The sequence below is a fragment of the Lontra canadensis genome, unplaced genomic scaffold (genome assembly GCF_010015895.1).
Source record: "Lontra canadensis isolate GAN:19392208 unplaced genomic scaffold, GSC_riverotter_1.0 scaffold1, whole genome shotgun sequence".
Taxonomy (NCBI): domain Eukaryota; kingdom Metazoa; phylum Chordata; class Mammalia; order Carnivora; family Mustelidae; genus Lontra; species Lontra canadensis.
The window spans coordinates 36,402,930-36,547,108 of NW_022630995.1; the positions used below are offsets into that span (position 1 = coordinate 36,402,930).

The window sequence follows — 144,179 nt, forward strand, 5'->3', positions numbered from 1 at the left end:
CTTTGTTTCCCACAGCAATGTAATTGATTTTTTACTTTTGAAAACAGCATGCTGCAATGTATGTATTGAAATTCCTCTTCAAAAGTCTACCTTGCCCATACAAGCTTGGGATTTTGCCTTTCATCACACCTTCAGAGCCCGGTTTACATTTTCTTCCAAGGCCACATACCTTCATCCCCCCCAATCACCCCCCCGGCCTTTTAAAAAAAATTTTGTATTTGACAGACAGAGATCACAAGTAGGCAGAGAGGCAGGCAGAGAGAGAGGAGGAAGCAGGCTCCTTGCCAAGCAGAGAGTCCGATGTGGGGCTGGATCCCAGGACCCTGAGATCATGACCCGAGCCAAAGGCAGAGGCTTTTACCCACTGAGCCACCCAGGCACCCCACCTTTTTTCTGAGGACTGCTCACTGTCATTGAGGGTCACAAGCTGTAAATACAGTCGTTAAGCAAGTGCGGGAACGCCCTTGAGGCCAAACACAAAGCATGATGATGCACAGTGAGGTTTATTTTCTGAAACAAACTGGTTCTGATAATAATTCTTCTAAATGCTGTTCAAAGATGCTTTGGGTAACGCTGGCATCATTTGAAAAGCATTTCGAGCAAAGCTTTTTCGATGGTCCATTGCTCTCTTGGAAGCGTTGAGTTTGGATCCTGACCCTGAAATCACTCTTCAAGAAACCTTTCTCTAAGTCAGTTTTCCCATCTGTAAAGATAACTTTTTCCTCCACCCCTCTAGGTTCTCATGAAGACCTTGGATCTGGCGGTTACATTTCTTTATTCTTTTTTATGCTGAAAAGAATCCTGTGTTTTATTTATTTATTTATTCATTCATTCATTCATTCATTCATTAGCATTGCCCTTTGGAAGAGACAGGGCCAGTTGTCTTCTAGAATGTTCTACTCTCTGAATTTTCCTCATGGCGTCGTTCACCTTGTTTTTTCTTTCAGGTTATTTCCTGACAGCTGACAAGTAGGTCCAGAAGTTTGACGAGATTCAGCTTACACATTTCTGGCAAGAAATACCACCCAGGTGACCCTGAGTACGTCTCGCTGTATTTTATCAGGCGTCACACAATGTCAGGGTGTCCTACCGTGACTGACAGTTGATGTGTTACGGTGCCAACTGCTAGAACTTCCCACTGAAATGCTGTTTTCCCCCTGTTGCCATTAGAAAGCAGAGGGGAGATCACTTAGTCTCCTGCACGTACCTTGTCCGCGGCCATCTTGACGGACTGGCTCAGTCCTTAAACACAACAGCCTTGTCCACCCAGCATGCTTGGGAGCAACTCCTGATGGCTTCCGAGCACTATTTTTAAGGACCTTCAATGAGCGCTTTTGTATTTCTTATGAATCCTAGGTTACCAGGGTTCATTTGGCTGTTCTTCAAAAACAGCATCTTGCTCAATACTGATAGAGAAGTTCTGCAAATATGTGTAAACATTTCCTGTCGGGGACAGCTGCAAACATTTACCCTGAAACATCCCCACTGGGTCGTGGAGGAATCAGCTTTGCTATGAAAACCTTCTTTTCTTTCCACCAGCACCCAGTGTTTTCAGAGTGACTCACAAGATAGGCTTCCCGCCGTCAAGGACCCCATTGAGTTCTCCCAAGACAGGGGGATTCAATCCTGTTATACCTCTAAGTCATTGTGGGAGATTTAAACTATCTTGGTCCTACTCCAGACCCATTGGATCTGTGTCTACGAGGGTGAGATCAAGTATAAATATACCCTAAAGGCTTTCCAGGTGATTCTATCAGGCAACCCATGTGGGAACCATGAAAAAGGAGTTTCTTCTAAAGTGATTGAATTGTCACCATTTAACATCGAGATGCTATATACCTCTCTCCAGAATCCTGGTTGCCAAACTTGGGCTGCACGTTAGAATCCCCTGCGGGAGATTTTAAAACTCCCGATGGCCAAGTTGCACACTGCATCAGTGAAATGGGAACGTCTGGGCACGGGAGCTGGGCATCAGCATATTTGAAAGGTCACAGGGAAGTCCGAAGCACAGCTGAGTTTGGGAATGACTGCACCGTTAAGTGGCAGCTGTGGTTGCTTGAAAGAATGCCAGCTCAGAAAACTAACGGGCCCGCTGCTTGATACCTGTGTTGATTTCTTAACCTACATTGTTTTTGAGGAGAAGAGGCAGAAAAATGCTATCTGCGGTTTTGTTGTCCGGTGTTGTTTTCTGGATCCGAAGAGAAGAGCTGTGCTAGCTCATAAAACTTAGTACCCATTCTGCCCCTTGGATTAATTTCCTATCGCTGCTCTACTGAATTACCACAAACGTCGTGGCTTAAAGCAACATAACTTTACTATTTTACTGTTCTGTTGGCCAGAAATCCAACCTGGCTCTCAGCGGGATACAGCTGAGGTGTTGGCAGGCCGAATTCCTTTCTGGAGGCTCTAGGGAAGGATCTGTTTGCTTTTGGTTTCCAGTTCTAGAAGCCACTTGCATTCTGCATGCATGTCTCCCTTCCATCTGCAGAGCCAGGGATGGCCAGTAATCTTTCTCACATGACATCACTCAGACTCCTCTACATCTCTCTCCCACATTTAAGGACCATCTAAGGATGCCTGGGTGGCTCAGTCAGTTGAGCATCTGTCTTCTGCTCAAGTCATGATGCCAGGGTCCTGGGATAGAGCCCAGCATCTGGCTCCCTGCTCAGTGGGGGTCTGTGTCTCCCTCTGCCCGCCACCCTGCTTATGCTCACTCACAGGCTCTTTCTCTCACAAATAAATAAATAAAAATCTTAAAAAAAAAAAAAAGGACCAGCCAGATGATCCAACGTAATCTCATTGTTGTAAAATAGCTGATTAATAACCTTAATTTCCCTTTGTCATGTCATGTGACATATTCACAGGAGCTGGGCATTTTGGGGAGCTCATTATTTCATCTACCACACCCTTAATACCTTTCCCTTTGATCAGGATACAAAGCATAATTGTAGGTTCCTGTCGACTGATGTCCTATAAATACACAGGAGTCTTGCTCATGTTAGATGAACGTGACCAACTAAATGAGACTTATTGCAGGTCCTGCTTCATTATTTGTCCTACTAACAGACCCCTTCCCTGTGGCTCTGTCTGGGGGCCAGGCTTAGGCACTGGTGTTTGTATCACAAGATCCTGCAGTATAACCAGATGTGGCCCCTGATGGGTAGGGGGTGTTGCACAGTGGGGGGAGGGCAATGAAAGAGCTTGCCGGCACCTCATTAGAATTTTCCTTAAGAACTTGAGGGGAGAGACACAGATAACCGTCATTAGTGGTTGCTGCACTCTGGAGTCAAACAGGGGTTGTGGAGATGGGACTGAAGTTGTCAGGATACTAATGCAATATTAGTCAGGGTCTGAAAGGAGCAAGAGCCCGCCGAGCTCACCCAGAGGGGAGGATGGTCTGCAGAGATGACAGCACAGAGCACGTTTACTGAGAGGCGCTGGGAGGCCAGACTTTCCTCACAGCTTTAGCTCTATTTTGGAAAACAGTGTTTTGAACAAGTATGAAGAACTAGAACTTGTGACAGGGGTGAGAATTAAAGAGGCTGATTATGAGTTCTGAAGATTGTTTATAAAGTCGTAGCAGCTTTCTCTTACTCGTGTAACAGGGAAAATAGAGAAAAGAAAGTAAAAAACAATCGTAAAATCTCACCATCCTACATGTTCCTGATCTTCCATCTTTTATCAATAACAACATAGAAAGTGCTATGGGGGAGGCAAAGTATTATTTGGAAGTGTTTTAGGTTAAAATGAGCAGCAAAACTGGTTAACAGCAGCTGAACTCCAAGGGCATTGAATTTTATTTAACGAGAAGTCTAGAGGTGATTCTGGGGTTTGTTCTGAAGCTCCATGATGTCATCAAGGATTACCCCTCCCTCCCCCAACTCTCTCCAAAGAAGGACATTATTCCCAGCTATTGGCTTTTCATTCTTGGTCTGGTGACCTCATGGTCACAAGATGGCTGCCTCAGCTTTAGGTAGTGTGGCTTCACATCAGCTTTCCAAGGTGGAATGAAGGTGGGAGTAGCGCATAGAGACTATATTCTTCTGAGGTCCTGTCATTTTGTGTGAGACAGGGACCACACCACCCAAGCCAACATCTCCCTACATCTCTTTGGTCAGAACAGCCCCATCTGCCTACCTCTAACCCAACACTACCAAAGGGGAATGGGACAACATGATGATTTAGACCACACATGATGAATCGCCTGTGACCAGAATAGATGCCTCCCTCCCTCCTTGTGATGAGTGGATTTCCACCGGTTGAAGTTTTGTTAGCAGAGAAGAAGTAGGGCTAAGGCTATTGGGTAGCCGAGAAACAGTTGGCAACAAGCAGGCAATGAAATGACTGGAGGAAGAAGAGGAGAAACAGGAATTAGGAAACCACAGACTTCTTGGTTTTGCAAGATAAGAGCTGTAGCTATGCCTATTACACCAGCTCTGGCGAAGGCTGCTGAAACCACATCAGAATGCATTTTTCCTCTATGCTGGAGGAAACTTCCACATTCTAGGTCAAAGACCTTGCCTGGGAATTGCTTTCCGCTATTGACCGTCAGATGCTATTTGAGATACTGCTGTCATTGACAATGGGAAGGGCCACAGAACACAAGTTCTAAGAATCAGTCAGATTTTGGGACTTCTCATTCTCTCTCCCACCTTGTCCCAAGTAGTTAAAAATCAACACAAAGTCCAACCCATAACTACCAACCCATAACTGCCATGACTAGTACCCATTTTAGTGTATCAAGAGGTGCCTGGGTGGCTCAGTTGGTGGAGTGGTCAACTCTTGATTTTAACTCAGGTCATGATCTCAGGGTGGCGAGATCGAACTCTGTATTGGGCTCCACGCTTAGCAAGGGGGTCTGCCTGAGATTCTCTCTCTCTCGCTGGCCTCTCCCCTCCAACCCATGCATATTCTCTCTCTCTCTCAAATAAGTAAATAAACCTTTAAAAAATAATAATAATATCAACATTTCCAAAATCATTTTCTGGGTTGCCACTTTTCAGATGCCCATAAATATGCCTTTATTCTATGTTTCGGGTAAGGCACCACTGCTCATGGGAATTCTCTAGTCTCGTATGTCATCACCGGAACCCCAGATAATATATAAAAAATTGTTTATCACCTCAGTACTTTGAGAGTTCATTGAGACCATCAAAGGGTAACATCCTGAGGGCGTAGTTCCAAGCAAATTCAGTAACTAAGTCAACATATGTAAAGTACAGAAGCTACTGCTTGACATAGAGTGAACTTTACATAAAATGTTGTTCGAGATCTTGAAACTCTTTCGGGATGAAAAGAGACCACATGATGTATACATGGACGGTACGTTAATGAGAGAGCAGTGGAGAGAGGGCAAGGGTAAGAGAACGATCCCTCTCTGATCATCCTCCCTATTCCAGGTGCAGGAAAGACAATGTACATCCCTGTGTTATGACATGTTAATCACGACAAGCAACCCCACCAGGTAAGGATTATTATAGTTACTTGACCAGAGAGGAAATTGAAGATCAGAAACTTGGAATGACTTGGGCAAGATAAATCGGTAAGCAGCAAAGCTGTCTCAGGTCTGTCCCAACTGACCCATGCTTTTCTTAAGACTACATGCTACTTTTTTTTTTTTTTTTAAGTTGGACAGATTCACAGGACAAAATATTTGGTATATGAATAAAAGCTTTAGCTGTTCATAAAAAAGGGCACCAAATCCATGCAAGCTGGCTGGCTGTTTGATGTCCCTGGAGGCAAATACAATGTAGCCTTTGCATAACCGTTGTTCAGTATTTACCCAACAAAGGTGAAAAATGGGATTCCTGTCCTCAGCAAACTTACAGGCCAGTGGAGAAACAGAAATGCCAACAAATTCAACATGGTAACTGCTACCGTGGTCATACATTCAGAGCAGAGGTGGATTATGGAAAAAGAAATCCCTACCTGGAAGGGTGTTGGAGAAAGATCACAGAGGATATAATTGTGACACAGGATGTTGGCTTGAGGACAAACAGGAATTTGTCAGGTGGGGAGGACAGTCTGTGAAAGGGAGGGAGGTTGAGGAGAGCTCTGGAAATTCCAAGTAGTTCAGTTTTGATGGCTTGTGAAATTTAAAGATAAGAGTGGCAGAAAACAAGTCTCTGGGGGAAAGCAAGAGCCAGACCGACCTTCCTTCCTTCCTTCCTTCCTTCCTTCATCTTTCTTTCTTTCTTTCTTCTTTAAAAAAAAAAAATGATTTTATTTATCTATTTGAAACAGAGAGAGAGAGAGAAAGAACAGAGGGAGAATGAGAGGGAGAAGGAGACTCCCCACTGAGCAGAGAGCCCAACATGGGGCTCGATCCCAGGACCCTGAGATCATGACCTGAGCCGAAGGCAGCAGATGTTTAATGGACTGAGCCACCCCGGCACCCCCAGATCTTTCTAAAAGTGTTTAAATTGCATAGTTTTTAGAAGAAAAACAATTATGCCTCAGTGTGATGTCACCAAATAACAGATGATATGAAAGCATTGAGGTCCAAAGTAATTAATATTTTAAGTGTTCGTGCCTGCCCAAGGTCAGAGGGGACCCAAATGCCCGCCGATAGAGGACTTGTTAAATACATCTTGTATACACATAAATGAAAAACCATGCAACTACTAAAAAAGAATGAGACAAATCGAGAGTGTCCTAGATCAGATTCTCTAGAAAGCCAAGATAACAATGTAGGGCGGTGCAAGCCTGGGGTGGTGAGGGGGAGGCTGGTAGGAAGTAAGCCCAGAGAAGGTTCATGGCCATGCGTTGTGTTAGCATGCCCACCACATCAACGACTGGAAGAGACACGGTGTTTCATTCCGCAGGGCGGTTACAAGCAGGAGCCGTCTCAGAGTGGTCTGTGAAGGAGAGGTAGAGGAGAAGTCCACTGCTTGGCTCCTCCTGTCTCTCGTTTCCAACTGGGGGAGTTTCTCACTTGCCAGTTAGGTCCTGACCCTTGCTGGCACCCGGGTCGCTGGGACGAATGCCTTGTTCTGTGGTGTTTCATCCGGGTCCCAAAGTGGAGGGACTACCGGGCACAGGAGGAGCACTGACCAAGAGAGAAAGAGGGACCTGTTGAGGGAATTTTAAAAGGCACGCAAAGATTTTTATCCCAATCTGTATACTGCTGGTCTATAACATAGTCTGGAAACATAGACATAATTTTATCATACATGTTGATAAGTTATCTTTTTACAAAAGAAATTCCTTAAGTTTTCTTATGTAGGCACCTTGTGCTTTGGTATAAAACAAGCTTCAGGATGTCCTAGAATTGAGTAGACAAGGTATACGGCACAGTATACACTGTATGTCAACACTGGGTTGAATAGAGAATGTAGGTGTCGTGGGGGGCACAGGCAGAATAGCAGAAGGAGATGAAAAGGTAGAGACTTTCAGGTATAAAATAAGTCATGGGGATATAAGGTACAGCCTAGGGAATATAGTCAGTCATATTGTGATAGTGTTGGATGAGGACAGATGGTGGCTACATCATCTTGGCGAGCATTTCACAATGTACACAAATGTTGAAAAACCAGATTGTACACCTGAAACTCATAGGATACTGTATGCCAACAAGGCTGCAGTTAAAAATAGAAAAGTGTATGTATGTTTATTCCTGCATAGAATTCTTCTGGAAGGAGACCCAAGAAGCCACCAGCACTATTTGTCTTTGGGACGAGGCCTTAGGTGGGAGGGGGATTGACTGAGAGGAAATTCACTTTTCACCATATCCCTTTTTATGCCTTTCTAAGTTTGTACCCTGTCAGACTACATTTATTAATGTGGAAACTTACATTATGCTGAGAGACCCATTTTTAACGTTAGCGTCAGGGTGGCCCCATGACACAGGCAGCAAAGAATCGCGCCAAGAGTAGAGACACACCAGGAGAGAGGTTATTTACTCTCTGAGGCTGCAGAGGGACCAGATATTGAGACGGACATCACCCCTGACTTTCTGTTAAGCTGGGCCTTTTAAGGGGTTTTCAGGGTGTAAGAGGGGTTGCAACTGTACCCATGGGGGAAGGTTCATCAAGAGGTGGGGTGGCTCTTAGCCAGGTAGAGAACCAGGTGTCAGTTTCTTGGGGGGGCTCTGTCTTGGGCTTGTCCAGGATGTGGGTTGTAGTCCCACTAGAGAAGAATACGTTTTGTAGATGTGGTCTATTTTCTGAGAATGAGGGGCCCCATGACATGGAAAAGCAGAGTTAGAGTCACGTAGAGACACCTGTGGGTTTAGTCTGTAAGCCTGGCTGGGGAGGGGGCTTTTTCCCCCCTTTCAGTTAGGAATATCCCATTGGCAGTCATAAAGGGGATTTTTGAAGGAGATCATTTAACTCGACAAATATATAGGAGCATCAGGATAGCAGGGTGGAAACGGAAGGAAACATGGCAGACCTGCCCCTGCCTGACAGGGTTTGTACCGAGAGAGGATAGGCAGACAAGTGTAAGGCAGTGCTGTGGGCTCTGGAACCCTAACCAAGGGAAGACAACGGATCCTCGGGCTGAGTACCCAGTCCCAGGGCTGAAGAAGTGATCTCGAGGTAAAACCCCCTCACGGCAGCGCTCAGTCTCTCATGTTTCCCCCCTGTATTCCCGGTGCTGTACTTTCCGCCCCCGTGACTTACTGATGTCGTAACCAGAAGTTCGTACCTCTTACCCCCTTCACCTGTTTGGCCCATCCCCCAACTCCTCCCCTCTGGCAACCACCAGATCGTTCTCTGTATCGGTGAGTCTGTTTCTGCTTTTGCTGCTGTTGTGTATGTCCCTTTGTCTCATTTTGTTTTAGGTTCCACACAGAAGTGGAATCGTGGTATTTGTCTTACTCTGGCCGACTTAATTCATTCGGCATCATGCTCTCCAGATCCACTCATGTCGTTGCAAATGGCAAGATCCCATTCTTTTTATGGCCATTTGCGTGAGTGTGTGCGAAAGAGAGTTATATAATCATAGTTACATATAATAAATATATATACACACACACACACGTAAAATAATGTATATATTAGATATACACATTAGTTTCTCATTTTTAAAGTGTTGATGGTGCACTAGAACAGAGGTACATAAACTTTTTCCATAAGGGGAGATAATAAATATTTTAGGCTGGACTGACTCTGTCCCAACTCCTGAGCTCTGTTGAGGGAGGCCACAGCAGCCTTACCAGTACCTACACGAGGCAGGCTGTGGTCCAATTAAACTACTGGAAGCCTTGCCAGTCTACTAGAGGTTCCAAGAAGACTCTGAATGTCATATGATTTTTATGTGTCATGAAACATTATTCTTCCTTGGATTTTCCCTGAAGCCTTTAGAAAGGCAAAACCTCTTGTCAGCTTGTAGGTTGTACCAAAATGGGCAGAGGTTGTCCTGTTTTGCCTGCAGGCTATGGTAACCTCACCCCTAAGTTAGAATATTGCTCCCACGTTCAAATTCCAACTCTGGTCACGTAAAACATCGATAGGCCTCTAAACAGCAGGGCAGGTGCTGCTGTACCACAAAATCATTGTGGTTCTGGGCCTGCTGGCTGGATTTGCCTCTCATTTTGGTTCAACTTTGGGTTTGCTCTCCCTCCCTCGGCACTCTGATCCTTGTGGCATCATGTGCTGATTTGAAATGGAGTCCTGCGCTGCCACGAAGGTCACAAAAGAAGATTTAATGCCCCTGTGACTGCCAGTTAATTCATTTCCGGACATCAGAGGCGCTTTTAGGAGCCCCACACCATATGCCATATGGAATCTCATTATGAGCTCCCTAGAGCTTCTGTTCATGCCATCTGTCTGTGACTTCCTGTGTGGGTTCTCCGGCGGACGGGGACTCGCCTCTCAGAAATGCTTCTATCAAGTAAGTTTTCAGAGCTCAATTCTGAACATCTGCCCCTGGAGTTAGACGTATACATTCAAGGCTTAGACATCGGAGGCACATTTATAATGATCGCTATTGTGAAGGCCCAGCTGAAAAGCAGAAGAATGTATTGTAGTCCGTCGCTGGGGTAACACCCGCACACCAGCACTGCCAACCCTGCAAAATCCTGCAGAAGCTCGGCTTGAAATTCTCCCATTTTGAGGACTCTGACTTGTTCGTCAGAACCTTGGTGTTCTGCCTGAACTAGGCCTCTGCTCTCAAACATATCCAGAATTTTCCACCCTAATGGTAAAAATTATATTTGTCATTGCATTGTTTTGTGTTTGTGTCCCCAGGATCTAATACAACACCTGACCCTTAGTAGGAGTTCAGTGAATTTTCGTTAACCTGAACTGAGAGGTTGACTCATACCCCGTGAGCTTCTAGATCATCTCCTTCTGCAGTATCAATGACGGGACTTGCCCTCAGCGTGACACTGGTGATCAGTGGCAAAGAAAAGGAACTGTTTGTCTTCTGATACCTCCTTTGCTCTGCCTTGGGTGAGTTCTTTCACTGCCCACACTGCTGGCCTCCCCCTGAACTGGTTGCCCCACATGTGGTGCCATGCCAGGCCAGGACTCTCCCCAGATTCTCCAGAAATTTCCCAGAACTTGCCCTTGGTGGACCGACCATAGTAGTACTCCTTGGGGGAACGGATGACCTCCTGCTGAGGTTACTCCTCAGTGAGGATCCGAAGTCCTGGGGTGGACTTGCCCCAAAGGTTGAGGATTACCCTTTGGAGGGATCCTGTCCTCCCTTTCCCTTCTCTTTTTAGCCCTTCGTGGTCTGACCCTAATACTTCCCAGACAACCGAAGATCTCGGGCCACCAAGCGGAAAGCAAATAGGCTTATTAGGCAACCCACCTGGAGACAGCCATAGGCCCTACCAAGCCAATGGTCCGCTTACAACCAGGCACAGGTACCAAGAAATGAAAATTCCATATGTTCCCATACCTCCTCACTCCCCCGATAACTATACCCCTCACACCCCTTGTGGCAGAGTCTCTTTCTTCTTTGTCTCTTGCCTGCAGCTCCCTTGCTGTATATTCAATATACTTCTCTCTCCTTAAGAGAAATGAATTGTTTGTTACGTTGTCTTGGTGGCTGATGATGCGTGTACATTAAGTTCGTACTTATTTTGTGAAAATGAATGAGATACTCAGAGTAAAGCATTTTCAGATCATCAGATGAATGCATAGAATAGACCACCCAGGATCACAAGGTGTGGATGGAGGAAAAGATCTTGACCTCCTAGTGAGAAGATCTTGGCTTAAATACCAGCTCTTTACGAGCTCTAAAATAAAAAAAAATAAAAAAAATAAAAATAGGGGCACCTGGTGGTTCAGTTGGTTAAGCCACTGCCTTCGGCTCAGGTTGTGATCCCGGAGTCCTGGGATCAAGTCCCACATTGGGCTTCTCACTCTGCAGCAAGTCTGCTTCTCCCTCTGACCTTCTCCCCTCTCATGTTCTCTCTCTCATTCTCTCTCTCTCTCAAATAAATAAAATCTTAAAAAAAAATAGAAGGATCATTTACCATTTTATATCTATTTTGGTCTCTGAAACAAAGAATAATCCTGCCTTCTCTTCCACCCTGTGACCTAGAAGTAACATAAGAATTGAACAAGATAAAAAAAAAAAAAAAAGAATTGAACAAGATAGTGTAAATGACTAAAATTTACAAATGAAATTTTGCAAATGCAAATACAGGATTTCTTTATTCATATGCACATTTATAGTCCACTAAGGACAAAGCATTGGGGAATACATATGTGAAAACAAATTTTTAAAGGCAGACAAATGAGTGGCACCCAGGGAGATAGCAGGAATGGTCCTCAACTTGAACGGGCTTAAGAATCAGGTGGAAGGCATGTTAAACATGCAGATTCCTGTGCCCCACCAGATACATTCTGGTGTGAAAGATCTGGTCTTGGGTACAGGTTTCTGTGGATTTAACAAACTCCTCAGGAGATTCTGATGCAGGTGGTCCATGGACCCGGCTTTGAGAATACCAACGTAGGATTTAGCAGGGAAGATAGAAAAAAAAAATCAGTAACTAATTACTTATTAATTTTAGATCTCCAAAATGGGCCTGCAATATTTTGTTGAAATGGTGTTCATGGGCTGTGAAGAAGTGAGAAACCAGTGAGATTATGAGATGGAGGATACAACAATGGTACAATGAGAGTCTTCTCCCCTTACTTCCCACATTTTCTGTGACTGTAACCCGAGGTTTCTTTTAGAAGTTGCCCTATTTGTTAGGATTCAGTTGAGTTCTATGTGTTAAGAAAGAAAAAAAAAAAAAAAAAGCAATGGCTAACATGATGTAGGTGTTTATTTTTCTCGCTTGAAAGCAAGGTATAGAGAGATAAGTGATCCAGGGCTGGGGCTGGGATGGTGGCTTCATAAAATCACTACGGATCTGCTAGATGACTTTTTAGTTCCTCATTCTATCATCCATAGGCTATGGGACCCTCAACCTCATGGTCCAAGATGGCAACTATAGCACCAGCAGTTATAGCATTTTTCCAGGCAGGGAGATAGAGATCAGAAGGAACAAAAGGAGAACCAGCTGTCTTTTAAGGAGACTTCCTAAAACTTGTCATCCCTCTCTATTATATCTCATTGGCTAAAGCTGCAGAAATATATTGGTTATTCTCCAGGCAGCCACATGCCATGATACAAATCAGTGTGTCCATTAGTAAAGAAGAGGGAAGAATGAACACATAATGAGGCCAGCAACCAGAAATCTGGGGCCCAAATGGGATCTTGGGGTTTGAAGTCTGTTTCACTGGGCCTGGCCTCTGGCCACAGTGACTCCAGCTATTGCCTGATGTTGAAGCTCCCCCAGAGCTGGAGGAGCCGAGAAAATCCGGTGGTGCTGGTGGGCAACCGCTAGTAGACGATAGTTCACAGGATGCCAGACCCAGATCTTCTGAGTTGGTGGCACATAAGTGTCCTCTGGCCTCTGTCTTCTGAAGTTTATTTCCCTGACCGTACCTGCATTGATAAGATATAGGCTAATGTTTTAAACAGGATTGACATCCCAGATTTACGACAAAGAGCCCAATGCCTGCCTGGATGGCTCAGTCGGTTAAGTGTCTGCCTTCACATGGGTCATGATCTCAAGGTTCTGGGATCGAATCTCGCATCTGGCTCCCCCTCAGCCGGGGCAGCTGCTTCTCCCTCTATCCCTCCCCCCTACTCATGATCTCTATGTTTCAAATAAATATATAAAATAAATAATAAAATATAAAAATAGAAATAAAAATATGACTTTTGATAACTTGGCTGCTAAAGGTTTCTATTTTTATTTCTCTAAAATTAAGATACATTCTGATTTAGCTACCTTCCTTGTAGGGTTATTTTGCTCATTGAATGATATATGTGAAGTGTTTTTACACTCTAGGGTTAGATTCACAAATATATTATTTTGAAAAAAAAATCCATCAAAGGTGGGTTAAGGATTAACGAAAGTAGTTTGAATTATTTAAATTGGGTTCATACGCCTTAAATTTTAATTCAAAATTTCCTATTAGCAGGTGATATGAATAATTAAAACTTCTCATTTAATCCAAAAGAAATTCTTCTTACTGGGTTTTTAATAAAATATACAAACTATGAATATCTCAGCTATTGCCTCCAGTTCTTCCTGATTAATGTAACTCATTCGCAGAACAAATCCTCTCTCCCTCAGAACTGATCATTTTTTTCTTGAAAGCCTTATCATAATCTTCTTTGTATCCAACTCAGGTATCTTGTTTTTCTTCAATAAGACCCCTTTTTATGTGTACATTTTAGGTGTAGTCAGATAGGAATGGACAAAACTTACATAACCACATGATTGGTTTCATTTCACGTGGACGGCAATGGACTAATGTCAGCACTTGAATGCCACCCGGCCCTTCATTACTCTAGATGACCACTCACACCTTCTCTGCTCTCCTCAGACCTCCGATCGCCCTTCTCTCTGGGCTTGTTAGCTGGACCTTGCTTTCTAGAATTTATGCATCTCACATAAGTGAAACTTTACAAGACTGCTCAGAAGCTATTTGAGCTAATACCCTCTTGTTATTTATCTTAGTAGAGCTCTGGTGAACATGTACATAGTTCAAAACAGTGTCAGACAAATTGTAACTCAGGTTCAACGTGTTGCTGCTTTGTTCTTATAGACATCTCTGCTCCAGGGTTAGCAAGGTTCTGGGCTTGGACCACCACCTTTCTCCACCTTTCTCCACCTCCGTCACCCTTCCAGTCAGAAGGAGTCCCCATGGCCCCTGGAGTGGTTCAGAGCTTCGGCTTCCTGTTTGAACGAGCATGGGATTTCACTGTGCCCTCTTCATGTTCAGAGATGTGATCTGTGATAAGTTCTTTGCTCCTCTAAGCCTCCTTTTTATCCTCTGTGTACTAGTACCCATCTGATAGCATTGTGAGGGTGAGTGATTCCATGTGGAAAGTCGGTATATGGAATGAAGGTTTAGTAAACAGCAGTTCCTCCAGCTACCCATTCCTGAGTAATCACACACATCTTGTCACATAAAAAAACCACCTTTTAATCATGCTTATGGAATCTCTAGACCAGGAGTTCAAAAAGGGCACAACAGATGACATGTGCCATGATGATGTCTTCTCTCCGCTACCATGATATCTAGGGTCTTAGCTGGAGTGACTGGAAGAGCTGATGGAGCTGGGGTTGGAGGATTGACTTCCAAGATGGCTTCTTCACCCATGCATCTGGTGCCTGGGTTGGGATGGCTGAAGAATGGGCCCGGCTGGGACTGTTGACTGAAGGGCTCACCTATGGCATTCCCATGTGGCTTGGGCTTCCTTAGAGCATGGCAACCTTAGGATAGTCGAACTTCTTAGTGGCAACTCAGAGCTCTTCGTATCTAACTGTGGCAGCTTTAAATCATGGTCCCAAATTCTTGATAGTCCTTCCGTTAAGATCTCTGATGAAGTCTTTGAAGAAAAAAGATGCATGAATACTAGAAAATCTCCCAGAGTCTGCCATTTACTCCATGAGTAGTAGAAGTAATAGAATAAACTATCAGGATTTCTGAGGATGGGCAATGTGTGAATTTAGGACTTAAAGACGTTGGGACAGGGTCCCTAATTATCCTTGGCTCATAGTGATTCTTGAATAAGGCTGTTCCACCCCTCTCCTGCCTTCTCCTCCTGGGAGCTTCTTCCTCCCAGGGTAATTTCTGTTCCTCCTGTGGCCACCTTGGCCACTGGCAAGCCCCACTCTTGCTCTCGGACTTCCTGATCTGCAAGCCTTCTTAGCTACTGCTCTGACCCCTTCTCTGCCTTCAGTTCACACCGTCTGTTTTCTTCTGAGGCCACAATAATGGGAGGCCAGGAAATACAGGGAAGCCAGAGAGGTCTGTGTGCAAAAGCAGAGAATGATATGAATACAGGTGGCTCAACATTTACTATAAGGTTAACACCAAGTAAAATCACTCATTTGTTTCTTAAAACAAAAATATCTTAAAAAAAAAGATTTTATTTATTTGTGAGAGAGAGAGAGCATGAGCAGGGGAAGGGGCAGTGGGAGGGGGGAGGGAGAAGCGGCTTGATCCCAGGACCCCAAGATCATGATCTGAGCCAAAGGCAGACACTCAACTGAGGAAGCCACCCAGGCGCCCCCAAACAAAAATATCTTGAAGACACTGAAGACTTTAAAAGCAGGGTGCTATGATTTTGCATATACATACTCACATACATTTATACGTAATGGTTCTTTTGAGAAGAATGTCAGTTATGCTCCTATTTCTCTTCTTTTGGGCAGGCATCACTGGTTTACACTAATAGCTAGTCAACTCTTAAAGGGCATTCCTCTTGTGGTTTATTAGAAGATTCAATACCTTCAAAGAGTTAGGTCTTTCCCTCTCTGCCTACTGTACTCAGCGTGGGTAGAGAATAATGGGAAAGTGGATGAGGTCACAGGCAGGTGACACTGCTGCCTTCTGGTCACCTTGGCACTCCTGGCTCTGCCTGGCTCATTTGCAGGTGACTTATTGTTGTTTACCCAGAAGAATCAGAAGACTGAGTGGGTGAGTCTGGACGAGCCATCACCGCATCTGACGACGACCCCGGCCCTGTGTAAGCAGCACATTTCATCAGGAGATAACTTGGTGGTAGGGGACCTAGAATTCACTGGTAACTTTTCCCCTCAGCTTTGTTCTTTTGTATTCTCTTGTCACTCATCGATTTTGCTTCTCAGCTTGTGAAGCACTTGCACTTGGAGTCTTTTCTTTTTATTTGTGATTTGTACGACAGGTATAATGGAGCTTCCTAAAATCTGCTCCACTCCTGTGGGCTTTGGGACATCGTCTCTCTGAGGCTACGTCTAGGAGCGTCCTCCACGCACATTTTTTTTTTATGTTAGCAGTTGTTTTGGAATTCCTCTGGAAAACACACACTGAGTCAGCACGAAATCTTTTTAGAACATCTCCCTAAATCGAATACGGTAGGGGAGCGGATCCATTGAGGGGCATGCCTGATGAGAAAGATCTGAAGGCTGTTTGCTAAAGATGGGGATTTGTTCTGCTCAGTGGACCGTGCAGGCTGAGGACAAAACCTGACATGTTTGGGAATTTTTCGATGCTGTTACATTGGAGTGGAAGTAGAAGATTGGGAGCAGTGAAAATAGAGAAGAGATCCAGCTGGGAGGACACAGAAGGAAGAAACTGGAGCGGGAACAGTGCATGGAGAAGCATGGTTGAGTTTCGCTGCCAAGCGTGATGTAACCTTCCTAGACTCCCCATAACATCTAGAAAATTGATATTATAGTTAGAGCTTTTCCCCCAAGTAACCTTTCTATTTTAGATCAGTTTTAGATTTACAGACACAATGTGAAAACAATACAGAATGTTGGCATATACCTACCTATCCCACACCCAGTTTCCCTGTTACTAATATCTTACATTAGTATAGTGTCTTTGTCACAATGAATGAACCAACATCGGTATATTATTATTATTAACTAAAGCCCATGATTTATTTAGACTTCCTTCCTTGGTTATTCGCCTGATATCCTTAACAAAAAAAAATTTTCTTTTTCCTCTTCCAGGATCCCATCCTATCTGGGATGCCACATTACACTTAGCTGTCATATCTCCTTAGGCTCCTCTCGGCTGTGACGGTTTCTCAGACTTGCCTTGTTTCTGGTGCCCTTGAGAGTGTAGATGTGTACTGGTCAAGCATTTTGTAAAATGCTTGTAAATGCTTGTAAAATGCTTGTAAAATGTCCCTCCATCGGGATTTGTCTAATGTTTCCCATGATTAGGTTGGGATTACGAGTTTTTGAAAGGAAGGCTATGAAGGTAACGTGATATTCTCATCATAGCATTACGAAGGAACATAGGACCAAAGTGGCTTACTGTTGTTGAAGTTGACCTTGATTACCCGTTTGTCAGGTCTCCCCACTGTAAAGTTATTTTCTGAGATGAAGTCACTGTGCACAGCCCACACTTAAGGAATGGGGAGTTAGGCTCCACCTCCTCGAGGGCAGACTATTTATATAAATTATTTTGAATTCTGCACAGGAGACTTGTTTCTTTTCCTCATTTTTCTATTTATTTGATCATTTATTTACATCAATATGAACTTACGGATATTCCTTTTATATTTTGGCTTATGATGCAATATTACTTTATTGATTTTGTTTCCCAGATTGTTCCAGCTTTGACCTTAGGGAGCTCTTTCTGTTGACTCCTCTGTCCACTTGACATATCCCTTATTTGTTTGTGTGTGTGTGTGTTAGCACTTTCTTACTTTCTGGAACTATTAATGTTCTCCAGGCTCATCTTATCTATTTTCTGCCCAACCCTAGAATCAGCAATTTTTCCAAGGAGCCATGGTTTATTTATTGGAAAATGGTATTAGAAGCCAAGTTCTGGCTTCTAGATGTGCTTGTTGCTTCTGGGGGTCATTGTTTCTAGGCCTTCTCAGCTGACAAAACAAGAAAGATAGATGTGTACCTTATCCTGTCCATACACACATCCATAAATATTTCTATATTAACCATACATATATTTGGCTAAACATCCATTCTCCTGAGGTCTCCAGCCCTAATTTATTATTGCTTGGGTGATTCTGGTCTCCTCCCCTTGCTTACCTGTAAATTCCCACTCTAACACTGAGAAACTAGTGGTTACTGAATTCCTCCATTTCGGTACACGTGGGTAGTGGTATCAGAATTGTTAACCTGTACCTTTGTGGGAAACAACTTTTTCAACTAGAGTGCAGTTTCTTCTGCTGTGGACCACAGCTATGGGAATATGTTCATGCCCCAAACCAGAGGTGAACCTACTTCTTCTTTTTTTTTTTTTTTTTAAGATTTTATTTATTTATTTGACAGACAGAGATCACAAGCAGGTAGAGAGGCAGGCAGAGAGAAAGGAGAAAGTAGGCTCCCCGCGGAGCAGAGAGCCTGATGTGGGGCTCGATTCCAGGACCCCCGGATCATGACCGGAGCCGAAGGCAGAGGTTTTAACCCGCTGAGCTACCCAGGCGCCCCGAACCCACTTCTTCTTATAGTCATTTCATTCCGCATTGATTTAAAAACATTTTATTGAATACCTACTATGTGCTAAGTGCTAAGAAGACCATGAAGAATAAGACAGGGTTCCCGGCCTTATAGAACTTATACTTTAATTAGTAAGTTGGAGGGAGGGTAAGTTAGAGTATTTGTTTTTTTCACCTGTTTAAAATATATTCAACATCTCTCACTGAAGCTTGATGACTTCTTTTCTGCTTAGGATCATGACGGAAGTTAAGAAAAGTTTTATAGAGATAATTATAGATGAACTCAAGATTGGGGACTTGGGATTTAAAAAGCACTGAGTGGGATGCTTCTGCCACTTGAGGTCCAGGCCTGCCAGCCAAGCTTGCAGCCTCTGCCTTCAGCCCCGCCTCCCCGGCCAGGCTGCCCCCCCCAGCCCGTGTAACCTTGGGCTCACTGGTCCAGAACTCAGTGCGTTACTGGGAAGAATCCCGGGCAGGACTGGGGCTTTCTGTGTCACCGATCGATGCCCCCACAGAAAGGGAAAATATTCCCTTCAACCGCACTCTGCTCTTACCTACTGGGGTCCCTCCTGTGCTGTTTCGTCCAACACGGCTTGAAGGGGTACCTAGCAAGTCGAATAATGGAAAGAACACCCAGTAGGCTTCCAGGGAAACGGAACCCTGTGCCAGGATTCAGCTGGGGGCTATTCACTGAGGCTGGTTTTCCAGTTCGGCCTCTGTAGACCCACCCCCTTCCCACCCTCCCTTAGCCAGTCCTGCCTCCTGGAGACCTGATGGGCCCTTGGGTGGAAAGGCAAGCAAGCTTACCACAAAAGGAGATGTTTTAACGTTTCTTAACAGAGGACATTTCCATTGCCTGGAGCAAGAAAGCCTCTTTCTTTTTTTAGAGTTTTTTGTTTTGTTTTAATGGATAAAGCCTTCAGGGACTGCCCGCTCCACAGGCTCCAGTTTTAGTGAACTCTGCAATCCCTGGTCCTTGCTGGGATTTGTCGAAACTCCCCAAAGATCCCCCTAGAGGGTCCTGGCCAATGAGTATTTCCTGAGCTTGCCGCTTTGTTGAACTTTACTTAGTGTGAGCGGTGAAGTCAGTGGGCGGTACGGCCAGGAATCAGACAGAGCACGCCTGGGGATGCCGTCTATCCCGAGTGGTCACACAGCATCTGTGAGACTGGTTTGACTTGAAGCTGCTCGCTCAGGCAGAGCGGGGGTTCCAGCCTAGAGACGTTGTCGAGACGAGAAAGATTAGGAAGTCCAGCTGGCAGCCCTGGGACCCTGGGAGAGTAACTTGACCTCTCTGTGCCTCAGTTTCCTGGCCTGGAAAGTGGGGATAATAAGAGCACCCTGTCAGGGGATCCGGGGGAGGATTAAACAAATGTAGCCATGTGAAGCACTTAGAACACACTTCTTACCTGTCTGGTACTTAGTAAGGCCTCAAAAAGTATTTGTGGTTATTATTATGGTCTTTTTTAATGTACCAGATTAAGTGCTTTACATTCATTATGGAATTCATGATGGCACAAGCTGTCAATTTACAGATGGGCTGAGAGAAACTCAGAGAGGTTAGAGAGCTTGCCCAAGGACACAGGAAGTGGCAGAGCCCACGGGCGTGTCTAGAATCCAAGGCTCTTACGTGGCAGGTATCCGTGTAGCAGGGAAATGAGAACTCTTCCATGCTAGCATTGCTATCTGAAAGTGTCAGTAGAAGGTTCTTGGGGGCGACCTGGTGGCTCAGTCAGCTAAGTGCCTGACTTCTGCTCAGGTCATGATTTCAGGGTCCTAGGAGCACCCCCACCCCTCCATGGAGCCCCCTGTGCGCTGGGCTCCCTGCTTCACAGGAGTGTGCCTGTCCCTCTGCCCCTCCCCCTGGTAGTGCTCTCTCTCTTTGTGTCTCTAATAAACAAATAAAATCTTAAAGAAGGTTCTCACACAAGTCTGAACAATTTTAAGACACCACTGATTTTATGAAGCATTCTGGTTTGGAATGGTTTCAATGTGAAAAATGAGTCTATACTTACAGTTGATAAAATTAGTAAAACAGGATAATACTATAAAGCTTTTTCTGAGTACGTTCCGTGAGTCAGACATAGACATCCGTTCTGTATTTTAATGTACTTAATCATCATAACAAAATTATGAGAGAACTACTATTATCTTTATTTTCTAGATGAGGAAATAAAGTCAAATGGAAGTTAAATACCTTGCTTACATCCCACAGCCAGAAGCAGGTTCAGAATTTGATCCCAAACTATCTGATCCCAAAACTATGCTCTTAACCACCATAACCCTGTGGTCTGAGAGACTCAAGCAGGAGAGATACAGAGTGCCTTGCAGGTGGAAAGAACGATGTCAACAATCAGTTGATGAGCTAGGAAAAAAAGTTTCAGCTTGACTAAAGGGGTAATAGGACAAAATGACAGAAGGATGGGATCCAGATGTCAAACTAAGGAATCTGGGTAGATCTAAGGTACAGCTAGTAGACTTCAGTTTATAGATATGTGCATGGGTAGCTACATACATGTGTTGGCATGTATTGTTATATATAGGTAACACTTATGTGTATCTGTACATGCACATGTCTGTCTGTATATGTGTACACATATATACTTTATGTGTGATATGTATATATTTTATATGTTATAGATTCTATGTGTATTATAAATATTATATATGTGTATATTACATGCTTATCCATATATAATACATGTATATATATATATTAGTGATATATATATAAAGCCCTCTAACTATAGCATATTCTTTCCAGGAATGTGGTACATTTCTCAGAGAGCCAGGGAAGAAAAACTCTTTGAGAATTTATATTAATGCATTTAATTCAACAAAGATGTTTGTTTGACAAACAGTATATTATTTTGAGCATTACTCTTGGGGGAGAAGGGGCAATCAATTTTAAATTTCTGTTATATTTTCAATCATTTTTGTGTGGAGGTATTATCAGCAAGGTTTTTTATTATCTTCCTTTTTATTTTTTTGTCTTGTCCAAACCCAACATGTATTAGTTTTGCAATCAGAAGAGCGATGCTAGGCCGAAAAAAACAAGCTTTATTTAGGCACTTAAACATTCTGCCTTATTTGCAGTACTTTAATAAGGATCTTCAATTACATCATAGTAAGTGCCTCACATCTATCGACACAGCAGCATCTTTCTTCCGGAGTGTCAACATCATCAATTTAGACCTCGTAAGAATCCTTGGAGATGGTATTTTTGCTTCGCACCGAGAGCTACAGAGAACAGAAGATGGAAAGGCTGGCAGATTTTTATCCTATTTGAAGGACTAAAAGATGTGGCTCTGGGATCAGCAATGATTCATCCAGGGCTAAGCAGAGAATACAAGAGTTGGCATGAGTCCCGAGAAGCCCCATGTTCTCCCTGAATAAGCAGATGTCTAGACATGGTGTCCAGAATGTCCACATCACTATAGAGTGATGACTCAGAGACAGCCAGTCCACCAATACTGACACATTTGCACGACAACGTGTGACCTTTCACAGGGAAATAGTTGGAACTCAAATGCGAGTGGAAAGAATAGCTCAAAAATATTTTTCTGGCTTCTACTAAACGATGACATTCATTTTTTTGGAAAACTCGCTAATTTATTTGTGGTTAGAGCAGTGCAATCAAAGATCTCCCTCGTCTCTAGGTTGAAAAATATTAATAAATCAGTATCTCTAACAGAGATATATTGCATTAAAATTTTAGAAGTTTCCTATGATCTTAGCATTTAAAAAATAGATACAAGCTTGATTTTCATCTATGACATAGCTGGGAAACTAAGAATAATTGACTTGAATTTTTAACTACAGGAAAATTCACTTGATGGTAATTATATTTATTGTTACTCTCCAAGTCCCCAGGAAATCTTTCTTTTACTGAGTTTAAATAGCTTATATTAGAATTTATCATGTAAAACTAGAGTAAAAAACTTAGAATAATTTTCACATTGTCTTTAACATGAGAAGATAATATTCAAACACAGATCCATCTGATTCTGAACAGATCTCCAATAATACGTTATTTAAAGTTATTTTTCTTATTTTGTGAAACTTCAAGTGAGTTGCTGAATTTCTAGAAGATGAAACATGTAATATCATACTATATATAGTTTTTGGTAGGCATTTAATTTTGCGTGTTTTTGGACACCTAAAGAAATGCTTATCAATAACACTGAAAAGTGCCCACAACAGTCACTGTGGAGATTTGCCAAGTACAATTTTGAAGGCTGTGTGTGTTTCTGATTTAAGTAGAGTACATTCAGTGGCTTAGCATGTCCCCTTCATTATTGATTGGATTCTATCAGTGTGACCTTGTTCCCTGGGGCCTCTCACCAATAACTGATACTAGAAAGGGGTGGGCTTGATGTAGGGTATGTGGGTAATCCTATCCTACCATTTTTATGTAGTCATAGACATTGGAACCTGGACCTACTACACAACCAGAAGTGTCAAAGGTCCCCTAGGTAATATTCTGAATACTGCATTTTAAGAATGGTCATTCTTAGAATGAAAAATTGGAGAAGAGAGTGTTGGCACCAGGCTGGCACTGTGACATACCGAGCCTTCCTACCCTGGAGCAACTTTCGCAAATCTATGGACAAAACTAACCCACGTGGCACAACAACTAATCAGGCCAGCTGTAAGCATCTCCGTGCTGAATAACGATCCTAATTATGCATGGTCACAAGGTGGGCCAAACACAACAATTTGCATATTCCCTTTTCATTAACTGACCCAGATGTCCTCTTTTGCATTCCAGCATTGAATGGGTGATTGGATGAATTCCATATCGTACTGGAACCGTCTGTTCTTTGCCTCCACATTCCACACACTGAGGGTCTCTTATGACTATAGTTTCTTAGATTGTAACTGAAAACTGGTGACTCAAAAGAGTTTTGAGCATCTCAAATATGGATGCGACCTATAGAAAATATCTCTGAGCTGAAGTAGAACCTTTAATATGAGGTATTCCCCAAGATATAAAGCTTATTTCCTGGTGAAATAAAATGGCGCCCAAGATTTTAGTGTTGACCGGGAGACAGGGCAAAGACAGTTTGTCTTGGAAGCTAGAGACATTATGACTGTAAGAGGTCATTCAAGTAATCTTATGACCAAGCCACACCATGGTTTCAGAAGTATGCTCAACACAGAAGAATCCTACCTCAGGATTAAGCAGAAACTTGTGGCAAAAGTTAACTTTGGTTGCAGAGTACCCAATGTGTACTAAGTTTAATCTTAATCTGTTCAAGTAATCTTGACTATTATAACCAACACCTCCCACTTCTCTTGGACCTTGCTGTGCTAGAGTTGTGGAAGGATATTCTTCCTTTATGTGGTTAGCTTTGTCTTCTCCAGTTTCACATCTTGACCTTTCACCCTTTTCTTCCCAGATGCTATCTCTTCCAAAGCACATTGTTGGCTTCCATTTTCCCTTAGTTTGTTTTCTTCTATTTCAAACACTAGGAATTGCTCATTGGGTATGTATACTGAACATTCTGATTCCATGACCATTACAACAAACAGAGTCTGATGTCAGGTTAAGAAAATGGCAGCTGCTCATATGTCCTTTCAGGAGGAGCCTCTCTCACCAGGATGAAGAGCAGCACCAGGTATAACTAGGGGATATTCTTACTGTGACACATTTGAATCCTACTGTAGTCCCCTTTCTGATAGGGCACTCCTTTACTGGATGGACTGCTTCATTGTAAGTTTCAGGTAAGTCTTTGGAGTATGGATGTAGTCACTGCTTCTTGGGTCATGAGTCATATATCTTCCTCAATTCCTAGAGACAGATTTACCTCCAACATAGCATCCAAGAAGGCCAAATTTTGTCATAGAATAACTCTTGACTGTACTACCTTGAAATGTCATTTGGTAATTCATGCATTTATTCATTCGACAAGTATTTACTGAACATTTTCATGTGCCAGTCACTAAGCCAGTCATTGCCATACAGTGATGGACAAAAACTACATCATCTCTGTCCTCAAGGTGCTTTCTCTTTTGGGTTGGTCATTAATCAAATCATCATAGAAATAAGTGGAAAACTCTAAATTGTGGTTAAGTGCTAGGAGGTCGGGAAGGCTTTACTGAGAAGTAATGATTGAGATGAAATCTGAAGAAATAATGAAGTTTGACTAGAAGAGAGAGGTCAAGAATTTCCCAACTACTGGCACTTGCATGTTCAAAGTTCCTGCAAAAAGAGTAATCAAGGTGTCACCTGAATGAATTTGATGGCTGGAAGGTCTTGGCTGAAGAGATGAGCAGGGGCCAAATCCATGCAAGGCCTTATAGACAGGTTAAGGATTTGGTATTTATCTTCAAGGCAACAGAAATCTACTGAAGTGGTATGACAGAGGGGAAAAGTGGCAAAGTGATCAGATTTGTGTTTTCAAAAGATCACTCCAGTGTTAGTGTAGAGGAGAGGTAGGTGAGGACTAAGATGTAAGGATGTAACCAGTCGTCTCAGACCACTGGAGTAATCCAAGTGAGACATGAAGGAAGCCAATCTATGAGGTTGAAAATGGAGAGAAGAGTGTGGGAGCAAATAGAGGTTCTAAGAATGAACAAAGACTATTTGGAGGGATCGAAGTTATTACCATGAATATTTTGTATTCATCTTTCCAGTTGACTTCAATATTATAATTTTTAAATAGACTGCTCTTGTCTTGAAAAATTGAAGAACTAGGGTTTGCTAGGGAGAATTCAGTCTATAGTCAAGCATAGCTGTTGATCATGATATTGAGGACATCAGAGATGATGGTTCACTGGGAAGACCAAACACAAGTTAAATGATAAGCATTTCCTACAAAAATTGGCGGATGGCAACATGTTGATTACCATTATCCACCCTCGCTTGAGAAACTGGTAAATTTCCTCTGGTCCCACTGGCCATGAGTTCTTCTCTGTTGTGGATGGCAGCTTTGGTGATTATAGCTTCTTTCTGAACTCTGACAAAAGACTCTTATCAAACTAGTTCAGCAGTGTTTGAGACTTTCGCCAGTCATTTTCATTTGCAGATTATCTATCTGGGCAGTTCATTGGTTACATTCCTTGGGAGATGCACCAGCTCATGTAGTTTCGTTTGTTTTCTGAGGAAAGGTAACCCTGGAGAAAGCATTTTATTAACAGACATTGCCTTTATTGTGGCCATTTTATCACCTCAGTCCCAGTCCTAGGGTTCTTAAAACAGAACTCTATCTTGTGTTTACTCTTCCTGGGACCTGTACTGCTAATAGTTCACTTGGGAATAAGGCAGATTTGCCTGGGAGCTTTATCAAACCCAGATCTGAGAAGACAAAATGATCAGATTGATTCTTCCATACTTCCCCTTCTTTCAGTCACATTCAATAACTTAGAGAACTCAGATTCTCTGGGAATACACTGTACCCCACTGGAAAGCCCTAGGGCTATGGGTCTTTTGTTACTTTTTAATATTAATTGACTACTGTAAGAAGCAGCTGTGTTCATGTTATCACTTACTGAACATTTACTGTATACCAGATACCATGCTATGTGGTTTATATGCATTGAACAATGTTTATTGAGGTATAACCTGCAGTAGGGTGCATAAATTTTTATTGTACAGTGTAAGCCCCAATGAATTCTTATATATGTATGCACTTGCATAAGCACCACCCAGATCATGATATAACATATTTCCAACACTCAGACTCCCTCATTTCCATTTCTCAGAGAATACCTTTACCTCCTCATGAAAGGCATGATTCCGATCTCTATCACCATAGTTTAGTTTTGCCTGTTCTTGAACTTACATAAATGGAATGTTTGCTCCCAAGATGGATCATTCACAAAGCTGGTGAGTTGATGTGGACTGTCAGCTGGGCTGAGGGATGGATGCCTTGGTTTGTATACAAATGGGCTTCTCCATATGTAAGGACTTTCCTCAGAGTATGATAGCTGACTTCCAAGGGTGAATTTCCTGAGAGAGGTGGATCCTGTATTTTTTTTTTTTTATGACCTAGTCTTGGATGTCCCATGGTATTGCTTCTGCCGTATTGTATTAGTCAAAATAGCCACAGTGGACACCCAGGTTCAGGGGAGGGACATAAACCTGGGACATAGACCTTGATGGGATCATGGCAAGGTTCTGAGAGAACATATCAGCTGGGAAATATTATCACAGACATTTCTGGAAAACACAATCTGCCACACTTTCCCTTTCTAACTTTGCTAATGGTATCTTATAGTTAATAAAAGTTCTTGATTTTCTTACACCATATACAAAAATAAATTCAAAATACATTAAAGATCTGAATGTGATATCTGAAATCATAAGAATTTTAGAAGAGAGCACAAACTAATTTCTCTGACATTGGCTGTAGCAACATTTTTCTAGCTATGTCTATTGAGGCAAGGGAGATAAAAGCAAACGTAAACTATTGGGACCCATCAAAAGAAAAAAAACTTCTGCACAGGGAAGGAAGTGATCAACAAAACTAGAAGGCAACATATTGAATGGGAGAAGATATTTGCAAATGGCTTATCCAATAAAGGATTAGTATCCAAAATATATAAAGAATGAATACAACTCAACACCCCAAAACTGAATAATCCAGTTGAAAAATGGGAAGACATGAACAGAACTTTCTCCAAAGAAGATGGCCAACCAGCATATGAAAAGATGATCAACATGACTCATCATCAGGGAAATGCAAACCAAAACCACAATAGAGTACCACCTTACACTTGTCAGAAGGGTTAACATCAACAAGACAAGAAACAAGCGTTGGCGAGGTTGTGGAGAAAAAAGAACTCTCTTGCACTGTTGGTAGCAATGCAAACTGGTGCAGCCACTGTGGAAAGCAGTATGGAATTTTCTTAGAAAGTTAAAAATAGAACCAGCCTGTGATTTAGCATCACATTACTGGGTATTTATTCCCAAAATACAAAACACAAATTTAAAAGGATATCTGCACCTCTGTGTTAATAGCAGTGTTATTTACAATAGCCAAATTATGGAAGCAGCCCAAGTGTCCACTGACTGATGAATGGATAAGAAGCTATCTGCATGTAGTATAGATATACAAAGGAATATTATTCAGTTTTAAAAAAGAATGAAATCTTGCCATTTACAACAACATGGATGGAGGAAGAAAGTATAATGCTAAGCGAAATAAGTCCATCAGAGAAAGACCAATTCCATATGGTTTTACTCACAGGTGGAGTTTAAGAAGCAAAACAAATGAGCAAAGGAAAGAGAGAGAGAGAGAGAGAGAGAGAGAGAAAGGGACAAACCAAGGAACAGACTCAACTATAAAGAAATTGGTGGTTACCAGAGGGAGATGGATGGGGGATGGGTGAAATAGGTGCTGGAAATTAAAGAGTACACTTCCCATGATGTGCACTGAGTAATGTGTAGAATTGTTGAACCACTGTATTGTACCCCTGAAACTAATCTAACACTCTATGCTAGCTATCTGGAATCAAAATTAAAAAAACTAAAAAAAAAAGTTATTGATTTTAATGAAGTTCAATTATCAACTTTTTCTTTTTTTTTTAAGATTTTATTTATTTATTTGTTAGAGAGAGAGAGAGAGCCCGAGCACAGGCAGAGTGGTAGGCAGAGGCAGAGGGAGAAGCAGGCTCCCCACCGAGCAAGGAGCCCGATGTGGGACTCGATCCCAGGACACCGGGATCATGACCTGAGCTGAAGGCAGCCGCTTAACCAACTGAGCCACCCAGGCGTCCCTTCAATTATCAACCTTTTCTTTTGTGGCCGATTCCTTGTATGTGCTATCTAAGAAAGCATTGCCTACTTTAACCTACTGAGCCACCCAGGCATCCCAAGCATTGCCTACTTTAAAGTTACAGTCTTGGGGGCCTTGGGTGGCTCAGTCGTTAAACATCTACCTTCAGCTCAGGTCATGATCACAGGGTCCTGGGATCGAGCCCCACACTGGGCTCCCTGCTCGGCAGGAAACCTGCTTCTCCATCTCCCACTCCCCTTGCCTGTGTTCTCTCTCTTCGTGTCTCTCTCTGCTAAATAAATAAGTAAAATCTTTAAAAATAAAGAAATAAAGTTACATTCTTGTACTTTATCCTCATTACTATCGTCTGAGGTAGGTGCTCATGATATTAGGGACCTCATTTTTTATAGAAGAGGAAATTGAAGCATAGAGAGGTTAACTACTTGCTCAAGATCTGACTCCCAAGTTCACATTTTTGTCTTTCACTCTGACCCTCTTGGCACCTTGACACTCAGAATGAGCCCCTATTCCCGATGCACCTGTTCCGATCAGGCCCAATACCCAGGGGACCATCTGAGAGCTGATTCTTCCTCTGGAAGCCTGTTTTCCTTCCGCACTTCCAGAACAAACAGTCCGTGGAAAACCATTCTCTCAAATTCCTAGATGATCTTTTAAGAAGTCAGAAAGGAGAAGGCGGCTCCTTACGTACATCTGACTGAAATTCGGTACAAACTCAAGGGTTTTGTGTTGTATTTTTCCTGCTGCTGTTGTTTGGTTTGGTTTGGTGTCCAGGTAGAAAAATAAAGTAAGGAAAAGGGAACTGCATGATCCTAGTTGAAATGACCCTGAAAGTATAGTTTTTAGGACTGAATATCAATAACTACAAAAATGTAAGCCTCACGATGAACAGGTCTGTAAGATGTAAGATGAGTATGTAAACCACCATTTCCATGTGCTTTACCAGATTGTTGTGAGGATGAAATGAGCTAATGGATAGATGTTAACTCTAAGGGCAGTGACAATAAAACTTAAAGACAGCAGGCAGAGTGGAGAACAGAGCCACTCCCTAACTGGAACACATCTTAGGAAAACTTTGTGATCCCAATAATGTCATCATACACAAACACAAACGCTTCTACTTTTTATTTTTTAAATTTATTTTTTTTAAATATTTTTATTTATTTATTTGGCAGAGAGAGAGAGATCACAAGTAGGCAGAGAGAGAGAGGGGAAGCAGGCTCCCTGCCGAGCAGAGAGCCAAATGTGGTGCTAGATCCCAGGACCCTGAGATCATGACTTAAGTCAAAGGCAGAGGCTTAACCCACTAAGCCACCCAGGGCCCAACACTTCCATTTTTATCTCGTTACCAAGCTTGGAAGCCTGCCAACTTTCACAGCTGATCCTTTTCTCACATGAACCATTAGGTAACTTAAGTGACTCAGAGAGGAGAGGAGGGGACTCAGGCTTGTGCTAGTTCTTTCACAGGTTTCCTGTTAATAACAGGTAAGAGGTGGGACGTACAATGGTGCTTTACAGGCTAATTGTCCTGTACTGAACAATTCAGTCTCGAATTAGTTACGGCGTGTGACAAAGCAAGTAAGTTTTCCTTTAACTTCTCACTTTACTTAAAGTGACAACATAATCTAATTATTGGATTTACTCTCCGACGGCCACATGACAATAATTTAGATAATAACACATAGGACATAGATTACATTTAAAATATGTAAAGCACGTATAGAAGGCAATTAATAAATATTCATGACCTCTTCTCTTTGATGAACTCTTAGTTAAAAATTTAGATGTTGGAAAAACACTGATTTCATACTATTGTGTTCAACCAGTTAGGCGAATGGAAGTGTAAGAACATGAAGCAAATTTATTGTCTGCAAAAACAAGAGTTGTGCAGACAATTGGATCTTGATATGTTAGATAATTGATCAGACAAGATGTAGGAAAAAAGAGCATCTAACTCAGTGAGTTCAGAGTCATATGTAATAAACCTAGAAAACAATTAATGAAGATTAATTAGAAAATAACTGTGCTTTGCAATTGTGAAGACACTAGAAAAGCAGCAAGCTGTTAAATAGGAAGATGTATTTTGTGGTCAAGCTGCTGCAAATGAATTTCTTAGGGTTTCGAACCTCCCATTGGAGCGGTGATAAAATGAAGAAAAGAAAGTTGTGGGAGTGAAATGTGAGAAGCATTTTCCTTTAAAATCAGGAGCAAAATAGAGATGCCACTATCACCACTGAGAGTTAGGTCATAGCGTGCTAAAGGTTGTAGCCAGAGCAATAAAGAAAAATTAAATAGCTCTGAGGATTGGAGAGGGAAAAAAAAAATATAGTCATTTGCAGATAATACAGCTATCTGCACATATAGGCACAAAAAGCACAAAAAACTCTAAGGAACAGTATAAAAATCGATTGTATCTCTGTATACTGGCAACAGTGAAAAAGTACTTAAAAAAAGGGATTTGCAATAAGCACAGAAAGAAAATTAAGGTGACTATATAAATAGACTTAACAAAGTTGGGCAAAACCTTTAGAAAGAAAATTATTAACATTTACTGAAAAGCAAAGTAATGCCTAAATAAATGTAGAGCTATATCATGTTAATGGCAAGGAGGACAAAGATTTCAGTTTTCTTCCAGTTTGAGCTATAGGAAACTCCAATTTTAATCCAAATTCCAGTAGGCTTTTCGTGGACCTTGACAATCTAATCCAAAAACTTAAATGAAAAACCAAATCACCAAGAGTAGTTAAGATACGTCTGGAGATCAGCAAAGTGAGGGAGCATTCTATAATAGATATTAAAACTCATTATAAAACAATAATAAGAGAGTATGTTGCTGGCACAGGGGTTGACAAAGAGGTCAATAGAACGAATAGAAATAAAGATAAAACAAAGATGGAAACTTGATATATGCTCATGGTAGCAAGTCAGATCAGTGGGCAAAAGGGGAGGAAAAAAAACCAATTCCTTGTATATTAAATGTGAAAAACAAAACTTGTAAAATATTGGAAGAGAATATAAGAAATTTTCCTAATGATTTAGAATAGGGAAAGATGTCATAAATAAGTTATAAAAAGGCATACACATATACCAAAAATAAGAAAAGAATCATGAATTGATGATAGTAAAGAAAGTAAGTAAAAAGAAGGATAGAAATTCAGAGATATTAGTTTTTTTAATTCAAATTCAATTAGCCAACATATAGTACATCAATAGTTGAACAAATTCTCCATGAAAATTTTCCCAATCTGGGAATGGAACCAGTGTTTGTGTCCTAGAGGCAGAAAGGTCTCCCCTCAAGATCATAGAATCTAGAAAGACCTTGAGGCACCTGATTGTGAAACTGATGCATCATAATTTTAGACAAGAGTTCTTGAGAGCAGCTATGGGGGAAGTGATTCCTTATGTACAGAGGAAGGTCCATCAGAATAACATCAGACCAGTCCACAGAAACCTGAAAAGCCAGGAAGGACTGGCAAGACATATTCAGGGCACTAAATGAGAAGAACATGAGGCCAAGAATACTTTATCCAGCAAGGCTGACATTCAAAATGGATGGAGAGATAACTTCCATGACTGGCAAGATTTAAAAGAGTATGTGACCACGAAGCTGACACTACAAGAAATATTAAAGGGGGTTCTATAAAAGAAGAAAGAACCCAAGAGTGTCATAGAACAGAAATTTATGGAGACAATCTATAGAAAAGAGGACTTCACAGGCAACATGATGTCAATAAAAGTGTATCTCTCAATAATCACTCTCAACGTGAATGGCCTAAACACTCCCATAAAACACCACAGGGTTGCAGATTGGATAAAACAATAGGACCCGTCCATATGCTCTCTACAAGAGACCCATTTTGAACCTAAGGATACATCCAGACTGAAAGTGAAGGGGTGGAGAAGCATCTTTCACGCTAGTGGGCCTCAAAAGAAAGCTGGGGTAGTGATTCTCATATCAGATAAATTAGATTTTAAACTAGATTGTAGTCAGAGATAAAGAAGAACTACGTCATTCTTAAAGGGTCTATTCACCAAGAACATCTAACAATTGTAAATATTTATGCCCCCAATACAGGAGCAGCCAATTACATAAGTCAACTGTTAATCAAGATAAGGAGTCATATTGATATTAATACATTAATAGTAGGGGATCTTAACATGCCACTCTCAGTAATAGCTTCAGAAGAAGAATTCTATAATTCATCAGTTGCATCTGACACCCAGTGCTCATCACATTGTGTGCCCTCCTTAACGCCCATCGCCCAGTTACCCCATCCCCCCTCCCCTCCAGCAGCCCTCAGTTTGTTTCCTATGGTTGAGTTTCTGATAGTTTTTACCCTCTCTGATGACTGTCCATTCAGTTTACCCTCCCTTCTATGATCCTCTGTGCTGTTTCTTATATTCTACATATGAGTGAAACCATATGATAGTTGTCTTTCTCTGATTGATTTATTCACTTAGCATAATCCCCTCCAGTTCCACCCACATCATTGTAAATGGTAAGTATTCATCCTTTCTGATGGCTGAGTAATATTCCAGTGTGTGTGTGTGTGTGTGTGTGTGTGTGTGTGTGTATACCACATCTTCTTTATCCATTCATCTGTTGATGGCCATCTTGTGGACATTGCTGCTATGAACATTGGGGTGCAGGTTCCCCTTTGGATCACCACATTTGCATCTTTGGGGGTAATAACTAGTAGTGCAAAGAATGTGGAAGGTCTCTATAAGCCAGAAAGGGCAAGGATTCAGATTCTCTCCTACAGCCTCCAGAAAGAAACAGAGCCCTGTTCACGCTTTGATTGTATCACAGTGAGACCCATTTCTGACTTCCGTCCTACAAAAATGAAGATGATAAATTTGTGTTGTATATGGCTGAATTTGTGGTGACTTGTTACAGCACCATCAAGAAACGAACCCAGCCGTGTCACTCAGCCCCTATACAATGACTCTTGCAGGGTTCATGGAGAGAGGCAAGACTGTAAACCTATTGAATCCAGCTCCGTGGTTCCTACTTTGGAAATACTGTCTGGGTGTGTAAGGATGAATTAAGATCTATAACCTTTGAACAACAGAAGTGTGGTGCTTAGGACTCCTCCTCCCCCATTCTCTCTTCCTCGGGGCATTAGAAGTAGGATGGTTTTCCGAGTGTCCCCCTTATCATCCAGTTTATTAGAAAAACCGGAGAAGGTTACAAATGCTGAAGCTGGTTATATCCATCATTATAGTCCTGGAATTGAACACAGTGTCATGTCCTCATCATGCACGCAGTAGATGTGTTGAGTAGTATCTGAAACTTCCTCTGTGATTGAACCAACTCAGCAGTTCTGCGATAAGACATACGAATTTAAATGACAACCGAAGTCAGGATCATGACGCCAAGGTCCAGGGAAGGGAAGAGACGATGAACGATGCTTTTTTTCTCTAATGAACCTTATCAGAATTTCTGAGTTGGAAGCATAATGAAAAGATTGGTTTCAATATTTCTAACACCCACCTTTTGCTGATTGAAACTTTATATTAAAAACTGATCTGTAAACTTAGTGCGATTTTTTTTTTTTTTAGTCTATTATTTTTCAGGTTTTGTTTTGTTTTTGTTTTTTAATTCCCTCTCTTGGAGTTGAGGAGTGTCCGCAGTGATAAACATTCTGGTCATGGGCATGAAGAAGCAAATAGCATATTGAAATGTCACTTGGACAAATCAATTCCTCAACCTTTCTTAAGCACCTGGCAGCTAAATTAAGGGAGAAATGTTACAGTGTTGTTTTAGAGGCAAAAATACTGTGAAATAGAACAAACGTCTCCCTTGGAGGGGGATTAAAATAAAAACTTCAAATTATTTGATCATCCCATGAATTTGGCAAGTTCTCAATTGACAGCAAGGGTCCTTCCGTCTACAGCACACTCCACGCAGCTGTTCAGAGGCAAGATGATTTTTAGACCTAAGGTAGAGGACTGCATCCATCACGATTTGGGGCAACATTGCAAAATGTTGGATGGGATTTGCTTTTAGCACCTTCTCACATTGTTTAATTCACTCTCTTCTCATCTTTCCCCTGCTTACCCTCAAGAAGTGTCCCCTAGCCTAGAATTAGGCTTTATCCTATTCCCCAGCTCAAAAGCCAATGCTACTGGTCTCAGCAACACGAAATGTGATTCATTGATTCATGCTCAGTCCTGCCAACAAGTATTCTTATTTTCACTAGGAATTCATCTTTTAAACCAGTCCCTTAATAAGGTTCTCAGTTGACTACTTTTTCCCATTTACTAGATAACAACGAAAGGCCCAAGTATGTGATAATCATTGAAAAGGAAAGATTGGGCAAAATTGGTTTATTATAATAGCTCACATTAAAATACTTATACACGTACATAGTTTACTTGTCTTCATATAAATCATTATATATGTATATGTATTTCACAAATACACCTCAAATGTAAAGTACGTGAGATTAGGATTCATTTGTGAAGTTGCTAAAACTCAGACTGATTCCCTCTGCAAAAGGCTAGGTAAGGATCTGCCTGAGTATTGAGCAGGGCTTGAGAAAGCTGATTATGTCAAAATTGCTACTTGTGGGGCACATGTATGGCTCAGTGGGTTAAGCCTCTGCCTTTGGCTCAGGTCAAGATCTCAGGGTCCTGGGATTGGACTCTCTGCACTGGGCTCTCTGCTCAGCAGGAGACCTGCTTTACCCTCTCTCTCTGCCTGCCTCTCTGCCTACTTGTGATCTCTGTCTGTCAAATAAATAAACAAAATCTTAAAAAAAAATTACCTGTGAAAAGTTAAGATAGCCAATTTAAAAATCATCAAAATTAAGTGAAGAAAATGATTTTTTAAATGACTAGATTATTTTTACTTGAATAAATGTAAATTTTTAAAAATTTTTATTTAATTTTTAAAAAAATAAACATATAATGTATTATTAGCCCTAGGGGTACAGGTCTGTGAATCGCCAGGTTTACACACTTCACAACACTCACCATAGCACATACCCTCCCCAATGTCCATAACCCCACCACCCTCTTCCTACCCCCTCCCCCTGGCCACCCTCAGTTTGTTTTGTGAGAGATTAAGAGTCTCTTATAGTTTGTCTCCCTCCCGATCCCATCTTGTTTCATTTATTCTTTTCCTACTCCCCAAACCCCCCACGTTGCATCTCCACTTCCTCATATCAGGGAGAACATATGATAGTTGTCTTTCTCTGATTGACTTATTTCGCTAAGCATAATACCCTCTAGTTCCATCCACGTCATCACAAACGGCAAGATTTCATTTCTTTTGATGGCTGCATAGTATTCCATTGTGTGTGTGTGTGTGTGTGTGTGTGTGTGTACCACATCTTCTTTATCCATTCATCTATTGATGGACACCTAGGTTCTTTCCCTAGTTTGGCTATTGTGGACATTGCTGCTATAAACATTCGGGTGCACATGCCCCTTCGGATCTCTACGTTTGTATCTTTAGGATAAACACCCAGTAGTGCAATTCCTGGGTCATAGTGTAGCTCTATTTTCAACTTTTTGAGGAACCTCCATGCTGTTTTCCAGAGTGGTTGCATTCCTGCCAACCGTGTAAGAGGGTTCCCCTTTCTCCGCATGCTCGCCAGCATCTGTCATTTCCTGACTTGTTAATTTTAGCCATTCTGACTGGTGTGAGGTGGTATCTCATTGTGGTTTTGATTTGTATTTCCCTGATGCCCAGTGATGCGGAGCACATTTTCATGTGTCTGTTGGCCATCTGGATGTCTTCTTTGCAGAAATGTCTGTTCGCGTCCTCTTCCCATTTATTGGTGGGATTATTTGTTCTTTGCGTGTTGAGTTTGTTAAACTCCTTCCAGATTTTGGATACTAGCCCTTTATCTGATATGTCGTTTGCAAATATCTTTTCCCATTCTGTCAGTTGTCTTTTGGTTTTGTTAACTGTTTCCTTTGCTGTGCAAAAGCTTTTGATCTTGATGAGGTCCCAATAGTTCATTTTTTCCCCTCCTTCCCTTGCCTTTGGCGATGTTCCTAGGAAGAATTTGCTGCGGCTGAGGTCGAAGAGGTTGTTGCCTGTGTTCTCCTCAAGGATTTTGATGTATTCCTTTCTCACATTGAGGTTCTTCATCCATTTTGAGTCTATTTTCGTGTGTGGTGTAAGGAAATGGTCCAATTTCATTTTTCTTCATGTGGCTGTCCAATTTTCCCAACACCATTTGTTGAAGAGGTTGTCTTTTTTCAATTGGCCATTCTTTCCTGCTTTGTTGAAGATTAGTTGACCATAGAGTTGAGGGTCTATTTCTGGGCTCTCTATTCTGTTCCATTGATCGATATGTCTGTTTTTGTGCCAGTACCATACTGTCTTGATGATGACAGCTTTGCAATAGAGCTTGAAGTCCGGAATTGTGATGCCACCAACTTTGGCTTTCTTTTTCAATATTCCTTTGGCTATTCGAGGTCTTTTCTGGTTCTATATAAATTTTAGGATTATTTGTTCCATTTCTTTGAAAAAAAATGGATGGGATTTTGATAGGGATTGCATTAAATGTGTAGATTGTTTTAGGTAGCATAGACATTTTCACAATATTTGTTCTTCCAATCCATGAGCATGGAATATTTTTCCATTTCTTTATGTCTTCCTCAATTGAAGAAATGTAAAATTTTGAAGTCACTTGTTTTGCATGCTGTGGCTTTTCCATGTTTCTGTGTTTGAACCAGTTTCCTTATTACCTTCTGCAGTTGGGCCTGGGGTGCTATTCTTTGCTTCAGCATCACCCCCCTCAACGCTGCCAGCCCACAAACCTATCTTCTAAGTCACACTTATTAGGTTCCTGATGCATAACAAGAAGGAAGCCAGACTGAAGACAGTTTCTAGACCTGGAGATCGCTATCAAAATGCTTTTAATGCCACCAACCTTTCAATTACCTGTTGAAACAGAAAAGGAGTCCAACAGTGATTTGCTTGGTGCCTTGAATTTTATTCAACTATTTGCCAACTTTAAATATTTGTACTTTTTCAAAAGTAATTTTTCTCTAGCAATGAAATAGTTTATGCTTACTGAAAAAAATACGGAAAAATGAAAGTTATCATAAGGTAATCACTGAGAAATTACCATGTTGAGTACCTTTTGCTATCATATTGTATTTTTTTTTTCAACTAATATCATTAGCATTTTCTCATGTCATTAAATGGTCTCCAAAAACATGATTTTAATGACTGTAAACCGTTAACTATTCTCTTCTTATGGACATCTACATTAAATTTTGCAACAGTGTGATGGGAGTCTTGTTCATTAGCCATCAGATACCGATCTACATTTTAAAGAATACATTTCTAGTAGTAACTTTAAAGATGCTTAGTGAATAAAGGAAAACCATTTTATCCAGGCTTGAGCTATGATCTTACCTGAGTCCCACTTGATTCCACTCCTTCAGTGTTGATTGAACCAAGATCAGCCATCAGCATCCTCTTACTTTCTCCCATTTCAAATATTCTTTTTGCCTCCTGCCACTTTTTTCTTCATCAAGATGACTTCTCATCTTCCAACTCCCTATTGAGTTGGAAATTAGTACCAGTCATTGCATTCACTGCATTCCTTACTTGTTCATCAACACCTGTCTTCTCCTCAATACTGGAAACTTCCTGAGGTTGGGTAGCATGGGTTGTGTTGTCCTCTTCATTGTTATACCTGCAGTGTCTGACAGACAGCTAATCTTTATCTCATATCTATATATATCTCTGTAGATATATATAAGGTGCTTCCTAAATATTTGATGAGTGCATTAGTGAATTAAATCTCCACAACCTCCATGGGACCATCGTGTGTTCATCTCCACTGAGGGTCAAGGAAGTAAGGCTCAGAGACAATAGAATGAGCTTATTCTGGGTTCCATGGCAAAGAGCTGGGGGAAGTGGGATTTGAACCCAGATCTCCGACTTCAAGTCTGATGTTCTTTTCATTACAGAAGAGCTGCCTCTCATTTCCTGCTCTAGACTGGCATTGACGTCCATCTCTATCTCTCCAGCCCAAGACACACGAGCAGTGGCAGTATTTCCAGTGAGAGCAGGTCTGTGACGAAAACAGCTACGGCCACCAAGGATGGAAATGCAAGCACGGAGCTACCTCTAGAGCTGAACACTCTCATCGGAGTGAATTAGGGTGCTCTCTCCAATCTGAGAAAACAGTGCCACAGACTGCAGCTCACTCTCTTTATTTATTTATTTTTTTAAGATTTTATTTATTTGACAGAGATCACAAGTAGGGAGAGAGGCAGGCAGAGAGATGGGGGGAAGCAGGCTCCCCGCTGAGCAGAGAGCCCGATGTGGGGCTCGATCCCAGGACCCTGAGATCATGACCTGAGCCGAAGGCAGAGGCTTAACCCACGGAGCCACCCAGGCATCTCACTCGCTCTCTTTGTAACAGATACAGCAGCTCCACGGAACCGTCTTCAGAAAAATCCGTGTGGAGTACCGTGGAGCTCTAGTGATTCTCACCGTCCTGCTTCTGTCCCGGGGATGCTGCTGTATGTAGTTCACCAAATTGTGCTGCTCTTTGTTTAACAAATATTTCACCAAATGAGAATGAGAATGGATTTTACATAGACCCCCTCTGGCCATCTCCTTTCTCCCATGCAGGAAATGAGGTTCAGAGAAGTCTTGCTCAAGCCACACAGCACCACCAAAGTGAGAAGAGGGCGATTCTGCTCCTCTGTGTGGTGCTGTCCATTTCACCGACGATCTCCAGACCCTGGGCTCAGAGGGCCCTCCTAGGACACAGCTCCAGAAGGCCAGCTCATGAGAATGCTCTCTGTCCAGCGAGCTCTGCATTACAAGGACCACAATGTATCATCGTTATTTGTTCATTGGCTTGTTTTGTACCTGTCTCCCTCGTTATTATATTAACAATCTTATGATGTTATAATGTGTTAGCTCTGCAGGGTGGGGGAGCATGGCGCTCTGGTGACAGTTCTTCCTTTCCCACCCGGCAGACTCCTACCAATCCTTCAAAGTTCCGCTCAGACACGTCCCTGTCCGGGAAGCCTGCACTGATCTCACCAGCCAGAGCAGAGACTGACTCTTTGCTCCTTCAACAGTAAATTCTATTTGATGAGTGCATGAGCCTTACCTGATTTTTTTTTTAATTCTGAAAACTATTCATTATAGATGTTTTCATTTGCCAAGGCTGCTGTAGCAAAGTACCACAGACTTGGTGGCTTAAAACAACAGAAATTTATTCTCTCATTGTTCTGGAAGCACAAAGTGTGATATCAAGAGAGTCTTTCTTGCTTCCTCCAGGTTCTGGTAATCCCAGACTCGCCCTGGTTTGTAGCAGTGTGAGTCCGCCCTCTGCCACCATCTTCACAGGGCTGTGTTCCTCCTGCGTCTGTCCCTCTCCTCCCCCTCTACTAGGACACAGGTCATAAGCATGAAGGTCTCACTCTGTTCTTGTGTGACCTCCTCTTAACCAATTACGCCTGCTACAACTCGAATTCCAAATAAGGTCACATTCAGAGATGGCAGGAGTTAAACAGATCTTTTTGAGGAACACAATTCAACCCTTAACAATATATACCCCCCAAATGTACACTTAGGTGCACAATTCTAACTCAAAGTGAACTGAGCCGTGTAATCCCTACTCAGATGGAGAAACAGATTGGTACCCCAAAGTCCTCTCATGCTTGCTTCCAGGTCCTCGTCCCCATCAGCACCAGTAACCACTATCCTGCCAGATAGAATGGATTAGATTTTTCTTTTAGTCCTAATTCATGTACCAGAAAATATCTCTTTTAAAGTGAAAATCTCAGTAGTTTTTAGTATACCCACAAAGTTGTGCAACCACCACCGTTATCTAATTCCAGAACATTTTCCATCGCCTATGAAAGAAACCCCATGCCCATTAGCAGTCAGTCCCATCACCCCTCTGGTTTCCCTGGCCCTGAGGAACCACTAAACTACTTTCTCTCCTTATTGAATTGCCTCTTGGCAAATAATTCCAAATAAATGGAAAAAAAAATTCCAAATAAATGGAATTATAAAATAGGTCTTCCGTTTTCATCCCTGTCATAGCATGCATTGATGTTTCCTTTCTTTTTATGATTGAAAAAAAATCTGTTGTATGCATATAGCACATTTTGTTGATCTGTTCTCTAGTTGGTGGGATCCGGGTCCTTTCCATTTTTTAGCTCTTAGAATAATGGTTCTATGAACATTCTTGTATATGTTTTTGTGCCGATATATGTTTTCAATTCTCTTGGGTATGGGCTTATATATTTTTGTACCCTCACCATCCAGCACATTTCAAAGCTTGAGGTAGATATCAGCTGACTGATTGCAAGTTAAAAGCAACCCTAGCCTCTGAAAAGTCTAGCTTCTCCTACATTAGGGAGTAACTTGGACACTTGAGAGAATTGTAGCTCTCCTGTGTTTGGGGAATGTTGTCTCTTCATATTCATTCTTCCAGGTAGTCAGTAATCATGTGCTTTTCCACATCGTTGTTGGTGTAGGAAGCAGCACGCTACTCACGCGCTTGGAAAAAATGTCATCTGAGGTCACCATGAAAGGGCATGGGCTTACAATAACAAAGTGAAATATTTTGGAAACTGTTAATTTTTTTGGGGGGGGTTGGGAAACCCAGCAGGAAATAAAGCATATACCTCTCATCCTTCCCTGATGAGGAAATCAAAGAAGGACAGTGTTGGTGAGATCCCCTGGGCTGTGCTTTGTACCTCCTACAATAGTGATGGAGACACAGTTATAGAGGCATGCTTCCAATTCTCTCTACCTCTTTACTTTTTATTTTTATTTATTATTTATTTATTTATTTATTTTTAAATAAATAAATTTAACAGACAGAGATCACAAGTAGGCAGAGAGGCAGGCAGGGGTGGGGTGGGGAAGCAGGCTCCCCGCTGAGCAGAGAACCTGATGTGGGGCTGGATCCCAGGACCCTGAGATCATGACCTGAGCCGAAGGCAGAGGTTGTAACTGACTGAGCCACCCAGGTGACCCTGCCTCTTTACTTATTACAAAGTTTCAAAAGAGTGGATCCCAGATAGATACAGATAATAGATTCTTTTGGATGGATATATAGCAGATAAGATATAAAGAATAATAAAATGGGGGCTCCTGGGTCACTCAGCCAGTTAAGTGTCTGACTCCTGATTTCAGCTCAGGTCATGATCTTGGGGTCCTGAGATCAAGTCCCATACTGGGCTCCATGCTGTTTGTGAAACCTGCTTGAGATTCTCTCTCCCTCTGCCCCTCACCCCACCCCCACTCCCATGAGTGTACACACACTCTCTAAAAGAAAAAAAAAATTAAAACAAATACATGTGTATCTATTGACCCAGTTTAAGAAATAAAGTATCTATCAAACTTGTTGAAGTCTATCTTCTCCCAGTGAACCCGCCTTACTGAATTTTGTGATAATTTGTGTTACAATTTTACTACATTTTTGGGTATCTCTAAACAATATATTTAGTTTTGTATCTATTTGAATTTTATATAAATAGTATTCTATTGCTTATAATCTTCTGCTATGTGTTTTTTTTTTCACTCAATATTATGTCTGTGAGATTAATCCATATTGATACATTTTGTTTTCATTTCTTTCCCTTTACTGCTCCATTTTATCTAAATACTACAAATTATTTCTCCTTTATGATGTTAGATACTTGGATTGTTTGCATTTTTGGCTATTACAAACAATATTGCTGTGAACATTCTTTTTTTTTAAAAATATTTTATTTATTTGACAGAGAGAAATAACAACTAGGCAGAGAGGCAGGCAGAGAGATAGGAGGAAGCAGGCTCCCCGAGGAGCAGAGAGCCCAATGCGGGGCTTGATCCCAGGACCCTGGGATCACCCTGAGCCGAAGGCAGAGGCTTTAACCCACTGAGCCACCCAGGCGCCCCTGCTGTGAACATTCTTATGCAGCTCTCTGGAATATGCATTTTTATAAGGTACAGATATCTTGGGGCACCTGGATGGCTCAGTCAGTTAAGCTTCTGCCTTTGGCTCAGGTCATTATCCCAGGGTCCTAGGATCGAGCCCCGCATCAGGCTTCCTGCTGGGCGAGAAGCCTGCTTCTCCCTCTGCCACTCCCCTTCCTGTGTTCCCTCTCTCACTCTCTCTCTGTGTCAAATAAATAAATAAATAAAATCTTAAAAAAAAAAAAAGGTACAGACACCTACACTCAAGAATGAAATGGCTGGGCCATGAGGTGCTTTCATATTTATAAGACAATGGTCCATTATTTTCCAAAGGGGTTTATCAACTTGTACCACTAGTGTGTTAGGAGTTCCCTTTGCTTTCCATTCTCACTAATTCTTGGCATTGTCAGACTTCTTAATTTGGCCGGTAACATGGGTGTAAAATAGTACCAGTATTAGCTGGTCATCGGTGCATACTGACTTCCAGAAAACTGAGTGTCTTGAAACAACACCCATTTATTGTTTCTCACTTGTCAAGGTTAGGCAGGATGGTTCTGCTGACCCGGGCTAGCTCTGCTGATCTCACTGGGCTTGCTCATGGCCTGCAGACAGCTGGCAAGTGACCAGTGGGTTGGACGCTCTAGGATGAGCTCATGATTTAGCTCTGTTCCACAGGTCTCTCTCATCACTGGGTAGGACAGTCCAGGTTTGTTCTCATAGCTCAGACAGAGGAATAAGAGAAAGAGCAGAAATATACAAGAGCTTGAACAAGCTGTTTATAGTAAGTTTGTCATTGTCAGATTGGACACGGTCAAGTCCAGGACGAGAGAATTACCTGTGTACACAGGAAGGCATGAGAACTTGGGGCAGTGGGTACACTCCATTCTCTTCAATGATTTGAATTTATATTTCCTTGATTAGTATTGAAGTTAAATATCTTTCAAAAGTTTGTTGGTCACTTGTGTTTCCTCTTCTGAAATGCTTCTTCATGTCTTTTGTCAGTTTTATACCATGCTTTTATTTTTTTTATTCATCGAGAAGACATGATGATGATGATGATGATGATGAACCCAAATGTTAACCCTTTGTCAGGTATGTGTGTGTTTCAAATATCTCCTTTAGAAAGAGAACTGAAGGAATCAATCCCATTTACAATCTCACCAAAAACCAAAGATACCTAGGAATAAACCTAACCAAGGAGGTAAAGAATCTGTCCTCTAAGAATACGTGAAAGAAATTGAGGAAGACACAAAGAAATGGAAAAACATTTCATGCTCATGGATTAGAAGAACAAATATTGTGAAAATGTCTTGAAAATGGGTCATTCTCCAGTCAGCCCTTCAGATGAGTCCCCATCCTTGGCTAATACTTTGATTACAGCCTCATGAAAGGTCCTGAAACAGGATCCAGTCATACCTGGATTGCAGGCCCACAGAAACCATGAGATAATACATGTGTGTTGTTTTAAGGCACTAGGTTTGTGATACTTTTGTTATAGAGCAATGGGTGTCTAATACACTTGCCAAAGAACCTTAGTGGGCACTGTCCTAACCCACAAAAATAGGTTCTCACTATGTTGAACCTCAAATTGTAGTTTCAAGTGTAGATACTTGTTACTCAAAATGTTGCTTATGGCCACATTGCCAATCTCTGAGATTTTTAGAGATGCAAAAGCCCAGGTACCATCCCAGAGCTACTAAATCAGGGTCTGCATTTTAACAAGATCCCATGGTGTTTTATATATTCGTATTAAAGTTTGAGAAATGTGGGGATCCCTTTCTTCCAAAGAGGCTCCCTCTGTAATTTTCTACCACTTTTGTAATTATGAGTCCTGCATACCATGGGGGTTAGAGGGCACCTTTGTTCAGGACACAAAAGTCCAGTCACACCCTTATCCTGGGTCAATGGAGCAGACTCAGGTTACCCCTTCCATGCCCCATAGTAGAGAACATGTGTTTCAAAGAATTTATTCCTTTAATACCCAGGTGGAGAATGTGCTGGTATCATTTTAAAAAGTCTACTTCTCTAGTCAATAAAACACTGTTGGTATCCTCACTGTTTGCAGTCTGTTGGAAAGAAGGGGAGGCATCCCTTAGATCAGAAAGTAGCAGAGTACAGTTGCTCAGTCTGGGGACAGAATGGCAACCAATGACAAGGATGGTTAACAGTACTATTTCCAGAGGAATCAGGACATGAAATGATACATGTTCTCCTACATGTGGAGAACATATAGGACATTGGAAGGTGACAGATGTTGAAGAAAGAGCAGATAGGAATATTTATGGGGCCTTTGGTGAATTTGAAAGTAGACCCGTTTGGCAGGAACACGGGCTTCAGGTAAAGGAATAATGAGAGATTAAGGCAATAGAGGTCAACATTGTGGAGAGAGAGAGAAAAAGAGAGTAAAAGGAAGATCGACTACAGCAGGTACAGGTTGTTGTTTCAATTAAGGCATCAAGATATACCAAATACCACATTCCAAAGGGAGGTGTGGGTTGCCTATTTATCAATGTGGTAGTCAAAACCAGTGACATGACTGAGTTCCTCACCCATATGGGAGGTGTAAAAAGTTTGGGAATAATTGAAGAGGAGAAGAGAAGAATTTAATAAAATGACTGGTGTGCTGGGGCTTTAAGCTCTCATCACCATCACGTAGGAGGAAGGGGAAGGGGTTCTTCTTTCTTTACTTCAAGGCAAGGGGGCTCTCGGGCAACACCACTCAGCTTAATGTGTGTCCTCTTTCTGGTGCCTGTCTTCTACCTGCAAAGTCTAAGTGGTGAGGAGAGACTCGGTCAGCTACTTTGACAGCAGAGCAAAGAAATGGCTTCACTTGGGGAAGGAGTGGCTGTGATTTCCATAGTTTTTCAAAGCAACGACTGTGTCCCTGAGGGGCAGGGCTGAGAAGGGGTCATAGGTCCTGTCTACAAGGGTGGTCTGCAGGGGCCATTAGCCCTCAGGGAAAAGAAGCCTGGAGCCCGAGGAATAAGTGAAGAGATAATCAGAGTAGATGTTCTCTTCGATGAGAATTGGGGCAGGTAGGTGGGAGGCAGCGCGGGAGGAGATGTCTCCAAAGAACCAATGAAAATTCACACGAGAGAAAAGTCTGCTTTAACCACCTGCCATTCCTATTTAGCTCTGATGAGAATACGCAACTAGAACTCCCGTGCCCTTTCTCGTCTCCCTCACAGCCCAAGTCTGCGAAGCTAAGAAAGTGGTCAGCAGGAGGGGGAATGACTGCAAGAAGGACCAGGTGGGGAAGGAGGGGCCAAGATTGGGTCCCCAGCGTACAGACTCAGGTGGGGATTTGTACCCACAGTGGTGTGTGTGTGTTTGTGTGAGTGAGTGTGAGTGTGTGTGTGTGTGTGTGTGTGATCAGGATCTGGCAGAGGACTGCGCTGAATTGGGATGCGGTTGCTATAGAGGCTCCAACTTTTCCCACAGCAGAGTTCTAGAATGGGTGGCTCTTCTGAATTTGTCCCTTTTGGAAGGAGGGTGCTCCCCCATTCCCATTATTCCCATGGACAAAGGATGCCCCTGGGAAGGAGGTAGCTCTCTTTTGCTGAGGCCAACTTCCAGAGATCCACTCAGGTGAAAACCTTCGGGGTCAATGCTCCAGCAGGCAAGGGACAATTAAGGATTAAGGCACACCCGTGGACGGTCCGTCTCTGCTTTGGTAAACGGACAACACAACCTTCCCAGGGCAAGCATCCTGCCTACAGGGGCACAAGCATAGGAGAGAGAAGAGTTCTTAATCATTACAGAGGACTACAGAGGACTGGACTTCTCATTAGTGTCCAGAGCAGCTTTTATTACCTTAAAAGTACCAGGACAATCATGAGGCCGGCTCTAACTTTCATCCATAGGTGAGGACAGAAGTATCCCCACATAATAAATGTATAGAAATGTATCTTTATCTAACCAGCTAAATAAATGTACATCCCCCAAACCTTGGTTATAACCGCAGCAGTTTCTAGAGAAGCAGCAGCAGGGAAGACACATTTTACATAAGAAAATTCCATGGGGGAGGGCGGTGATGCAAAGGCAGCCCCTAGAACAGGGGTTCCATACCTTTTTGGTGTGTGCTTTTGTGTCTGATCCCTTTGGAAGGATGGTGTAGCCTGTGGAATCTCTTTTCCAAATCGTGTTTTCAAATACATGAAACGAATTATATAGCACTACAAAGAAACCAGTTACGTTGAAATATTATGGAAAAAATTTTTAAAAAATTATGGTCAAGTGATACGTGCCACTTCACATTTTAAATAATAAGATCTTATTTTAAATCTTGGAAATGTTAAACCTCAAAGTGATTTCAAAATAATAATGGGTATAAGCCACATTTTGAGATATCTGCCCAAGTATAATAAATAGGAAAATACCTGTGATTTCTATCGATGCCAGTGTTGGAAGTACTGTGGCTTGTTGCCTCCACTCATAATCAGAGGCAATGCTAAATGTCACTTCAAGATTATTGAAAATAATGAGTACTTTTTGGATGAACTTTTAAAAAATATTTTATTTATTTATTTGACAGAGAGAGAGAGCATGAGAGAGAAGGTCAGAGGGAGAAGCAGACTCCCCGTGGAGCTGGGAGCCTGATGTGGGACTCGATCCTGGGACTCTGGGATCATGACCTGAGCCGAAGGCTGTTGCTTAACCAACTGAGCCAACCAGGTGCTCTTGGATGAATAATTTAAGATGAACTGAATGAATAATTGCAAGGTTAATACAGATGTACTATTTTTCCCCACCCAAATCCACAAACTGGTTATTTCCATTTACAGACCCCTTGGGGGCCCAAGGATTCCATTGAGAGCCCTTGCAATCTGGAATAAGTTCAGCTAATCCTCTGCATCATCAAGTAACGAGAATTTTGAGGATTTTGTTGTGGGGAAGCCAGCTGGCACTGGAGCGTCTGGAAGGCTTTGGGATTCTAGAAGAGTAGAGGTCAGGGCTCTTTGCTCTAAGCCTGAAAGCAAAGACGTGAATAGAGACCCAAGGAGTGTGGTGTACTTCCAGTAAGGAATCTTCCACGCCCATGATGGCCGCGAGAATGATGAGAACTGCCTCCTTTCCTGTTCTGTCTGTGCTGGACCCACGATGATATCGGCCAAACTTTCAGGAAAAGTCTGTTACACGCAGCACCTTTGTATTAGTGTGTCGTGTGTGGGGAGAGGGGAAGGGTATGCAGCACACGTGTTTGGGGAGGGGGCAAGGAAGAGAATTGCAGCCATTTCTAGAGGTCAGAGTGGCCATCCTAGTATTGTACTCAGAGAACAGTTTGAAGCCAGCTGACCATGAACAAGCAGCGGGCAGTGGGGACGGAGTCAGAGAGGCCAAGAGACCAACCTTCTTCAACCTGAGTATGTGAGAAGTGAGTGAGCCTGGACCACGGAGGGGAGGAGCTGGATCCTCCCTGCATGGAAGGGAATTACCCAGAGGTAGACCATTAGGTTACATCAGGCTAACGGCTTTAATGTGACCCCATAGGCAGCAAAGGGCTGGCTCCCAGAGGGGCGTCGAGCTTAGAGAGGAGTGTCGGCTATAATCAGGCTTTTGGTGAGAGCACTCAGGCAGTGGGATGGTAAGCGGGAGGGCGGCCCAGGGTAGAACCAGACTCCGTTTCAGAGGCAACGGCATGACTCAGAACCACCAGGGAGACGGAAGGAATAGGAGCACCCTTAGAATCGTGCCTTTAGGGACAAGAGATTGTTGACATAGCTTGCCTCTCCAAAGTCAAACAGGAAGTTCCTTCAGCAAGAAAACTCATGTGATTGCTTTGAAGCAGATGAAACTGGCTTACCGCAGTCCTCCATCTCGCTGTGTGATTACAGCAGAAAAGGTGGATTAGAAGGTCTGCATTCAAAGTTCTTCATTAGGTCTCACGGTGGGACATGGGGCGGGGAGGGATGTTCATTGCACTCAGGTCCCTTTTGGCCAAGCGTGTTTCTGGTGAAAGAGCTATGCCAGAATGCTGACTGACACCCAGGGCAGAACCTTAAAGCTTTATTTTGTCCCTACCACACATGAACTCGTACTTGTACTGCTGTTTCTTCACGGTATGGAAATACTTATGGAGGCAAGGGTCCCCAGGGCTCCTGGAGGCTCAGAAGGACAGAGAATCTTAACAACATGACCCTTTGGAGTAAACGCAGAGGGCAGGAGTGTAAGAGGCTTTTCAGTCACTTAGGGACTCCAGCCCAGTTCTATATGGTATAATAGTCTCATGTGACCATGGAACACTTGAATTGTGGTTTGACCAAACTGAGTTGTGCTATAAATGGAAAATAGCCACCAAATTTTGAAGGTAGAGCACAATAAAAAGAACACTAAACATCTCATTCGTAATTTCAAAATTTTGATTGTATGTAGAAATGATAATATTTTGGATACATTCGGTTCAATGAAATGCACTATTAGAATTAATTTTACCTGTTCTTATTCTCTACTTTATTTTATTTTATTTATTTATTTGACAGACAGAGATCATAAGGCAGGCAGAGAGAGAGGGAAGCAGGCTCCCTGCTTAGCAGAGAGCCTGATGTGGGGCTCGATCCCAGGACCCTGGGATCTTGACCTGAGTCGAAGGCAGAGGCTTTAGCCCACTGAGCCACCCAGGTGCCCCTCTTTTTTTTTTTTTTTAAATTAAAGATTTATTTATTTATTTGAGAGGTAGCACATGTGCGTTTGTGCCTATGTGAGTGGTGGGCGGGGGGGTGGGCAGAAGGAGGGAGAGAATCATCCTCAAGTGGACTCCCTGCTGGGCACACAGTCTGACTCTGGGCTCAATTCCAGGACCCTGAGGACATGACCTGAGCAGAAATCAGGAGTATGTTGCCCAACTGACTGAGCCACCCACATGTCCCAGTTCTTACTATTTTTTTTTTTAATATGGCTGCTAGAAAATTTAAAGATACATGCGTGACTTGCATTATATTTCTAAGGAGAAATAACTTGTAGTTATTTCACATGGTTAGAAATAACCACAGAGTTAACTCGTATAACCCGTATAACTATATCTGGTTAAACTATGCAACCACTATGCAACATTCTGTAATCTTTGTAATGTCCTCCTATTCCTCTTTTTCCTATTTTCTTTCTGATTCTCTACAACTGGTTCAGGAAAACCTTTAACATCAAAGTGCACATGCTAATTTCCTGGGCATGATGGAGTAGGGGAGCTGTATGGGGCCTGGAGGTCCACACTGAGCCCAGGAGGGACTGAGAAGACCATCCCCCATAGAGGGATAGAAGGACAGAGTTCTTAGCCTCCTGGCCAAGAAGATCAACTTTTTGGCTGGGCCGAAAGGAAGGAAAAAGGAGCGTCTGTGTTACTGACCTGGATCTTGGCAACAGAATGGCCCATATGGGATTCTCAGAGTTCCAGAGAAATTGGCAGCATCTCCATGTCACGAAAGGGCCCTCCCATCCTGTGGTTCTCCTGTTCCCTCCATCCCACCACCCTGATTCATGCACCTTATGCTCCACCAGACCCCTCAGGTTCTCTTTGCCCAACCAGCCTACACTGAGGCTTGTTGCCTGAACCCATTATCCTTCAAAACTGCTAAATGACTTGAAAAGCCTCTCAGATGTCAGGCTCTTTCCTGGTGAACCCCTGAACCTGGATCCATCTCCTAAGCAGCCTTCTTAATTCCTACCCCTGGGCTGCTAGGCGCAGCGACAGAGCATCATTGAATCGAGCAGATTGGCCCATGAAAAATTCCTGGGTTCCAGCTCCAGCCATGTGTACCCTCAGTGATACGCAGCATCATAGGCACCATCCACTGCTCCCTCCAGCAACCATGCAAACCTTCATTGCTCTCAGAATCTCCAAGAATTCGCAAAAAGTGCCCCTCCTCCCAGTTAGTTTGTTTTGATGTTGTACAGTCTGGCGAGTTCTGTCCTCAGGAGAGGAGGATGTGGCATTTCCAGGGTCGCAGGGGGCAGCATACCTGGGCCCAAGCCCTTCAAACCCGACCACACCCCTCTGCCCCAGGCCTCGATACTCCCGACTTTGGTTCTTCACAGTGGCAGTAGCTACCCCTCCTCCCCAGGGACAGGAAAGCAGCGTTGGTTCCTGGTTGACATGAGTCAGTCTTCTGTGGGCGAGAGGAAAAAACCTCAAGGAATGCTCAGAGCATGACTGACATGACACCCAGTCACACATGAGTGTGTAAGTATGTGTGAGCACTGGGGAGTGTGCATGTGTACTCTTCCGTGTGTGTGCACACTGTGGGCAGTGTGAGTTTATAGGAGGAAGCTCTCCTCTGCTTTTCCAAGACTTGACTAGGAAGCCAGACTCTCTTGCCTTCATTTTCTAGAATAAGTTAATAAACATTGCCCTTGTGCAGTACACAACCCAAACACCTGTACTGATGGCTCTGTCCATCGTGTCCTCAAATCCTTACGTCATTCCCTTCCCTTCCATTGTCAGAGCATGGCTTTGCCTCCATTCATGTGAACCTCCTCAATTTTCTATTTCTCACCTACAAGTATATGCAGATCTATACTCCCCCCCATTTCTCTTCAGTTTCAGGGTGTAAGGTGTCTGCCTTTTGTTCAAGGCCGACAACAACTGTGCAATTGATCTCATCAGGGGTCCTCTCTGGACCTTGTTGCATTAGCTATCCCCCCCCACCCCGCTTCACATCTTCCTGTCTTTTTTCTGGTTGTCCCATAAAATCAACTCCATTTCACAAAAGCCTTCTCCTGAATCCCAAGGCCCCACTTCCCCTCCTTCTTTTTTTCTCTCCCAGCCAAGCTTCTGGGGAAAAAAAAAATCTCTAGGACTATTTTTACTTCTTCGCCCACTGCACTCTGGCCTCCCCTGTACCATGCCTCTTGGTGTCCTTTCATGGGGCCCTCAGCAACCTCCATGGTGCCTGATTAGCTGGGTAACTTTCCAGTCCTTATTTTAGCGGACTATTCTGTGTGTTTGACACTGATGATCACGTCTATCTTCAGGAAAATCTTGCCTCTTTTCACTTCTGCATAGAACCTATCAGCTAATGCGAGGACGGAGCTCAATGTCCCTATCTAGGAGGAACAGCCGCACCTAGTGGGGCAGCCCTGTGTTCTCCTGAGATGTGGGAAATCGATCCTTGGCCACGCTGTGGAGGTCATGCTGAGCAGGGCTTGGGGGTGAGGACGCTATGGGAGGCCCCAGCCAAAGTACATGAGTAATAAGCAGCAGATGGCAGAGAGAGTCAGAGAGAGACAGGCAGACAGACACAGAGATAAAAACCAGAGAGAGCTAGAAGACAGACAGAGACAGAAAGAGACAGAAGAAGCATACGCTTGCTAAGTGGTAGAAGTGAGGAGAACGTGGCTGCCCCGGAGCTGGAGAAGCAGCCTCTCCTCCTACATTTATTACTTACTGTTCCTGGTTCTAATGTGCTTGAGGACTGGGGGCCTGACTCCACGGAAGAGTTCCCCCTTATAATACGTTTGCTATTTATGGAGCTAGCGTTCAAGTGTCTGCTGACTGCAGTCAAAAGGAAGCTTACCTAAGTACCCTGCACCCTGTGGAATGTGTCCTCAGAAACGTGTGTTGTGGGTTTTGCTGGGCCCAAACCACAAGGTTCGTCACTGTAATTCTCTCTTGCTGTTTACAGAGAGTCACCGTGTCCATGTCTATCCACCTGGTGCGGAGGCTGTACCAGTGAAGGACCCGAGTCCCTTACACACCATGTTCAGAAGAACGTGTGCCCACAATACAAGACACAACGTGGTGGTCCAGAACGGAAGTATAGATTATGGACACCCTTGCTAACCTAACAGTCAGATTCCTCCGACATCCACCGAGCACAGGGGCAAAATTAGGACTTCTGTATTTGCAGCTCCTACTTTAAGATGAGGACAATCTCATTGAACAATGGAAATTCTTCTCACCGTCCCTAAAAAAAAATTATTTTGGTGATAGAATAATTTATTATAATTTATGATGATTCCTGGGCATTTGAAGTTCTCAGTTCTCCTCTTTTTTTTTTTTTTTAAGATTTTATTTATTCAGTTCTCCTCTTCTTGACTATTAGGATCAGCTGTGACCCACGGTTATTGCCAACCCATCCTCTGCCTCTTTCCCTCACGCATACTCATCACTGTGCAGGCGACACTATGCAAATTCTCTCACTGTGCATTTGCTCACGCACTCCCCTCACGTCTCCATGAAGTCTTGGGACGTTCTTGTACCTTCTCCACGGGGACTTGCTCGGAGCCTCCATTTCGAATCCTTTTGGTCTTCTTGGAAATCTTCTAGCCCAGTGGTTGTGAACGGGGGTGATTTTATCTCCCAGAGAACATTTGGTAAATTTGGAGATAGTTTTGGTTGTCATAATTTCAGGGATGGGGTGGGGGGATGGGAGGTGGTGGAAAGAGTGCTACTGGCATTTAGTTTGTAGAAGCAGAGAATGTTGCTCTACACTCTAGAGTGTGCAAAACAGACACCCAACACAGAATTATCTGGTCCATAATATTTGATAATTTTTAAAAAAAGATTTTATTTATTTGACAGACACAGATCACAAGTAGGCAGAGAGGCAGGCAGAGAGAGGAGGAAGCAGGCTCCCCGCTGAGCAGAGAGCCCGACGCGGGGCTCAATCCCAGGACGCGGGGCTCGATCCCAGGACCCTGGGATCATGACCTGAGCTGAAGGCAGAGGCTTTAACCCACTGAGCCACCCAGGTTCCCCAATACTTTGATAATTTTGAGAAACCCTTCATTCTAGCCTGACTCTGGCACCTTTCACCCTATCAGCTGGTTTCTTTTTATGGTGCAGAATTGTAGGGTTGGATGGCAACTTTCAGAAACTATTCTATTACCCACCTGAAATTTATGGGTAAGAAGACTGACCAAAGAGAAGCTGCTGAAAGTCACAGAGCAAGTCACTGGCAGGACATCCCCTCCACCCACCCCACCCCTGGGGCTTTGACCATTTCCATTCTACTTCCATTCTACAATTGTTTCCTTCTTTCTAGGTGGGCTGAAGAGTTTCTTGAAGCAAGGTTAGGAGCTTTTACTAAGTGTTCAGTGACTTTCCCCTCCAACCTCCTACCCTCAGCCCAGTACTAGGAATATGGTATATACTTGTTATCAGATCAGAATAACCCTAGACTTTATAAAATATCATTTTTCCCCCTGCAAACAAATAGATATATTTAAAAAATTAACAGCCTTTCTCCTAGATATAACCTCTCAAAAGGAAACATGACTACATCTAAATCACAGAAAGAAGAAATTCCACAGAGACTTTCTGCGGAAGTTTCTTCAACCCTAATTAAAATAAATACCAACCAACGCATTTAAATGACGGTAATGAAAATCACCACCTTAGCGGCACCGAGGAAAACAGGAAAGGTTTCTACTAAGGGGAATGATTAACTGAATTCTTACAGAGACACTGGAAACAACAAAACAAAACGAAAACCAACAAAAAACAGAAAGGACAGCCCGTTGCCTAAGTTTGTACATTTGATTCCTCCAACCTCTTATTTATAACCTATCCCCATAAACATTCTCCTGAAGAAAAAATACATGTAATTGTTGATCCAGAGTTCAAAAAGGCTAGGTTAAGCATGCAAAGACAGAATAAGACTTCATATTGGAAAAGGAGAGCTGATTGGCTAGTATTTTGCATTTTGGAGGCAGAGCAGTATAAGTTCAAGTGCAGAAGTTCAAGTGCAGGCCTGTAGCAAGCTGATCTTGGATTTGAGTCCCAGCAACAGCATGGAGCAGCTGTGTGACTGGGTAAATTCCTTAATTCCTCACATCTTCGTCTTCTCAGCTTTGAAGAGAAGGGCAGTAACAATACCTCCAAAAATATCAGGTTGTGAGGATTTGATGTAGGAACACAGGAAAAGTGCTTCCCGAGAGATGGGGCTAAAATCCAAGGGATGAATAAATGAGAGCTAGCGTTAACAGCTATTTCTACTTTTTAATCTTTTAATTTTATTTCAGAAAAAAAAAAGGAAGATCACTTAGTCCATGGTGTCGATTTTTATTTCCTCAGAAGAAATGTGACATCTGCTTCCTAATGTGAAAGAGAACTGCCATCACATTGAAGTCTTCACATTTAAACTGAAATAAACCACGGCTTTTTATTTTTTTAAAGATTTTATTTATCTATTTGACAGATAGAGATCACAAGTAGGCAGAGCAGCAGGCAGAGAGAGAGGGGGAAGCAGGCTCCCTGCCAAGAAGAGAGCCCAATGCCAGGCTCTATCCCAGGACCCTGAGATCATGACCCGAGCTGAAGGCAGAGGCTTAACCCGCTGAGCCACCCAGGCGTCCCAAACAATGGCTTTTTAAATTGTGCAAGCAAATCTATACTGGAAAATACCTGGAGAATAACTGAAGCTTGATTTGCTTTCCTTCTTTCCTCCTTCTCTTAATCCCTCCCTCCCTCCCTCCCTCCCTCCCTCCCTCCTCCCTGTAACTGGAATGTGCAAATGTGCATATATGGGGTTCTGTGACGGGGAAGGTATCTACAGAGACCGTGTCAAGCAGTTAGGTGTTACAAAAAAGTCTGAGAAGGGAAATTTCAGAGCCTTGGATTCCAACCCTGGTTCATACTATGTATGAGATATCTGGCAAGTCACTTAACTGTCTCTCATCTCTAAAGTAAGGGGCTTGAGAGGTGGTTACTGAGATTTCATCCAGCTTTAATTACAGGGTTATATTTTTATTTCTGGAGAGCCATGAGCAAACATCCAATTCAAATGTGTTGTTTAAAATGACCCTGTCTTGGCGGTGCTGGTGGAGTGTGCAACTCTCGATTTTAAGGTTGTGGGTTTCAGTCCCACATTGGGTGTAGAGTTTATAAAAAAAAAAAAAAAAAAAGATCCTGTCTTTTTACTAGTAAGTTCAATCTGTGAAACATTATTTGTTTTTCAAACAATATTTTACATTTTGCATAGATATCCTGTTTCAAACATTTTGCTGCATTCTTTTTTTTTTTTAAGATTTATTATTTATTTGACAGATCACAAGTAGGCAGAGAGGCAGGCAGAGAGAGAGGAGGAAGCAGGCTCCCCGCTGAGCAGAGAGCCCGATGCAGAGCTCCATCCCAGGACCCTGGGATCATGACCTGAGCCGAAGGCAGAGGCTTTAACCCACTGAGCCACCCAGGCGCCCCATTTTGCTGCATTCTAAGTGCTAAAATTTGACTGGCGTTATGGGTGTTTGTCCTGGACCCAGGGCTCCATGCTTAGCAGGGCTCCACAATCGCTTCAATGTCCTGCTCTTGCCATCTCGAAATTCTTAATAATTTTTGAACCAAGGGCCCTGCATTTTCATTTGACACTAGGCTCTGCATATTATCATAGCTGGTTCTGGCTACAACTTATAGTTTACAGTTAATTTACATTTAGTTTACAGTTTAATTTCTAGGCCTAGGACTCTCTCCCTTTTTAAGTTAGAAACCCACATGGACCTTTTTCCTCTGCAGCCATTCTGTTTTAGGGTGGGATAAAACTGCTTCATCTGCCAGAATGCAGGATGTGTCCACAACTGTGCCCAGGACCCACAGTTCCTGGCCTTGGATTTCAAGGGTAGGGGCTCCCATCCCTCAGCCCCAGCCCTCTGTAGTGGCTCAAGCTTCTGTCCTGGGGATTCCCACATCAGTGCAAGTGTTTGTTAAGAGTCCATGTTTGAGGACTTTTCAAAAGAAAATTGGAAGGTGACAGTCAAACCATGCAAGAGTCCCATTCTGTGAAAGAGCCGGGGACCTCACCCTCCTGGCCATGCCTGTCATCTTGAGTGTTACTGAAAGCCTTAACCACCTGGCTTCAGGGGTCTCTCCAGTGCAGTAAAGAGGGAACTACTCAGGCTCTCCTCTAATCAATGTACGTGATGATTCAACTTCAAAGCCACTTCTGACTCTCCGTGTGTGCTGTCATGGAGCAGCGTGCTGAGGGCACAGCAGTGAGCAAACACCATGAAGACGAGTTAATTTCCATTTTATGACAGTGTCCCGTGAGTCTACTCAAAGGCCGGTGGAATGGGGACACTACTCAACTCACAGAGCTGGCCTGAGACTGTAAGAAGATGGTAAGTGACGAGGTACTTAAAGAGCTGTAGTGGCCCAAGCTTCTGGGCCACATATTAAAGTATTTGCACATTGCAGCGTGAGCACACGATTTTAAAAAGAAAGCAATTTGTTCCTGCAGGTATGCATAGATTTATTCCCCAAAGGGAGCAGCTTAGAGCAAAGCGGAGATAGAAATTTAAATGATTTGCCTTTTCCCCTCAATTTTCAAACAGTGAAACTTCGCGGACAGCGGGGCGCCCCTCTCTGGACCAGCCACAGAAGGGAAGGCCAGCTGAAGAGAAATGCCAACAAAGAATTAAGATCGTGCCCACTCCGATGGTGGTCAAGTCAGGCCGTCTAGAGTTTCCTGTCCCGCTCTCCCTCTTCCTCCTCCTCCGCCCGCCTGCTCTCAGCGAAGGGCAGAGGAACCGCCAAGTCCCTGCCCCCTCCCCTGGCTCCCGCGCAATCCCCGCGTCCGCGCTGAAACCCGACTCGGAAACGAAGAGGGCGCGGCGAGAAGAGGCGGGACCAGGCAGAAGTGGGCGGGACCGGGGTGGCCGGAGGGAGGCGTGGTCGGACCTCGGTGGGCGGGACATGAGGGGCGGAGTCTAGGCCTAATCCGAGCGGCGGAGGCTGCGGTGGAATTTAGAAAGGAAGCGGGCGCCGCGGGGCGAGGCGGGGCCAGGCTGCGATGGGCGGGGGCGAGGGCGGGGCCACGGATGGAGCTCGCTCCCGGATAGGCGGAGCCCTGGGTTTGGCGGGGAGAGGCGGGGCCAGCCAGGTGGGTGGGGCCGGAGAGGAGAGTCCTTTACGGGGCGGGGTTCACCGCGCGCGGGGGCCGAGCCCTGCTACTTGGTCCGTCGCCGGCTCTGCAGCTGCACTGCCTGCAGGATCCCGGGACGCGGCGCCCCGGGGGTGGAGGGCGAAGGAACGCGGTGATGGCCCCAGGAGAACTCTCGGGGTCCGCGGTCCTGGCCACCGCCGTCTTCGTGGGAGGCACCGTGAGTTCGCCGCTAGTGGCTCCGGGTGAGTGTCCCATCGGGGCCTGGGCGCTGTGGAGGAGTCGGGGGGTCCGGACTGCAGCCCCGCTGGGCCCTGAGCTGCCCTAGCCCTGGCACAGCCGCGGGATCCCGACGCTGAACATCTGGCTGTTGGAGAGTGGCCCGGGCCGGGTGCGGCGCGGGGCGACCGCTCCCGTCCCTCCCTTCCCGCTTGCCCGGGACCCGCCTTCCCTCGTCTCTCCCGCTTCTCTGAGGACCTGTTACCCCTAGCCCGCCCTTCCGAGCTGTCCGGGTTGTAGGGACCGGGCCTGGCTTGGCTTCCTCCGGTTGCGCTTCCCGCCCGCCTGAGCACCTTGGAGCCCCGCGGACCCCTTGCCGCGCTTGTCCTCAAAGGCCCCGCGAGCGGAAGATCGACACCAGCGACCGGGTGCTGTCGTAGCTCCCCCACTCCTTTGTTTTATATTTTAAGACCTTGGGGAGTTCCATTTCTTTCCTTTCCAAGTTTTCATTAATTTTAGTGGTTGATGAATTCTTGTAACAGGTCGGGGGCTTTCCGATGTCTTCCCCACATATCCTGGATAAATCAGGCTTGGAAAAAGGGAAGGCGCGTTTGTAAACTTACATTTTTTTTTCTTCTTTGAGTCAATTCCTGTCACCACAAAGGAACCTTCTGTGGTCAGAGCAGGAAGCCACCAGCAGAGACCATAAAGTGTTGTCTAAAATGACGACTTTGGAGCAGGAGTTTTAATTGAAATCTGAGAGGAGGTGTAACTTTTGCAGAAGTCCAGTCTTACACTCTTGTTTTTGTGGCTGTAGACCCCAGGGATTCCTTGCCACCGGTTTCCCTCTTAATTGCCACTTGACAGCACTAGTTAAAAAATAATAATAAACGCATACCTTCTTGGCCAATTGGGGTTACCACAGCTTGGAATGTTACGTCAGCAAGCTCTTCCAAGTCTTCACGTCCAAATAATAAGCATCTGGAAGCGTTCCAACCGTGACTATCTCCTCCATAAAAACACATACACTGCTCTTTACTCCCGAGAAGATTCCATTCGCTTACAGTTTTAAAACTGGCTTATCACTTTGGTCTTCACTTTTTCATAGAAAACAGGACATGTTAGGAAGGCAACAGGATGGAGAATACGTTTCTTGAGCCTTTATTAGCAGACCCGTATTTCCTTCAGTCATCCCTCCTGGGGAAATGGAAGCTAGTGACATGTATTACTGGTTGGGAGATTTTGGTTTTCCCCTCCGTGTGTCATTGCTGAGACAAGTAGGTGCGTCTTCAGGTTCAAATTGGACTCGGGGCTGTAGACCATACTTAGTTGCCCCAGAATTTGAATAGCTTAACCTGGGAGTAAAATTGTTAGGAAAAAAAAAAATCAGCATTGGATGCAGGTAATCCACTATCAGCGAGGGATGGCCATTCCTGGGGTAGGTTTGTGTTTCCATGGATCTCTGAGCGATGTTCTGCCCTCAAGTCTGGAGTGTGACGAGAAAAGTTCCCACTGAATTGCAGAGCAGTGTTTTTTGATGAAAGTTGACCACTGAAGAAGAACTAAGTATCTAAAAAGAGTACTGAGTACAAAGGTGCCCGTGGGACTTGAGGCTTGTATGAAGAAAAGATGTCCTGACCAGCTAACATCTGGTCCTCTTGGAATCTCTGACGGTACTAATGTTTATAGGGAATGTTTTAGGAAAGCAGGGAGAGGGAGGGAGATAGGCAGCAGTGTTGAGTGCTTGGCTGAGCCGGGCGATTCATATGCTTTCCGTACACTTACTTCTCAGAGCCCTGTGAAGTTCTTACTTACTGGGAGGCAACTGAGGCCCACAGCAGTCAAAGTCCCACCGCCCATGTATCAGTCCTTCAGTCAGAGAAGCAGAACCAGGAGGAGGTGTGTGTGTGTGTGTGTGTGTGTGTGTGTGTATCTTTATATGTATCTCCGATAACCTAGCCTGCCTGATTCCAAAGTTCATTCTCTCTACTGTACCCCACTTCTCCCCAGAGAGAAAATAGAACGGAAATCAACCTCAGCAGTCTTGTTGAGATTCTAAGATAGGGACCATCGGACATCCTAAAATTGTAAGCATGTGGTTAGCAGAAGTTGGGAAGCAGAGAAAAAGAAAGATAACTTCACAGTGGGTAGTGACAATGTCTCTTTCTCTTCCTGCTTACGAGAAGAATCTCATTAAACTTCTGTCTCTCAGAAGCAACATTCGAAACTGTATGCCACAGGCACCAGAAGGGATGGTTTTCCACATCTTGGCTTATTTATGCCCTTAAGGTCTCTGGTTACTCAATCCTTGGGCTTATTAGTTTCTCTTACTAGACAATGGGCATGGCCTTCTGGAAAGGAGTGGGTGGAAAAGGTTCCGGGGCTGGTGACGAGAGAAGGGCCCTCTCCTAGAGCATTGTGGGCTTTCAGCCAGCCTCCTGACTCCTTGTCTGATGCTAACAATAAGCTTTATTAAATTCTGGGTTCTCCTTTGGCCAGGTAGCACCCAAGCTGTGTGGTCACATAATAAACATAGTCAGTGGATGGAATGTTTTGAGCTTAGGCGTCCATACCCAAATCTAATTTAAAGAGGAAATGAAAACTTTGAGAAGTGCCTGTCATTCTCTGCTCCCACTTTTGCCCTCCTAAAAGAAATTAATCAAACAGATGATTTGGGAGTTTCAGTAGTTGCATTCAAAGGAGATAGGCCAAAGCCTCAGGCAATAGAAACAAACATTTCATTGTTACTTTTTAAAGAATTTGGCTCTGATGCTGAAGTTTACTTACATGTTAAGACAAAAGAGAAATTATTTAAAACTGACAAAAAATGATTTAAACTGTCATTGGTTGAAACTACTATGTTGAGTGGTTTCTAATTATTTTAGGGCCCTACAGTAACTGGTAAAGATTTGGTGGGCTCCTGATAGCAGGTAGACTAAGGAGTCTGGTGTTCCAACAAGGACTAAAATTAGAATCTGGAGTTGGTTCATTGTAGACATTTCACTCTTTCTGGAGGAAGGACTACTGTGTTTGTTTACCCGTCTTGGGGCAGGCTCTGGTCCAAGTGCTCAGATCATTTAATTCTTTAGCACCCTGTCAGCTGTGTGGTTTTATTCCTATATTTATAGATGAGAAAATCAGGTATCTGAGAACTTAACTTGAAAGAGTCCCTCAAACGTTCAAGTTGGATTTTGACCTTGAATCAGGTCTGTTCACTTCTGAAGCCTATTTTTATTATTAGTAAGTCGTTTTGGTTTTCTTGCTAGTGAGAAATGTCTCTTTCTATGAAGATACTTATAAAGAAGCACCAACAAATAGGCTAATGGCACGATATAGGGAAAGAGCCTCACGTTCTAAGACAGCCCTGGCCTGGAAGTCAGGGAGAGCCCCTGCCACTTCGGGGAGTGTGACTATCTATGACTCTATTTTCCCAACTGTAAAATGGGTGTGTGCCAGCTCCTGTCGTTGTCTGCCTTACCGACTGCCAGTGAGCATCAGATGAGCTGCTGTCTCTGAAAGGTCTTTGCAAATGGCAAAGTGGCATATCTCTTATCCTTTGTACCGTTTCTTTCTGGATTTCTTCCCCATGGTGTCCAGTAGGCTGGACTTAAAATGTCAGCTGAATTGTCCAATAAATGTAGACCACACATCCTATAAGGTTGTTATTCTGGAGGTGGTGGTGGGTTTGCAAAGATGGGTTCATTGTACATTTATAAAAGCCCAGAGTGACACCTCAGATTCATGAATTTGTTGCCATTGACTGGGAGTTATGCAGACAGGCCTTCTTTTTCTATTTCCCTTTGGTTAAAATACACTACTCTTGGCCCTTTTGGAAAATTCTCCCCAAGATTTAAATATTTAAAGGGGAGACAGTCACCCTTTGATCTTGTGACTCCTTTTGGTTTTCTCTCTCTCTCTCTTTTTTTTTTTTTTGGCTTGGATACGATCATAATGCAAATATAATTTTATATCCAGTGTTTTCCTTTCTTCCTTCCTCCCTCTCTTGCTCCCCTTCTCCCCTCCTCCCTCCCTCCCTCCTTTCCTTCCATCCTTCCTTCCTTCCTTCTTTCTTTCCTCTCTTTCTTTATTTTTAAGATTTTGGGGTGCCTGGGTGGCTCAGTGGGTTAAAGCCTCTGCCATCAGCTCAGGTCATGATCTGAGGGTCCTGGGATTGAGCCCCTCATCCGGCTCTCTGCTCAGTGGGGAGCCTGCTTCCTCCTCTCTTTCTGCCTGCCTCTCTGCCTACTTGTGATCTCTGTCAAATAAATAAATAAAATATTTTAAAAAAGTTTTTATTCATTTATTTGAGAGAGAGAGAGCACAAGCAGGAAGAGCAGCAGAGGGGGAAAGAGAAGCAGACTCCTGCTGAGCAGGGAGCCCTACAACATGGGGCTCTGTCCCAGAACCTGGGATCATGACCTGAGCTGAAGGCAGATGCTTAACCCCCTGAGCCACCCAGGTGCCCCATCCTGTGTTTCTCATTTAATATTATACATGATGTCTCTCCAATTCCCTACCTACTCAAAAAATGGCTGCATAATATTTTATTCTATGGATTCACTGATTTTTACCTCGTTGTGATTCTGTTTTAAATTTCACTTGTTGCTAATTATTTTTAATTGAATTTGAATTTTCAAATGAATTAGTTTTTTTTTTTGAAATTAAAAAAAAATTGCTTATTTATTTGAGAGAGAGTTTGAAAGAGCATGAGTGGGGAGGGGCAGAGGCAGAAGCACACTTCCCGCTGAGCAGGGAGCCTGCATCATGTGGGGCTCCATCCCAGGATCCTGAGATCACGACCTGAGCTGAAGGCAGACACTTAAGTGACTGAGCCATCCAGTGCCCCTCAAAGGAATTGTTTCAGTGAATGTCTATGTGTAAAGCTTTGTCTAGATATTGATGACGTCCATAGAAAATGAGTTCTTGGGAAGGCAATGTTGGGGTCAAAGGTGTTCATGTTTTAGAGGCCATTGATGACACCTTTATTGGTGGTTTGAAGGTTGTCCCAGTTTACTTGTCACAGCAGTGGTTGAAGGACTCAGTTTTCACACTGTTGGCATTTTCTCAGAAAAACCCATTTGCTAATTTGTAAGGCAAATCGTGGTACCTTGATTGTTTCTGTCTGTCTGTCTTTGATTGCTGGTAGGTTGACTATGTTTTCTAGTATTTGAGCCTTGTGCACATGCCTGTAATCCTTTTTGGACAATTCTGAAGTCTGAAAAGCTCTGAAGCCCTGAATTTTTTGAGGCTTTTTTGCATACCCCATTGGTGATAAAACTTAACCTGAACCGGTATGAGATTCTATAGTATGTATTTATTTCACTTAGTTTGAATATTGCTAAAGTTTGCCACAGTAATCTCAGCAAATTTGATTTTGGAGTGTTACATAATGTATGCTGGATGCATTGCACTACCTTTCTAGAATCACGAAAGTCTGAATTTCGAGGCACATCTGACCTCCAAGCTTTCAGGTAAAGGATTTTGGTCCTGCATTTCCTCTTCTATGACTCATTTGTTCTTGTCTGTGGGCAGCCAAATGTACAACTGCTTAAAATAGTAAAATATCCTATGGAGAAAAGTAACTCCTCAAATGAGTGCTACCTCATGAAAAGAAGCACTATTTTGGTATCCTAGTGTGGAATCTGCTAAAATACAGAAACCTGGGCAAAGCTGAGGTTTTGTGTCTTCTCGGTGGCTCTGGGGATGGATGCCCATAATAATGGCAACTTTATGGAGAAGCTAGGCTACGTTTCCCTTCTGCTCTCTTCTGCCAGTTACTGACATGGCTGTCTTTGTAAGGGAGGAAAAAACCCAGAATCTGCCCAAGGACTTTTTGGGGAGGGAGGGATGGATAGAGGGTGGCAGATAACCCAGGCAAACTGAGTTTCTGGGCCAGTCCTCTCTCCTTGAGAACCCTTTTGCCAAATTCTTTGGAACTCAGGGCAGCTGGTTTTCTATTCCGGCTTTGCCATCCCCCAAGGCCCCCACCTTTTTGTCTTTGCTCATCCCAGTATTCTTTTTTTTTTTTAAGATTGTATTTATTTGAGGGAGACAGAGATAGGGAGAGATAGGAAGGGAGAGCGGAAGCTGGGAAGAGAGGGAGAAGCAGGCTCCCCACTGAGTTGGGAGCCAGACACGGGGCTCCATCCCGGATGGAGACCTCAGATCATGACCCCAGTGGAAAGCAGGTGCTTTACCCACTGAGCCACCCCGTCCCCCTGCTTGTCCCAGTGTTCTAAACAGCTGCAGCTTTACGACTCTCCCCTCCCGTCATTCTGTTTGCGCGCTCCTGTGTATATGCATTTTGACCGTTAAATACAATGCCATGTTACCGAGGGAAAAAATTATTTGAGTCACTTTCCTCATCTGTATTAGGGAGAAAATATGGTAGAGTTGCCTCATGGAGTTGTGGTGACAATTACATGAGCGAAAACACGAGAGTTCATGGCACAGTGTTTGGCACACAGTAAGTGCCAAGAAAGTATATTATGTTTATTTTGTCCTGAGCCAGATAGGGACCCACCACCATGACCGGTGAGACAAAGTTCCTAACCGCTCCAGCATTTTCCTTTCAGGTCCTCTGCTATTGCCTGAGGCATTCCCTATCTCTTCTGGCTTCTGCTCAGCTTAAGCTTGTTGTGTAACAGAAGGGGTGGGGGCTGAGGAAGCCCTGTTGGGCAACACCAGAGCAGGGAGGAATAGAGACCCATGGGCTTGGCAGGGAGGTCACTTGGAATGCAGGGGATATGTGGGGTGAGCCATTAGCTACCAAAATTAGGCAAGGAAGGAGAGAAAGGCAAAAGGAAAAGAAACCATTGCCTTTATCTGGGTAGAATCTGACACTTTGTTCTGGAATAGTTCTGGAAGTTTTATCTGGGTAACCTCGAGCCAGTTGATCCAAAAGAATAGGCACGAAATTTTGACTAGCATTTGATGTGATCATCCTCCTGACATACTCTGATTATTCAGGGTTGGACCCATCATTGCTTCTCTTCTCATCAGTTACTACTGAATGTTGTCTTGAAGTAGAATCTTGTGATGAATGTGGTTTAATAAGAAATAGATTTTAGTCTTTGCCCTCAGTTCCTGGCACAAAGCTCCTCAAACCCTGAGAAGTCTCCAAGTGGTAGGGGAGTCTTTTGTCATTCATGAAGAGCCCCCGGGAGCGAATGTTCTGGACTCAGGGTGGTACCCTAGGTAGCCGCAGGATGGGCCTGGTCCTCTGAAAGGCCCTGTGATTAGAGGACTGGAACTTGCGGCCTCCCCGACTCACCTCTGGGAGCGGGAAGAGTTAGCATAGAGAGTGTCTGATTAAGTGCTTTAAAAAACTTTTAAACAACAAGACTTGAGGAGCTTCTGTGTTGGGGAACGCCTGGAGGAGTTGGAGAGTAGTAGCGCTTCTGGAAAGCCTGGGCCTTCCCCATCCTTTCCCCACACCTTACCATATATGTCTCTCCTAGCTGGCCGTTCCAGAGTTAGATCTTTTCTCATAAACCAGTGATCCAGTAAGGCAAATGTTTCTCTCAGTGTTGTGAGCTGCTTTAAGCAAATTAATTGCACCCAAGTAGGGGGTTGTTGTGGGAACCTCTGATTTATAACCTTGTGGGTCAGAGGCACAAGGCGATGACCTGGACTTGGACCTGGCATCCAAGGTGGGGGAGGGGCAGTCTTGTAGGACTGAGTCCTTAACCTGTGGCACTGATGATCTATCCAGGTAAATAGCCTCAGCATAAAATTATTGCTTGGTGGTGCTGGGAAAAACACGTATTGGAATGAGGAGGTAGAATTCTGTACCGTTAGGGCTAGAAGGGACCTTGACCATCTCCTCAGTGCTTATTGAGGACCCTGTGGGCCTAGCCAAGACTTAAGGGAGCTCCTTTACTCAGTCTAGGACTCTTCCCATTGCCTTAAAGCTGGCTCCCCACTGAAGTGGCCCCACTTCTGCTGCTTCCGACAAGGCTCCATGGGCCACATTCGTGCCCTTAGTCCTGCTGCCGGTTTCTCAGCTCTCTGGATCTGGCTGAGCAGGACTTGAGACGCATGACTTTGGCTAACTGACTTACAGAGCAACTGTGGTGTTTTTAGCCATAAAACCCTCGTTAGAGCAGAGGGGATTTTGGTCGTCATCTTGCAATTAACTGCCTCTCTTTGCAGATGGGGAAACGGAGCCCTGAGGAGTTCAGTGGCCCGTGGGAGTCAGCAACAGCATTAGCCTGTAGATAGAGGAACAGGCCATTAAGTTTGGTGAGGGGAGGGCCTGTGCATGTGTCTTGGGCACTGTCCACAGCTAAGATCCAAGTCCAGGACCTAGAGCAGAGCAGATGCTTAAATACTGGAAGGAAGCAAGCCAGAATAGGAATCCAGGTGTCTGTCTCAGCTCTTTGTTTACAATAAAGTGAAGGATTAGGCTTTCCAATATTCACCCACGAATGTTAGCTAGAGTCTCCTATCTCCGTCCCTTCTTGAATTAATAAGAGGCTGTTTTGTCTGCCAGCTTCTATGGGCCATATTGTTCCCAAAGCCTGAGGTGGAAAAATCTGGTCATTGAGAAAAAAAAGAATGACAATAGAAGGAAGAAAGTGCTGCTTCATCGGGTCAGTGCGGTAGGACATTGATATGTTTGGAAGTGTCGGTGAAAAATTTCAAAGCACAAGTTTTCCAAACCCAAATCCATTCATGAAACTCTTTTCAAAGGTGAACTAAATTTAGCTGTGTTTCTGGGGCCCGTACGCCAAAGGTGTCTATTAATGCGAGTCTATCATGTTCCATAATACTTTCTGTCTTTCTTTTATACTTGTTTCATGAGTGATATATGTATTAATTCAGCAGATATTAGTAGAGGGCCTTACCATGCGTGAGGTGTGGGGGATGAAGCAGTGTGAACAAAACAGACTCGGGCCTGCCTTCACGGTGCTAGCAGCATCTCCGGAAAACAGTAGAGCAGCCGGTAATGGTCAAGTGTCTTTAGTATGCATGGCATGTGGCCCACGTCCCTAACCTGGAGCTGGGGGTGGGGTGAGAGGCCAGTACAGGTGTGAGCAAGACTTTGGGCAGGAAATGACATTCAAACTGATACTGGTAGAAACGTTGGCATTAGCGAGGTGGAGAGAACGGAGGGGGCAATGGAAGAGGGGAGGTGAGGAGTCTGTCTGCTCATAACACAGATGGGTCCCTGGGCCCCGCCCGGAGGGTGAGTCAGTGGAGGTGGGAAGGGACTGGAGGATTTGTTGTCCTCACCCATCTCCCAGGTGATGCTGCCTGAGTATCGTACCTGAGCAGGGAGGGGGTACGGGGGATGGGAAAGAATTAGGGGGCTGTGTTCCTCTTAACCGGGAAACCCCTCCCCTCTTGGTGCGCAGTCCACATCCCGTTCTCCCCGCATCCTTCAAGCTGAGAGCAAGGGTAGCCCTCCCAAGAAGCCTTCCTGGGTGTTCCCTGTGATTCTAGCTCCTGGCAATGGACCCGTGGAGTCCATCTACTTAAAGAGGAAACAGAGGCATCAGAAATTGAGTGTAGATTTTGCTTTTTAGTGGAAAATGGGCCGTTTTCCAAGGAATCCTTTAGGAATCATCCTTTTGCTTTTACAGTAAATCTTTGAATGGAATAATTTGATTTACATGTCATTAGGTTTACAAATGAATTTTTAAAAGCTTTGGCATGAGGGGGCTGTTAAGGAAAAATGGACTTCAGTTTCCTAAAAAGACACAAATTAGACGTTAAACCATTACCTTCTTTTGTTAAACATTTTTTTTTAAAAGATATTATTCATTTATTTGACACAGAGATTGAGAGAGAGAGAGCACAAGCAGGCAGACTGCCAGGCAGAGGGAGAGAGAGAAGCAGACTCCCCACTGAACAAGGAGCTTGACTTGGGAGTCTATCCCAGGACCCTGGGATCATGACCTGAGCTGAACGCAGATGCTTAACTCACTGAACCACCCAGGTGTCCCAAGCTGTTACCTTCTTAACAGGCCACATAAGTCGAGCTGAGTGGTTGAAGATTTATAAAGAACCTATACATAAAATGCCATGTGATCTGTAGAGTTAAAAAAACAAACAAACAAAAAATCCTTTTCAATATCAGCAACATGCCTTCCTCCCCCGTGCATATATACAGACATAACGTGGTTCTGTGAGATTCCTGGAAGGGGTGGAAGCTTGAAGAATTCACTGGGCTTTCTGTCTCACGATAAAACTCGGGAACGCTCGTTCTCAAATGTTCTAAAGCTCTTCATAGCTGGAAGTCTCTAACACAATCGTGTGAATTATCTACGTTATAAAAACAGCAGTCCGGAATTTCCTGGCATTGGTGAACTGGCAGATGGCTAATGAGCAGGCATTCCTTCGTTTTTCTTCGCATGTTTGTGCTATACGCGTGTACAGCCTTAATTCCTTTGCAGCTTCCTCAGTTCTTTCCAGCCTCTTCCTCCTCAATTAAAGGCAAAACACAAAACAAGCAAGGCTAGAAATAAGATGCATTAAATGTTGCTGGAAGCCAGGTGATAGAGCCGAGAAGCTGGGTTCCCAGGGTAAAATCTATTTCATGCGCTCGATTGCCAAGTTAGTGTCTTAATTGTCTCTGTAGGTGAAACAGGTAGATATTCCCTACAAGCAGCGTGCAATTCCTTAAAAAACAAAGGGCCTTATTTGAGATATTATTAGGTATTGTGTAGGTATGTTAAAAAAAAAGTGGGGCGCCTGAGTGGCTCAGTGGGTTAAAGCTTCTGCCTTCAGCTCAGGTCATGATCTCAGGGTCCTGGGATCGAGCCCCACATCGGGTTCTCTGCTCCGCAGGGAGTCTGCTTCCCCCTCTCACTGTCTGCCTGCCTCTCTGTCTACTTGTGATCTCTGTCTGTCAAATAAATAAATAAAATCTTAAAAAAAAAAAAGAAAGAAAGAAAAAAAGAAAAAACAAGCTTGGTTTCTGTGCTCTGCAAACTTGTGATTCAGAAGGGAAAGATAAGCTCTGAATACAAATCATTGTAGAATAATGGAGAATGAGTTTGGTACAATCCAAGAACTACAGAGTGCTGCGTGGGATCACAGAAGAGGGACTTGCCTTCTGATAAGAGAGGTGAAAGGGACTTCAGCATGCCGAAAGCCTGGCATTGTAAGTGGACGCTAAAGGGAGTGGAGGGGCGGCACGGGCAGCACAAGGAACAGCCTGTGCGAAGGTGCAGAGGCAGGACAGGAGAAGTTAGTGCAGACCCGTATGAACGGACGGCTGCACAGTGAAAAGAGGGGAGACTGAGGCGAGGCTGTAGAGCTCAGAAACTATGCCTTGTATTGTGCAGGCAGTGGGGAACGAAGGCGGGGTGGAGTGGAGGATGGGGCACCAGAAGGGGGCCCCCCAGCCTAGCCCTGGGATGTGATGGCGGATCCCCAGAGGCTGAGCTCGGTTAAGTCCTGAGTTTGAGACATGGCCCCAGTACCTCAGCAAGTCAGCTGATACTGCTGTTTCTTCTCCTTGTTTCTAAGTTTCCTCTTTGGAGACACTGAGAGACAGAGAGAGACAGAGAGATGGGGGGAGGGGAGGGCGGGGGGCAGAGGGGCGATGGTGAGGAGAACATCTGTTCTTTATGCATCTCAGAATTGTTTGGCATTTAAATGAATAATATGGTCCTTTGTGATAGAAAGTGATAGAAATAGGACACATAGTGTAGAAGTTTAATACAATACTTATGACATAATTTTTCAAAGCTTAAGGAGTGCTGGGAAACTGGAATCATGAAGTAAGGGCGGTGTTCAGTCTTGATGGTGTGAGGGCCAGGAAATGTTCATTAAGGGTGAAAGCTAGCTAATTGTGTATTTGTTTTTGTTACAGTAAATCCTCTGACATTGTGCAAATCAGCTTGACTTCTGAATTCTTCATCATTATGCATTTATTTTCAGAAGACTGTTGCGCATTTCTGTTTCTTTCCCCCTATTGTTGGTCAGGCTCTCATTGTTCTCTCTTCCCTTCAGGTCAGTAGGACAGTGTTGGCCGTCTATGTATAGAGCAGTGTCTTTAAGTAAAACTGCAGATCAGCACTGGGAAGATTTCTAAAGCCCTGCTTGCCTAAGGGCTTCATCTCCTTGTCATTTCTGGCAAGTCCGTTTTCTTCTGTCCCTTGGTTGGTTTTTTGTTTTTTGTTTTTTGTGTTTTTCTTGTTTTATTTTGTTTTGTTTTTGTTTTTGTTTTTGTTTTTATAATAACGTGACCAAGTTGACTTGGGGAGAGGAAAATAATCTGCTTGGAAGTATTAGTATGCATTATATACTATATATACAGTATATGCTAGTATACATCAGGCGCCTCCAGATTATGGAAATGGTAGTTTCATGGTCAGTGGCTGAGACCTGACTTAGTTCCTGCGTGGGAGTGGGAAGGGGGAAGACAGAGAAAGAGCATTCTTTCGCTTCAACCCTATGATAAAATAGTTGATCTTTTCCATGTTGTTCAAGGCTGTATCTTGATACATAAATGAGCAAAGACTCTAGACTTTGAGTCCATGGGGAATAATAAAATTTACGTGTATTTGTCCCTGGTTCCCAGGCACAGACCTCCTAAAACCCTTGAGATCTTTAGAGAGCTAGGAGTGTCTTTTGTTATTCATAATGAGCCCTTTTTTACACCCTCCTCCTCCCCACTACCTGTCCCCCACACTTTGCCCTGTGCATCTCTTTCATTTGGCCCTTCCTGAGTCACATATCCTTTATAATCAAACTGTAATCCTAGGTGTTAGAATTTTCCTGAGTTCTGTGTGTTATTCTAGCAAATGGCTCAACCTGAGGAAGATCATGAAAATCTCCGAATTTGTCGTTGGTTAGCTTGGGGACACCATTTGCCACTGGTGGCTGAAGTGGGGCCGTCTTGTGGGTTGGAGCCCTTAAACCTGTGGGGTTGGCACTAGCTCCGGTGGTTGGAATCAGAATTGAATTGAATTGTAGGACACCCAGCTGGTGATGGAGAATTGATTGTTGGAAAACGAAACAGTCAAGTCTTTCCTGTTTGGAAAAACCAACTCATGATATTAAAACATTACTCCTGGAGGACTCTCTTTGAAATTATGGGGGTTTACCATTTAGATAAGGACTCAAAAGGCATTTAAAGAAATATAGGGGGAAAGAAAGGAAATTATCAGGCCAGTGCCTTTCTGTTTACGTACTTACCTTGTGTTTTGGAGTGTAATAAAGTAGAAGTTATACCACTGTGTGGTTTTCTTTGACCCTTCTGTCTTGTGGTGTAACTCCAAGATTTCATAGCATTGTCTCTGCCTCTAGTCAGTGGAAATATCTAGTATGTAAATATTAGGGATTACACTTACAAGTAATTTCCTTACTAAGGGTTTTCCAGATTACGGTTTACCTCTATGGCATTAATATTACTCTTAGGTTGAACCATATGAAATCACCAATATTTGACCATTTTTGACCTATAGTGACAATAGTTTCATAGTAAGGAGGGTTTCTTATTGACTTCTATCAGCAGTTTCAAAAAAAACACAACAGGGGTGCCTGGGTGGCTCAGTGGGTTAAAGCCTCTGCCTTCGGCTTGGGTCATGATCCCAGGGTCCTGGGATCGAGCCCCGAATCGGGCTCTCTGCTCAGCATGGAGCCTTCTTTCCCCTCTCTCTCTGCCTGCCTCTACACCTACTTGTGATCTCTGCCTGTCAAATAAATAAATAAAATCTTAAAAAAAAAAAAACACACACACACATACACACCAAACTATAGTGATTGTCATCAAGACATGTTAGAAAATGCAAGAAGTAGAAAAAGAAAAAGGTGCTTCCCCTGTTTCACCACCAAAAGATACAAAACTCTAAAAAGAAATTAAGATAACATAATCTTACCACACAGAGATAACTAGTGTAAATGTTTTGCTATCTTTTTCTTCAATAAAACTGGGATCTTGTTAGCTCAAGACCCTGCTTTGTGTTTATTTTTTTCGCTTAATGTTTTTCATTTACAATTGATATACTTTTAGACAAAGGGATATGGCAGATCTGATCTCTTCACAGGGATTGTTTCTATTGTTTTAAAAGTGGAAGGGAAGTTTAGGATTTTCAGGTAATCAACAATTGTAACAGTGTTAAATGTGTATCAGGATGCCTTTTTGATTTTGCTTTTTAAAAATGACAGCAGGAATTTTCTTTCAATTTAGTACTTGATACAAAAAAATAGGTAGGTTGACTTAAAGAAAATAAAAAACTTAAATGAATTTTCCCAATGATTGGCTCACTAGGAAAAACCATTCTGTCATTCTAGATTTACTGCTGAATTCGATGAGGTAATGATTACCCATAGATTTCCTCCTTAAGACTGTAACTCCACTAGAGTTGAGCTATGGATAATCCCATTTCGAGGAAATTTACTGAGCTTCAGAACTGTTAAATCACATGTCAGAGGCGGTAGAGGCTAGAGTTTGGTGTTCCCAAGCCCGGCTGCTTCATTTAAAATCTTATGAGAGCTACTTGCCAGCTGTGTGACCTGATGCAAGTTACTTGACCTCTCTGTGCTCTACTTTTCATATTTGCAAAATGGAGTGGAAACAAATAGTACCTGCTTCATAGGGTGTCTCTGGGTCTAACCCTTGGGGCTGGTTTTCAGAGTTCTTTTTTGAGTTTTGTGCTAGTGACCTTCACAGGTTTTCTGTGTCTAGGGTTTTCCTAATTGCTTCTGTTTATTCTTTCCCTTCTTTGCCTTTTTGCAAAGTGATCTTATTTTGTCTCCAAGCTGCCCCGACCCCCCGCTTGACATCTGTGGACTTCAACGGGGACTCGACCTTGGTGCTCCAAATTTACTCATCTTGGCTTCCCGCTTCTGCGTTCTCAGGAGGCCCGGCCACGTGCCTGTCTTGCAGGAACCCTGCCTGCTTAAGTGTGACTAATGGGAAAATCCTGTGTTGAGGACTTTCGTAGCATTCTGTTTAATCATGCTCCTTTTCCTGTTCCTGGAAGGAAGGGAAGCGCGGGGCCCGCGTGGGGGTTACGGGAGCAGTGGCCGCGGCCTCGCGGTGCTGCCCCGGGAGCACCGTGGTGGCAGGTGCTCCCCACATGTGCGGCTTTTGCAGTGATTCAGCCCCCCATATCCAACTCGGCCTCCTCCAGTGTGGCTCCTGGGGTTGGCGCCTTTTCCTACGTGTTGGTTTCGTTTCCCAGCCGAGCTGTAAGCTATGTGAGGCTAGCAGCCTCTATACACTTACTAGCCCTGGGAACGATTGTAGCAGTGGTTAAAAACTACCATTTATTGGGCACTTATTCTGTGTTAGGCAGGTGGGGAAACCCACGTTCATCTCATTTAATGCTCAGAAACGATTCTCTTATTATCTGCATTTTAGGGATGAGGAAACTGAGGTGCAGGGACGTGGATTGACTTACCTGGGGTCACACAGCTAAGAAGCAAGTTGAATGAACCCCGTGCAGCAGATAACAAGCTGGTTCCCGCTTTTGCTTCTTTCTCTCTAGGGAACAACTTTGTCACAGACCTCGGTTCGGATCCTGGCCATTCCCCAGATGAGTGACCTTGACTTCAATATTTCGTTCTTTCATGTCCCCATTTCTAAGATGGGTTTGGTAATAACGCCTATCTCAGAATCATGACAATTAAAAAATAAAAAAGATAATGGGAGTAAAGACGCCGGACACAGGATAAGCACTCAGTGAAGGTCCGCAGCTATTAGCAGTTGGGGCTAGAGTGCATGACCTTCCCTGGTGAACCCTAGCGCTCCACAGGACAATCAGTCTGTCTGCCTCTCTCCCTTCGCCTGTCTTCCTCCTTGAAGCCCTTGCTTAGCTCCAGCCAGCTCGGCAACACCCCGTTGTTTTCCCACGTGGTTAGCTTGTGTTGTCTTCTGCACGGTGGAAACTGCTTGGCTGAACTCTGACCCTGGCAGGGGCGGGCTGTAACAGAAACCAGGGACCTAGGTCCCGGAGGCCTGGTTCTCTGGGCCAGCTCCCTCCCTGGGAAGCTCTGGAGGAGTCCGTGGCTCCTGAGGGACCCCCTTCCTTTACCCTCGTCTTGCAGTCTCTGCTGGAAACAGGCCAGCTGGGCCTGTCTTCTTCTTCTTGGGTGGCTTGGTCCTGACGCTTGCCATTAGCTTTCTTCCCTAGTTTAAATAATTTCTAGCCCTGTCCCTTCTTGGGCTCTTGGAATGCACACGAACAGATCTGTGAAATGTGGGCAGTGGCTTTGGTAAGAGTATGTGAACGCCTCTCCCGACTTATCGTCCCTTTATGGATCTAGCAATTTGGAATGTCATGGACTCCCATGAAAGTCTAGTTGAGGGCCAGTTCCCCAAGCTGGGTTTAGGAATGTGCTGTTCTTTGCGGCCTTCCTTTGAATCTTTGCTAACGGTGACCTTCTGTTGATTTCGATGAGCACAGGGGCTTGCTGGTATATTAACGTTGTTCGGAAAGGACTTACCCAACAAGTGTGTAAAGCTACGGGCTGTATCAGTTGTCCAGGTCCGAAAATAATCTATTTCTGTTTTTTAAAAACTGTCAGTATTTGGCAAAGGGGTGTGTAAATACAGCAGACTTACAAATAGCATCTTGACCAAACTGCTGATCAAGTTACGGGGAAAGCGGACACTCAGGGACCCAGCCGCCCTTCTGGGAGGGGATAGAGTCTGCTTTCCCAGTTTCACAGGTTGTGTGTAGCAAAGGGTTAAGGTGTTCAGCACTGCGCTCCAGAACTGTGAGAAGGAGGAAGAGGGGAAAAACAGGACACCCTCCCCTCTGCTTGGGGAAACAAGGGCGTTTGACTTGCACCAGGGTTTTTCTGTGTTTGTTTGTTTGTTTGTTTTTAAGGTTGTATTTATTTGAGAGACAGAGAGAGACAGCATGAACAGGGGGAGGGGCGGAGGGAGAGGGAGAAGCAGACTCCCCACTGGGCAGGGAGCCCGATGCGGGGCTCGATCCTAGGACCCCCAGATCATGACCTGAGCGGAAGGCAGCCGCTTAACCGACTGAGCCCCCCAGGCGCCCCTTCCTGTGAGTTCTGTGTCACATTTGGGTTTCCCAGCTTTGACCATAGTTGAATGCCCCAATGATGTGTGTTACCCTGAAGAGGAGTAGGGAAGGTGTCCACACGTGTGAGTCGTGGTTCTGCTGTCTGGCTCCTTTCTCTGCCTCTACCCAGTGATGTCATGTTAGGCCACTGACTTACTTGCAAAATGAGGATCTCGTCTACCCTCTTGGCTATCTTCTTGGGGTTAGAGGTTTCCATAAAATGATGAATATAAAAGCTTCAAGTGTCATTTGGGTAGGAACTTCTATATCTTGTATGGTGTCTCTAGCTTATATGTGTGATCAAAGATTTTCCTCTGCCTGTCCCTTCCTCCCTTCCTTCTATTTCTGGAAGACCTGTAGGTGCCATGTAACTAATACGGTTAGTACATATTATATTTGTGTCAACTGTTGAATTGCTTCTAAGTACAATACTTAATAATAATGTGAAAACATACCTCTGTGACAAGATGCTTTTCAATAGATAGGAAAAAAAATGTTCCTTTCACCTTCGTAGTTACTGAGGGGTAAAATAATGTTATACTTTAGGACGATCTGTTGTTTTTGCAATGAAAAATTAACAGTGGGTAATTTAATGCTGCTGAGATCTTTTTTAAAAAATGATTTTATTAGAGGGGCGCCTGGGTGGCTCAGTGGGTTAAGCCTCTGCCTTTGGCTCAGGTCATGATCTCAGGGTCCTAGGATCGAGCCCCGCATCAGGCTCTCTGCTCAGCGGGGAGCCTGCTTCCTCCTCTCTCTCTGCCTGCCTCTCTGCCTACTTGTGATCTCTGTCAAATAAATAAAGAAATCTTTTAAAAAAATGAGATTATTAGAGATTTCATCTTGCTCTAGCTGGTTTTAATCATTTTTCATGAAGAAGATTTTTATACTAAAAAAAGGTACATGCAGATTTTAACATTTATTGTACATAATAGGGTCATTGGGAGAGAGGTGGCCTTTTTTAGGGTTTAAGGGCATTACAGTGGGTGGATATGGGCCTGGGCTCCAGGCTGGCTCTGTGATCAGCTGCTGAAGGTTGAACCTATTGTTTGCTGTGAGGTGTGTGTCACTAGATAAAAGCGAAGGCCACCTTCACTCTTCCAGGCCATGTGAGAGACAGAGGCTAGGAGTGCGGGGCCTGGGGGGTAGTGAGAGCACCTCCCTTACAGATGTTGTGGAAATCAAATGACATTGTCCAGAAGCATCCAAAATGGTGCCTGTCCCACTGCAAACACTCAGTAAATGCTGCCGTTACGATCGCTTTAGTGTAGCAGCTCATTCTTCATAACATACCACCCGTCTCAGAGAATCTGAAGTGAAGATAGGATTTCTGAAGTTTTGTTGCTTTAAGGTCACTTCAAACAAATGACTTTTTTTTTAATATATTTTTTTTTATTTTTTATAAACACATAGTATATTTTTATCTCCAGGGGTACAGGTTTGTGAATCACCAGGTTTACACACTTCACAGCACTCACCATAGCACATACCCTCCCCAATGTCCATAACCCCACCCCCCTCTCCCAACCCCCCTCCCCCCAGCAACCCTCAGTTTGTTTTGTGAGATTAAGAGTCACTTATGGTTTATCTCCCTCCCAATCAAACAAATGACTTTTAAAAAAGATTCCATTACTTTCTCGTTTGGATGTAATTTGCAATTTGAAAGATGCAGAAGGGGAAATAAGTGCGTCTTTCACGCCTCTCCTCTAGGCACCCAGCCCCTCTCCAGAAGACAGACAGTGCTCTCAGTAGCCAAAGACTGTCAGATTTTTAAAAATCCCCACACTGGCGATGCTGAAAGTGGTGAAAGATAGAGGAGAGGCAGGGCAATGGGGAGATAGAAAAAGAGGAGGAGGGGGATTCAGCGGGGGTCTGAACTGCAGAACCCTGAACCATGAGTATCGTCCTTGCTTACACCCCTCTCTCAGGACCCCAGGATGTACCCTGCAGCTCGGGGTCCACTGGGCGCCTTTCAGCCTTCCCTGCCTGGCAGCTGTGGTGGGTGGCCTCCTGGCCTGCGTCCTGAGGCAGATACTGGCAAGTTGACCTTGGGAGGGAGAGGGAGGCCAGGTTGGTTGAGCTTTCTGTTGTCTTCTGAATGCAGACCATTGTTTGAAGGACTCCGGAAGGTTCAGGAATCATCCAGAAGTTGAGATCCTTGGCTGCTCTAACCGGTGGGATCCTAAAGTTAATCCTCTCTCAAGGAGCAGCTGTGGGGTTGTGGCTGTTTGTGTGCAATCTTCTGATGCCCTTGGGAAATTGTGTTTAGTCAGGGAGTTCTGTAGCCTTTAGAAATAACTTTTCAAATGGGGAATCCAAGCCAATTGTGGAGAACGCTAGGGACTTTCTCTGACTCTGCAAAATTAGTTTTCCCCTTCTGGTTTCAGTTGAAACCTTTACAGTATCTGTCATTATTTTTAAGTATCTTTGTTTCTTTATACTGACCTTCCCCTAGTTTCAGTCCTTTGTTCTGGTAGCTACCTGGGGTTCAGGAGTGATTCCGTTTTGCCCCTCAATCTCCTGCTTGTCAAGAATGTTTGTTCCCTTTTTATCCAGCCAAATTCAGTTTTTCTTTTGACACCTAATGTAAAGTCCCTTTTCTTCCTGGATCGCACTAATGACTTCCCTTCCTACACCTCTTGTATGTATACAAAGAAACTGGAGCTGAAGGCTGGGTTGTGCTCTGAACATTCCTTTTTGAGTGATTGGGTTGGAAATTTCAATGCATTTTCCCATTAAAAATAAAATTAGGCTCCCACAAAGCCTGTTTAAAAAATGATAAAACAGGACTTGGTGAACTTTTAATATGAAAGTTGAAGGAATCATAAAGTGGGGCCCTGTACACTGACCACTTAGATTCCGTGTTTTGCCATATCCGCTTGCTCACCCTGTCTGCCTGGCTGTCCATCTGTCTACCTACTTCCCTGCTGGACTGTTTGAAATCAGTTTGCAGACATGGTTACATTTCTCCCTAAATACCTCTGTCGTGCCTCTTGTGGGATTAAGGACTTCCTTCTGCATAACCACAATACCATCATTATACCGAAAAAAATAAACAGCAATGTCCCTGATACCGCCTTGACCCAGTTTCCTCAGTTGTCCTCAAAATATACTTTATGGCTGCTTTGCAGTTTTTATGATCAATTAAAGTCTTGAGCTAGGCTCCAGTCAGGGTTTCCATATTGCATTCGGTTATTTCAGTTTCTAACAAAAGCTAACAGATAGCCAAGTACTGGGGAAGGGAAGAGACCTTCTTGACCCCTGGCGGTATTTTGAAATCTTCGGCTGCTGGTCCTTCCCTGTCTCCCTCTCCCACTCTTTGGGCCTGTCTCCAGATCTGGGGGTGCTCCCGCTGCCCTGAGCCCTCATTTTGGCATCTCTGGGGCATAGCTGATCCCACGTGGGTATTAGCAGAAACCTCAGGGGCCGTCGCATTTTTTCAAGGGACCTCTTAGCCGAAGCCTTCTGTAAATTGGGGATTCCAGGCTGGACATTGCTCACGGAGGCGTGTGTTGCTGGGGGGAGCCATCTAGGCGTCTGTCTCCTCCCCGGGTGGTCTTTGCTGTCCAGAATGAGCTCTGGCCTCCATTATTATGGGTCACTTGGACAAAATAATGGCAATGGAGTGATTGTATGCCGTGGGAGGGATTTTGTGTCATGGGTGCGTAGATGCTGGGCAGCTGGATCCTATCTGGATGTCCCCTCCTGCCGGTTCACAGTTTTGGAGGTGGGAGGGGACGGCTGTAGCAGCTGTTTATCTGGGAGTTGTCTATTAGTTGGCAGCTGCCTGAAGTCTCACGACAAGGTTTAGCACTTATATATACTGACTTCGTTGTCTTCCCGGTTCCCCCCATAAGCTCGCTCGTCCTCCCCGTACATTTTAAGCTTTTTAAATTCATCTGCAGGAATGCCGTGTCTCAGGAACTGGAATTGTCAGGGATGGTCTTAAAAGCTCTATGGCTTGGGTCCTCTCTGTAGCCAAAAATAGAAGTCGTTTGGGGATGATTGCATTTTGCCGTATTTGCCTCTGCCCCTTATGTTAGTGTATGTAATAGACTTAAACTGCATTTAAAAAAGTAACTTCGTTAAGGAGGTTGTTTTGCAGAAGCTAGGAGATCCGTCCTGCTCCAGAGGTCCTGGGAGGCTGCATGTGGGCTGCTCCTGCCTGTGCGGGATCTTAACCAGTTTGTACTCTGTGCCTTTGGGCAAGTGACATACCGCCCCAACCTTCGATTCCCCTTCTCTAAAGGGATGCTACCCGCCTCCTAGTGTTGTGACCATCTCAAGCCCCCGGGGCCCAGGGCTGGAACTCTGACGATGTAATTTCCCCCTTCAGAGGTATGAGGAAATACATTAATGTTGATGCAGCAAACTCAGCGGGACGGAGGTCCTACTTGGTCTGATCACGTCAGATCAGAACAGGTTTTTCCTCTTAATGAGTTCGTCAGATCTGGTTTTGCTGTGAAGTGAATTATCAAAGCTTTTTGGATGTTGCCTTGTGGACCCAAGAGGGTTGGTGGGCTTGTGTTGTGATCACCAGTCACACTTCGTGGGTGCGGCTGGAGAAGGCTCGGATGTTGGGAGCCGTGGGAAGCCACTGGCTCTGGCCCAACATTTTTCAGCTGAGCAAACTGAGGTGTGCAGAGGTACGGCGACGGGTTCAAATTGCAGAGGTGGCCAGTGGCAAAACTGAATGAAGAAAAACCTTTTTAGGGAAATGTCTGTCTATTGATCTTAGTGAACCAGACCAAAAATAGATTGCTTTTGGGCACTGTGATTTGAGTTTGCGCTAAAAACAAAATAGGATGTGTGTGTGTGTGTGTGTGTGTGTGTGTGTGTGTGTGATTCAAAGCAATTTTCCACCCAAGCTTGGTGTGGGTTCTCTGCACACTAGCCAAGTGCCTTTTCCATCACAGAGTGGTTGGGTAACCCTGCTGAGAAACCCTAGATTCTGAGAATGCACACCCTTTCCCGATAAAAGGGGCAGGCTAGCTATCAGAACAATCAAAGTGTTCCTTGGTTTGAACAAAGCTGCTTGGGAGAGGTCAGAAGGACCTCCTTATCTGTAGTTTCTAGTTATTAGCTCTGTCTTCCCGCATCGTCCAGCAACCTCGAGCTATGCCCACTGGGTTTGAGGAATGCCATTTCCAGGCTATTCCCTCTCGGCTCCTGTGACCCCTGAGGTCAGCTGGAAATACAAGTATTATTTGGAAACAAGCTAAAAAACTGCTTTTGATTTTGGGGGTGGGCATGGAGCCATTCCTCAGAACTCTTCCTCAGTTTCTTGCCGTCTACAAGCCTTTTTTTTTTTTAATACCACGTCTTCTTTTGTGACCTTCTTAATGAGATCTTGGCAGAACACAGTACAGTTGCGATGGTCTTCACGATGCAGTGAGCTCACCACACCTGACCAGGTCTAGGAAAAACCCAAAGGAGTTTGGTAAATGCTGGCTTTTGTGGAACACTTTTTAGTTGTAGTGTTGTGGAAGGGAATCGCATTTATCAGTGAGAGCCAAGAACTTCCTGCTTTGCTGGCTCTTGCTGTGTGCAGGCCACACTCGAGATGAGGCCCTGGGCTTATTTTTAAATAGGCTGAGTGGACCTGGGGTTGTGGCCCGTGTCGGGTGAGCTGTGGTGTTGGAGTGGGGAGGGAGGTCAGCGATGGGCGCCTAAGAGCAGTTTTGTAGTTGTTCATCCCGTAAGCTGCCTCGGAGTCTGGTGTTGGGCATTTGTAAAACCTATCCTACTTCCTGCTGTGCTTCTTGGAACCCTGTGGTTTTGAAGTTTGGGGAGCCTTGAATCTGAGTTGTGAAATAGGAGAGCGAGCCAGCATTTCGCACTTTAACAGAAAAGTCGCTACATGATGAAATATTGTTGAAAGAAAACGAATTGAAGTATACCTTATGTAGGTGCTTGTAGTTGGACCAGGTCTACATGTGCAGAGACCAAGGCTTCCAGAAGGTAAGAGGAAACAGCAGAAACATGGGCAGGAGCCAGGCTGTCTGCTTGGAATCCAGGCACTGGCACAGAGGAGCTGTGTGACCTTGGGAAGGCTGCAGTGCCTTCCTGTGTCTTCTTTCCCCATCTGTAATGTGAGGCTAGTCCTCTAATGACGTCCTAGGTTTATTGTGAAGACTGAGTGCTGAGCTCAGTGCTGGCTCACAAGTGCTCCGTAGATGTTCTGGTTATTGTTGTCAGTGGTAATAGAGACAGGAACTCCTCCGAGCCATACTGCCAGCTCTTCTGGAACACCATCTCACCCAAAACCATTCCCTTCCTTCCCATGGCTCTGTCTGCTTTCCATTCTGATCTGAAGGCTGGTCCCTTACTGTGCTGGGCTCTCCAGCTTGTATGGACTTCTCCACATGGGTTACCCCAGCTGGAGAATTGGGGTGCGTCTGTGGGCTGTGCCCTGAATGACCATGGACCACCCTTTCCCTGCCCTCTCCTGTCCCCTCCTCCGTCTCCTCACCAGGCCTCCCTCTCTCCACGGGCTGTTCTTTCCTGCTGTGCCCTGGTCTCAACATATGTCATCTCTTCTTATTTATTGTGAGAGAAAATGGAGGATACCATGAACCTTGTCCCTTCAATTTCCTTCAGCCTACTAGTGAGGGCTCTGACTCACAGACCCACTGCTTTAGAACAAGTGGGCGTTTTTGTTTTGTTTGCTTTTTTTTTTTTTTCCCCCTATTTCAGTGTTTAATCTATCCTCTTCATATGGAAATCTTCTCAAGGCCATCACTCCTTATTCTCTCTCATTCTCTCCCTTTTGCTTTGTCTGTACATACATTGGTTTCAGGCACTTAACAAAACAAAACTCCAAACAGAAATTTCTTCCTCTCACCACCCCCCCCCTTTTTTTTTTTTTGGCTCCTACAAGGCTTCCAGAAAGAGTAAACTGAGCCAGGTCTATATTCTTCAGCCCAGGGAATCTAGTCTTACCTTCCCGGCTAACTGAAAAACTGTGCTCTCCAAGGCCATGAAGATCTCCCATGGATCGTTTTCCTTCCTACTTATTTTAATTTAATTTTTCATTGTATGTATGTATTTATTTATTTTGGGATTTTTAAGTTTACTTCAAGAAAGTACAGAAAAACAGGGAATGAAGTACAACAAGGAGAAAGTTAAAAGAAAATTCCAGTGGCTTCCTAAATTAGAAACTAATGATGGTTTCCCATGAGTTCTTCCTTGTTGCCTGATTTGTCTGAGTACTTCTCGATTCTTTTTCTAAAGTCTTCTTAGGTTGTTTGTTTCTTGTTTCTTTTTTTAAATTGTGTTAAGAACATTTAACATGAGCTCAACCCTCTAAGCAAATTTTTAAGTGCAGGATACCGTATTGTTAACAGCGGGTGCCATGTCATAAAGCATGATGGAAGCATTCCGCCGCTGAATGGCAGCCACCGATTTTCCCCTCCCCTCACTACTGGCAACCACCAGTTGACTCTGTTTCTATAAGTTTGACTATTTTAGATTACTCATAAAGTGGAATCATGCAGTATTTGTCCTTCTGTGACTGGCTTTTCTCACATACTGTAATGTCTTCCGGGTTCATTTATATTGTTGCCTATGGCAGGATTTCCCTTTTTAAGGCTGAATGGGATTCAATTGTATGTATAGACTGTATTTTATCTGTTCAGCCATCAGTGAACATTTAGGTTGTTTCCGTATCTTGGCAGTTGTAAAAAATACTACGGTGAACATGGGAGGCAGATATGGCTTTAAGATCCTGATTTCAGTCCTTTTGAATAAATAGGCTAAAAGGGGCTGCTGGGTCATAGGGTAGTTCTATTTTTAACTTTGTGAGGAACTGCCATATTGTTTTACATAGTGGCTGTGCCATTTTCCATTTCCTTTATTTTAATTGCTCTCTTGCAGCATGTGACCTAGATATCTGCTCCTTCCTTCTGGAAACCCTGGCCTCTGTGTTCTAGAGGAGAGCCCTGGCTTCTCTTCCTCAGCTTCTTCATGGGGTAGATCCAGTCACTCAATGGATATTTCCATCTGGTTTTCTCCCTGCAACCCCCCACTGCTTACCTCTATCTCCACATGTTCAAAACTGAACTCATGATGTTGTCCTTTCCATGCCAAGTATATTAGGTTGCTAGGGCTTGACAAAGTACCACAAACTGGGTGGCTTAAACAAGAGAAGTTTATCTTACAGTCTGGAGGCTAGGATTCCAAGATCAAGATCGGCAGGGTTGCTTCCTTCTGAGGGCTATGAAGAATCGATTTCATGCCTCTCTCCTAGTTGCTGGTGGTTTGCTGGCAGTCTTTGGCATTCTTTGGCCTTTGGAAACATCATCCCATATCTGACTTTATCTTCCCATGGTGTTTTCCCTTTGCTCCTGTCTGCCTCCAAATTTCCCCTTTTATAAGGACAGAGGTCCACTCCAGTGGGATTTCAGTCCACTCAGATGACCTCATTTTCATTTGATTACCTCTGTAAAGATCTTGTCTTTTAATAAGGTCACATTCTGAGGTACTTGGGGTACTTCAATGTATGAATTGAGAGGCAGGTAAAATTCAACACCAAGCAAACTTCTTTTTTTTTTTTTTGAGTTACTTCCCATCTCCATGAATGGCATGTCCACCATATTACTTAAGCAGAAACTTGAGCATCATCCTTATCAAGTCACTTGCCCTTATATAAACTTGGGGTTCAAAGCCCGTAGAACTTGGAGGCAAAATTTTGGAATAGGAACCTTCATAACAACATAGGTTTCCAAAAGGGTCTGTGATTCCCAAATGGCTGACAATCTCTGCTTTATATCTTTCTACCACCTTGGTACAAAACACATGAATTTTGAAAAATTAGAGTTAAGTATAAAAATAAAATTTAAAATTATCTTCTTATTTGGTTACCTGGAATCATGTAATATTTTGGTCATTGCTTTGTACATTTTATGCCTTCATGCATTTTTTTTAAGTAGTTGGACCATACAGTATTTATGTATTAAACATCTTTAATCAAGATTAATCAAGCTTTTCTCTTTCTCTCTTTTTAAAAACATTTCATTTATTTTATTTTATTTGTAAGACTATTTATTTGACAGAGAGAGAGAGAGAGAGAGAGAGAATGAGTACATAAGCAGGGGGAGCAACAGAGAGAGAGGGAGAAGCAGGCTCCCCACTGAGCAGGGAGCCTGGTGCAGGGGTTTAATCCCAGGACCCTGGGATCATGACTTGAGCTGAAGGTAGATGCTTAACCCACTGAACCACCCACGTGCCCCTATTTATTAATTTTTAGAGAGAGAGAATGGGGGAAGGGGCAGAGAGAGGAAGAGGGAAAGAATCCTGAGCAGACTGTGCTGAGCATGGAGCCCAATGTGGGACTTGATTTCAGGACCCTGAGATCATGACATGAGCTGAAATCAAGAGCTGGATGCTTAATTGACTGAGCCACCCGGGCACCCTGAATTAAGCTTTTTAAATTCAACATTGTGTCTTGAGTGTTTTCTCATGTCTTCACAAAATCTTGATAAATAATCTTAAATGATGAATATTATTCTGTCAAATGGGTAGACAGTGATTGACTTAGATATTTTCTTACTATCCCACTGTCAGACATTCAGGATTTTGCTATTTTTTTTTGACTCATAATTAATGCAGCAACAACTTTGCTATGAATTTGGACTCAACTAATTTGCTTATAATTCAGATATGATTCAGCTGGAGGTGAAGGAGAGAGATGGCCAGTGTCTCTAAACAAGTTATTAGTGTAAATTAAAGAAAAACGAACTTTACCTAGGTTGACAAATGTTTTAAGGCATTATTTGTGAATAGATCCTTTGTGATTTCAAAGTTATTTTTATTGAATTGCTATGGTAGGTCACGGTAGATTCTCCAGTAAATGGCCTTACAGTGGTTCTTTGTAGTCTATAACAGGGCTCTCCACTAGAACTTTTGGGATTGATGAAAATGTTCTTTTTCTGACTTGTCCAGTATGGTAGCAGTTAGCCGCATGTGACAACTGACTGCTTGAAATGTGATTAATGCAACTGGGAAACTGAGTTCTTAATTTCATCTCATTTTATTTAAGATTTTTTTTTTTTTTTTTTTAATTTGACAGATCACAAGTAGGCAGAGGCAGGCAGAGAGAGACAGGAGGAGGAGGCAGGCTCCCTGCTGAGCAGAGAGCCTGATGTGGGACTCGATCCCAAGACCCTGAGATCATGACCTGAGCCGAAGGCAGAGGCTTCAACCACTGAGCCACCCAGGCGCCCCAATTTCATCTCATTTTAGTTGACTTAAATTTAAATAGCTCCTTGTGGCTGGTGGCTACCCTACTGGATAGTCCAGTTCTAGCATGATGGTGACTAAACACTTTTACATTGCTGTCTCTTCCTAATCATTCTTCTAAGTGCTTTATGTATTAGTATACTTAATCCTCACAATGACTCCATGAGGTTATCTTCTAGTTACTACTGGTGTATAACAAATGACCTCAAAGCTTCATGGCTTGAAATAGCAATAGTCACTCATTTTGCTTAGGAATCTCCAAATTGGTCAGGGTTCGTTGGAAACAGCTCATGTTTGCTCCAGGCAGCATTAACTGGGACTACGCCTGCTTCTAGAATGGCTCATTTACATAGTTGTTGAGTTGATGACTATTACTTGTTTCTTTCCTTGGGGAAGCTTGGGCTACCTCACAACATGGTGACTGTGTTCCAAAAGCAACTGCCCCAAGAGACAGGAAGTAGAAGCTGTCAGTTACTTAGGGCGTGGGGCTTGGAAACTGACAGAGCATCACTCCAACCTATTCTATTGGTCTGGCAGAAGACAGAGGATGTATTCAAGGGAAGGAGATACAGACTTCCCTTGGAGCTGGATAAAAGAATTTGGGGCCAAGTTTTAAAATCATCATAGAAAGGTACAATCATGTTGATTTTATTTCATAACGAGGAAACTGAGGACAGAACCGTTCAATAACTTGCCCAAGTTGACGTGCCTAGTAGGTGGCCAAGTTGTTATTCATTCCAGGACGTCTGACCTTGTAACCTCAGTGCTATATGGCATCTCTCTGTAATTCCTGTTTCCCTAATTGAGATTCATATCTTCATCAGCTTTTCCATGGTACAGTAATTATGAGATTAAGTGACTGATACCTGTTTGTAAATCACAAACTCTAAATATGTAGTATTTGCAGGGGTTTGCCACATGTCACATTAATTAAGACACATTCTCAACCACCTGATTCAAGAGGGGCTATTGGCTCCAATTCCAAGCCCCTCTGCTTTCCTCCCTGTTCCTGGTACCCCCCAAAGAGAATTAGTTATCACCTCCAGGTTGAAACAGACTGTGATTCTGAGTAAAACTCTCAGTCTTAGAGGCTGTTTGCTTCACTGATCCCTGTTGCACGGAATATGTGGAATTAAAACGGAGTTAATAAATAAGACTTAGAATTGTAAAAGGAGTTAAAGAATTATTTCTGGTTTTTACTAAATGACTGGCCATAAATCCCAAGTTAGGTGATATATTTGCATATGCTTAGGGAAGTGTGTGTGTGTGTGTGTGTGTGTGTACTTCCTTTTATTTGTTCATTCATTTAATATATTGATTCCTGGAAGACAAATCAGAAGAAAATATACATTATCCCCAGTTCTAGAGATTGTCTGATAAAATAATGAATGCAACCTTGTACAGACCTAAGAAACCAGCAGTTTCTTTTCCTGTTCAAAGGTCATGGGTATTTTCACAGGAAAGATCAATAGCTGTTTGCTGTGTGGCCTCTGGTTTGCAAATTGGGCTTCTGTTTGATACTATTGGCCGCAGTGATGAAATGCAGGTTATTTCACACCTGCTATTTGTCCCCTTACAATCACTGCCACACAGATCCTTTTTTATCAAAATACTCTGAGAGAGCTTATAATTAAACATATCTAGTTCTCCAGTTTCTGGGTTTCTTGACCACTATTAATCTCTCTGATGGAGAGAAAGAATTTCATTTCATCACTTTAGAATCTGAGTATTCCAAGTAAGGACACTTCATTTCAGTGAAATCTCACATGTTTCTTTACTCCTCCTACCTGACTTTCTCCTTCAGCTGATAATTCTCTTCTCATTTTGTGAGCTGGTGCTTTGCTGCTTTTCTGCCTACCTGGCTTGTCCTCTGTCGTCTTTGTTGACTATATCTCCTGATGCCTGCGTCTGGCTCTCTGCTGCTCACTCTCCTTCCTAGAGGGGATGCGGGTCCCCATGGACAGGGACTCTCAGGATCCTGTGCGTGGCACCCCAGCAGGCTTGGATCTGGTAATAAGCCCCTGGGATGCTTTGACGTGTCCACAAGCAAATTGCTCCTTTTCTTCAAAAGATGCCCCCTTCCTAGCTGCCCTATTTTTGAAGTCATAAAATAGGTCCTTACTGTTCTTTTTTCTCCTGTTGCCCCGCGTATTGCCTTGGACAGCGTTTCTCTCAGTCGGTGTTGATCTGCCCATGCGTTTTGTGTGGGGATTGTTTCCGATGCTCCCCTACACGTTCTAAGATCCTCTTGCCCAGGTCGGGTTGTTTATCACTCTGTCCAGTTCTCAGCCTTGTGCTTTTCACATGGTGGGTGGACGATAAATTTTTATTTGGGTAAGTGCACAAACAAAAAAATGCACAGCCTTCCATTTTTATGTTTGTCCCCTGGGCCAAAATCTTGATGCCATCCCGGATTTTCCTCTCTTTTCCGTATTCTAGATCTTTCCATTTACTAAGTCCTTCTAAAACGTAAGCTCCACGAGGACAAGCACCTTTGTCTGTTTTACTCTGTGATATGTCACCAGTGCCTAGACTGTTCCTGCCGTAGTTGAGCGTTCATTATGTTGTAAAAATGGTTGTTACTATTTTACATGTATTTATCTCATCTTTATGATACCTTGGAAGGGTGGGTAGGTTCTAATGAGTGTGTGCATTTCACAAGAAACTGAGTCACGGAGGTGCTAAGTTATTGCACAGCTGCTAGATGGGGGAGGTGTGTGTGTGTCAGGACTTGAACCCAAGGCTCCTGGGTCCATGCTCATAACCACTCAGCGCTCTGCTATAATGCTACCAAATGACTCTGTGTTTCTTTTGTGCTTGTCACTGCTCCCAGACATACTTAAAACACTGTGTGGCTCCTGCTGCAGGTGAGGAAGTAGAGGCTGGCTTGAGAGGTTTCAAAGAAATGACGCAGAGTGGGACGTAGTTTGTGACCAGCAGGGACAGGATGGGAACTCGGACTTGTAGGCACACCAAGCCCTCAGCCCGTGTTCCATACTGCCTGACCCTCCAGTCTCTGCGTGGCCCGTGGTTTGGGAGCCTACTCCAATTCCATGTGAATGTTCCCCGGGGTCCTCAGATTGTCCTTGCTGTGCGGCAGACGTCTGATGCCACCGTGTGTGTTTCTCTCTGTAGACAATGGGGGCAGCCACACGTTGCACTCCAGAACACAGACGACCCCAGCGCCCACCAACAACACGGGCAGCGGACACCCAGAGTATATCGCCTATGCGCTCGTCCCTGTGTTCTTCATCATGGGTCTGTTTGGTGTCCTCATCTGCCACCTGCTTAAGAAGAAGGGCTATCGTTGCACCACAGAAGCCGAGCAAGAGGTGGAGGAGGAAAAGGTTGAAAAGATAGGTAAATACCTGCGTCCTTTTTATGGCAATGTGGATGGGGGCAATTTCCTTTCTTTCTTTCTTTCTTTTTTTTTTTTTTAAAGATTTTATTTCTGCATAATCGCTACATCCAATATGGGGCTCGAACTCACAACCTGGAGATCAAGAGTCACACATGCTCTACTGACTGAGCCAGCCAGGTGTCCCCAAAATGATCTGTCTTCATAGAAGGTGGTAGGGTGGTTTGTCTGTATGGATTTCATACTAACCACACGTGGGGCTTGAAACCTGGCCTTCACTTATGAAACACCTACCAGCACATTCCTTGTGGCTTTGGGCAAGTTCCATATGCTCCAAACTTCTGCTATGTGTAGTTTAACTGGAATTTAACCTTAGGTAGTTGAATGCCAATTTAATTAAAATTTTAATTTAATTTAAATTAAATGAGGACTGTAATGTCCATCTTGTAGGATTATTGTGGAATTTAGAGAGAAGATGCATTTGATGTTTGGTACCCGTGGCCACTCAGTAACTATGAATCTTTACTATTATTACCGAGAGAGCTTCTGATAAGAACGATGGGGAATTTAAATAGCTCTCATTGGTTTTGTGGTAATACTTTTGCTGGGGGAGTTCTCTCTGAAACCTATGTGATTGGAATTTATATTTATTAAGTAAACAGTTATGTCAACAGTGCAGTTAAAGTATGGCAAGAAATGGTACCTTAGTATTAATTTGAGGATATCTTACCTTTTCCTCTTAACATGGAGTTGTTAGGTAGGGTTTGGAAAAATCCAAGAAATAAAATCCTGTTTTCTTCCTTTGATATTCTTTTCAACCATGCTTTAGGGATGTTTCCTGACTTGGACTTCAGGGAGTAGTAGCTCACCTTCCTTATCCCTTTTAGCTCCTCACAGGGCAGTGTGTGCAGAAGGGGACATTAGGAGTCAGTCACCTTTCAAGAGAGCCAGCGGGTGGAGTGGGGAGAGCTTCTTCCTCCCTTGCCAGCCTGCTGGCCTGTTGGTTTTCCCCACCCCCACTGACCTTTGAGGCAGAGAGAGAGCCCGGTTGCTGGATGAGTCATGGGTAGCTTATGAGCAAACCAAAGCCGAGTGTTTGTCAACAGAAAGCAAGCTCCCCCAGGCCAGCTTAGCAGTCAGTATTTGCACTGTTGAGCCAAATGCTCATTTTCGTGGAGGAGGAAGCCAACTGTGGATGGAGAAGACACTTTTCCAAGGACACGAGTAGGATGTTGCACGCCTTGATTCGTTCTCCGTGAACTAGGATCCCTCCCTTTTCCTTCCTCCCTGAAATTACACAGTTTCAGGGTGAAGGTTTGATTTTCCTTCAAAGACTGTCACCCAGTACAGTTTCCTAAGGTAAACGGAGTTTGTGGGCAAATAACCACACCAAAATGTAGGTCATTTGGAAGTGTATTTAAATGAGAGGAGAGTCTTCTAAACATGGATGAATCATGACCCAGTGTGAGAAGGAAATTTGTGCTCTACATTTATATAGTATGTCTGCCGTTGAAAGGAAATCCAAGGAGAATTTTTTCTTTTGATTAACTGTTTTCTTCCCATGTTGCCTAAGGGTTTAAGGAAATGATGAGTGAGAACTACAGTAGTAAGGATTGATACACACGCATGGAAGTGAGTGGGTGTTTGGACCGGAGAAGAGGTTGATGGATCATTCTGGTGCTTGTTATGTCTGTGCGCCGGAGGAGTCACTCTGGGCCGTGCGTCGGGCGGTTTGGGGCTGAAGGAAGAAAGCCTCCACCCTTAGGCCACGGCTGAGCTTTCTAGAGACTGTTGAGTGAGGACTCCTTGCCTCGATAGAGGTGACCGATCGTAACCCGCTCTCCTCTCCCCCTTCTCTTTCAGAGTTGAATGACAGTGTGAATGAAAACAGTGACACCGTTGGGCAGATTGTCCACTATATCATGAAAAATGAAGGTATGAATGTTTACTGTTCCAAAACAATTCAGTATTTGTGGTTTATTAAAAACCTGCCTTGAAGAGTCAGAATTTGTGTGAACTCCCCGGTTGATCTTTCTGGTCATCTGCAGTTCTTTTCACCTAAGCTCACGAATACGTCAGCTTCCAGATTATTCCGCCATAAGAATGTCATCTAGTGTGTTTTTGAAGAGTCAGTGGGTGTGAGTGTTTGCAGAAAGCCCGCCCAGGAGGCTCACCTTCTAATCCTGGCCTCACCTTGATTTGGGGAAAGTCATTTTACCTCATGGGGTCTCCGTTTCCTCCTCTGTAAAAGGAGGGTAATAAGTGATATTTACCTCATTGCACTATTGTGACATCCTCCATTCAAAGACTTAGTACAATAGATTTGCCTGTTCTCTGATCTTTTCTGAAGTGTTCAGACTTTTAAAAGGTATAACCTTTGTGAACGGAAGCATTTTTCCCTCTGGAACGTACTCTGAACTCTTGTCTTCTGAAAGGGAGGATGAACTGAATCTTGATCAGATAAATACTGGCTGTTAGCTGAGGAGGATACCATTACAGAGGGGCACAGGGCAAGACCCTTGGAAGCTACTGGAGTGTGTGGGGCTCCTTGCCCACATCCCCAATAGCCTCAGGGCCCAGAGCCTCTAAGAGCTGGAGCAGCTGCAAGGTTAGCGAGTGTGGGGCTGAGGTGGGTTACTGACCGTTGCATCAGAAATAAGTAAACCTCGAAAACTTTGCAGGGGTTCAAGTTCTTCTTTTTTCTTCCAGGATTTTATTTATTTATTAGTGAGAGAGAGTGCATGAGTTGCATGAGTTGGGGGAAGGGGACAGAGGGAGAAGCAGACTCCCTGCCGCGCTGGGAGCTCAATGTGGGCTTGATCCCAGGACCCTGAGATTATGACCTGAGCGAAGGCAGATGCTTAACCGACTGAGCCACCCAGGCGCCCCGGGGTTGGAGTTCTGACGTACAGCTTCCCAGTATGCACTGTTTACTGTGTGCCAGGCCTGTTCTCACGGCTTTCTAGGGACTAACCACCTCATGGTTCAGATACTTCCTTCCCATTTTGCCATTGAGAAAGCGAGAGACCCACCGTGCTTAACTGACTTGCCAGCACCATAAACTGGCAGGGTCAGAGCTGAGATTTGAACTTGCGCATCTGACTTCAAAGGCTGTGCTTAGCCACTTGCTGTCAAGTCCTCTTTCCTTTTATCCGGAAGGAGGGATGGGAAATGTCTTCCTTTTTTTTTTTTTTTTAAATTTTATTTTTTTTAAACATATAATATATTTTTATCCCCAGGGGTACAGGTCTGTGAATCGCCAGGTTTACACATGTCACAGCACTCACCATAGCACATACCCTCCCCAATGTCCATAACCCCCCCTCCCCCCCTCCCCACCCCCCCCCCCCCACATCAACCCTCAGTTTGAAACGTCTTCCTTTTAAAGTGATAACTCGTACAGCTGGGATAGTTGATAAAACTCCTGAAGCATTAACTCACAAATTCTCAGAACCACCTTCTGGAGGTAGGTAGGTCCTTTTAGCATCCCATTTTGCAGATGAGGAAACAGAGGCCCAGAGCTCGTACCGCTGGCGTATGGCAGGGTGGCACCTGCAGCAGGCCCCTTCTCTTCAGGGAGGCAGAGGAGAAGCATTTGACTGTCTGGGACTAGTATGCTGTCCCATATTACATACTAGTCCCAGTATATACTAGTCCCATACATACTAGTATGTCCCAATTACATACTAGTATAGAATTTCCTCACCTCCCACACACATGGGCAAATAGGTCTGTCCTTTCCTATTTTATTTTATTTATTTATTATTATTATTTTTAAAGTAGGCTCCATGCCCATTGTGGAGCTCCATGGAGGGCCTGAATTCCTAACCCTGAGAGCAAGACCTGAGCTGAGATCAGGAGACAGATGCTTAACCAACTGAGCCATCCAGGCGCCCTTGTCCTTCTCTTTTTTTTTTTAAGATTGGTGGTGGGTATTGTGGAGGGCATGTATTGCATGGGGCACTGGGTGTGGTGCATAAACAGTGAATCTTGGAACACTAAAAAAAAAGATTTTTTAAAATTTGTTTGTCAGAGAGAGAGAGAGAGCACAGGCAGAGGGAATGGTAGGCAGAGGGAGAAAGCAGGCTCCTCACTGCATAAGGAGCCAGATGAGGGCTCCATCCCTGGGTCCTGGGATCATGACCTGAGCCAAGGGCAGCCACTTACCCAAAGGTGCCACCCAGGTGCCCCTACCCTTTTCTATTTTAATGCCGTCCTTTCTCAGGAAGTAGCCTCTTTGTTTCCTCTGCCTTGATTGGTAGGTCCACTGGAGTAACACCGAAGGCACTGTTTTCCTTCTCCCTCCTCTGCTCCCCAGTTCTCTCTCCCCCTCCCCCGTCCATGCTTTCACTAGTCTACCTGTGATTTGTCCAGCCACCTGTGAGCTTGGGGGCGTGGCTCCGATCCTCTCTGTGGCCCTTGGTTCTCCTTGGCCCCCAGGAGACATCTGACCTCACTGGAACCCTTTTCCAGACATGGCTGGTGCCGAAACCACAGCTGGGGAATTAGATCCATACTTGGGTCTCTTCCCAGTTTATAACCTAGCTTTCTAGTTTGCTTTGAGGCTTCAATCCTCTACAGAACAAATGCCTTTTTAAATCCTTTGTCTGCGTCATTAACAGTCTCTGAACTTAGTATCCATTTAGATCTCCTTGTCGGTGTTAATTTTCCATTTTTTTTTTAATTGTAAGCACACCCTAGCATAACTTTTCTTTTAAAAATTGAAAAAAAAAAGAATAAAATGAAATACAACCCAGCCATTACCATTTGCTATGTTTATTTAGGTTTTCTTTGCCTATATTTACATATTTAAAAAACAACTGCAACCGTGATTTATGAATAGTCTTCTGCTTTGCATTTTTTTTTAAACATTTTTTTTTTAAAGATTTTATTTATTTATGAGAGAGAGAGAGAGAGCGCGCACAGGCAGACAGAATGGCAGGCAGAGGCAGAGGGAGAAGCAGGCTCCCTGTGGAGCAAGGAGCCCGATGTGGGACTCGATCCCAGGACACTGGGATCATGACCTGAGCCGAAGGCAGCTGCTTAACCAACTGAGCCACCCAGGCGTCCCGTGCTTTGCATTTTTAATTTGGCTGATGGGGTAATATTTCACCCGTACTTATGGTGACATTGTTTATGGCTTTAATGTATCATGTCTCAAATATTGCAAATCGGGTTAGTTTATATAAATCTCTTGAGGGATAAATTTTTCAGCTGACCCGCATACTGATTATTTTCTTGCTAATCTCAAGGCTCGGATTAGGGACAGTGCTACCCTTAATTTATCTTTTTAAGTAGATTGCATTGAAGAGTGTGTGGGTGGTCATTGAGGTTTTCTTGAGTTCTGTGGGCTTTTGGAAATTACCTGCAAGTCTATAGCCCAGCCTCTCTGCCAGGCCCTAAACGGTGTCATCCGATGACAATGAAGACTATTGTGGTTACTGTCCAGGTGCCCCTGGTTAGTCACACCAGGCAAAGGGATCCTTTTGTGAAATTCTTACCTTGGGGCTCAATTTATTTTATGGCAAGGGTTCTGTTACAAATTATCATTACCGAGTGGGTCTCCTAAGCTTGCTATCATGATCATACTGACGTTCTTGGAGCATTGAACTATTAACCATTTGGGTAGAGACTTAGACATTGAAGGAGTAAGAGGGAGAACATCAGAGTCAAATTCATCCACCCGAGAGACAGACGGACCAGGGCTTGTGTCCACGTCTCTCATGGTGGCTGGCCAATCAGTTATGCTCTTTAGGGCCTCAGTCTCTACATCTATAAAATGGGCATGATGACTCTGTTTACTCTTAGAGAGGTCAGGAGAGTCAAACATGATGAGGTCTATAAAAAGCTTTCGGCCAGTGGTTGGCACACAGCAGCACTCTGATTTTGGGGGTGGCTGTAGTTCTTGACTGGGAGATTTGCCTTGATTGCAAAGGAATCTTTTTTTTTTTTTTAAATAATTTCATTTTTAAATTTATTTGAGAGAGAGAAAGAGAGTATGCAAGCAGGGGGAGGGGCAGAGAGTGAGGGAGAAAAACAGATTCCCTGCTGAGTGGGAAGCCCGATTTGGGGCTCCATCCTTTGACCCGGAGATCATGACCTGCACTGAAATTAAAAGTCAGACACTTAACAGACCGAACCACCCAAGTACCCCTCAAGGGAATGCTTGAAGAGAAGAGTGGTGGGAGAGAAAAACAGGGCATTCTTCTTGCCTGATTTGACTGCTGCCTTATACCTAGGAGCAGGCAGAAATTCAGGACAGAAGACAGGAAGCATTTTATGAAATTATTACCCTCTAGAAAATTTCTCCTGTTCTCGACAGGTTTTCCTTGCCCTGTAACTGACTGCTCCCATTCTCTGGAAACCCGGGATGGGAAGTCCAATGGACAGAATGTTGACAAGTGCAGGGAAACACTTGTTTATTGTAATTATGAGTAATAATCAGGGAGGAGATAATATTCAATAGAACTTAATCAGATGACTGTACTTTCGTAGTAATTTTACAACCAAATTAAAGCACGTGTCTAAGTCCAAATGGTGGGGTTACGTTAGAAAGTTTTCTTAACCCAGGAAACCACATGACTCCACATACTGAACCTCCTTGGACAGGGAGGGTGTGAGTGATGTTTGCGTAGAAACTTGAGCCTACACTTAAAGAATTCACTCATAGCAAACAAGGGCCGTTTTTAAATTTTTCTAAGAGGTAGGGCAAGGTTCAGGAATACATGAATATAGAAGAAACAACATGAGTCTATTTAAAAAAACAGTTTTAGGAATGATTTTAATATATTTTAATAATCTTGATCATTTTCTGACCCCATCTTTCTAAGGGAGGTCATCGTTTTATAGGTGATTAGTTTTCTCTGGCAACTGTTTTAAGCTTTTGTTTTTAAACAGCTCATTCTTACAAGTGAGTGCTCTTGGCACTGTCTATTTTCATACCTTTTTTTGTTTTCCCTTTTTAACGTCTGTAGTCTTGAAGTTTAGTAAATGATGGCAGAGAATAAGTGTCAGCTGGCAAATTAGCGTGTCTTCCCTAAACCTTTTGTCTAAACAAAAATTAGTTTTCTGAATCCTTATTATTAATCAAAAGGGAAAAAGACAGACATGACTGGATTGTAGTTCCCATTTGTCTTGTAGAGGGTAGCATGCCTTTGTTATATGGGAGAAGATTCTGCCAATCCATTTCAAAACTTTCTCGGTAATCACAGGAGTCTTATTTAGGTCAGAACTTGGGTTAGAGAATGTGCTTGGACATCGTCACAGGGAGTCATGAAGGGCAAAGACACTATTTCTTTTTAGAAAAGATGGTATGCTGTATTATTTCTTTTAAAAAAACCTATGCCCTTGCAAGGGTTGTGAAGGGGGTGAAAATGGATCATGGGGACAAAAAAACCCTTATTATTTCGTATGTATATAGTACACAAACAGATCTCTATCTGCAGTATTATAATTTCATAAGAGGGTGATTAGAAAAAAGATGTTGCAAAAGGCTCCTGGGCGGGGCAATAATTATTTAAGTTAAAAAACTGAAATTTGGGGGCACCTGGGTGGCTCAGTCAGTTAAGCATCTGGCTTCGGCTCAGGTCATGATCTCAGGGTCCTGGGATGGAGTCCCGCATTGGGCTCCCTGCTCAGCAGGGAGTCTGCTTCTTCCTCTCTCGCTGCCCCTCCCCCTATCTTGTGCTAGCTTGCTCTCTAATAAATAAATAAATAAATAAATAAAATCATTTAAAAAACCCTTAAATTTAATTTTTAATAAGTTGAGAAGCACTCTGTCAACCTGTAACTGTTAATACCTGAAAGCAGTAGTGTTGAAACTAGGGTTAATTTTCCTCCTCCAAGGATGTCATTTGAGCCGTTAAATGTGAAATGTTGCTGTTGGCTCCCATGGCGAATAGTGATTTTTTATTCTTCCGTCTCTGGAGAATTTGTGGTTCCTCATGAGAACAGCACTTAAAAAAAATCAATGAAAAGGTTAGGAGTCAGTAATAGCACTTGGCTTTGCCAAATAAATATCCAAGAGGAGCTGGAACCCTCGCTCAGTCTTTCATCCTTGAGAGTCTGACCAGTCTGTCAGAGGCAGAAAGAACATGCGTGTCTGTGGGGTCGGAGCGTTGGGTGGGGACCCAAGAAGCTTGGATTCAGTTTGCTTTGGTTGACAGCCTACCCCCAACCTAAACTATTGGATTTTTAAAAAATTAACATTGGGGGACGCCTGGGTGGCTCAGTTGGTTGGACGACTGCTTTCAGCTCAGGTCATGATCTCGGAGTCCCGGGATTGAGTCCCGCATCAGGCTCCCAGCTCCACGGGGAGTCTGCTTCTCCCTCTGACCTTCTCCTCGCTCATGCTCTCTCTCACTGCCTCTCTTTCAAATAAATAAATAAAATCTTTAAAAAAAAATTAACATTGGAAGTCTAATTTAATTCAGTTCATGTTAGGTAACCTCTGTGTGTGACCAACTCTTGGAAATGTAGGGTATCTGGCCAGAGCTAAGGTCTTGTATGGTCCTGCAGACGAGCTAAGCTAATGGCCCACCTGGAAAATTAACCTTCTCACATCCCTGATTCTGTGTGGGGTAGACTTGATGATACGTGGGTATTCAGAGGTTAATTAAGGCTAATCAGCCGGGCTCATGCAAGGTCTTAGAATACAGGTCTCTTAAGACCTATGTCTCACTATTCGTTTAGCCAAGTGAGCTGAGAACAGGGGCATAGCACCATGTAAATTTCCCTTTCCTTTCAGAGGGGGAAGAACAGTAGTTTTCTGTGTCTGTTGGAACAGTGTATAGGAAGCTCGGCCCTATGGTAGATCCGCTTTCCTATCTGTAGATTCTCTGTCACTCGTACGGAATTCCTGCGTGGTGAAAGTTATCCACAGATGGTGCCATTTCTAGGGGTTCCCTTGGGAAAAACTTCCCTTCTCCAGGACCCCAGGGTCGTGTGAACTGAAGGACCTCAGATCTTTCCCCAACAGCTTTTCTACTCTTTATTTTCCTTCCAACAGCTTTTCTGATGTGATAACTCTGTGATTGCTTATGTGATTCATTCCATTTTAATCCTTTGCTTTCTTTTTTTCTCCCCCCTTAGCAAACGTTGATGTTTTAAAGGCAATGGTAGCAGATAACAGCCTGGGAGACCCTGAAAGGTGAGTGCATCCCCCCCTAGCCATTTAGTGGCACTTTTTTCTTTCTTTTCTTTCTTTCTTTCTTTCTTTTTTTTTTTTTTTTTTAAGTTACCTGCTAGAGCAGGTTTCCCAACTTTGGCCTGGTTGACATTTGGGCCAGATAATTCTTAGCTATGGACACCTGTCCTGTACACTGTGGGATGTTTATCAGCATTCCTGGGCCCTGCTCACTAGATGCTGGTGTCCTCTTTCCCACTCTGTGTGATGACCCAGAATGTCCCTGCGCATTGTCAGTGGTCCCCTGGGGCGAATTCAGCCCTAGCTGAGGATTGTGGTGTTGGAGAAACAATAAAGAAGTTGGAGTTGGACTTGGAGTTGGGAACCTTGGTGGAGTCTCCCCTCTGCCATGTATTGGCCACTCTGTGTGGGCAGTTAACTCCCAACCCGGGGCTCCATCATTTACACGTGGAGATAACCGTTGTACTCAGTTGCTTGGGTTATTATAAGGAACACAAGGGGCTTGGGGCATTGAAAGACCTTCATGAATCGTGATGATGAAGTGAAAATCAGGCTGGGTGGGCTGTTGAGATTATAGTCCCTCCTAATGAATTACGGAGAACTGTATTTCTGGAGAGGTGTTTTTTTTTTTTTTTAAATTTCTTCAGCAAGGAGCATTTATTGAATGCCTGCTCAGTGCTGGGCACAGTGCTAGAGCTGGGCTTTCACAGATCTTGGAGTCTGGAGGGCTTAGGCTGGAGGGAAAAGGAGCCTTGGGCATGAAGCCTTATGATGATGGGGAGCATGGCCTTATGATGGGGAGCACGGCCTGATGATGGGGGGCACGGCCTGATGATGGGGGGCACGGCTATGCTTCATGAACAGCAAACACTAGGTGCTCCCAGGGCTCTGTGGGGCCAGAGGGAAGTCTGTGAAGGTTCACCAAAGTGCCATCTGAGCCAGATATGTGACAGGCAGAGACTGCTTGAAGGTGGAGAAAGCCCAGGGCACAAACACTGGCGTGTAAAAGCGTGGGGCAGAGAGTTCGGCCTGGGGCTGCCAGAGAACACGGTGGATAGTAGCACGACGGGCCAGGAAGGCAAGTTGTTCCAAGGGACAGGGTGAGGAGTTTGGACCTTTCCCTGTTTATTCTGCGGGTGGTGCACCAGGCACATCATAGATAATCTATAGTGTGTCACACCGGCGTGTTAGGTGTGCCCTTTGTCGAGGTCCCTCCGAATGCAGGTGGGTCAGGCTAGGAAGCTCTGGCGGCGTGGTTCAGAGGGACGTGTGAGCTGCGATTTCTCTCACGTTCCAGCCCTGACCACAGATGCCTCCCTGGTGTTTGGACCGTGTCATCTCCGGGCCTGTTGGCCTCCGTTATTTTGGGGCGATGGACAGTGCCTGTCACTGGGTTTTAGGGACTTGAGAAATGTTTGTCGAATGGATGTTAAACTTGTGACTTCAGCTTTCCACAGTGTGGAGTTAATTTCACATTTTTTTGGTCTCAGGAAGCTGCTGCTGTGTGTTTTTATTTTAGCAATCTAAAGAGCATCCCTAAAGAACACTGGAAAACTTCTGGCTATCTCTGATGTTTGAGACTGTCTCCTCTACCATGCACACTGCTTTTTAAAAATGCAAGTGGGCCGGTTTCCAGGAGCAGAAAGGCTGCTTGACGCTGTCATGAGACTTGCGTGTGCCTCCGGGGCTGTTGGCCCAGGCTCAGGGCTCAGGGCTTGGGCTCCGTGGGGACATGCCGCCCCACCTCTCCGCCCACCTATACCACGTCAGAGGGCTGATTCCTGGTCAGGCCAGCCCTGTCCTGTTTTAAAGCCTCCTTTTCTAGTGGACCGGAGTGTTGGTATGCCTTTCAAAGATGGCCAACATCTGACCTATATACGTCTGCTTTTTATATTTTGGATGGTCTGGCTGGATTTTTTTCCAGGCTGTCAAAGAATGCAGTCTCTCTTGTTTTCTGAGGCACTGTGGCATGGTGGTTAAGATCATGGTTTCTAGAATTAGGCTTTCCTGATTTGGATCTCAGATCCATCACTTACTAGCTGCGTGACCTTAGGCAGGTTACATTAACTTCTCATTTTTAAAATGAGGAAATTCGTAATATCAACCTCATGGGTTTTAAAAACGTGAGCACAATTAACATGTATGAAATGCTCAGAATACGAATGTTAGCTGTTTCTGTTACTGTTGTTAACACCATCAACACCTCTGGAGTGTCCCTTTTGAGATCTTGACCTAAAAGCTTTCTTCCTTTGATGCAGTAGTCAGCCTGGATCAGATCTCCTAGTTTAAGTTGTTTGATCGTTCACGTGGAATTTACATGTTTTCTCTTCTTCAAGACACGTATGTTCGTGGGATCTGTCTGTTTAGAGACCGTGGCATGTGCTGGGCTGTGATTTAAAGCCGCTCCTTGCCTTGCAGGGGAGAGCTTGCCTCAACTAGTCCTTTTTTTAAGTAACCACTTCTACCTTTTCCTTTCTCTCCACCTTAGCCCAGTGACTCCCAGCACTCCTGGGAGCCCTCCTGTGAGCCCCGGGCCCTTGTCACCAGGAGGCACCCCGGGGAAGCACATCTGTGGCCACCATCTGCACACAGTGGGCGGGGCCGTCGAGAGGGACGTGTGTCAGCGGTGTAGGCACAAACGGTGGCACTTCATAAGACCCACCAACAAGTCCAAACAGGGCCACGTGAGGCGTCAAGGAGAGGTCACGGTCCTCTCCGTTGGCAGGTAAGGTCCCTGTGGAGGCTTTGGGTTTGTGTGACATGCTTGCTGGGCTGTGTGGATTTGTGTGTCCCTGTTAAATATAGAGTATGATGTCCTAAGCCTGGCTCTGGTTATAGCTCTGGGCTTTCTCCACATCTTCTGCTCTGAGTTCTACATTTTTCCAGCAGCAGAAGAACCCTGAGAGGTGGCTATGCTAGAACATATGTCAGGTGTATTAATTAAGGTAAAAAAAAATTAATAGCTTAAGGTATTAGGGTTCTCCGGGAAACAGAGCTAATAGATGTATATAGATATGTATACGAGGAGATTTATTAAAGAAGTTGGCTTGCGTGATTATGAAGGCCAGAGGTCCCCACAAACGGCTGTTTGCAAGCTGGAGACCCAGGAATGCCGCTGGTGTCATCAGCCCCATTCTGAAGGCCCGAGAACCAGGAGGCCAACATTCGAGAGCAGGTAATAAAGAGAAAAACAAATTCTTCCGTCCTGGGCCTTCTTGTCTGCTCAGTCTCTTAAGGGATTTGATGACAGTCACCCCGCTTGGTCAGGGCAATCTTCTTTTCTCAGTCTTTGGACTAAGAGCTGATGAAGCTGTCTTGGAAACGGCTCAAAGACGCACCCAGAAATAACGTGGTCCCTGCTCTCTGGGGGTCTGTTCGTCCGGTCAGGTTGACCCACGATGCTCTCCAGTGCACGGGTTCTAACAGATAAAGCCCAAACCTCACACAGAAGTTTGTGTTGCGCTTGTGCGGACTGACACACCAGCGAGCAGCTCTTGGAGTAGCTGCCCAGTTGCTCTCCATCTTGTGGCTCTGCCACATCTGCCGGCAGAAGGAGAAGGAACAAGAAAGACTGTTCCTACGAGGTTTGATGGGAGAGGCCTGGAAGGGGCGCATTTCATCTTCGTGCCCAGGCTGCTGTCTGGACCTCACTTGCCTACATGGATTCCTGTGACTGCTTTTTCTTCGGTCACGTTACCTCTGTCCTGTGCACCTGTCCCCAGTCCTCGGCTACCATGGCCTTGGGGCCTCTCTGTGGTGTGGAGCGCTCGCACTTCCAGGGGTGAATCCATTGGATGGCGTGGAGAACACTGGTGCATGGGGGTCTTCTGCAGGGTCCGCTGCAGCCATCCTGAGTCCCAGGCAGGAACCAGCTGGCAAAGGCGACGTTTGGGAAGGCAGCGGGAGTTGTGGTTACAAGTGCGTGTGCTGGAGCTGGGTGTGGGGAGCAGATTGGCTCTTCTTTCTCTACAGACATGCTCTGGAGAGAGGGGTGTGAACTCATCGCATCTCCCTCGTTTGCGGGCTGGCACGACTGCTTCCGAATTCGCTCGCGTAGTTCTGTGCCTCAGTTTCCCCCTCTTTAACACGAGGAGGACGTAACACTCACCTCACTGGGTTGCTGGGAAGATTAAATCAGTTGACTCACGGGAAGGTCTTAGGCCAGTTTCTGGCACTCACTGTGCCCTCTGCTGTTGGCTACTATTATTATGATGATGATTTTGATCTGATTGAGTTTTAGCCTCTATTGCACAAGCAACAAGGAGGAGAATGCAGGGCTGTTCCCCACTTAGAGCAGAAGCCTAGAACTCATGACCACACTGTTTTATTAAGAGGCAGAGTCATGGGAATTTGTGAATGCGGCATGTAATGAGAACCTGGGGCTTGTTTAGACAAAGTGTATTTTGTTTGCTTTAGAAAAAAAAAAATCTGCTGAAATTTTCGGCATGGCTCTTGTCAATGCCCAGATGTGGTTCTCTTTCTTGGATGTAGAACACTGTGAGCGTTTGCTTATGACCAGCTTCCCTGATCCTTCTTTTACTTCCTCAGAGGCTCCCTCCTCCTTGTGGTTGGTGAGCTTATTTAGACGACGAAGAAGGAGAATGTATTTTCCTTTAGATCGTTTTAAGGGAATTTTAGACCAGAACTCAAGAGAAGCTATTATGAAAGACTTCAGTCAAACTGAGTCAATTTCCTTAATTTCTCTTTGAATTCTTCATGAAAATCCCTTCCTTAACTTCCTGAACTTTTTCCTAAATCCTTAATGAAAATTAGCCCACATTTTCTTAAAAAAATAGTCAAAAGCCGAACACACAGAGAAACCCTACCGCCAACCGATGCTGATAAAGGACACAGTTGGGGCCCCTCTAGCCGTGTGTCTGTAGAGATAAGACTGTCTGAGGGGTGCACTTGAATAAGGCAGCTCTCAAGTGAACCTTCTGGTAGCATCAGTCTAACTACAAACTAGTTGTGCCTTTAGCCCGCCCTCTGTGGTTAAAACAACCGATGGTCAACCCATGTCCTTGTTGGGAACCACACCCCTGAGGCTTTTTAAAATTTGAGTCCTCGTGCTTTCTAATGCATTTTTCATGTTCTAGAAAGTATCCAGCAGAGTGTGTGATGTGTTGCGGGTAAGTCATCTGGAAGGTTTGGCAGGGGTCAGGGGCATTTGTGAGTAGGAATGCCCACCTCCCCCTTATTGAATGGGGCGTCTTTTCATTGATGTCCCACATTTTGGCTGAATTTGTTTGGGACCCTCTAGACTTCTGACTCACTCTTGAGTCTTGTTTCCTAGGAAAGCAAAACCCACCACACCTGCTCTTCACCCCCTCAGGTTTAGAGTGACGAAAGTAGAACACAAGTCAAATCAGAAGGAGCGGAGAAGCTTGATGTCCGTTAGCGGGACCGACAGCGTCAATGGGGAGGTGCCTGTGACCCCTGTGAAGAGAGACCAAAGTGACACGGAGTAGCAGGTGAGTCGCAGTTTGGGTGACATGGGGGTTGGGGCAGGCACGGTGGGGAGAAGGTGCTGAGAGCCTCCTTGGTGGGTGGGTGTATGGGAATGACTGGGCAGGGAAGCGAGAGCCTGTGGGGCTGTGGGGGATTGAAGGCGATTCCTCGTCTGTCCAGGGCTTCTGGTAAAGAGGTCACAAACTTGGGTATCCCCAGGGGCCTGGCCGGCACGGTGATGAGGAAAGAGGCTTGCTTAAGACACAAGGTGGCATGGTGGGGATTGTGGCAAACTAGAAACCCCAGCCTGCCCATCAGGCTAGCTTTACCACAAGGCAGAAGGCTCTTAAGCATTGGTAGATCTTATGCAAAATAAGGTGGATATCCAGACTTTGGAAATGTGGAATCGCCACAGGTTTTTAAATGTTGGCAGCTGAAGAAATACGCTTTACAAAACCATGCAGGCCGAATGAAATATAATCTTGTCATTTCTGGGAAACCTGTGATTTGAAAAAGGCTGGAGCATGCAAACCAAGGCTTTTTTGTTTAATTGAGTTGGAAACCAGTTTTCTTTGATGTGTCACAGTTCTAAAATCGCTCTCCTAGGACTGTTACTCTTCCAACCAAATATTTTGAAGTGATTTAAGAAGCAAAAGCGAATGCTTCTCAGTGGGGCAGTTTTCATTTTGGAAGATAGTGCTTGCAAAAGAAAAAAGTCTTGTGATAATTTGATATTGGCTTAGCTTTCATCTTGCTCTTTTCTTTCTGTTCTGGCTTGAGGAACGTTCACCCCTTTCATGTTTCTTATTATGTGTAAGAGGGTGAGGGTGAGGCCTTGGGAGGGATTCGGCTCTGAAAGCTCTAGGGGCACGGTCAGAGCCTGAATAGGAAGGCAGAAGAGGTCACAGTTGCAAAAGGGGGGAAGGATGGGGTGTGGGGAGGTGGCACCGGCTGAGTCTCGAAGGTGCCCAAAAGAGGCAAGGTTGAAGCTGAGCCGGGGTCAAGCGACGGGTGGCTGGGGCGGCGGAGTCTGAGAGGAGTGGCTTTCAAGGAAGCATCTCTGATGATCCGCACAGGCTCAGAGGGGTTGAGGATGTTCTGGAAGACTTGTGCTCCTGAATTCTGCAAGACAAGGGGTTCTGATAGCTTCCAGTGTGTGGAGTTCTCATAGTCTTGCATCTGGGAAGATCTGGCTCCTTCCCCTGCATCGAGGAGCCAACTAGGGGCTTTCTTTAAAGAAGACAAATGGAGCAGAAAAGTCTATCTTTGATTTCTTAGCCAGTTACTGGTGCCCTGGGAAGGGAACCGAGAGAGATTTAGGCAAAGGAAGAGGAGGATGAAGGTAATAATAAAAGCAACTGATGTCAACTCAGTGTTCTAGTCTTCTGGGTGGTGTACTGTACAAATCTCGCATGTTGCCTTTATCAGCGTCTCTCAATGGGATGGACACTGTTATCCCAGTTCTACAGATGAGAGCACAAATGAAGGGAAAGGGTAGGTTACATGTTAAGGTCCCTTAGCTGGAAAGAGGAGCTGATTTGAGCCCAGGTCTCTGACTACAGACCAGCTGTACTCTTCTTCCATCTGCGGAGGCTCACGATGAGGCAGCCCTAGACCCATGAGTGGAGGGCATTTCCACCAGTGATCCACAAGCTTGTAGTCTAATATGGCAGCCACTAGTCACCCATGGCTCCTTAAGTCTAAGTTAATTAACATTAAAAATTTAGTTCTGCAGGTGTTCTAGGCCCTTTTCACATGTTCTGTAGCCAGAGTTGGCTAGGGCCCGCCATATTGGATGCGCAGATCCATGACATTTCCATCATCGCAGAAGGTTTTATGGAACAGAGTAGATGCTACGTTAGGGATTCCGGATTAGAATCTGGAGTGACTTTGGTAAGTAAGAGGAGCCATCTGGTTAAAGTCATGAGGTCCTTGATCCTGAGAAGAGAAGCACCTGGCTTCTCAGGTGTACAGTGTAGAAGGCCCAGCCTGCTCAGCAGCAGGGAAAGCTATGGGCTGCGATGACAGTCTGCCTCCAAGTCAGCAGCCCAGCCTTGTGTCAGACGTTGGAGCAGACCACATGTAGGAAGACAGTGCTGTCCCTCAGGCAGGACGTGCAGGGCGATCCTCTGTCAGGCTCGGTCCTCCAGGTTTGGGCCTCTACTGCGCAGAGGGAGAAGCATTTGAGATTTGAGAAGGTTAAAAGAAGTAGGATTGTTCAGCTGGGTCCAAATTCTTCTTTATCTGACTCTAAGATCTGGATTCAATCATCTGAAATCCTGACTACGTCGGATTTACCATTTGATATTCTCCACAAAGCACACAGTCATCCACTAGGATTTTGTAAGAACGTTGCCTTTGACTAGAAGATGTGGTCTCACGTGCTAGCTTCACCACTTCGAAATTGCCCTTTATCCGGGTAAGCCCACTTCCACCCGGTGTCCTTGAATATGACATAAAGATATTAAGCTCACTGATGGAAGGCAGGTACCAACAGCGTGTGTGGCATGTAGTTGGCTCTCAGTAGAGGGTAACCGCATTGTACCGTGCCCTCCAAAATCCACAGCGAGCTTGTAAATGACCTTAGAAGGGGATGTGTTTTCTGAGCCTTCGATGGTAATTAATTTTGAAATTAAAAATGAACGTTTTTTAATGGAAATTTTCAAACAAACTCAGAAGTGGAGAGAATGCTATTGTGAATGCTCCTGGGTCATAGATTAATTGAATTATAATACCTGCTGTGTCTTGAGGGTTTACTATATACTTGGCATGCTTTGAAAGTCACATTCCACATATTGATTTAACAGCAGTGGGTAGGGACTAGTTCGTACCCCATTTTGCAAATGGAGGTGGTAAGCACAGGGAGTTTAAGCAATGTGGGAGTTCAGAGTGACAAGAGGCAAGAGGAAGGGGAGAGTTCAGAGCCCATCCCAGACAGCCTGGCTTCTGGAGTCACAGACTTGACCACTCACCTGGGTCTGGGGAAAGAAGATTCCGTGGTCAGAGACTGCTGGGATTGAGACCTGCGGAGTGCCCTGTCTGATGACCCCAACAGAGCACAGACTCTGAAAAAGAAGGGAAAGAAATATTCATGGGCGTTTAGAAAACTTACTCATCAAAATTTTTCCTGTTAGACATCTCAACATTTCTCGCCCCACCCCCAAAGAGTGTGTTTGGGGTGTTTAACAGGACTCGATTTTCCAACTAGAGAAATCCCGACATTCTTCCCTCTGGGCCCCATGTCTCTGGGTCTGGACTGAATTGGAAGATGTGCCCTAGACTACAGAGAATAAAGTAAGACAACAGTGTTATGTATTTTTCATGTAGTCTAAGATAGTTCTTAGAGTTATGTATTTTTCCCGAAAAATGCTTTTATGTTTGGATTTTTAGTGTAGAATTGATCTAAATAGTGACATGCAAAATCATATCTACTCATTGGTTTGGCTTCTTTCTTTCTTTCTTTTTTTTTTTTTTCAAATTAGAGATTGATACTGGAAACTAGTCTTAGGATTTCTCTTTCTCTCTCTTTCCTTCTCTTTTTAAAAAACAAAATCTTTTGTTTGGCATTTCTTCTTCCCCTTATTCTTTTCCCCCTGTTTCGTTGGCCTGTCTTCTTTTTTGTAGTTAGATCTAACTTGCTCCCTGCCTGATTTATTTTGGCAGTGCAGTTAAAATGGTCTCTCTCTCTTTTTTTTTTTTTTCACAGAAAATGTGTTTTGATTTCTTAGAAGAATAAGCTTTTGTTCTTTGAAGTTAAATAAATCAAATTGCTTTCAGCCTCCAAATGCCACTGCCTTGTCTTCATGATCATTGGTCTTTCACTTTTTCAAAATGAAGCTGTGGTAAGCATTTGGTATCACACATTTCTGAAGTATGTGCTCTTTTTTGCATCTTCTGGTAGGATCTCATTGAAACATTGATTTGGGAAGTGTACATAACAGTATTATTTACATCAAAACAAAAATTAATAATATTAGACATGGCTTTTTGTTTTATTCCTGAAGTGATTCTGTTAATTCTTTTTTTTTCTTAAAGATTTTATTTACTTAGTTGTCAGATAGAGAGAGAGAGAGAGAGAGAACGCAAGCAGGGGGAGCAGCGGGCTGAGGGAGAAACAAGCTCCCTGCGAGCAAGAAGCCTGATGCAGGACTCGATCCTCGGAGCCTGGGATCATGACCTGAGCCGAAGGCAGATGCTTAACCAACTGAGCCACCCAGGCATCCTGATTCTGTTAATTCTTATTTTAGTAATTTATTACAGTGATTAAAACTGAGTTTTAAACTGTTTAGGTTTCCTTGTAACTGTGTCACTCACGACCAGTGGTTTGAGGCAAATCACCCGACCCCTCCATATCCGAGGGCCTTCATCTTTACAATGGGGCTGTCGTTGGACTTCAGGGAGGTAACACAGATATGTCGTTCTTAAATCTGTCCTTGGTACAGACTTAGTATTTACTAACTATGCACTATTACCAAGAATTTTCATCCCATTCTCCGTGATCCTAGTCACATACTAGCCCATTCCTCAAACATCAGCTTGAGGTTCTGTGAGTCCCTTTTCATTTCTTAAGAATATTAGAGCTTTGGATTCTCTCGACATGTTAACAATCCGTATCTGGTGGGTCCCTTTGGGATTCGGGCCATTCTCTGGCCTGTGCTAAGAGGACTTCCCCATCCATACCTATATCGCCTCTTACTGGAGGTGGAAGAGTGACAAGTCCGCGGGAAGGTTTGCCTGCTTGCGTTCTTTGTGCTGCACAGAACAGAGGGCCGGTGAAGTTAAGGACTGTGGACTGGGTTTTCTGCAATAAATTGCTCTGCTGGCGCTCCGTCCTGGGATCAAAGTCCTCTTTCTGCCAAGACTCTTTCGTGGGTCATGCTCCCTGCTCCTGAGTGTCATGACCAATCACAAGGTCAGCTTCCCTGACTTTTGGCACCTTCCTTTCCTCCTCCTCTGTTTTGACCTCCATGATCGGGGGTAGCGGAGGGTCCCGGGGGCAGGGGGACTCCCCTGCAGTTGGGCTGCATCATTCGCATGGCTTTGCATTGTGGGTCTTTTGTTAACTCTCCAGGGAAGGAGAGGTTGGTGAGGAACTTACGGCACTGCCCGGTGGCTAATATTTTTCTCCATGGCTTGTATTTTTTTTCTTTTTCAGGGCAAAATACACATTTTTTAGAAAGCAGGTTATCTCGGGTTGATGGAAACCCCAGTATCTGCTGCACTCTTCTTATAGAGCAATGGCAGAGAAACCGATCAGAAGAAACTGTGCTTTGAATAGGCAGAGGCAGGACACCTGCCTTGATTTCCTGTAGAGGAAGAGCGCTGCTTGGGTTGGCGCCCGTGTTCTAACGTGGAAGGTCGGTCCCGCTGAGCCCACCTCCAGCGTGGAAGCGGAGGGGAGCCAACACCTGCCCAGGACCTGGCCAGATGAGGAGAAAAGCTGAGTGAGGGGCCGACATGTCAGTGTCGAGGCTCAGAGGGACGACTTTTTCCCAGCTCTGAGGGCCAGGCAGTTGATCGGGCTTGGATGGGCAGAAATCCCCATTGGGAGCGAACGTGCCCAGTGGCTTTGGAGTTTTGAGGGAGCATCGCTTTCTCCGAGTAAAAAAAGTCCTCATTCGATCTCAGCCTAGGGACTCAAAGTGGCTAACGCGATAGCGTGACCAGCCTTCACCAGGCGTGGCCTCCTGTGGTGTCCTGCAGGGACCCGCTGATGTCCCTGGGCTGTCAGAGCTGTGCCTGCCTCCGTTCAGTTCTGTGAGCGCTCTGTGTTCTTACAGGCAGATTGCGATCATACACTTGGAGCTCTCCGAGGAGCTGTGATTGCTCTTTCAGGTACATCTTCTAAAAGTCTTTATGGAGGCCCTATGAGGGGCGAGGTGTGGTGCAGGGCCTGAGGGACACAGATGGAAGATGGACATCCAAGGGCTGTGCTTTCTCAGAGCTGGGGTTCTAGTTCTTACGTAGACCTTGCTCCCCGCGCCTCCTTGCCCCGTATGGAGGCCCTTGGAGGTTATGTACGTTGTTCAAGGTCATGCTGCTGGTGGGTTCCAGAGCTTGGACTTCCTGATGGTTCATTCCCCTCACTGTCACTGGTGAATTGGTTATTACAAGTGTTTGAACTTGAATTACTATTGTTGTTGTTTTTTTTTTAAAGATTTGAAAAATAAGACAGGCACACAATAAAATACTTGAGCAGCATGAACATCTCCAGGATGAAGAATAAGCCTTTATTTTTTTTTTTTTTTAAGATTTTATTTATTTATTTGACAGAGATGACAAACAAGCAGAGAGGCAGGCACGGGGGGGTGGGGAGCAGGCTCCCTGCTGAGCGGAGAGCCTGATGTGGGGCTCAGTCCCAGGACCCTGGGATCATGACCTGAGCGGAAGGCAGAGGCTTTAACCCACTGAGCCATCCAGGCGCCCCAAGAATAAGCCTTTAAAAAAGCAAAGTGTCCACCCCTCTCTCCAGCCCGTCTCCCTCACTGCAATCTCGAAAGCTCCTTTTCAGGAGGGAGCCGTGGCTACTGGTGTCCTCTGTATCCTTTCCAGATTATTCTATGCGTATATGTGCTTATGCAACACCCGTATGTATGTACCACTGCCTCGTTTGCCCGTCCTCCAACGAGGGCAGAGATGCTTGTCCACACCTTTCGAAATTAACTTCAGTCGACGTTAATGACTGACAGCTTCTGTGGACTCCTGAGTGTGGAATATCCTCGCTGGTTGAGCCACAAGGAGTGAAAAGGCTGGACACGTTTTTAAAAAGTTATGTGCCCTGTTTCTCATGGGGAGTAGCTCCAAAACACGAATGGAGGTCATCTGAGAGGTTTTGGGCCTAAAAACCTACTTCGCTGTCATCTGCTGTGATATTCTTTCAAAGTTTTTGTCCGTGGCCCAGCCATGGGTACAGACGAGACACATGTTTGTTAGTCTTCTCAGGACTCAGTGTGGGGCCCCGGAGGGTTTTGCATTGGTTTGGTGTCACTTGTCCCCAGAGCGAACCATTTTCCCTGCACGCCTCTCTCTGGGCTGCACCTGTTCTGAGGTCGCTCCTGTTTTTGACTGGAAGTTGACCCACTGGCCCCTCCGTTAACTCAGTTCTTCTTCCTCGGGAGCCTGTCAGCCCTTTGACAGGACTTAAGAAACAGGCGCTGGGACCTCTGTCCTTTTTACCAGAGAAACTGCAACAAGGGAGGCTCCTGGAGACCCTGGGGGACTGTGGCAGAGGCCGAAAATGAAAGGCGTGTTTGCCTGGAACTGGAAAGGAAAGGGAATCAATAGCTCTAACCAAGATTTTTATTCTTAATTTGTAACTCGAAGCTTGGAATCTACTAATGTTAAACACTTCAGTAAGTCACAGGGCCTGTTTTCTAGAAGAACAGGACCCAGGATGCGGAAGTAACTCCACAGGGTAGGTTCTGGAATCAGGCTCCTTGTGCGCAAGTCCCAGTCTGTCACCTGTTGTCTGTGTCACCTTGGACGTCATAGCCTCTGATGCCTCAGCTTCTCCATCTGTAAAGTGGGGATAATGGTAATAATCTCACCCACCTCACAGGGATGCTGTTCCTTGGCATTTAGGAAACGCTAAGTAGGCAAATGCTGGATATGAGCAGTATATCAGGCAAGCCCTATTTAGCAAATAAAAGTGTGAGGAGGTAATGTCTTTGAGATTTCATAATTTTTCTGCAGCACAGAGAGGCCAGATTAGACCTAGGTGTTGTGGAATTATTCGTTTGATTTTGATGCTCAGGTATAGGCTCATTGACAGCCGGTCAGCTGAACCTCTAGCTCACAAGCCAGTGTCTAATTTGGTTGGCTTTCCTTATTAGAAAGAGGTGGTTCTATTCAAGTCCTAAGGTCTTCCTTCTGTAGCGTAGTGTAGACGTGGAATCATAGATAGACTGAGACTAACAGGAAACCACTGAATTGCATTTAAATAATTCCCAGGAGTACCGTGGTTTTTCCAGATACTTTTGATACTTTTTCCAGAGTAGCTTTTGATGTCAGGTGCATTTTACTGGAGTAAAGTGCTCTGAATCTCACTATCCCCAGGGCTGGCTAAAGATACAAACACATTTAAATTACTGTGGGTATAATAACTTAGGAAACAGCAACCTCCAAACTTTCCAGTAGGATTCAGATCTCATGTCAGAGTCTTCAAAGCTAAAAGGAGTGCAAAATTTATTTTTTTAAATTTTTTTTAGAGATTTTATTCATTTATTTGACAGAGAGAGAGACACACAGAAAGAGAGGAAACACAAGCAGGGGGAGTGGGAGAAGGAGAAGCAGACTTCCGGATAAGCAGGGAGCCTGGTGCAGGGCTCAATTCCAGGACCTGGGACCATGACCTGAGCCGAAAGCAGACACTTAATGACTGAGCCACCCAGGTGCCCCAGGAGTGCATAATTTCTTACTGGCTTTATTCAATAAAGAAAATATAATTTGTAGGAATATATATTTTCTGTGTTACTTAAAAAAGCTATTTCCATTTTGAATGGAAAATATCTACAAACATTTTTATTTTTCCTGTATTGATTGACCTACAGACATGAAAAAGTTGCTCACTATCAATAACAAAAAGCTAAAATTTTGATTATTAAACTCTCTCCCAAACTAGGGATTATAATATGGTAATGTGTGATACTATGATTTATAATAAGAAATATATAGTTTGTCCCCATTTCTTTCTTTCTTTTTTTTAAAAGATTTTATTTATTTATTTGACAGACAGAGATCACAAGCAGGCAGAGAGGCAGGCAGAGAGAGAGAGAGGAGGAAGCAGGCTCCCCGCTGAGCAGAGAGCCTGATGCAGGGCTTGATCCCAGGACCCTGAGATCATGACCTGAGCCGAAGGCAGAGGCTTTAACCCACTGAGCCACCCAGGCGCCCCTGTCCCCATTTCTTGTACAGAGCTAATAAAACTACTGGAACTTCTTAAGGGATGAGAACCATAAAGGTCTTTTGTTTTATGTTAATGAAGTGACCTTTGGAAAGCCCCTAGATAATTCAAAGATGGGGTGGTTTGCCAGGGAGCCAGCCATGGGTTTAGAGGGTTGGAACTTTTTCCCCACCTCCCGAGAGGGGAGAAGGGTTGGAGATTGAGTTCAACCATCAGTGACTGGCCAGTGATTTAATGCACGGTGCTTGTGTAATGAAATTTCCATAAAAGCTCAGAAGGAGAGGACTTCCAGGTTTGTGAACCAGAACACTTCCCCCATGCCATCCCGCTGGACCCCGTGCGTGTCCAGGACCCAAACTCTACAGAAGTTCTTTTGTCCGGGACCTTGCCCTGTGTATCTCTTCATCTGGCTCTTGATTTATATCCTTTAATATCCTTCACGATGAACTGGCAATCTAGTGGCTTTCTGAACCCTGTGAGCCAATCTGGAAGCCATAGAGTGGGGTGGAGGATCCTCTGGCTTACAGCCAGTTGGTCAGAAATACAGGTAGCAATCTGGGCTTGTGATCAGCCTCTGAAGTAGAGGGCAGTCCGCTTGTGGGATCTGATGTCGTTAGGTGGATACAATTAGAGTTGAGTTGAATTGTAGGACACCGATGGGTTGTCCGAGCATTACTTGGTGGTGTAGGAGAAACCGTGCCCCCCCCTCCCACACACACACTGGAATCTGTTGCAGAACCCTTACAATGCATGAAAGAAGCAGTGGTCCAGAAACATGGAAAATGCCCAAACTTACTAATAATCACATAAATAGAAACTAAAATAAAAAGATCACTTCTTGCTTTTCTGTTGGCAAAGATGAATGTTAATGCTAGCATGATGATGTAACTTCCATTCAAAATGAGGCTCTCCTAAGAGAAAAAGGGACACTGTAAATAGTTATTCATATTTATTCATTCATTCAGTAAACTCTGTAAGCCGAGACCTCCCAGGCCAGCTGGTCCACATGGTCTCCCTGGTTAGTGCTCAGTGTCGAAGAGGGTGGAGGGAGATGGGCGCTGTCACACACCCGAGGAGGGATGCTATTTTGGTACACAGATGCAGAGTATCTACTCTGTATCATTACATGAGAAAGCAAGTTGTAACGTATCCCCGTTTTGCTGAAGAAAGGATACGCGACACATCTCATTTCCTTCTGGATTGCAGTTTATCGCTAAAACTTCCCTCTGTAAGCTCCAAGCTCTTTGAGATTGTAGGCTATGTCTTCTCACCTTCTGTCAAGCCTTCCGGTGACCGTTTGTGCATAGCTGGCCCTCAGAGAGTCCTTAACAGGTGCGATGGTAGCTCACTCCTCTGGGCTTTAAAATAAACCCCTGCAGAGGATGTGAACTCTAGTTTCAAACTGTTACCAAGGAAGTTAGGAAAGAATTCTGTAATTCAGAGATTTTGTAGTTCAGGTTATGTTAAGATTTTTTAAATTAATATTTCAGTCTCATGTTGCTGAACTACAAAATTTTGCTGTTCCAATGGAGTTGCCGAGGTTTTTATTAATATTTGAGTCTTTCAGTGTTTCTGTCATGTCTGTTTCCTCTTCCATTTCTTTTGTGTAGTTTTTGACCTCTGCCGACTTCATGGTGTTTCGTTTTGCCCTTTGAAGGTGAATTTAATTCTTGCAGTTGTTATCAGTTGACAAACAGTACTGAGTTTTATCTCGTGGCTTAAACCCTTATAGATGCATAAAGGCATCTTGTAAGAAAGCAGCGTCCTGGGCTCCAATCCTATCAGTTCTGATTTAGTAGGTCATGGTGCAGTCCAGAGAATTGGGAATTTTTAATAACATTTGGGTTGCTTCTAAAGAAGGCGCTACCCATCATCCTGAGAAACACTGAATTAAAGAGACTTCACTGATTAGCTAGATTAGCATGAGTCTATCCATTAGCCTAGATTAGCTTTTTAATAAACATGGAGTCTTTATTGAAATAGGAAGGCATTAATATCAATTTATAAAATTTAACACTCATTTTAGACCAGTGCAAGATTGGAAGGACTGTGAACACCAACTACCTTCTGGTATCTTTCCATTAATCTGTGTCTGCAAAGATGCCACCCACGTTTTCAGCAGCTAGAACCTGTGCGCACGTGACCACAGAGCATTTAGTTAGAGCCTGGTAGAAGATAACCCTCTAATTAAGAAGTTTGAGTCTCAAAGGATCACAGATTACTCGTGAAAGATCACATACTTGTTGCCTAGGCCTTTGAGTAGTACTATTACTGTCCTGACCTTAACTCTTGTTCCTATGAACAACTTTCCCACTCTAGTTCCTTTAACTGTGTTCTAGAACATTCTTACTCTAGCTGTGTGACTCTGTAGCCTTGGATCTATTCCGTGTTGTACCATGTCATTCTAGGTGCACTTTGCATCTTAGGACCCTAGCCCCTTGGAGGAGATGGGTTTTCAGCATCATTTCTCTGCTCCTGTGTAGCCACAGGGACCACTTCCCGAGGGATTGGCCCTGCCAGGGTTTCTATTTCTGCATTTCTCTTCTGCTGTTGGCCACCGCACAGGTGGAGGACGCTCGGTGATGCTGGGGACGTCTCCATGGTGACCGGGCGCTGGTGCAATTTGGGGATGAGTGGGTTGGACTGTGGGCTGTGGACTTGCTGCTTCATGGTGACTAAGTGTATGGCCTCGGGCAAGTGACTGAACCTGGAAGCCTCAGTTTCTTCCTATGAAAATCGGACTCGTCCTTGACTCCCGGAGTCATTGGAAGGATTGCGTTCCCAAGTCTGGAGTGCGAAGCGTGGCGGTGCCTGGCATGTGGGAACACTCTGTAAATGTCAGCTACTGTTGTTGTTAATCAGAGAGTGTTTTCCTTCCTTGACACCCTGTCCTTGGAGGTCTTGGTGTTCAGTGTCTGCTAATCTGCTCAGGCTTCTCGTTTTTTTTTTAAAACATGTTTCTACTTTTTAAAGGGACCAGGGAGTTTTTTTCTAGAGAATCCTTTTTAACAAGTAACGTACATGTCCTCATCACCGATATACTCTATTGTGGCTTCTGTGGAAGCCTAATTTATTTATTTAAAAAGATCTTTTTATTTCTTTATTTAACAGAGAGAGAGATCACAAGTAGGCAGAGAGGCAGGCAGAGAGAGGAGGAAGGAGGCTCCCTGCTGAGCAGAGAGCCTGATGTGGGGCTCGATCCCAGGACCTTGGAATCATGACCTGAACCGAAGGCAGAGGCTTAACCCACTGAGCCACCCAGGCGTCCCTATTTATTTATTTTTTAAAAAAAATTTATTAACATATAATGTATTATTAGCCCCAGGGGTACAGGTCTGTGAATCGCCAGGTTTACACACTTCACAGCACTCATCATAGCACATAACCCTCCCCAATGTCCATAACCCAACCACCCTCTTCCCACTTCCCTCCCCCCCCAACCCTCAGTTTGTTTTGTGAGATTAAGAGTCTCTTATGGTTTGTCTCCCTCCCGATCCCATCTTGTTTCATTTATTCTTTTCCTACCCCCCAACCCCCCCCACGTTGCATCTCTACTTCCCCATATTAGGGAGGTCATATGATAGTTGTCTTTCTCTGATTGATGGAACCCTAATTTAATCATGGCATTACGGCTTTATCTTTCTAATTAGAGTGACCTCTTCCTTCTTTCCAGATAAACCTTTTCTGAGGTTCTTAATTGCTCTCCCTCAGTCTTGTTTTACGTGTAAGACCGTAGTCACCAAATTTCCTTCCCGCCGGCGGCGGGGGTTGGGGGTATTCCGGGGAGGGGGTTCGACTTGTTCAATACGGTGGATCCGTGGTGAGGGGAACTGAGAACGAGGGGTGGGTGGAGGGTGTTCTCCCCGTCTGCCCATGGCTGCCGGCCCTCTCTGGCATTCATACCAGCCCACACATGGTTTCTGATTGCTCCAAGACCTTAAAGAAGGCATCTTTTAATATTAATGTGGTGGTTAAAGAAACAGCATTTACAAGTATGTGTTTATCATTAGGGCTCTAGTCACAGCTGTTGGATGCACCGAGGAGAAACTGAACAGTGTGGAATTCCACCTGTGAACCCAGCCCCAGCCGTAAGGTCACGGCTGGAAATTCACAAGCCTCGGAGTCTGTGGTGTCTTCCCCCTAGGTTGTCATTCTGATAAAAGAGGTTTTTTTTTTTTTTGTTTTGTTTTTTTTAAGATTTTATTTATTTACTTGACAGAGACAGAGATCACAAGTAGTCAGAGAGGCAGGCAGAGAGAGGGGGAAGCAGGCTCCCTGCTGAGCAGAGAGCCTGATGCGGGGCTCAATCCTAGGACCCTGAGATCATGACCTGAGCCGAAGGCAGAGGCTTAACCCACTGAGCCACCCAGGTGCCCCCTGATAAAAGTGGTATTTACCTGGAAATGGATAGCTGCTCTGCTGGTAAAGTGCTGACTTCTGATAAGCAGATGTTTTTGAAAAGGGAAAGCCCAGAACCGCACCCCGGTGCTGGGTGGCTTTAATAGGATTTTTAGAAAGGTTAACTTTCTGTTTTCTGTTTAGTGTCTGGTGTTAAGGGTGAGGACGGGAAGCCGTATTTGTGTTTTTCACTTCCTCAAACTGCGCACAGTGCAGTTTTAAATCAGCCGCAGGAGGCAGCTGCTGAAGCCGTTGTGATGGTTTAGGGCCGTTGGATGATGGTAACGACTTTGGAAGCATCCTGACTGCTGGCCCCATGTCAGGCACTGTCTGGAGATCCCCTTTTGTAAAACCAGCACCCCTTTAAGGAAATGCTCTGGGGCGGGCCCGGGTTCAACAGCTAGTCACAGGGTCTGCATTAGAATCCAGGCCTCTGGCTCCAGATCCTTCCTTAGCCCAGCCCTCCGTCTTGCCTGTTCTTTAAAGTCGGTTATATCTGTGCAAAGAACCCTAAAGGGGAAGGTCTCCTCCGTTGGATCAAAAACTCCGACTGGGACGGAACATGACATTCTAGGCCTGACATTCCTCGCCCTTGACCTTCCTGTTTCCCTTGATGCCAAAAAAATCTAGGTCTAAGAGAGCAGATGATAAAAGGAGGAGATAACAAAAATAGTTGAACACCTATTTTGCAGATAATGGCCTAGTTTGAAGTTTGGCTTTGAAAATTCACTCCTCTTCTTGTCCCTGTTTTGTCTTTCAGGACCATTTTTCTGTTTCTCCGCCTCTGGCTTTTCTCCCTTTTGCCCCCGCTGGCATCTTTCATACTCATCCACTCTCAAGTGAAACTGTTCCGAGACTTGCTGGTGGTCCGCGCTACAGTACAAGTCTGAGCTGCGGCCGTGCTAGGCTGTATCAGGGCAGGGCGGAGAACCATTCTCTCCACTTGCAATTAACAACTCCACGCCTGCTATTTTAGGGAACAGTGTTTTACTCCCTTTTCAGCGAAGCGGATAAGGATCCTTTACCCAAACCTTTCAGTTTGGGTAATCTCTCTCTCTCTCTCTCTCTTTTTCTTTCTCTTTCTCTCTCTCTCTCCTATCTTGAACCTGCTGAACGATGGAATGACAGAAAAGGATAGTACGGATACTGTTACACTCTAGGTCTTGGAGAAGGAGCTGTAAAATAACTACAAAGTAATACGTCAATCAAGATATCTCGCTGACTTGTTCCTTTTCCTATTCTGGCAAACTGGCTTCAAGCGGTGTTTTTTTTTTTTTTAAATTTAATTTTTTTAAATTTTTTATAAACATATATTTTTATCCCCAGGGGTACAGGTCTGTGAATCGCCAGGTTTACACACTTTACAGCACTCACCATAGCACATACCCTCCCCAATGTCCATAACCCCACCCCCCTCTCCCAACCCTCCTCCCCCCATCAACCCTCAGTTTGTTTTGTGAGATTAAGAGTCACTTATGGTTTGTCTCCCGTCCAATCCCATCTTGTTTCATTTATTCTTCTCCTACCCCCTTAACCCCCCATGTTGCATCTCCACTTCCTCATATCAGGGAGATCATATGATAGTTGTCTTTCTCCGATTGACTTATTTTGCTAAGCATGATACCCTCTAGTTCCATCCACATCGTCGCAAATGGCAAGATTTCATTTCTTTGATGGCTGCATAGTATTCCATTGTGTATACATACCACATCTTCTTTATCCATTCATCTGTTGATGGACATCTAGGTTCTTTCCATAGTTTGGCTATTGTAGACATTGCTGCTATAAACATTCGGGTGCACGTGCCTTCAAGCAGTTTTGTTGAGCATTTGTTGGCAGACGGGAAAGTGCTTCGTTCCTTAACCTGGTGCAGGGTGGCCTGCGTGGTGTGAGTCCTGTCCTGAGTGTTCCCTGGCTTCCAAACAGGACTGTAAACGGGTACACAGAGGTCTGTCCCTTAGATGACTCATTTGCTTAAAAAAAAAACACCAAAAACAAACAAACAAAAAAACACCACCACCAATCCAAAAGCAGCTTTGGAAAATAAAAAGCTGTTTTCCAAGTTTACCAGGGGCTTCATTTGTGATGAGAATGTAGACGGTGACAGGGGCTTGCTGTTAGAACTGAAACACACGGCACCATCCTTGAGTTACATCGGATACCTGAGATCGGGCATCTCGTCACTGTGCTCCTCGTTGCCCCCGAGATCCCAGCCGAGCTCGTGCACGCCATGGAGACCCGGAGTTAGTTGGCCTGTGTGGCTTGGGGAAGACACGTTATCTGACACACAGAACTTTCACTGTGCCTGAGCACAGTCACCCTCCTGCTCCTTACTTGGCAGAAGGTGGCGGGGGAGTTAAAGAACACGTTCCCAGGACAGAGGGACACGTGACTCAGGGGAGCAGGCTCAACGAGTCGGTCCCTTTAGAAACTCCTGAAGAAACGGACTGATACCCTTAGTCCACTGTGGCTCTCAAATTCTCTTCTTTCTTGGTTTATAAAGCCTTGGTAATGAGGTCCTTTTGAAATTGTGGTACTTGCATTTCTTTAGACTGAATTCTAGAAGAAATGTGTGATGGGGAAGGAACACAGCCGGGTGCGGTGAGATGGGGCAAGGAAGGATTACAGTTCCTCTGGGTTTTTATTTTTTATTTTTTTTTAAAGATTTTATTTATTTGACAGAGATCACAAGTAGGCAGAGAGGCAGGTAGAGAGAGAGGAGGAAGCAGGCTCCCCGCTGAGGAGAGAGCCCGATGTGGGGCTCGATCCCAGGACCCTGAGATCATGACCTGAGCCGAAGGCAGCGGCTTAACCCACTGAGCCACCCAGGCGCCCCCTCTGGGTTTTTAAATATCCCTGCGGGTTAATATGCGATATGATGCTTACCTTCTGGAAAGCTTTACCTTTGTGTTTTCTCTTGCAGGGGTGAATTTATTGGAAGAGTTCTAAGACGCTGGAGACTTCCAAGATAAGAAGTTGCCTGTGGAATTTTTAAAAATTTTTATACAGTTTCTATTGTGGAGTCTGCAGACATGGGGATAAAAGCTAAAAGGGAATATTTGCGCTATGCTCGGTACAGAATTCAGTTTGCTTGGAAACACGTTTTGGGTTAAAAAGTCTGATGGAAAATTTAGTACCTTTCCAGTGGAGAAAAGAGCCCATTTTTCAGTTTTCCCCAACCACCAGACCTCCCAGTCCCCCATCTCTGGCCTTGGCACCACTGGTAACTTTTCCAGCGTGATCAGTCTTCACAGGGAACTCTTGGTGTGCGATCCGAGCCCATGCTCGGGGGTGTTAGTGTGTGAGTGTGTGCACATGTGTGTACACGCACACATGGACGCCTCTCTTCTCCCAACCCATAGGTCTCATTATGCAACTAGTTGCAAGAAGATTCTCTTGCAGTTTAACTGTCACAGAAGATAAAGATGAAACTTCAGTGGTCAAAAGTCCTTGCAGGGAGTGTGGTTTAGCCCCGAGAAATTGGCCCCCCGAGAAGTCAGGGGTTCAGATGGAACCAGATGCCAGACTTTCAAGCCTTGGACCAAGACATCAACATTAACTCGCCGCCGCTGTGCCACTCTTCTGTCACCAAGAAGATACTGAGAGTATTTTATTTTATTTTTTTTTGTAACTTGCGCTAAGCGATTCTTACTTAGTCCATTGAATAAAGGGGGACAGTAGTTTAAAGTGACTAAAAACAAAACAACAAAATGCCTGTTTTGACAAAACAAACACACCCAACTTCCAATGTAAAATGGGCCCCACCTTCCTCGGCTGTGTTTTCTGAGGGCACTTCCTACTTCATGTCCTGTAACCAAGGCTCCTTATTGAAAAAAATCCTGGAGGCTTGTGTTTCCCTTGGAAGCCTGGAAAGCCCCACTTTTATGTATTTACTTGTTTAGCTATGCTGTGTATGAAACCCCCGCAAGAACCAGAGGCAGAGATAGTGGTGCAGCTCGGACCGTTGTGGGCCCAGGGGCTGGGAGGGTCCAGTTACAGGAAGGTCTCCAATCCCCCCCTTCCTGTCAGTGTTGGTGTGGTGCCTGGGGGCACTAATGTTATCTTGGAGAGAAAGAGCATCTTTCTCATTTCACTGCCAAAGAGGATTTCCATAAAAATATCATTTCAAGTAGTTACTGTCAGTTTACTCATTCCATTCTGTTTCTGGCATCAAACTACAAATTTCCTTTGAAATGGATGGTAGGTTCCGTTTCACTTGAATTTTTTCTGACAAGTGATAAGAGCTGTGTGTGTGTGTGTGTGTGTGTGTGTGTGTGTGTGTTCGTACATCCACGCAGAGGACGGTATGGAGAGAAATTCCACAGAAGTCCAGAAAGGAGCAATAGAAGCATTTTGGGGGTATGTATTAGTGTAAATACTATACGTGCTGTCTAGACCAATAGTCTTAGTTTTTTGTTTTTAAAAGCATCACTTTGGGCTTGAAAATATAATGTCCTCGAATGGTGAGGGGCAAAAATGTAAGATATTCTTCAGCTTTAATTATTTTTTAATTTTATTCAGGTCAGAGCACTTTTTTATAGCAATACAGCAGGCAAGAGAATACTCAAAAATGTTTAAAATTGTGTTTATACCGAGAGTACGTTTTAAATATTTTCTAATACTTGAGCAGGTTTCGTCTGGCTGGCTTTCAAACAAGCCAAAAGTTAAGCATTCAATGTTTTAACACATAAGCTTTTTACTCATAAGGATTCTTAAGTGTTCCCAAAGCAACTGATGTTTACAGGGCTTGGGTTTTCTTCCTTCTGTGGAAGGACTGGGGGTCCACAACAAACTTACTCTACAAAACACTAAAGATGGGCCGACTTCGTGTCACGAGTGAGCTGGCTGCCGCCTTGATGTAAAAATTTGTAAAGGAAAATTTTTCACCATTTTGAGTGTCAGATGTATTTTTAACTGTCTGGTTTGTACTTTTACGACTTTTGTACTACCAAAGCAGAGTTAAAAATAAAAATGTTAAACGCGTTAAAGGTGCTGTTGTTGAGCAATTCACCCTGTCGGTGTCCTGTCCACTGAGAATGGGATTGTGGGGTCACAATTCCTCTTGGGCCTCATGTTCCCCCGCCTGTTTTTTTTTTTTTTTTTTAAAGATTTTATTTATTTAACAAAGAGACCACAAGCAGGCAGAGAGGCAGGCAGAGAGAGAGGGGGAAGCAGGTTCCCCGCCGAGCGGAGAGCCCGATGCGGGGCTCGATCCCAGAACCCTGAGATCGTGACCTGAGCCGAAGGCAGAGGCTTAACCCACTGAGCCACCCAGGCGCCCCCCGTGCCTGGTTTCTTAGGTCTGAATGGACCAGGGAGGATTTGGCTGACTCTCCCCACCGGATGTCAATTCCCGCTTCCCCTCCCCCCACACCACCAGTGACACCACTCCCCACCCCCTGATAATTATGTTTAGAATTCAGAGATCAATCTGATTGCGCAGAAGTGCTGCAGGGTCGGTACAAAGAGTTTTGTGTGCCCTTCACCCCAGCTCCCTTCGTATTGACGTCTCGCGTCACCGCACACTGATGATCAAAACGAAGACATGAACCCCCGGTACCCGACTACCAATGAAGCCAGCGCTGTGTTCGGAACCCGCCAGTTCTCCCGATCATGTCCTAGGATCACTCGTTGCAGTTAGTTGTCTGGCCTCTGAGCTGTGATGGTCCCTCCTCTTTCTCTTGGGGCGCATGATCCCATGATTGACAGTGTAACCTTCTGTAATTTTGTAGAATGCCCTTTAACTTCAGTCTGCCAGCTCCTTCTCCTGACTTGATGGGGGATTTGTGTTACGGACCAGATCCGCAGAGGCGATGTACCCTTCCCGTTGCCTCCTAGCAGGGTAACGTCATGTCCATACCTATCACCGGTGATGTTAGTCTTGATCGTTGGTCAAGGCCGTGGCCACCAGCTTTCACTTTGGTCTTTCCCTTTGCAGTGAACCTTTGAGAGGAGATCCTTTGAGATTAGGCAAGTACCCTGTTTCCGCTTAAGCTTTCGCCTATTAATTTTAGCATCTGTGTTTATTTCTTAGGGCTTGTGTAACAAATTACCAGCCACTGGGTGGCCTCAAACCACAGGAATGTATTCTTTCACATTTAGGGGGCCAGGAGGCTGCGCAGAGGTGTCTGGGGGGCTTCTGAAGTCCCCAAGGGAGAACGTGTTCCTTGCCTCGCTCCAAGCTGCTGGTGGATCCTGGCCACCCTTGGCGGCCCCTGCTTTGTGGCTGCTTCACTCCCTCCTCTGCCTCTGTCTTTCCACGTCCGTCTTTCCTGTGTGCGTGCCTTTGCCTCCCCTTCCCCTGAGGGCACCGGTCATTGGATTTAGGGCCTGCCCGAGTCCCGTATGCTTCATTGTAAGTCATTACATTTGCACACACCCCAGTTTCAAATAAGATCCCGTTCACGGGAACCAGAAGTCGGGACTTCAACACTTCTTTTTAGGCAACACAGTTGAACCCGTGACACCATCCACTGGTGTGTCTTGCCTGCAACAGCTATGACTGGGGCGGGGGGCGCTCTTTCAGGTTGGTGTCCGAGTCCTTTTGATAGGGCTCCATGATCTTTATTCTCCCTCTGTCCCCTCTTTCCTTCTGTCCCTCCCTCCTTCCTTTCTTCCTGCTTTCCTTCCTCCCTCCCTCCCTTCTTTCCCTCCCTCCCCTCCTTCCTTTCCTTCCTATTCTCCTTCCTCCCTCCCTCCCTCTTTCCTTCCTCCCTCCTTTCCTTCCTTCCTTCCTTCCTTCCTTCCTTCCTCCCTCCCTCCCTCCCTCCCTCCCTCCCTCCCTCCCTCTCTTCATCCCTTCCTTTTCTTTTCCCCATTTGACTCATCCTCACTTCGTGGTACTCAAGATTCTCCAGGCTCATCCCGCCATCTTGTATTTTCCTCACTTCTACCCTAGAACTGGCCACTAACCAAGGAACCATGGTTCCTTTTTACTGTAGAATTGGGTTTAGGAATAAAGCTTGGGAGCAAGGGCGTACCGCTCCTAGGCTTCTATCGTACACACACACACACACACACACACTGCCAGCCGGTGTGTGCACACACACACTTCAGTTCCTTTCTCTGTCTTTAGAACAGGCCCGAGCTGGGACTGGTTGTCTGACTGGAGTCTAGCTCCACAGAGCTCATCCCAAACTTCTGTCTTCCTCATTTACAACTTTTCTCCTACAGGGAGAAAACCTGGTTCTTATTGTCTAAAATATTTTTATGTAGTTCAGTCTTAGCTGACAATATAAAGTCGTTTGACTACAGAGCCCTGGGGGAAACAAGTGTACCAGCTAGAGCTCGGTGTGTGTGTGTGTACAGTTCATTTAGTTTTTTAACCCTGCGGTAGCTGGCAAAGACCCTACGTGCTCGGAACTTGGGTCAGCTCCTTCGTTCCCCACCCCTCAGTGAGTGATGTGATTCAGTTTTAACACAGAGTCATTTGCCATCGTCTGATGCCATCTCTCCTTTATGTCCCGGTTAGAATTTTCAAAATTTGTACGCAGTTTTCAAAATTTGTACGCAACTCCTTGGGTTTGGAGTTTGAGTTTTCATGGGATTTTGTTGTTGCCTTGAAAAATAAGATGATCAAGGATGGCTCGTGTTAAGGAAGTGGAAAAGCTGACTATAATTTCAGTTTGTGAAAACCAAGAAATCCAGAATGTATGCCCTAGGAGGATGTTAGAAATTCCCCCCAAGTTCCTTATTTTATAGTCAGAAGGGGTCACTTAGGGTGATGGGTTTGTTTTTAATGGGTCAGCCAATTTTTATTTTTTATTTTTTAATTTATTATTTATTTATTTATTTATTTATTTATTTATTTTGAGAGAGAGAGAAAGAGAGCATGGTGTGGGGAGAGGCAGAAGGAGAGAGAATCTGAAGCAGACTCTGTGCCGAGCGTGGAGCCTGACGCAGGGCTCCAATCCACAACCGTGAGATCACGATCCAGGTGGAAATCAAGAGTCAGAAGGCTTAACTGACGGAACCACCCAGCTGCCCCTCATTGGTCAGCCTCTTGCTCTTCTAGCATAAGTGCACTGCGGAGTGGGTGGGACTGAGCCATGCGGCTTTCGTGTCTCTCTCAGCCTTCAGCCGAGCCCTGAGCTGTGGGCGGGTCGTACCGCGGCCATTCTGTTCTATGCGGAGACAGAGCACCAACCTTGCAGCATCAGCTTGAACAATTAGCTCAGCTCTCTCCTGGTACCGACTGGTCCCGAGGGAATTTGCCGACTGTCCATGGCCCTGTATGCTCCTGCCCTTCCTTCTCAAATCAGTCCTGATATCTGGGGCCATTGTCCGCCCTCACCTGGTATAGCAAAAAGGTGAGGAAACCCTTCCTTCTCTCCCATTGAGGACAGCAGAATGGTAGAGACTAGGAGCCGGGGTCCCACGATTCAGTCCTGGTCACTGAGGGCTTGGCTGTGGTCAAAGAAGACTGTTGTGCACCTGAGGTCCTTGCCTGTTTCTGGCTCCCCTGACCCTTTGTGGAATAGGGTGTTTCTATCCAGGGCTTCCTTTGCACCTTCCTCATCTCAGATCCATTCTTCGGGACTGGTCTTAGATCTTCCCGGGGTTGGGGGGGCATAATTGTCACTCCAAAGACCTGGAAGGACACCTGGGACTTCTTTGTCTGGGGCATTTTGGGGCAGCCCAGCTGGGAACACGGGGATCAGGGAATGTCCCCAGACCAGCATGGTTTTCAGCCTTGCCCAGAGCTGGCACTCGCCCCCTCTGCTGGCCAAATGGGAGAACTGCAGGGAGCGTGGCTTCTAAGGTCATTTGTTGGTCTTTTTGCAAGGCCGGGCACAGAGAAGGCATTTGTGATTATTTGCTGAATGAATAAATAAACAAAAGTCTATCTTTAAGAATGAAAGACTATCATGAGCTCTTTTATGGGACTAAAAATGCAAGTTTGGGTTTTCCTCACCCATTTCCTGACTCTGCCAATTTGTCTTTATTTTCTTTCTCATCAGAAACCGGTTTTGTACCTGGGAGCTCGTGTCCCTGCAGGTGCTAGCTTGTGGGCTGGTGGGAGTCACTGAGGGCCAGGCTGGAGGAAACCCCACGCCCCGAGGCCTGTCATGGAAGTGGTGTGACTTGAAGCAGTGTGGTTCTGGGGAAGTAGCCCAGGCTTTTCTCTCTTGAGTTTGAATCCCGGCTCTGCCACTCACTGCTATGTGAAATTGGGAAAATTACCTATCCTTTCTGAGCCACAACATCCTCATCTATAAAATGACCCCTCACAGGGCGGTAAAGGGGTACAAAAAGCATGCAAGGTCATGGTGCCTGCCATGGTCTGCCGGTCTCCCCACACTGAAGGTGCTGCCGTTGTAAGTGGCCACACGTGGTGACCTGGCAAAGGGTCTGTGTGCACCTGTCCCACCACAGCTGCTCAGCGTGGCCTGCTAAGTGGCCCGGCACACAGCGTTGTCCAAGAGTGGGACTGAGCCCATAAGTGTCTGGCTCTGAAGGTGACCCACAGTTAGAGTTCAACGCCTCCCAAAGGGCCACAGGATAGGGAAGGGTCCAGGTTTTGAGGAGGCAGAAGCACAGGGGGAGGAGAAAGATCTATCTGAGGGAGAAGAGGCGGCCTGTGCAGGGGCAGCTGAGGCCCCTGTCAGCCCAGCACCTCTCCCTTCTGGGAAGGACGCCTCCACCTTTGGAGAATTCTTCGCCTCCCTCCTACTGCTGAGCCGTGTGCCTGGATCCCCGGACTGCAGCTGGGCAGGACCAAAGTGGCCAAGGGACACCTCTCTGTGACCTGGCCAAAGGCAGCCCCTTTGGGATGTGTGCCAGCTGGCGCTGGAGAAAGGGGCTACAGCTGGAGGCTCAGGGTCCTGTGGAGGCCATACTCCCCGCCGTGTGGAGACTGCTCCGAGGAAAGGAAGAAACTTCCCGGCTGTGCCATGTTCACGGACCCAGCGGGGAGACAGGCCGTCCTCAAGCCCAAGCCTCTGTCGTCCCTGAGGACCGGCTGCCCTTCTGAGTTTTATGAACATTCCAAGGACGTTCCTCTTTTGTCTTACCACGTTTGGGTTGAGTTTCTATCCCAACAACAATGACAACAAAACCCCGTGACTAATGCACTTACAGAAAAATAGGAGTAAGAGGAGTGACAGAGTCACATGGGTAGGGTGGCCTGGCCAGTACTCACTGCGTTTCTTCTGAATGCCCTTGGACACCCTTTCCCCTTTATTGCTTTAGGGTAACCGCCCAGAAGAGCACAGATTGGGGCTTTGGGTGCCTCCGGGGTCTGTGACCTTATGTTCTTGGGACCTCAATCTTCTCACTCTAGAGTGAAGGGACCGTGGCTTTTACGGGGCTTGCGAGGGTTGTGTGAGCATGGGGGTGTCGTGCCCTTAGCCCAGGGCTGGGTACGGCCAGTGAGGCCTCAGACAAGCCAAGTTCAGACCCTGTTCAGGGAAGTAAGTGGTAGAATGAGGAAAGTTGCCATTTGAGAGTCGGTTCTTGACGTTTCTGTCATATTCACTTTGCTTACCATTTGAAGACGAACTCGAGGTGGGGGCAGGGGGTAGGGTAGGCTGACTGGGTAAAAGGGGGAGTTGTAATACGCACCAGCCCCGAAGGTTTCTTGGCACCCAGGTTAGAGGCTTGAAGTTAAAAACCAATCGCTCAGCCCTGACACTGAACGGCCACAGACAGACAAGATAAGGACAAGGACGAGATAATTGTTCTCCCTGTGTTTATTCAGGTTGTCGTTTAATCTTACCACTTTCCTGATAAGACAGGAATGTAGTAGAGTCATCCCAGTGAGTTTAAAAAAGAACTTGATTTCCAGGATGGGGGTGGCTCAGTGGTTTAAGCATCCGGCTCTTGGTCTGGGCTCAGGTCATGGTCTCAGGGTGGAGGCCTGCATTGGGCGCCACCCTCAGCGGGGGTCTGCTTCTCCCCCTCCCCCTCCCCCTCTCCCTCTGCCTCTGCCCCTCCTCCCGCTTGAATGTGGGCAGGCGCACACGTGCCAGCGCTGTCTCTCTCTAAATAAATAAATAAATAATTTGAAAAAAATGAATCTTAAAAAAAGAACTTGATTTCTTCTTATTTGCAAGTGAATCTAGCTGAGAAATTATAGGTTAAATGTTCTTAGAACTGGGGTGCCTGGGTGGCACAGCTGGTCAAGGGTCCAGCTCTTGATTTCTGGCTCAGGTCGCCGTCTCATGGGTTGTGCGATCGAGCCCCCAGTGGGGCCCCGCGCTCAGTGTGGAGTCTCCTTGGATTTCTGTCTCTCCCTCTCCCTCTGCTCCTCACCCCTGCTTGCACTCCCCCTGTCTCTCAAATAAATAAATAAATAAATCTTTAAAAAAATGTCCTTGGAATCCAACCGCTATACCCAAATCACAAAATTTACTTAATGTTGACCTAATCAAACAAAAACCAAACCAAACAAAATCCTCTTAGAACATATGGAAACTTCCAAACCTCCCATGATTTCTGTCTTGTCTTAAATGCATTTTATTTTATAAAACTTACTCGGGGCAATGAAAGATAAAAGAGACAGGTCAGTTTTAACACTATAACTATTCACCTCAAACACGGTGTGACTTAAATTTGTAGCTAAGTGTAAATTATTATGTCCTAATAATGAGAGAAATAATAAAAATAAAGAATAATCATATGAATAAAAAATATACTAAATTTGAAGTGCCCCCCAGGCTGCATTTTTGAGATGATTGTTACCGATGTACAAGGATTTACTCAGCTTGGAACTGGTTTAAAATTATTAGAACTGGGGGCACCTGGGTGGCTCAGTGGGTTAAAGCCTCTGCCTTCAGCTCAGGTCATGATCCCGGGGTCCTGGGATCGAGCCCCACATCGGGCTCTCTGCTTGGCGGGGAGCCTGCTTCCCCCTCTCTCTCTGCCTGCCTCTCTGCCTACTTGTGATCTCTCTCTGTCAAATAAATAAATAAAATCTTAAAAAAAAATTATTAGAAGTGGTTGGGGCAGCTGGCTGGCTCATGCAGTCGAGCTTACAGCTCTTGATGTCGGGCCTGTAAGTTCAAGCTCCACGTTGAAGATTCCTTAAATAAATAAAATCTAAAAAAAAAAACCAAACTGGTTCATTAGTGGTCATAGCAATCGAAGTGCTGAGTGTCACGCATAAAGAAGAGGTGGTCCAGTGGGAGATGACATTCACTGGGTAGTAAAATCAGATTTAACATTTCGCATTCATCCAGTGCGGGCTATGTGTGAAGCACTTTTTCTCATGGATGTCTCATCAGGGCCCCGAGGGAGGCACAGCCACCACTTCCATTGTCCTGAAGCCAAACTGAGGAAAGGAATCTCAACATCATTGTACTGGCTATTCCTGTGACAAGCATCATGTACGGCCCTCGGTCCACCTCAGACTTCGTAGGATAAGAAATTCAGGGGCGCCTGGGTGGCTCAGTCATTAAGCGGCTGCTTTTGGCTCAGGTCATGATCCCAGGGTCCTGGGATGGAGCCCCACATCTTCTGCTTCTCCTCCTCCACTCCCCCTGCCTGTGTTCCCTGTCTCGCGGCTTCTGTCAAGTAAATATATAAAATCTTAAAAAAAAAAAAAAATTCATGGTCCTATGATCATTTAAAAACACAAGTGTCTTTGGTAAGAGACAGTCTTAGTGACTTTATAAAGGCCTTGACTAATTTTTCAACGCTTTATTAAAATCATCCTCAGAACCAGAAAATAACCTTTCTTTCGCAAATGACAATACATATAATTTTACTTTTCCAAAATTGCATTGTCTTTCTCTCCAACATTTTGTTTTAAAGTTCCCTCCCCTTTCAGATCTCAGATTCACTTTATTGCTGTGATTGATGTGTTCCTTGAAATAATGGAGACCAAAGGCTTTCTTTTCTTAGAAATTTCACATTTGATTCGGCCATTTTTTTTGTTTGATGGCAACGTGGCTGTCTCCACAGGGAGACTGTATTATGTAGTCCTTAACAAGGACCAGTTTGTTCCATCTGTGTGACCATGGATGAATTATATAGCTTTTGGGGCCTCCATTTCTCCATCTGTGAAATGGGGATAACCTGCAACTCACCTGGTCATGGTGGGACTTCGATGATGCATGTGAACAATTTAGACTATGAAACACCTAACAAATGGTTGTTTTGAAAAAAGTTAAGCTATATTTGCACCTTTAAGAAACCCAAACCCATAACTTGATGGCTTCCATAAATTATCACCAAGTAAGATCTCCATATTAATAATTGTATTATTTGGCAAATTATTATAAAATTGTGTCTTTGCTGATAAGTTTTTCTGGTTAGGAACTTTCTCCTCTGTAGAATTTTAAATACCTTAACAGTCCTTGGCTTGTCTCCCGGCTAATGGCTGATGTCATGAAAATCTGAGAGCCTATGATCTTATGGCTTTGTAAATGGGTAATTTAAAACTTCTGATTCCTTTCTAAGCGTCGATATTTAAGACCAGGAAAGCACATTTATTAATGCGAAGAGACCATTAACCCTCTTTTTGACCTGTGAAATTGTCCTTCTTTATATGAGTACCAAAGTTTCCATGCACCATTCTCTGTAGCTTTAGGAGTATTCTGGAAAATGACAAGTAGGATTTGGAAATGAAATTATTTTTGTGATTTTTTTTTTAAGTTGGTGACTGATATCAAGAGAAAATCTTACGGTTTTGCTTTCAAACTAGCGAGATCCTGACCACACAAATATTCCCATCAGCCTGTCGCTGAACTGTCTTGCTCAGATTGGTTGGGAAAATATAGTTTTGATTAGGAAGATACATAAAATTCTTTGTTCACCTTCTGGTCTCTAGGTTATATTTTACTCCGGTTTTATATTAACTACTCCAAAATGCTTAAAAGCAGAAAATACAGAAGTTTCCTAAAAACCAGGCTCAAAGGATGAGAATGAGTGGTATTGGGGTGGACGTTTTCACGTTGGCTTGCGTACGGCTAAGTGTGCATTTTAAGTGTATATGGTTCGCGTGTATGTTGTCAAAACCATTACTCCAGTTTTGTCTATTTACAAAGTGCTTTTATAGATAGTTCATTTGAGCTTCTAAGTCACTGGTTTTTCAAAGTAGCTTTCACAGAACCAAGGGGTCTGGGAAGAAAATATTAAAACTTCGATATTGGCCTAACCTATCTTAATATTGGTTTGTCAGGTATACGACATATTGCAAGAGGACAGTATGTGCGATTTTAACTGTGCTTCTATTAGAAGTAAGAGCACACAGTTTTCTTACTGGTAACTGGAGAATTACCCACATCAACCAGGTAGATGCCAGGTCCCTGCCCAAGACCTACAGAACCCGAATCTCTGGGAGGTGAGGCCCAGAAATCTGTTTGGAAACAAGCGTCCTGAAATTGGAGAACGTCTGCTTTTGGTGTGGGAGGTGGGAAGGATCTCCATTTTACAGGTGGGGAAAGTGACGGTCAAGAATGTTAAGAAATGCAAACTCAAGGTCACACAGTGAACAAGAGGCACAGACTGCTTCCACCATTTCTTCGAATTACAGAGGAGCATGCGTAAGTGCTTGGCACATGCCACATGCTGGTAACCCGAGACCCGGAGCCCAGGAGTCGTAGCTGCAGGCGCTAAGTGAAGAGCCAACCCCCAGTGGACATCGGAGTTCCATTACACAAACACACATCCTCTCTTTCTTTCTCCCTCAGGATTTTAAAGGTTGAGTTCAAGGGTGCCTGAATGGTTCAGTCAATTAAGTGTCTGCCTTCTGCTCAGGTCTTGATCTCAGAGTCCTGGAATGGAGCCCAGCATTGGGCTCCCTGCTGGGGTGGGGAGGAAGCCTGCTTTCCCTCTCCCACTCCCCCTGCTTATGTTCCTGCCCTGTCTCTGTTAAATAAATAAATAAAATCTTTAAAAAAAGAAAGAATCATCCGTAATCAGCAGATTTAACAGGGGTGTCTAAAGGGTTGTTTTTTCAAGTGGCCGAGGGAGCCTTGACGGTCAGACGTATTATAGCTGTCTACTCTAACCTCCTGCATCAGAGGAACTCACCAATTCAGTTCAATCAACATGCAACTTATTTTTCCCATACATGAACAGGGAAAGCATTTACCAGGAGAAACAAATGTCAGCTTGTCTCTGTTTAATTATCACCCGTTCCAAAATAGAAGGTTTCAGAATAACTGAGGTTTACTCTGGAGTTTAAGAGAGAGAGAGAGAGCGTGCAAAGATCTCCACATTTTCATCATAAAAGTTCATTTTATGAAGACTGAAGACCTCATTCCTGTGACCTCAGAATGAAGCTCAGATGCTTGATTTTGTGCCTCCTTCATTCTTCCGAGGGCCTCCCGCTTGGAGATGCTGATGGAAGACTTAGGAAGAGACAGTCCGACTCTTTGGGTCAGAAGCAGAGTGAAGCCAAGACGGGGAGTCGGTGACTGGCCAGCAGTTACTAAGCATGGGCAAAACGGGCGTGTGCTAAGCAGCCTCAGATTCTCCTCATTCCTCTAAAGATCTGGTTTGACAGTTACGACAGTTTGCTAATATCTGCCTTGGAAACCAGAGAAACCAGAGAAAATAAACTTTCTTATTTATATGATAGTTCAACTTCCCCCAGTAAAAAATGTAGACACACACGCATGTGCACACACGCACACAATATAGAAATAATCTTGTATCAAAATCAAGATTTAACGTGGCAAATAGTCACATGACACAATTTGCTTAGATCACGAAAGACCAGGATGTCCCCTCCTAATCAGAGCCTGTGCCTTCTGTTCAGAGTGTGTCCGTGCTTTCAAGTTGTCCAGAATATTTGAAAAGTTCACTATTGCCAATCAACCACTTTTCTGATATGGGGTGGCACCAGGCTCCAGAAGGAACACAGAGTGGGATGCTAGTCAGTTGCTAGGCAACCTGGTGGATAAAGGTAACATCTGGAATTTCTTTTCAACCTGAAGATTCTATCCTCGGACATCCTTTGGTACAGCCTGGATAATGGGGTAGACAAAGGGTGCCATGATAGCTTTAAAAAACAAAAAAACACTCGAAAATCTTGGTCATCTGCTAACATTTCTGAAGCAGTTATTTGCACAAAAAGAATCTTTAAAACTCAGGTGAAACGTTAACATGGTGAAATATCTGTGGCAGTCTCAAAATGGGAAATTATGTACACATGCCAAGTGCAGAAGTGTGTTTCTACGCAAGCCAAATGGACTGTCTGCACTCATTCCTCACCCTACCCCTCTTCCGTCTGAATTGTCTTCTTTCACCCTCCTGTTGTTGAGACAGCAGCGGGAAGTCAGGATGCCTGTCACGGTCCAGTCCTCCTTCCACTGGACCGAAAATTCAATGCCCTTCTGATATGTCAACTGTGAATACCTCTTGCAAACTGGCTCTCTCCATGGCTCTTGCATTCTGAGGACCTGATGTGGCAGACAGAGCAAGCTCACTGCCTCAACGTTCAATGTCTCTTCTCCCTCTTCTCAGTAAGCGAATCCCGAATTTAATTGGAAAATCCAGCCAGAGAGAAAAATAAGCTTTCTTAGCCTTTCTTGTGGCTCAGTGTGACCATGTGACTAGATGTTGACCAAGGAGGTATAAATGGAAGGGAGGGTGATTCCCTTCCTTCTTTTTCCTGCATGGAAAGAACACCCAAGGATTGGAAGACACAGTAACCTTGCGAAGGAAACCAAGATGATGGGAGCACAGGTTGCTGATGGGATGGAACTCCAGCACCCTGGACTGCTAACTATGGACTTTGTTTACATGAAGAGGTAAATACATCTCTATTTTTATATAAGCCACTTAACACATGCAGCTGAACCTAATCCCAACAGATACACTTTGGGAAACTGTTGAAGGGATCTCAAACAGGAAGCACTCAGTGCACTTAGTACAACAGCAAATCCACCTATGATGCAATTCACAATGACAACAGCTTATGTTTTAAGCACTCGGTGTGACCCTGTATGCAGAGACGGTATGCCACCAAACCAACCCAGGGTAAGGTACGTCTGGTAAGCATCAGTAAGCATCCGCCATCCTTAAAGATACTGGGAAGCTGAGAAATCAAGTTTTTATTATTTAAAGGATCACCAAAGCACAGTGATGACATTATAGACACTTGACAGTATTAGAGTTTTCAGGTGTGAGGACATAAAACCATTTTTCAAGGATTTGTTTCTCACTGATAAGATTTAGCTTTTTATTGAGTGCCTACTGTGTGCCAGGCACCATGATAAATACTTGCACAATCTCATTTAATCCTTACAAATATATACTATTATTCTCATGTAATGGATGGGCAAATAGAAGGGATAAGTTATTTGCCCAAGGTCATGTGGCAAAGCTGGAAAGCAAACCGAAGTCAGCCACATTTCAGAGCCTGTGTTATGAAATGCCATATGCTGGCATCTTCCGTGTTCATATTTTTCTAGAGAGACTGGACCATCCTCTAAATTCTACACTGAGTCATGTCGCAAAGGCAGTTCTTGTTTTTATAAATTAGAAGACTGGCACCCAGAGAGGGCTGTGGTTCATCCTTCGGTAAGATCAGAGCATGTGGTGTCATGAGTCTGAATGGCAGGGACAGACAGCCGAAGCCATCCTCAGCAAACGGACTGGTTCTCCTCACTTGCCACTCCGCAGTGCGGCTCTCCAAATGGAAAGAAACACCAAGATTTACTGACACTCGGTCTGGGGAAATCAGAACTACCTTTGAGTTACAACAGACAGATGCATATGTTGTTATATTTTAAACAGAATCAGACATTAAGTGGCATAAAACGTCTATCTCTTGGCTCTTCCCAACCTCATGAACTTAAAACTCAAATACAGCACAAGCGGTTTGCAGAATTATTTTGGCCGGCTTCCCCGAGTCCCAGAGGAGATTAAAAATAACGTAAAAAAGTTAAGGTCAAGGTGTCTTAATATCGCAGCTAATGACTAACCATTTGCTTACTGGTGGCTTCTTCTCCATTCTGAAGGCTGCCGAGCTCAACTCGATGTCAAACAAGTGGTTAGTGATTAGTTCCCTGGGTGACTGTCCCTGAAGGCAAGCCATGCTCTGGGGACACACTAGGCACTTTCAGTGGGGGTAGCTACCTTTTCCAGGTTGGGTACAATGTCTGGCTCGCAAAAGCAAGACAAAGAATTTACAGACAGAATGTTCTGTGATTCTGCGCCCTTGGTGGGTGGGGAGGGGGAGGGGATTAAGCGCTGGGATTTCAGAGCATTCTGAAGAACATCGATCCGTGGGTGGACAAGCAGGCCGTTTAATTCCTGCATGAGCTGTGGGCAGTCCCGCACCGCCCACTCTGATTTTATTCCAGAGCCCTGAGTGACGGCCCGTCGGCACCACGGGGCGGTCGGTACTGAACAACAAGCGCCCGCGCGCAGGCCCCCCAGCGATCATCAGAACAGATATCGAGCGAATAACCCGTATGGCCGCCGGGGGGCGCCAGTCTGTCCACAGAGCACGCGCACCCGACGTGCGCACTGCGCCACCTGCTCAGGGCCCTAATCTCCCTCGTCCATGTCCACGTCTTCTCCGGCGGTTGCTGCTTCTAAGGCCGCAAGGGCTTCGGCCACGGCCGCATCCTCATCCTCCACGTCCCCGCCCGGCTCGCCGGGGGAGCCACGTGCATCTTCCCGCTCGGTTCTCGAATTGGCCTGAACAACAGCCTCCTCTTTAAAGCAGACGCTTAGGCCGTCTGTCGTCATGGCCTCGTTCAAGGAATCCCAACTTCTCTTCAAGGGGAAGGGCATGTTCAAACCGTGCTCCCCTGCCCTGGGGTGAGTTCCCGCCAGGGGGTCCTCCTCAGTCTGGCTCTTGGAAAGACAGTCCTTTTCTTCCCGATCAGCTTTGTCTACAACAGAGCCCCAAAGGGGAGGGTAATCTGGGGCCGGGATCTGGAGGTCATGGTCTAGTACTTCCAATGCAGGACCTTCCGCCCTGGAAGCAGCTCTGGAGTCCCCATTTTGGACGACCGGGGTCTCTTGAGAGGCCAGCAGCGCACTGTCCTGTTGTCCCGGGCCTCCTCTTTCTGGGAAGGGGTGAGTTGGGGCGACGATGTTCGCAGGCAGTAAGCCCCTGTCTCCCTGGTGGGGCCCATGATCTCCAGTGGGCTTCAGGGGGGCAAGGGCAGGGCTGATGCCATTGATGGCACTACCGGCCTTGCCGGCACAGTGTCCCCCTGCCGTATCCCCCTGAGGGGGCTGTCCTGGAGGAGGCCAATGGGTCTCCTGCCCGCCGCAGGCTCGGCCTCTGCTGGACGTCCTCTTCAGGCCCTGGATCTGCAGCTCATTTTTGTGCACGAGGACTTGGCTGCTCTCTTTGCCTTTCAGTTTACCAGTGTCACCTTCATCCACCTTGCAGCTGTTCACCTCGTTGACATAGCCAGGGGAGGACACTTGAGCCGGATCAAAGAGATAGCTGGGGCGGGGTGGGGGGGGGTGGGGGGAGAGACAAGAATGAGGGTCAGGCCAAACACTAATTCACTTTTTTCATTACTACCTTTATGAATGACTAACTTCCATCATTAATACTTTTTCTGCAGGCTCTTCTTCCTTCTACTCTTCCTGTTAATTTCTGGGATTGTTCCATTAAGCCTATATGTGTGTCTAAACCAATTAGATAGAGTTGGTGTAAACGTGTACCCCCCTCACCCGGAAGCAATCCTAAGAAGAGATCCAAGAGAGCATGCAACAAAGTACAAAGTGATTCAAAGAGCTTAAAACAACCAAACAGGGAAATAAAACAGATGTGCGATAATAGGGGAATAAAGGGTTAAGCACATCCCCTTAATGGAATATTGTACAGTCATTAAAATAATAAATATGAAGTCTGGACTGAATGAATGACACTTATAATAAATATTTATTATAGTGTTTTTTGGATAAAGCCTACCATCATATTGTGACTACAATAGAATAGAATTTATACACACACATACGTATGAATAAAGGGAGACAGCCATTTAGCTACAGATATAGAACTAGAATGATAAAAAGTGTTATTTGTGAAGGAAGCAAATTAATTAATGTTTTCCCTCTCATTTGTGTAGAATTCTCATGGGATCCAAGTTATTCTGAAATGGAATCTGGACATATGTGACGGGCGTGATTTATGTTCAGCGATGTCATTTCATTCAGGCACCATTTCTGAAACCCAAGCTTCTCTTTGCACTGAAGCTCTCTGGGGAATTGGAAATTCAACCTAAACCAAGTTTGCTCTCAGAGGATGATGTCGTTCCCAAAGCGCTCTGAGTGGTGAGCAAAGTAAGTTTAAAAATCGGGGCCACATGTACCCTTAAATGGTATCAAAGCAGTTGCAAACTCATAATTTCTTGGCGATGCTGGTCATGCCCCAAAGCGGTATAAATGCACTAAACCCATGTCTGGTCTTCAGAGGGCCACTGTGGTAATCCCAGATTCCTCCACTACCAGGTTATGTTTTCAACCTTACCTTTGTATCATTTTACAGCACCTGCACCCCATCTGGATTATTTTGTGTTACCATCTGGAAAAGAAAGTTAAAAAGGAAAGAACACAGTGAATGACAGGTGAATAAGAATTATGTTTGCTTTCTCTTCCCCAGATACTCCAAGTTCGTTGAGTCACAGTTTTTGGAAAAAGGATAACATGTGAGTCAGGGAGGCCAGGGTTTCTAGGAACCCCTTCCTTTATCCCAAACCGCGGATTCAGAGCTCTCAAACACCTACGGACACCGGTCTCTGTGCCAGGCCCTTTCACCAACCCTGGGAGTTACCTGTGTCGTCTCCCGTTGGCAAAGGAGGCAACACAGGCTGAAGAATGCTAGGGGGAGAATGGCGGGGTTGAAAAAGGTCTGTACCATTTCCTCCCTCACCCCCTTGTGCTGGGGATGAGGGAATGTGTCCGCATCAGGAGGTGAAAGAGAGAAGAGAGGATTCCTTACCGAGGGATTAGCTACTCCAGCATTTAAGGACATCTGGGTAAGGTGGTTGACCGCTGTGTTCCACAGCAGACACCCAAGGAGGTCAGAGCTGCGGTCATCATTCCAAGCTTCACCCAGACTGGAGTGCACCTGTGTTGCCTTTCCCATGACTGGGCCATCCCTGGCTCCGGTCCAAGGGCTCCAGGCTCTTACAGCTCAAGGACGGGCCCCTGGGGGCCTTCAGGCAGCAGGTGGGTTCAGCTTTGGGCTGCTTTTATCTCCCACCTGCCCCTTTCTGAGTGTCGTGTTTCTTGATGCTTGCCTCTGACTCACATCTTCCCTCCACGGAGAACTGATCCTGTTGTTCTGATCTTGTCTCTGAAGAGCCGAAACATTGGTGTGGAAGAACCTCTAAGTCACTTCCCATTTCTAAAACCTACAGCCTTTAAAAAGGCCGGTAACAGAATCTACAGCCCCGGTCCCTCCCTCCCTGTAAGATACACACTCTAGGAAGAGGGACAAGTGGTTCGCTGTTGGCTGTGTTGCTGCCTCCCAGCCCCTTCTGTCTTCTTTTTAGTCATGGCTGGATTCCCAGGATGCCCTCACAACCGCTTCACAAGCCTTTACCCACATGGTAAATGACCTGTGCTCTCTTGTTGTTGTTTTTTTTTTTTTTTAAGTTTGTTGTTGTTGTTGTTGTTAGTAATCTTTACACCCAGTGTGGGGCTCGAACTCACAACCCCGAGATCAAGAGCTGCATGCTCTTTGAGTAAGCTTGCCAGGCGCCCCATGACTGGTGTTTTTTAAGAGGTTAGAGATGGGTAGGTTACGGGACCTACGTAATCCACAAACAACTTCCCATGGAGGGCTGAAAAAGTGGCCCCCCAAAGTTAGCCTATCCTAATCTCTGGAACTTGTGAATGTAAAAAAAAAAAAAAAAAAAAAAAAAAAAAAAAGTCTTTGCCGATGGGATCATAGATTGGAGATGGGGAGATTTACTTGCAGTGTATGGTTCAGAACCCAGCTCTGCTTCCGACTGGCTGTACGATATTGGGCCTCAGCTATCCCATCTGTAAATGGGAATGGTGATATGTTTACCATATAGCATTGTTGGAGAGTGTATGAGTTAATTTTCACAAGAAGCACATACTTCTTATTCAGACCTATTTGGACACAGCACGTTAAAAAAAAAAAAGGATGGGGGTGCCTGGGTGGCTCAGAGGGTTAATCCTCTGCCTTCGGCTCAGGACATGATCCCAGGGCCCTGGGATTGAGCCCCACATGGGGCTCTCTGCTCAGCGGGGAACCTGCTTCCCTTCCCCCCTCTCTCTGCCTGCCTCTCTGCCTACTTGTGATCTCTGTCAAATAAATAAATAAAATCTTTAAAAAAAAAAAGGATGGAAGCCTTGCACTAAAGAAAGATAAAATCTAGTTGCCACAACACACACATGAACAAACTCATTCGCAACACCAAGTAATACTTGTTTTTTGGATAAGGGTCAAACTGTCTATTTTTATCAACTGTGGCATCAACTGAAAGATATAAGTCCCAAGTGCCACAAAAGTTCCTCAGAGAGAGAGATCACAGGGAGCTCCGCAGTCGTCGGTGTGTACAAGCATTTCCTTCTTCAAAGCGCTCTCAATTCAATGACCCCATTTCCAGAGCCTGGAATTTTGTTCCCAGCCTCTGCTCCCACTTGTGCCTATTTTCTGCTAATCATTCACATATCAGCTGGACACACAGGACAGATAACAAATACCACATGCGCCTCCTCCCCTCCATCAGCCCCAATTCCTTCCTCCTCACCCCTCCCCCACCCTGCTCCAAAACCCTGCCCCTCTTCCCACTTGCAATACTTTTATTTATCTTGGACTCTCTTTAAAAACACAATTAGTTAGGATGATGGGTGGTGAAAAAAAAAAAAAGGAAAAACCAGGCTTTGAAATTTTTGAGAGAGGACCGACTGTGGGTCATCATAATGTCTTTGAAGCCATGGTGAGATATTTTCTTTTCCTTTGTTAAGAAAATTTTTAATTAATTACAATCTCATAAAAGGTTTTAATTGGTAATTCAGCTTTTTTAAAATTAACATATAATGTATTACTTGTTTCAGGGATACAGGTTTGTGAACCATCAGTCTTACACAATTCACAGCACTCGCCATAGTACATACCCTCCCCAATGTCCATAACTCAGCCATCGTGAAATATTAATCACTGTAAAAATATCTGGGAGGTCAATTTTCGGATGGGGAGCTCAAGAGGTGTAGGAGGGAAGCTTTTCAGGAAGGGAGAGAGAAGACAAAACGGAGGAGGTACCTCGAGGGAGGGGCAGGCCTTGAGTCACACCTTGTGTTTGCAGGTGTCAGAGGCTGACCAAGGTCGACCTGGAGAAGCCTGGCACCCACCTCTCCCTGCTGCAGGGGCCTGGGCCTCTGAGCCACACACACGGAAATGCAATGACTACTGAGACTGAAGACGCCAACTGGAGAGCCACCACATCCCTCTTCCCTGTAGGATTTACAAGTCACCTGTGGCTTTTAGGCTCTCCTCCTCCTCCCCCAGGAAAACTACAGAATCTCTATTTTTCCTTCAAAGCCATGGAATGTGAAGGATGTTTTGATGGTGTTTCCCCTTTCCAGAACAAGTTTCTAGCTTGGCTTCTCCCCCACCGCTGGCCTTCGGGGCACACCGCATGGGTTTCCTCCGGACCTGGTCTCCTACCTGAGGACCATGCTCCGAGCCTCTCTGGCCAGCAGACACAGCCTCTTCCCGGTCAGGGCTTGGCCTTCTCTCTCACACGCCCAGGGTTTTCCCTCCCCAGCGGCATTCCTTCCCTCACTGAGGAAACTGCGTCCCAGGCTGTGTGAACGCGGACGGAAAGGGTGGGGACTAATGTATTTACACCCAACCCCTGCCTGCCCGTATCTAGGGTTTCCTTCCTTATATGAAGATTCCTAATAACAAATCCAATATATTTCTTTTTTCATATGTCCCGTCCACATCCACATCTTGCTTTGAGTGAGGAGCTCTCCTATTTCCAGGAGCGAAAAGGGAATATTCTTTGCCCGGTGTGACATGTGAAAATGGGGGGGCCAGGAGATGTGCTCTTTCGAAATAAGACTGAGTTCAAAATAGGCAGTCTACCCGCTTTCTCCTCCCCCCTCAACTTTGACAACAGCTAGCTTGAAGGCAAGAACTAAGTTGTCAGGTGCCTTTTATTACTTAGCAGAATCGAAATCTGCTTTCTCTTTGGAGTATAAAAAAGCAACAGAGAAGCAAAGGGCAAATCCTTTGCAACCATCACCTGGTTTACACAGGGGAAAGCAAATACCATTAGGATGGTATGTCCGCCCGCCGCAGGTGCCCGCCCGCGGAGTCCTGTGTTGGGGGTTGACTCTGCCCTGCGTTTTGTGTTGAAGTTAAACAGTCCTGTGTTTGAGGATGGACTCACTAATGCTCTGTCAGTTACTAGTCCAGTGTCCTTGCTGGAAAATACTGTTCCATGAGGGGGAACGTGGTGAGGGTGGGGGGAGGTGGGAAGACCATGGAGAGTCAGTCTTCTGCCACTGGGCAGAGACACTGAGTCTTCATCTGACTCAAGAGACACAGTAAAAGGCTCAGCCCAGCTGCCAGGGCTGCCTGTGAATAGGGACGGTCCTAAGGAATGACAGGGGCAAAGGAAAGAGCAACCAGCTCGTAAAGGTTCTACTGGCCCAATCAGGAACAACTGAGCATCAAAATAAATACTACGGATACAAAGGACTATAACCCACTGCATAAAACGAGGACTTGTGAATCTCGTGGGTAGAAATTTTAAAAAGGGAAATTTCTGCCTTATAAGTAGAAAGCCAGCTGACACACACACAAGGGATAATGGGACCAGAACAATCACCATCATAACAGTACATGACCCCAGCAAGAACCAATGCGTTTGAGGGCAACAGAATGGCTAGTCTCAGCATCTCCCCGGCACATGCTTCAGGCTCAAACAGTATGTGGGCCGTGGCGAAACCAAGCACACAGCACCCGCAACCGATAACCAAAGGGAACACTGCCTTCGATCAACCAGCTCCAGGTGCCCCTGATGGGATGCGCTGGGAACTCAGCACCACGTCTCTGGTCTTCCTGCCAAAAGAACGTAACCGTGGTGGAAGTGTGAAGCGACATCTGTCAAGCCCAAATGGAGGGATATTCTGCAAAACGGCTGCCTTGTACTCTTAATAGTAGAAAACGCAAAGACCGAGGAGCCATCCTGGATTATAGAAGACTGAGGAGATACGATGGCTCAAATAAAATGCACACGCTTTTTGCTAAAAGGTCATTATTGACACAGTTGCTGAAATCTGAAAAAGGCCTAGAGATTAGGTAACAGTATTAAGTCAGTGTTAATTTCCTGATTTTGACCAGAGCACTGGGGTATATAAGAGAACGTCCTTGTTCTTAGGAAACACACAGGCAAGGATTAAGGAGGAAAGGGCATGGTGTCTGTAAATTTTAAAATGATTTAGAAACAAAATTGGGTGCGTGTGTGCATGTGTAGAGAAAGAGAGAGGACCAAGCTAATGTGGTAAATGTTAGCTTTTGGGGACTGTGAGTCGAGGGTATAGGAAGGTTCTCTGAACTTTTCTGACAGCTTTTCAGTAAACCTGATGTACTGTCAGAATGAAAAGTTCCAAGAAAAAAAATGGGAAATTTAAAAAAAAAAAAAAGCACCAATCTAATGTCAGCTCTCATTCTGTGTATCCCTAGACTAGGACCAACCCCTGACGGGAAATCACTGATATTAAGATATTCCCTAAAAGGAAGCACAGGGGAAGGTTTTGAAAGGGAGCTCCCCAAAAGCCCACCAATTTTTTCTGGATTTAGTTATTCTAAGTATAATCTGAAGACCTTCCCTCAGTAACCAGTACCAGGCACCTGAACGCTGGAGGTCAAGAAGGGATGGTTCCTGTCCTCCGCTGCCCTCTTCGAGGGGATGAGTGCTTTGGTGTCCTCTGCTGTCTGCCTCCCCTTCCCATCCCAAGCTCCTCGCAGGCAACGCCTAACTCCCGGCAGGATCCAGCACCCACAGGCCCTTCGCACTTGCTATTCAAATGAAGAAATGCCTGCTGAGGCATAGGTGTGAATGAAGGATGAGTAGATTTTCTATCCGAGGTCACACTACCCAGTGGCCCAAAACAAAGACCCGAGTGCAGGAGCTGAGAGAGATGAGTGGGACTCAGTTCCTCCCTTTTGGCTGGGGAAGCTGAAAAACCTCCCTTGGGTCACTCTCAGGGTCAAGGGCGTTCTGCTCCAAGGGTTCTAGTCCACGAGCGGTAGTGGCAGCTTCGGGGAAGTGGTCTGAGTTGATTGAAGTTGGAATGCTTGGGAGAGAGACACAAAATTAAATACTTAAATTTCCATCTCCATTTTTGAAAAACCAACTCACCAGTGTTTACAAAACAGTTGGGATTTCATGTAACCTGGGCAGTGGATGAAGTTGACAAATTTTTAGTGAGTCGTTTCTGGGTACTGAGCTCCTGGGCTCAAGAGGAATGAAGGATAATATTTGGCAGGTGCTTTCTAGGCTAAATACGAGATGGCCTGCCCAACTTCCCTGACTGCTGAATTCACAACAGAAAAGGGACAAGAAGCTACATTCTAAGACTACTCAATCCATTTCCTCCTTTCTGGATAGCCTTGGAAAACTCTTGGTGTGTTTCCTTTTCTCCCGAAGAGGCTGAGCTTGGCTGATTTTGGAGAACCTGAAAAACTATACAAGGACCTTTTATTACCAGCACCATCAAAGAGTCTGTTTTACACGTCCTCAATAGTTGATGTACGGGGCGCCATGGTGGCTCAGCCCGTTAAGCGCCTGGCTCTTGGTTTCAGCACAGGTCATGATCTCAGGGTCGTGAGATCAAACCTTGAGCTGGGCTCTGCCATCAGTGGGGAGTCTGCTTGAGATTCTCTCTTCCTCTCCCTCCACCTCCCTCTCAAATAAATAAAAATAAATAAAATCTCCTATAGTTGATGTGCTACAACATATGTTAGCATCGCCCAGAACTGGGTTCGATGGGATATTGATGTGCAGAGATGTCTTTGTAGGATTTTCCCCTCAGAAAAGGGTCCCTGGTCAGATAGGTTTGGGAACAGTAGAGATTAAGTTTAAAGATGAGGGGTGCCTGGGTGGCTCAGTCGGTTAAGCGTCTGCCTTCTGCTCAGGTCATGATTCCAGGGTCCTGGGATGGACCCCTGTGTCAGGCTCCCCGCTCAGCGGAGAGGCTGCTTCTCTCTCTCCCTATTTCCTTCTCCCTGCTCATTCTCCTTCTCAAATAAATAAAATCTTAAAAAAAAAAATTAAAGGTGAACACATTCGTGGTTTTGAGTAAGAACTATTTTACCTTGTTGACCTCAGAGTATCTCCCCAAATTATTTGACCACAGAATTCCCCACCCCCTGCAAAAGAGTTATTAACAATCAACAAAACTTCTGTTTTGTGAAATATTTTGGGAAGAACAACCGTCGAAATGACAGTCCTAATTATCAGGGGAAGTTTTATGCCTCAGACTTAAAGTGTCATATGGCGTCCGGTGGGAACCAGCCAGGCAAAGTTACATGTTAGCAACAGCTCCCGCACCACGTGCACAGACGTGGGAAACTTTGTGGTCTCTCGACCACCAAAACAAACTTTGTGGTCTCTCGACTCTCTAGTTTCTTTATCTGCAAAAGGAGTCCATGACCTCAAAGCTCTCCTCCAAATCTGATAACCTAAAAGGTGACTCAGTGAACAAAGGGGACTTCCCTCATGACCCCATCCTCAACTTGGTTTACGCACAGTTGCCCCCTTTAATCCTGAGGCAAGGTGGGCACCAGTAGGACGCTGGTGCGGGTGAGGTTTCTCTCAGTGGCTTGTAAACTACACCACAGCCATCCTACTGAGGTGTGCTTGGGTCCAGGTCCACACTCGGCCCAGCCCAGGGTCCCGAGCAAATACAAAAAGCTTCCCCTCCTTGTGCTTCCTCGGGCCCCGAGTTTTCTGGCTTATTCCCTCATGTGTGCGGCTTTTTGGCAGGGGTCTCCTCAGCCTCTGTCCAGGGAGTCCCGGAGGAGAGGACGTGTAACAGCAAAGCTGTTGCGGCGAGGACTCCGATCTCAGGGACCACACTGTGAGGCTGAAGGAGGGGCGCTGCTGGGTCCCTAGTCTCCACTGGAGAATGCAGGAGGGGAGGAGGCATGGGCTCCCGGGCTGGAGGTTAAGTTCTCAGGAGCCAAGATATCAGTTAGTCTCCGAGAATGAAATGTCAGGTTGAAACAGCTGTATCTTGATGAGAGGCTGTGCTGGGCCCACTCAAATGGTATTATTTAGAGGGCTGCCTCCTTGGCCTTTCCTACGGCTGTTCTTGCCGGTGTGTTTACCCTAGGAGGGTGTCTACACTGTTCCTGCAGTGCTTCATTGCACGAGCTCTGGGGAACAAGCCAGGTCCTGGTCCCATGACTTCACTCCTGCTGGAGCCACAGGACCCTGGGTATCTGTGTTAAATGTGGAACAGTAAGACTTTTCCAACAGTGAGAATGGCACTCCATTTTCCTCTCCTTGTGGTCCATAGACTGGCAAACCACATCTCTCTGATGGATCTTAAAAACAGTTCTATGGGGTGCCTGCATGGCTCAGTGGGTTAAGCATCTGCCTTCAGCTCAGGTCATGATCTTGGGGTCCTGGGATCAAGCCCCACATCGGGCTCCCTGCTCAAATGGGGAGCCTGCTTCCCCCTCTCT

General features: G+C 44.8%; 2 protein-coding genes across 3 annotated transcripts in view; one reads left to right on the forward strand and one right to left on the reverse strand.

Moving 5' to 3' along the window:
• The first annotated feature begins 6,760 nt into the window (after positions 1 to 6,760).
• Positions 6,761 to 118,865, forward strand: RELL1 (RELT like 1). The gene is given in 10 exon segments (XM_032840920.1): positions 6,761 to 6,870; positions 10,670 to 10,813; positions 56,600 to 56,729; positions 56,731 to 57,121; positions 87,461 to 87,685; positions 89,547 to 89,618; positions 96,774 to 96,831; positions 99,317 to 99,553; positions 102,161 to 102,299; positions 118,500 to 118,865. Coding segments are annotated over 9 exon segments (1,503 nt in total). The 3' UTR covers positions 102,297 to 102,299; positions 118,500 to 118,865.
• A 15,087-nt stretch (positions 118,866 to 133,952) lies between these two features.
• Positions 133,953 to 144,179, reverse strand: part of CUNH4orf19 (chromosome unknown C4orf19 homolog) — an 85,447-nt gene continuing 75,220 nt past the window's right edge. The window contains exons 1-3 of one of the 2 annotated variants that reach the window (XM_032853555.1): positions 141,339 to 141,444; positions 135,969 to 136,022; positions 133,953 to 134,936 (exon numbers count right to left, since the gene is read on the reverse strand). In XM_032853555.1, coding sequence (XP_032709446.1) covers positions 134,021 to 134,936; positions 135,969 to 136,000 — 948 coding nt within the window. In that variant the 5' untranslated portion in view covers positions 136,001 to 136,022; positions 141,339 to 141,444 and the 3' untranslated portion in view covers positions 133,953 to 134,020. Of the gene's footprint in view, positions 134,937 to 135,968; positions 136,023 to 141,338; positions 141,445 to 144,179 lie in introns of those variants that run through there. The other variant, XM_032853551.1, reaches the window with a different exon arrangement.